This window comes from Podarcis gaigeae (assembly GCF_964106915.1).
Source record: "Podarcis gaigeae genome assembly, chromosome: 10".
In the NCBI taxonomy this organism is placed as follows: Eukaryota; Metazoa; Chordata; class Lepidosauria; order Squamata; family Lacertidae; genus Podarcis; species Podarcis gaigeae.
In genome coordinates, this window is record NC_139686.1 from 24,828,603 (window position 1) to 24,971,309 (window position 142,707).

A 142,707-nucleotide genomic window follows, 5' to 3' on the forward strand; every position below is an offset into this window, starting at 1 on the left:
TGCCTGGTTTAGAGGTTGCTAGTGCTGCCACACACACGTCCCCTGGCAATTACTGCTTACCTTTCCTTATATTTTCATATATATATATATATATATATATATATATATATATATATATATATATATCTCCATCCTTATATTTAAGTAGTATGACAGAATGTTATTCTGGTCTGGTATATTGAGTACATCTTAGGCACCAGCATACACAAATCTTGAGCCCCAAACAAATTAAAGTAGCACACATACACTAAATGGATAGTGATATATTAAAAACAGAAGAAATTTTATTTGTATTTTTCTCAGAAGCTATGTGGGTTTGGTTCCAAAAACTTTAAAATTCCATAGCCTCTTCAAACATTAAAATATTTTTCATCAGACCATAATTCCACATAAAGGTAGCTCAACCAGAATTAAGCTTAATTGCTTCTAGATCTATATCCCCAAATTAAAGGATTCTGAGTTATCACCAACTGCTTTTTAAAACAAAATGAATAGGAGTGCTATCTACAGTACTACAGACAATGTACCATTCTGATTAATGCTAATACAGACTAAGGGGAACAAGGGAACCTAGAGGACAGTCCAATTTTCCTTCACAATTCTGAAATATTATTTTATGTGCTAGCCTTGCAATTCCAGCAGCAAAGCAGTCCGGTCATAATTATGCAAAAGCTTTTAATGCTTTTAATGTGTGGGGAAAGTTATCCATGTAAGGTTTCAATTAGAAAGCCAAACAGCTGCCAGCATCTTGAACTTCTTTGAAGATGAGGGTACTCAGCGAGCAACTAGGCCTATGAACTTTTTTTTGGCTATATCAATAAAAGTCAGCATGTGAAAACCGGGGTCTCGTACATAACTTTCACTGCCTAATTTGCATATCCACATTTGAAATAAATCAACTAGATGTAACTTGGATATCTGAAAAGGGATCCACCTTGTGCAAATTCCATTGATACTAATGGGAAGTGCAAAATGCCCATTCATCACAATTAAACTTGTATGGCCACATTTGTGGTTTGTGGAGGGGGGAGCGGTTGCGCTGCCATGGTTTAAAAAGTTATTTGCTTCGTTTATAGAACACCCAAGGCAGCACACAAAGCCAGCCATAAACTTCCCAGCCATAATCTTCCCACCAAACCCCCACATTCCAATTACATAAATAGCGATAAGGCCTGTAAAGTTTGGGATATAACATATAATGCTGCAGAGCTGCATTACACAAATGAATTTCAGGACTGCAACCTGCCTGAAAGTTCCTGTACTACAATGGGAAAATGTGTTGGGGTTTTTTACAGATATTTTGAAACACAAAACCTGAAATGGTGCAGACACGATGGGAGATATTCATTTCTTTATCAGTGTGCCACAGGCACTAGTCAACAGGTACCTGTGATACTCACATAATCACATTCTACAAAGCACTAATTGCATCACACAACTGACATACCAGGCATGGGCAATGGCATTTTCTCAGACCAAACTATTCTGGTTTATTTCATTATCAGTTATGAAATTCCCCCCGTTTGAGTGCTGGGGAAATCTATTTCTTTAGACTAGCACTGTTCTGAATTGAAAGATGCCTGAATCCTCCAGAATGTTAGAGTAGCAACCCCAAATATTTTTGCAGTAAGGGTACGATCCCATGATCCCTGCAAGGTTATTCCAGGAACTATAGGACATTGCAGACCTGAACAGAGGAGGACCATTCTGAGAGGCTTCCTCGTTGCAGATGTAGAAACCTCCACAGCTGGTGCTCTGATAGGGGCAGGGAGGGATGGGACATGTTAGGGATGGATCTGGGATCTATGGGATCCAAATTCCTTCCATCTCCTGACATTACTCACCCCGCCAACAATGGAGCGAAAATACACCAGCTCTGGAACTGGCGTGCTTATTTTCTCTCTGACCTCCTGTCCTTGCTGGTATAAACCCATCAGAAATTTCAAAGACCGTATCTGTCAGAGATTCTTAAAGACTAGATCTTCTTAAAGGCTAGAAACTTCTTAAAGAATAGATCTGCCAGAGATTTTCCCTCCCCTGCCTCCATAGGATTGCTCTAGCCAATGAGAATTTGGAAAAAAAAGCCCTGAACAATCTCACACGTTTTTACTCAGAAGAAAGTCCCACTGAGCACAGTGGGGCTTACCCCCAAAAGTAAGAGCATACAGGACTGCAGACTAAAATTCCAGCTGCCACTTGCTGGATGGAATTGTGTGGCAGAACTACTTGGCTGAATTTGTCCACGGTTTCTTTCTCTTCAACTATTTCTTAAAATAAAAAAAACACCCTTTCACCAATTCTCTCTCTTCAGGATCTATATTGCAGTTCCCCCATAATTACATATCAAAAGCCCCACTTTTTTCTTCTTAATTTCCAATACTTTACAATAAACTGCAAAAAGACAAAATTGAACATTTTAAAACTGTGCCATTGAACCTTTTAAAATACAATCATTAATACAACATTAACGTCCATGCATGATACTACTGCGTTATCTCTGTTAGAAACTTCTTTCCCACTTTCAGCTGATTAAACAAGTTTTTGGAATAGAAGCTGCTTTATTCTGTCTCACCTGCGACTAAAAAGGAGTGTTGAATACCCTGTAGAATGTCTTGCTCAAACTTTCCTTTATTACATGCACAAATCATCTGTTTTACTTATTTAGCAAATGGTGTCTGATTCCAGAAGATTTAACTGTAACTGTGAACCCATTATAAGTTGAAATGCAGTCAGGCTGTTCACTGAAAAGTAAATTTGTGATGAAGAGACACATCAGTGGTTAAGTCACATCTTTCTGCTACTAAATGCCCATAAACTACGTTTCTGGACTTTGTTTCTTGGTACAATACTGGCTGGCCTTTCTGTTTCTGTGGCCAGCAAGAAACAGCCACACTCCCCTGCAGTGTAAAAAATATTTAAAGCCTATTTTCACACTTCCACATATCTCCCCCCCCCCTTTTTAAAATTAAGGCGATTTGATATCAGTGCCACCTTTAAGTTACAATAATATCCAAATTCAACCACTGTTTTGAAGTCCTTCTTCAGATGAAATGGTAAGCCAAGTGGTTGTCTCCTGTTTGTCATCTTCATCTAATGGGATCAGCTAGTGTGCTTGTCTGCATTATTAGTCTCCTACATCTCCATCTCTATCACCAATGAGCCACAGAAAGTGAAAACTCATGGCAAGTAAGGCAGTTCCAAGGAGATCACCAAGAGCAGTAAGGTAAGGGATAGAAAAACTGTCGGGATCTTTTCCCTTTTTCCAGAAGTGATGAACCATCCAGTCTGCAATCCATAGCAATGTAAACACCTATGACAAAATGAAAAAATATATAAATCACGTTGACATGATATCTATGGCAGCATCTGAAATCCACTATTATTTTTTTTAAAAAAAATAATTTTTATTAACTGGCCAATCACATCAAATTAAATCACATCGCATAAATTCCAAATTACAAAGCCAAATTTTTAAATCCACTATTTCTACTAACTTATTTGAATAGAAAGGTTGAGCTCATGGTTCTTTATATACTTTGCAAAGATTGCCTGTAGGCTAAAAAATAGACAAGATTAAGATTTAAATCAATTTGGACCTTCAGGAAATAAAGACTTATAACCCAAGCTGTTCCTGTATCAAAACACACAAAAGATTTCCTGAGTCCAAAACAATTTAAAAAGCGGGCACGTCCACTGTGAGTTTTGGTATACAGACTCAATGTTTCAAATACCATTTTGAAAGCGTGCGTTTTCTTAAATATTATTTAAATAGCTAAAATGGAAAATTAGATGTTACAGTATTAGGCACACTGAAATAATTTAATACTTCTAAGAGAATCCCTACCTTTGATTTGTACTACAAAAGAATTTTTAAGATGTAACCATATGGTTTTCAAATTAGCAATTTTCTGGCCCTTTTTCCATTATGAAATATGTATAAGTTATTCAGATACATCTCCCTGCTGAAAAGGCGGCTCTGTAGCCTCAGCTAATTATGCATGTGCTAGGTGTGCTCCTCTCTGCAAACCAAACAAATATATTTGAAAGCACATGTTTTTTTTGGAAGAGACTGTCAGATTCTTTGAGGCAGCTCCTCTTTTACCAAGGCAGGCAGAGAGCGAGACTAGGGACAGTGAAGCCAGCCTTTCACATCCCCATCCCTTAGAAGCTGTCCATCTCTGGGCTCCAAGACGTAAACGTGACCAGTATCCTGGAAGGCGACGTTAAATGAGGAATTGTTTTAATTTGGGTCTCTTCTTTCAGTTGGCCAGCACCACAACATTAGCAAGGCGATCAAAGGCAAATCTGTCCTCCTCTGCCAAGTTGTGCAGGTTGTGGAGGACCAGAGTGGGTGGGAAAGAGTCTGGAAACAGATGTGACAAGTGGGAACATGCAGTGGCATTTGGGCAGAGATTGCATTACTTGAGGGGGGGATAATTATTAGAAATTCTAATAAAGAGGAGTCTAAGCTAACTAAAGCACATACCATTGTGTCGTTTATCTAAAAATGCTTTCGAAACTGAAGTTTCACATTCAAATATATTCCTGACTGCTCAGGACATTTGAGAAACAGCTATGTGGGGTATGAAAAGAGAAACACTGGAGGCAAGGTAATTGAAATGTTGCTTGTCCTTGGGTAGAAAAGAAAAGCAAACTTGAAGGAAAGCAAATATTTATATTACAACAAAATGTAGGTTTTTCTGCCTTCCTATTGTCATAAAGAACCAAAAGCCTTATAGACCACATCTGAACATCATGTTAAACCATGGTTTAGCATAATACAAACCACAATGAGCTATGTCCCTTCCTCTCCCCTTCTCTTGCATGGCTTCCACTTCTGATTAACAGTGCTTTGTTGCACTGTCCAGACTAACAAATAATATTAATAATGATATTAATATTGGCTAGTTTAAAACAAGGCAACATCAAAGCATGGTTTCTTAAGCTGTCTGGTGTAAGTTAACCATAGTTAATGTTAACCACAGTTCTGGGTCCTTTCAGCAACATGAGGGGTGGAGAGGTGGCGTGTGGGAACCTGAGGTTTGCTGTGGCTTGTTCACACACACTACGGTTTAGCACAATATGTAAGGAGACAGCACAAATATACTTCCTTATATTTTCCAACCCCAAAACCCAATGAAGTGAGTCTGTGTGTATACAACTCACACTTCTGCCTTGCCTTAAGCTTCCATTTATAAGATATGCACCAATTTGGTACCAATATTAATAAGTAGTTCTAAATTTTTTGTTTTGACTGCAGTCACGCACAATTCTATTCCCTGGTGGGAAAAGAGAACTGGCACAATTACTAGCAGAAACCCACTGGAACTCTGCCCACTTCTGGTCTCCCTTATGTTCCGTGCTTTTCTATTCCTGTTATGAATATCAGTTTGTTATCTAAACGTAACATCTCCACTGCCTCTAAAACTAGTGATGCTGTGGTCTAATGTGGTTCATTCGTCCTTCACACTAAGTAACACTCTGGACCAATGATCCGTTTATCTAGGTTTTCCCATTATTTCACTTTTCATCAAAAATATATCAGATCTGTACAACTCTATTCTAAAAACATGAACAAGAACCAAACCTGGGTTGTTGAGTAACTAATGTAGTCCAGAACTGGAATTAGATTTAAACTGCAGCTCAGTCTTAAGATTGAGTCAGATAGCAGTTCATTAACATACAGTTAGTCCTCAGAAAGTGAGTTTAAACAGTGGGTTTCTACACATTAAATCGGCTTTGCAAATGGTAAAACTGGTTCTCACGACACAGTCAGTCAGACCATGCAGAGTTTGGGTTGCCATGTGGTCCAAACTGGGACTCATGGCTAAGTCCTCTTCTCCCTAACTAGGAATTCTAGGCAAGGTTTGCCAAATATCCTAGCTCAGCTGACTTGCAGAAAAATATTCAGGACATAAAGAGTTAGAGCTTATCCACACTTATCTTTTGACCTGCTCTTTCCACTCACAGGTCCATGCTTAAAAGCTCTGTGTCCAAGCATTTCCCCCACAAAACCTGCTCTTCGGTGCTCAATCTGAGCAAATGTCAATTCAGGTTTTCTGCAGACTGTTGTTTGCTCCAAACGAGCTTCAAAAAGTGGGTTTTCACAGGCAAAACTCTGGAGCAAAAAATAGTCTGCTTGGACACTGAGCTTTAACATGCAGATGGTGCTTGGAAAGAGTGGAGGAAAAGTGTGGCCCTCACTTGTCAGGATACTAGAACAGTCTCATTAGGGCAATAAACATAGAGATAATAGGCTGTCTTTATATAGCTGAAGCAACAACGGTCAACACAAATGTGCTCTTATTATGCTTTTGTTAATTTTTCTTCTCAAAATGTATCACCATCTGCTTTTCGAATTTTGCTTTAAGCCAATTTAAGGGATAAATGTTCCCAAATGATATTTAACTGCCAGGGGTCTAAACAGAGTGTTGTTTTTAACAGAGAAGGGCTGGCAACTAATCTAATGAATTCTCTGACATACAAGAGAAGGAATATTCAAAACGTGCTGTTTTGCAGGGCAACAACAATTTTGATTCTTAGTGGATACAATCAATTTTATTTTACCCTGCCAAATTTATTGGGCAATAATGTCTAGAGTTTCCCATTACTTGTTTATTCCCAGAGCCCTTAACACAACTGTGTTCTGAGATTTGCCTCGGAGGTGTGAAAATTCCAGAGCGCTCTTTACTGGCTCAGCAGGAACCCGAAGTACAGAGGCTGCCTTTGAAAGTCACAAACCCTGAATCACAAAACTGACGGCTTCCTTACTCCAGTCTGGCCTTCAGTCTGATGATGGCTGACAAGTCTGAAAATGAAGCCTTTTTCTTTATACCCAGCTGAATATAGTTCAAGCAGGCTGTATTTTATTATTATTTTCTCTAAAAAAAAGTATCATTCAATCATATATACAGCTGTCTCAGAGACGTTTGTCCTTTTTATAAAGAATACATCAATCACTTGAACGTATAACGTTTTTTGAGAATAGTTTGTATTCCACTCCAGCATTGCAGATGGATCCAGGTTAATTCAACAAATAGGGACTTCAACAGAACATATTGTTTAACCATGCCAAGAATATACGCCATTTGAAGTAATAGATATTTTATGCCACCTAAATTATAGAAATCTTCAGGGTACCTCTGAACTCATCTTGTGATGCAAACACATTTTGTGAGGGAATCGTGCGTTGTACCTGGGGCCGCAGTGTTCCGTTACTAAAATTGGTACAGTTGTTTTTTTGATATCGTGCCAAGTATCTAATATTCTTCTAAAATAGTCAGGCTCTTAGCCAGGAAAAAAAAAAAGTTGCACATAAGTTCCACTGAAATCCACAGAAAATTTATTTTTTCTGTTCAGGAATGTAGGAAGTTGCTTTATATGTAGGAAGCTGAGGACCTAGAATGTAAAGGTAAAAGGCAAAGGACCCCTTTACGGTTAAGTCCAGTCAAAGGCGACTATGGGTTTGCGGTACTCATCTCACTTTCAGGCTGAGGGAGCAGGCATTTGTCCATAGACAGCTTTCCAGGTCATGTGGCCAGCATGACTAAACCACTTCCGGTGCAATGGAACACCGTGATAGAAGCCAGAGCGCATGGAAACGCTGTTTACCTTCTCGCCGCAGCGGAACCTATTTATCTACTTGCACCGATGTGCTTTCCAACTGCTAGGTTGACAGAAGCTGGGACAGAGCAACAGGAGCTCACTCTGTTGTGGGGATTCGATCCGCCGTCCTTCTGATCAGCAAGCCCAAGAGGCTCAGTGGTTTAGACCACAGCGCCACCCGCGTCCCAGACCTGGAATGTAGTACTCATTCCACAGTTTTACGAAATCCATGTTTTAGCATGGCAGCTTCTACACTTTGGAACTGCCTGCCTGTTTATATGAGGTAGGCATGTAAACTGTACTCTTTGGGGCAGGTATAAGACTAATGCCTGGAGGCTTCAATGGGCTAGATAAGGACCAGAAAATTGAGACTGAATCCTGATAACACATGAGTACTTTAAGAAGGCAGTTCTTTTGTCTGGGAACTGGGAAGATGATCTGTCCTTGACAGTCACACTTCCCTGAAGGAGCAGGTGTGTAGGCTGGGGGTACTCTGAGGTCCAGTTTCACCATTTGGGGCTCAGGTGGTTTCAGTGATTAGTAAAGGTAAAGGTAAAGGTACCCCTGCCCGTACGGGCCAGTCTTGACAGACTCTGGGGTTGTGTGCCCATCTCACTTAAGAGGCCAGGGGCCAGCGCTGTCCAGAGACACTTCCGGGTCACGTGGCTAGCGTGACATCGCTGCTCTGGCGAGCCAGAGCCGCACACGGAAACGCCGTTTACCTTCCCGCTGGTAAGCGGTCCCTATTTATCTACTTGCACCCGGAGGTGCTTTCGAACTGCTAGGTTGGCAGGCGCTGGGACCGAGCAGCGGGAGCGCACCCCGCCGCAGGGATTCGAACCGCCGACCCTTTGATCGGCAAGTCCTAGGCGCTGAGGCTTTAACCCACAGCGCCACCTGCGTCCCTTCAGTGATTAGGAAGCACCTATTTCTAAGCTTAGGGTGGTTTGCCGGCGACAACCTTCCTAGTCAGACATAGCCTGGACCATGAGAGATCACATTCTGCTAACCTCCTGCCTGGACTACTGCAATCTGCTCTACATGGAGCTATCCTTGGGAACAGTTCAGAACCTGGAGCTGCACATGTTGTGAGAGGTGTGGCAAGAAGGGATCATGTAACACAAGTCCTGTGCAACCTGCATGGGCTGCTGATTCGCAAACAAACCTCATTCGAGGTGTGGACTTTAACACACAAAACCCTAAACTGATCATGACCCATCTTCTTGATGCAATGCCTCTCCCTTCAATTTCCAGTGGAGGCCCATCTCATGGTCCCTTCAACAAACATGGGTTCATTTGTGACAATGGGGAAACAGGGCCTTCTCTGTGGTTTCCCCACATTGTGGAACTTCCTCCCTACAATGATAGGGCTGTCCCCCTCACTAGGTGACAGCTGAAAACACATCTGTTCATGAAGGATTTAGGGGAAGACTGTGAGTGGTGTGAATGTTTTTGACACTAAATTATTTTCACTGTTTTTTTTAATGATTGTAGTAGTGTTTAAATTAAGCATTTGAGGATTTTATTATGTATGTTCACCACCCTGGGATCCTATAGAATGTGGGCTAGTTTATAAATGTAAACAAAGAAACAAAGCGTTGGCCTTAACTGAGCCCTAATAGTGAACAGTGATCTGGAGGAATGTCTGGCTGGCTGGAACCCTAAACAGGAGCACTTCTGTTAGACAGTGTGGATGTAGGGAAACATTTGGTTGCAGGTTCCACTTGTTCCCTTTAATAGTAATGTGGGCAGTCCTGTGCCAACCAGTAGGATAGCAAACTAGGGTCAAACACTGATCAAAACAGTATTTTACTATATATAGAATAGAGAGTGGTGGGTTTGGCAGCTCTAAAACAGCTTCTTGGGGAAAGGACTTCTCTCAACACTTCTGCCCTCCAGTGTGATATCATAGGCCTTCAAATTGTTTACTATTTCAGAGTTACTTACAAAGACCAGAATGAGACAAGAGAAATTTATTGACTGCATTAATTCTACTGTTATCTTGTAACTGTGTCTGATAGGTTAGGTCAATTCACTAGGAAACACTTTTTTAAAAGAAAAATGAACATATTAATGCCTACTTTCAAGTCTAGAAAGTCACACATTTTCTTTAATGAAGCAATTTTAACCTAACACAAAGAACAGGTTCAGAATGCTGCCATAATCATTACAAAGGAAGGAAAATGCAAATACAGAATTGCAGAGGTTTGCCCTAAAATCAATTGAATGAATAATGAATTAGACAGGACAAAGCAATGCTATATCAAATCAACTCACATTGGGGGAAGTTCATAACTGATTGTTGCTTTGGGGCATATATTTATTCTGCCTTTCTGGAAAAATTAATTTCAATTTCAAACACAGAATGCTTTCAGCTTACTTGCTAAAATGCAGGTGGTGTAAGATACAGATTGTGGCCTCAATATGAAGATGAAAAAAACAAACAATAATGCTGTACTAATGGAGCTATGTTGGAAACTTTTATTGCTGAAGGTGTTGACATGCAACTCATTTGCTTGATAATTAAAATGAGAGTAATTTTCATAAGGTACTGAACAGGAGTAGGGTGGTGCTGCTGGTTAAACTACAGAGCCTAGGACTTGCCGATCAGAAGGTCGGCAGTTTGAATCCCCGTGACGGGGTGAGCTCCCGTTGCTCGGTCCCTGCTCCTGCCAGCCTAGCAGTTTGAAAGCACGTCAAAGTGCAAGTAGATAAATAGGTACCTTTCTGGAGGGAAGGTAATTGGCGTTTCCGTGCGCCTACTCTTGTTCGCCAGAAGCGGCTTAGTCATGCTGGCCACATGACCCAGAAGCTGTACGCTGGCTCCCTTGGCCAATAAAGTGAGATGAATGCCGCAATCCCAGAGTTGGCCACGACTGGACCTAATGGTCAGGGGTCCCTTTACCTTTTTACTGAACAGGAGTGATTGGTGAGGAAGGGTATTGCCACATACCTGACCTCCTAGCAGCAGCATTACTACTTAGCGAGAGGGGCAGGGGCAAGGAAGCAGAGTCAGCACTGTGGGAGAACCAGATTGGTTCTGCCCATGCGTCTGCACAGCACTGACCTCCCTGCCAACCTTCCCATCCTGGGAAGGGGCAGTGACTCTGCTGCTGGAAGGCCAGGTGTGCCCACTGCCCCTCCTCACTAACCACTCCTGTTAGTCACATGTCTTACAAAAGAGTCATAGCACCTTCAAAATTGATAGTCTTACAAGTGATTGCCAAAGCGCTTAGGAGTGGTAGCCCAATAATTCCCTGAGAACATATGTGGATAAACCAAGTAATATCTGTTGTTGAATTTCAAAATGATCCTCTCTGACGGGCCCTATAGGGGCTTAAGACTGGGAGGTGAGGTTTTTTCCCCAGAGGCCACAACTTTCAAAAGATGTTTAAGCAACCAAATTGTTTGTACAATGATTTCACTCTGGACTCTTGGACTATAACTGCTAGTGAGATTTCCCAGTCATGCTAGCTAAAAAAAGGGGGTGTATCGATGAGATTATATATGTGAGAAGAAGGTAGAAATAAAAAAAAAACCCTAATAATGAGGCTATTGTATTAAGTGTGTGTTTGTGTTCTAAGCTACAAGGAAGGAATCTAACTGAACCAAACAGGACTTAGGTCTGAGTAAACATGTATGAGATTGCCCTGCCAGACCTTGGAGAAAATCTAATTCAGTTAAATGGAACTTACTTCTGAGTAGACATGCTTCTGATGACTGCAAGACTTGCAGCCTAGTATATAACCCTCAGCATGTTTCAGCAGACATACCACTTGGGTGCAGGCAGTTATTTAGGCACGCACACAAAATTAGGATTGGGGTGCAAATTAACCCTGAACTATACATATCATCTTAAGAAATGCGTAATGAAACAAAGGACTCAAATGCCAAGCTATCCTCATCATTGCTACCAAGGTCTGCTGGTATAAGGGGCTGCCACAGCTGCCACAAAACAACATATATGAATAGTGAAAGATGGAGAGTTAAAAGAGCCATTGTGTGCACAGCTTACAGTTTTTCAATGCCTGACTGGCAATGCAATGAGGTTTGTGAATGCTAGTACAGCTAATAAAACAATAATAACAGAGATGTCATTTAAAAAGACAGAAGACTGCTCTGTTAATAACAGAAAAAGAATGAAAAATAAAAAGAACTTGATGGAATATTTTCATACAATATGATTCCTGCCATAATGCTACACAGATTCCTAATACAACCTAAGTAATTCTAACAAAAAACATGTTTGTCTTGAACAAAAGATGCAAGTATCATAAAAAAGCAAAAGGAAGTAAGGCAGTTGGAGGTGTGGGGAGAAAACAATAGTTCAAGAATCCTTCAAATTAAAGGTGCAAAAGTTGATGTGCGCCATAGCAACTAATTACACCCCAGATGGATTAATAATGGGAAAAGGTATTGGCTTGTTCTGTCTAAAATGTTTGAAAACAAACTTTAAATGTAACAGTCTTTGGACATTAATAATAATATTTTCAGATATTTTTATCCTTACCTGTAAAAGGGCTGTGAACAAATATACCACTATGAAGATTGGAGTCAAGGACGTGTGACCACTCTTCATTAAATGAATAGTATATAAGAAAATTAAATGCCCAGGAATCACCAAGAGTAGAAGAACCTGGGCTGATTTATTATTTACTCCTGAAAATAAGAATAAATAATAACATGGTCAGCTTAGTGCTTTAGAAAAATCACGTTTTTGACAAGTACTGATATGCATACAATATGTTAACCTTTCTTTGGTAGTAATACCATTAGGATTAATTTTAACCAGGGGCCAGCAAGCTTTTTCAGCAGGGGGCCAGTCCACTGTCCCTCAGACCTTGTGGGGGGCCAGATTATATTTTGAAAAATAATAATGAAAGAATTCCTATGCCCCACAAATAACCCAAAGATGCATTTTAAATAAAAAGACACATTCTACTCATGTAAAAACATGCTGATTCCTGGACTGTCTGCAAGCCGAATTTAGAAGGCAATTGGGCCAGATTCGGCCCCTGGGCCTTAGTTTGCCTACCTATGGTTTTAACCAATCAGTTCCTATAAGTTCCAGAAAACTATTAAAAATTAATAATTGATATATATATATGTGTGTGTGTGTGTGTGTGTGTGAAGCAAAATGTTAAAATTCTTACTCCTCTATAGTTAACTTCCTTCTAGCAAGCATCAGAATCTTACAATGCTTCTAAAAATACTAAGGGTGGCATTCAAACAAGCTTTACTGAGAATAAACATATTAAAACTAACTTGATCATGTTCATTAATTTCAATGGTCTAAGGCTACAATCTTAACCCCATTTACCTGGGAATAAGCCCCAATAAATTCAATAGGACTTTCTTCTGAGAAGACATGGTTAGGACCACTCTTTTAAGTCTCCATGTGGTCAGAAAATTTCAGAGTTGCTGCTCAAACACAAAGAATGACTACATATGTATGTTATGGCTAACTTTTCAGTGATGGCATTATTAACCAGACCGGACCTGAAGAGGAGGAGGAGGAGGAGGAGGAGGAGGAGGAGGAGGAGGAGGAGGAGGAGGAAATTCTGACTTCCTTAGGAATGTTGGGTCTACTGATGGCAAGTAATTTCATCCCTATCAAATACTAAGGTCTGAAAAGGTTCCAGAAATTCCTAATAAATGCTTTCTAGACAAACTTCTGAGACTAATTATCTCTTAAATCTCTAGCATTTCTTCATTTGGCAGCCGTCTAATTATGGGATTATGCATTAAAGGGAGATGCATAACACATACCTGTACCGCAATATGTCCGGCATGGATAATAGCAACCCTTGGCTTCTTCTGGTAATTCTCCAGGAACACTATGTAAATGTAAATATGTAGAAATTCTGCTTGCTTGAATTGCCACTAGATTACCACCAATACCTATATAATACAGAGGGGGGAAATAAATTTAACTGTTTATTAATAATTAGGTAACAATGCAGCATAACAAATCTAGCATTAAAGATCCTGCTATCTCTATCTGACTGCTTTATGCCTGTCACACAGCAGGCAAGAGATGCATACAAACAGCAGCCTCTCATTTCATGATGGTCAGCTCAGCTGAGGACTTACTACAGTGGTACCTCGGGTTACATACGCTTCAGGTTACATATGCTTCGGGTTACATATGCTTCAGGTTACAGACTCCGCTAACCCAGAAATAGTACCTCGGGTTAAGAACTTTGCTTCAGGATGAGAACAGAAATCGGGCTCCGGCGGCACAGCGGCAGCAGGAGACCCCATTAGCTAAAGTGATGCTTCAGGTTAAGAACAGTTTCAGGTTAAGAACGGACCTCTGGAACAAATTAAGTACTTAACTCGAGGTACTACTGTACTGCTAATGGAGCTACATGGAAAAAAGAAGGGTGGAATGCCAACTGAGGCAGTTTAAAATCTGATGAGCCTTACAGAGCAGGCCTTACACTAGTAAGTGTCAAAAGCAGATCAAGAGCCTATATAATGTGAACTTCAAATCATCTATGATGAAGGACCAGGTGCGCAGCCTGGGAGTCATTTTGGACTCACAGCTGTCCATGGAGGCGCAGGTCAATTCTGTATCCAGGGCAGCTGTCTACCAACTCCACCTGGTATGCAGCTGAGACCCTATCTGCCCATGGACTGTCTCGCCAGAGTGGTGCATGCTCTGATTATCTCACGCTTGGAATACTGCAATGCGCTCTACGTGGGGCTACCTTTGAAGGTGACTCGGTAACTACAACTAATCCAGAACGCGGCAGCTAGACTGGTGACTGGGGGCGGCCGCCGAGACCACATAACACCAGTCTTGAAAGACCTACATTGGCTCCCAGTACGTTTCTGAGCACAATTCAAAGTGCTGGTGTTGACCTTTAAAGCCCTAAACGGCCTCGGCCCAGTATACCTGAAGGAGCGTCTCCACACCCATTGTTCTGCCTGGACGCTGAGGTCCAGCGCTGAGGGCCTTCTGGTGGTTCCCTCATTGTGAGAAGCAAAGCTACAGGGAACCAGGCAGAGGGCCTTCTTGGTAGTGGCGCCTGCCCTGTGGAACGCCCTCCCATCAGATGTCAAAGCGATAAACAACTACCTGACATTCAGAAGACATCTTAAGGCAGCCCTGTTCAGGGAAGTTTTTAATGTGTGATATTTTAGTCCTTTTTGGTTTCTATGGAAGCTGCCCAGAGTGGCTGGGGAAACCCAGCCAAATGGGCGGGGTACTAATAATAATAATAATAATAATAATAATAATAATAATAATAATAATTTGTAAGTAGTTTTAGGCATATTTCTCTCGTTCTCATCTAAGCACTTGGAAAAAGTGCTCTGCACATATTAACCACTTCCTCCCAATCAAGTAACAAGGAGGCAATCATTACCTTTCTTTTTACTTTTTGTTCAATGGCTCTCAAACCATTCAATCCAAAGGAGTACAGAACTGTAAGCACTACCAGTCCATAACACAAATGCAATCTGTTTCAACATATCATGTGAAAGTGATAAGGCTTTGGAAAATGGCTCAAGACTCCTAAGTTCCATTTATGTAACACATTCTAGAATCTTATTGTGCTTGTAGGAGTGAGTCCCCTGCAACGGAGGGGCTGAGCAGGTGGTGGTTCAGACCACTCAGTTACTCTGGGGAATAAAGCAATTTGCACTCCGGATTCTGTCGGTGAAAGCCTTGCAGAGGGGATGGGGTGGCTAAGGGTTGAGGAGAAAGAGGAGCTGAGGAACAGAGAGCCCTGAGGCAAGGAGACTGGAAAAAGGATGCAAAGCAGGCAATAACAACAACAACAACAACAACAACAACAATAATAATAATTTATACCCTGCCCATCTGGCTGGGTTTCCCCAGCCACTCTGGGCAGCTTCCAACAAAAGATTAAAAATACATTAAAACATCAGTCATTAAAAACTTCCCTAAACAGGGCTGCCTTCAGATGTCTTCTAAACGTTTATTTCTTTGACATCTGATGGGAGGGCGTTCCACAGGGCAGGCGCCACTACCAAGAAGGCCCTCTGCCTGGTTCCCTGTAACTTCACTTCTCGCAGTGAGGGAACCACCAGAAGGCCCTCAGCGCTGGACCTCAGTGTCCGAGCTGAACAGTGGGGGTGGAGACGCTCCTTCAGGTATACTGGGCTGAGGCCGTTTAGGGCTTTAAAGGTCAGCACCAACACTTTGAATTGTGCTTGGAAACCTACTGGGAGCCAATGTAGGTCTTTCAAGACTGGTGTTATGTGGTCTTGGTGGCTGCTCCCAGTCACCAGTCTAGCTGCCGCATTTGGAGATACTTACAGTAAGGAGGAGAGGAAAGTACTATTGGAGACACGGAACCGGAGTAGTAAAGGGCTACTCAGGGAGAGGGTGCTTAAAAGGAGGAGGAACAGGAACAGCTGTATTCTAGAAAGACCAGTCAATAGACAAGATGGCTTTCAAAAAAGCAGGAGAAAGCTGGTAGTAGGCTAGAAAGAAGGGCAGCAGACATAAAGAAAAGAGGACCCAAGGGGAAAACATAACTAAGACAACACAGAAGCCTAGAGAGAGGATGGGCTGTGCTGTGTCAGCTCAAGGTTTGGGAGGGTCCTTGGGCAAGACATCTCCATGGGCCCCTCTACCTTAGGACTTATCCACTCTTCCCTTTTGCACTGTTCCTCTGTGTCTGAGTGTGGGGTTTGGTTGGTTCCCCCCCCCCCCAAAGCTTACCCTGTGAAAACCTATTCCTTAGCACTCAATCAGAGCAAATGCCAATTTGGGTTTTCCACGGACTGCTGTTTGCTCTGATTGAGCTTTAAAGAGCAGGTTTTCACGGGGGGGGGGGGGGCTCAGATTCAGAGCTTTGCAGTTTGGATGGTTCCTAGAAAGAGCATAGGAAAGGTAAGTGTAGATAGGCCCTTAGTGACTCTACCTCCTTGCAGCAGCAGGCCCAGGATCTGGAGTGTGGACCCTCAGCAAATACTCGACCACGGTGACCCTTGGCCAGGCCTATGCACAGTTCACATGTGGACAGGTGGGAGGTGGACAGGCCAAAAAGCCCATGAGAGCCCTGTCTAGCTCTCAACAGTGGATTTCTGCCCTTTGTGTCACTCCAGCTTTGTGATTTGGCAATGATCAAGAAGTGGTGAGTTAATACAGGAGCTGAATTTCGCTTTCTCTCTTGGTGCAGGCTTACAGAAAAACCTTAAAGCCCTTAAAACCAGTCGTAGGGATTTCTTACAAGTTCTTGAATGGTGTGCAGCTCACTGTGATGTTAGAGACATGCCGTATGCCTCCTATTTTATTTATTGCAACCATCAGGTGCTCTGGAGTTGATTGGAATGGTGAGGCAGGAGGACAAGGTGCTTAACTCTTTTCTCTCAGGCCATTTCTCCCAACAAAATTGCCTCAGCCAACTGCTCTTCTTCCTGTGAGGAAAAAGATACATGGATCTGGTGCCCCCCTCCCCCATAGTACCAAGGGAGAAAAAGCAGTTAAAAAAAGGCAATTTTGATCACAGAAGTAGCCTGAGAGGAAAGATTTAGGTCCCCGCAAACTACTGTTCTGATTAAATTTGAAGCCCTCATGCAGCTACAGTAAAGTTTAAATTATAACAAAAACTGTGAGAATGCACATTAAAAAAAAACCTGTTCTTTGCCCAACAGATTCCTTGGTGGCATATCAGTTCTTAAAAAAACAAAACAAAAAAATATATAATATCCTTAATGCAACAACATAAGCACAAGGCAATGAACTACAAAACTATTAAGCAAAATGGGGTCATGTCTAGTCTGACCCTTATTAGTAAGTCAAAAAATAGAAACCATTGCCTTTTGCCATTGGTGTACAGCATGCTGACTATTTGTTAATTGATTCTCTCAAATCTTGTTATTAGTTCTTAAAGGACTTGTGTGTTACAAGTTTAAAACTATTCTATATTATTTTGAACTTTTAATTTGATCTTGTTTCCTTCAAGAAGTAAGGATTTCTTGGGGTTTTTTGTTTTGTTTTTACATAATGGACAATTTGTTTTAGCTTCTAATAGCTTCTCTGCTAACATGCCTGTTGAATTACCTGACTTGTTCAACAGACTAATTACCTCAAGAAGAGTAGTAGAAAGCTATTAAATAGGTACATGTGGTAGAGATTAGCTTGTGAACACAACAGCTTGTCCATATACCAAATTATTAGCACAAATCTTTTGCAACTGAATGACCTCTTTTAAACAGGTTTGGCTATAGAAACTCAAAAACTGACCATATTGGGGGGGGGGGGAGCTTCTGAATAGAGGCATAAAGACTTCCCACCGGGGTGGAGAACCTGTGGCCCTCCAGGTGTTGTTGGCTGCCACCTCTCATCAGCCTCCACACAACGTGGGTAGAGTCCAGCAGCATTCAGAGGGCAGTTAGTTTCCCAGCCTTGCTTTGCACAGCCCTCAGTGCTCAAAGCACACATTATTCCTATTGAGGTGTACCCCGATATTATAAGGAATGATTTTGCAAGTCCATGGGACTGAGTAGATCTGTATGCCATTGCCCTGCTGGTTTCTTAACATTCACATGTAAAAACTATGAACTGCAATTCCAGTTTAATGTCATTTTTCTCTTTAACCGAGCTCATCACAGCTGTGCCTGCAATGCGTAACAAAGTCAGCTTAAGGATGGTTGGTAAAAACAAGTGAAGGTGCCTAATGCTCAAAATCTCAAGTAGTTCCTCTTTGCCAAAGATGTTCATAAAGAACCAGTAGCCTAAAGTCTGTCAAAATTCCCCACCTAATGTACTATTTCTTTAAAGACATACTTATTTATTCCTTTACAGTGGTACCTTGGGTTAAGAACTTAATTCATTCTGGAGGTCCATTCTTAACCTGAAACTGTTCCTACCACTTTAGCTAATGGGGCCTGCCGCTGCACAATTTCTGTTCTCATTCTGAAGCCAAATTCTTAACCAGAGGTACTATTTCTGAGTTAGCGGAGCCTGTAACTTGAAGTGTCTGTAACCTGAAGCGTCTGTAACCTGAGGTACCACTGTAATTGTTATTTCGATTTCTAACCCACCCTTCAACAATTCATGATCCCAGGGCATACTTATTACTGCTATTACAAGACAGGAAAATGGATATGAAGACATTAAAACATCAGACAGAAGTCACAGATTGCTGCACAAAGCACGGCGCAACAATTCTGGACACAACAACTGGCAGCAAATAGTACATAATAATAGAACAGTTTAAGTATTCTAGGAAGCTGGAGGGTACCAGCCCTTTGACATCTGAAAGGCAAAAATAATTTGTTATGATATTTTTCTGCTTGAAACATGGTGTTCCTCTGCAAGCACACAGAAACACTTTCAGCTTAAGGTCCAGATTCAACGTGGCTAACCTTTCAGGAGTCACATTCTGATGGGAGGCAGGACGAGAGGAAGGAGGAGGCAGAGGTAACAGCGGGCAGGGACAAAACAACTGTTCATTTCTTAAAATGTGTTTTACAGTGGTACCTCGGGTTAAGTACTTAATTCGTTCCGGAGGTCTGTACTTAAAACTGAAACTGTTCTTAACCTGAAGCGCCACTTTAGGTAATGGGGGCCTCCTGCTGCCGCCGCGCCACCGGAGCACGATTTCTGTTCTCATCCTGAAGCAAAGTTCTTAACCTGAAGCACTATTTCTGGGTTAGCAGAGTCTCTAACCTGAAGCTTATATAACCTGGGGTACTACTGTATATATGCATAAATGTTACATACATTTTGCAAATTGTACATTCTAGTCCTTCTCAATCTTAGTGAGACTTGTATGAAATATATATATGTTAAAATTTTAATTCTAACCCTAGAAAGTCACAGAAGGTAGAAGGGCACACTGAAGTTATTGAATGGCGGTGTTAAATGGTGTTACATGATTGGCATTTTGAGGAGCCTGCAGGCCAAATTGCGGCCATGGGCTGAAAGTTTCCCACTGATGCCATATAGGCTGACCCTATGCATATTTTCTCAAAAGTAATGTGGTTGGAATGCACCTGAGAAGTGACATTCTGTGACACTGCTCTTATGTCCTAGATCAGACTATTAGAGGAGTCCTTAGTGAAAAGAAAAATAACTGTGTTTGTTTAAATTACTTTGGTTCTCCACCTCAAAATATGACATATCCCAACAATACTGTAGCTAGTTGTCTCTAAGTGAGGGGGGGCGAGCTGTCACAGTAAGTCTTTTAAGATGTTTTAAAAGTCTATAGCAGGAAAACTCAGTGGTGCCAAACATGTGATTTTTGTGTGAGAGGCTTGAGATGGTTGGCATTTTTCTCAAAACCACAGTTCCTGCGCTATGCACATGGGCAAGAAATTCAAGTTTAAATGAAAGCTGCTACACTTGCCACTGAAAAGGACAGCTTAGAAACACAAACCTTGAACACACAAATGGCAGCAAAATGTGAAGTGCCCCTAAGGCAGCAAGTTTTAAAATCCAGATTTTTAAAAGTAAGTCTTTGGTGGGCTTACCTTGAGGAAAGAAAAAGAAAAACCTTGAGTGTGTATGTAATGAAAGGAAGGGAAACTTCTAAAATGAGAGGGGCAAGAAATCACTCCTCAGACTTCCCAAGTGTGCTTTAATTAATCACATTAAGGAGAACCTGCCTGGCAAAACTGCAAACTAAAACACTAAAGAGGAACAACGGCAGGTAGAAAAATGGCAGCCTCTGACTAAGTTATTTCTTTCCCCCGCCCCAATAATGCAGTACAGTGGTACCTCGGGTTACATACGCTTCAGGTTACATACACTTCAGGTTACACACTCCGCTAAACCAGAAACAGTGCTTCAGGTTAAGAACTTTGCTTCAGGATAAGAACAGAAATTGTGCAGTGGCGGCACGGCGGCAGCAGGAGGCCCCATTAGCTAAAGTGGTGCTTCAGGTTAAGAACAGTTTCAGGTTAAGAATGGACCTCCAGAACGAATTAAGTACTTAACCCAAGGTACCACTGTACAGTGCATGTTATAGAATGGCTTGATATCACTGTGCTAAGTGTTTCCTTGCCCTCATAGGCCAGCTTTGCACAGTGGAGTGGGAAAATATGCAGACTAAGAATATCAGGGCACTAAGGTACTTTGTGCTACACATTAGAGAGTGGGGTGGAGGAGGACTCAACATGGACTGGCCCTGATAATCTAGAAGGAAGTTGAAATCTAGTTGGAAAATGATGTGCTCTGTCATGCTAATATATTGCACAGGCTAATCCTGTGGGAAGAGGTCAGTGCAAACACACAGCCTTCAGTCTGAGGAAGTGGGCTTCCAGTAAGAGGCATGGCTAGTCTAATATATTTTATTGATGGCAATTCCCTTTCAAGTTGGAAGCCAAGAATGAACAAATGTCAGTTGGACAAAACGTTCTTTCGAACATTTTTACCTTCTGAAGCCTTGACACAATGCTGCTTGGAGGCCTGTGGAATTCATTAACTGCCAAGATTCCAAAGAAGATCTACATTTAAATAACTGGAAGGTTTCCAATATACTTCTCCATATGCTTTTAAAATGTATGTGCACACACACACAAAAATCAATACTATTTCATTCACTCAACACCACCACTTTGCAAAGCTATTCTAATAACCTGCTGTGCTTTTTCATGCTATTACATATTATCTAATAAACTGTACTTGAAAGGTGTGTGGTATATAATCTCATCTCTGTGAATGATTCGGAATAATGGAACATAATTGCTTAGGTGTATTGATGGGGCACATTGGACTGTAGCAATGTTACAATATTTTGAAGATACTAAAGGCACTTTCTACCTACACAAATGGATACAAGTGTACATTTCTAGGATAATATTTTAAAATCTGTTTTGGGAGTTCTAAATGTATAAACCATGACAGCTTTTTTTTAAAAAAATAATAATAATTCATTCTCGCTCACAGTCTGAATGTATATTTATCTTTTCCTGTGTCGCAACACAAAACCAGGAACTGTTTTCACTCTGAAATTATAGTGTGACCGTACAGTAGTAGATACCCACCCACTTATGTCTCAATTTAGTCTAGAATATTCTTTTATCTCACCAGCATGCATTGAGCCACAGCAATTTTAAGAAACCCTGTGTCTGCCTTACCATTGATTACTGGAGTATAAACAACAATCCCAACCAAATTAGGATCAGATACAGTTGTGTCCAGAATAAGGCCACCAATACTGAAAAAGAAAGTTCAAGGTTTGAAACACAGTCAGACAGAATGCTAAAAATAATCCCAATTCTAGGAACAATGTTATATATTTTTTAAAAAAAACTATTCTGGAAACTCAATATTACTCTACTGTCTGCCTGAGGTTTATTATATTTTTGCTCTATGAAATTATAGAAACAGATCTACCAAAAATATTACGGGTTCTTAGCATTCCTGGAAGAAAAACGATTCATTGATTTGTGGGAGAGCTGCATAAAGGATCACTTAAAACATTAACATAATTATAATTTATTGTAAATTCTTCCCCCCAGACCTGAAAATACAACAGAGTTTGGCCCACAAACCAGTTCCAGCATGCAAGTCAGCAGTTATAGACTTGTTGGTATGAAAAACACAAATAATACATTTAAGTTCCACGGATTTAAAATGGACAAGATGTGAGGTGTGCCTGTCTCCACCATTATTAACTTTCAGGAATCTGAACACATTTTTGTTTACCTAGGTGTTTGGTCTCTGAAGAAAATTGAGCCTATCAACCACAAAATCATCGGATGCAAGAATGTTTTAAATTGTAACTACTGTATTTTCCCCATGTATAAGATGATGCTTTTTGCTAAAAGAAATTAGGCAAAAATTGGGTGTCGTCTTATAAACAGATGGTGAATGCAGGGGGGGGGGGGACATGCGATTAATGGCAGCAGCAAGCAGGAGATTGGCAGTGGCGACTGGGCGGGTGATTGGTGGCTGAGGCAAGGCCTGCTGGCAATTGGCTGTGGCAATTGGGCAGGCGATAGGTGGCTGTGGCGAGGCAAACAGGCGATTGATGGCTGCGGCAAGTGGGAGAGTGGGCTGTTGGTGGCGGCGAGTGGGCAGACAATTGGCGGCTGTGGCGAGGTGTGCGATCAGCAGTGGCTGTGGTAAGTGAGTGATTGGCAGTGGCGGGCAGATGGGTGAGCAACTGGCGGAAGTGACCTCCCCAACCCCACCAAAAAGCTAAACAACTAAATTTCTTAATTTTGGGTTAAAAAAAAGGGGGGGCGTCTTATACACCAAAAAATATAGTGCTTTTAAATGTTTTTCATTGCAATTGTTTTTAGAATGGTTTAGCTGTTTCAGAATGTTGTTTGCTTTGTTTTTGCTTTGAAATTGTGTTATTTGGGGAGGAAGGGAGGGATATAAATTCAATGAATAATTTAATAATAATAATAATAATAATAATAATAACAATAATAATAATACAATAAAGTGCAGCTTAATTTTCCCAATGAAGTCAGTGGGACATAAATGTACTTAACTTCAGTTAAGCTCTGCATATTGTTGGGTCCCTTAAAAAATATATCCTGTACTCAGCTATAATGCAATTTACTTACCTGCTTATGATCATAGCAGTTATAACGGGCTCCCACCCTGAATAGAGGACAGTTCTTGTAGCTGGGTGTTTAGCAGCAATTATAATCCACATAGGAGTCAGAGCCAAGAAAAAGGCACCAGCTAAAGGAGATATATAATAATATTTCTCTGCAATAAATAAAAAAAACCAGCATGTTTATTTGTATTTTTATTACAGTTTTATATATTATTCTTATACCATATTAGAGAAAATAATACCCTACAATACCTGTCGATTGCAAACCTTTTACTCCTCACACCTAAACAAATTTATTGGGAACAATTCCCATTGTTATCAGTTAGGCCTCAACTCCAAGAAAGAAAGCTTAGGGCAGGTTTCCTCAACCTCAGCCCTCCATATGTTTTTTGGCCTACAACTCCCATGATCCCTAGCTAGCAGGACCAGTGGTCAGGGATGATGGGAATTGTAGTCTCAAAACATCTGGAGGGCTGAGGTTGAGGAAGCCTGGCTTAGGGTGTCAGTCTCAGGAATCTTATTTTCTGTTTGAATAATTACAATTTGTGCCACAAACAATTTGTTCTACAAATAGGCATTCTAGTTCTTTGTTGAGACCTAAAGACAGCAACAGTTTGGGATCGTGCTTGATACATGCACCAGTGGCAAACCTAAAGCATTAATAAGTACCGGTACTGCCAATCATATTTTAAATACAGGTTTTTTTGTAAAATTAATTTAGAATTAAAAGCCCAAGTGAATATGAAATATTCTGGGCGCAATTGTTCATGCAATTGTAATTTAGCTCTAGCAGAGCTAGAACACAATTAGCTCTAGTAATAACAAGGATAAGTCTCAAAACTTTTCAGTATTAAAGAAGGCCAAGAGAATATCCGGTGTTAAGGACTGCCTGTTTACTTTGCACAAATCCATTCTCATCCGTTCACTGTGACAACTAAATTAATTGTTTCAGTAAGAGGTACTACAGAATTATTTTGGTATTTTTAGAAGTCTTAAAAGCGGTATGTGCTTGGTTCTTTATTTAATCTCCCAACCTTCCATCTGCGCCTCTTCTTTCTAACTATGCAAGAAGATGAGCTCACACATCACGATTGCCCAGTTTATTCCGGTCCAACACCATATGGCCTTTGAACCACAATCAAGCCTGTTTTCATAACTGTACATTATACTATAACAACAGTGCTGTCCTAGTGAATTATTTTACTCAGCTGGGTCTGTTCACAATTTAGCAAGAATAAAATAACAGCAATGAGATACAACACAGGAAAAAAATGATAGGGACTTGAATGAATGTTTTGACATCAGAGCCCGCAGTGACGCCCATGGCAATCTTCCTCTCCTTCCAGGCAACACAATGAAGAGGCTGGGAACTGGAGCAAAGCAGTCCAGTAAGCTTAAAACCATTGTGGGAAGAAAAGTAGGTGCAATTGCCTCAAAAGGGTTCTTGAGCTGGGGAAGCAAGTGAATCCTATAGCATATATTCCTTGTTCGTGAACAAATGATCTAGAAGTATGATGCAGTATCAGCAACAACATGTGTAAGTAATCTTATTAATAGCTACAACAACCCAAGGACTAAGATACATCAAACGGCCATATTTGTGATTTAATCACCTTCAATGAATACAATTACCTATCAGAATGTAAAGGTAGAAATGTTACTTAACATTCATGGAAGAGTGTTGTTCCCCCCCCCCCCAAAAAAAAAAAATACAATCTGCACAAGAATCTCTGCTTCTACTAAAATCAATGACAAAGTGAAAAATATATGCCACAGATAAGCACTTTTCATGTTTTCATGTTTTGCTCTCATAGAATCAGACTTTCAGCAGTGCTGGCTGATAGTCCCTGGACCTGGTGGGGCAGCCTGTGGCCAAGTAGGTCTTGTAGGCAGGAAGAGAGAGATCAAGGATTATAGCAAGCAAAGATACACACTCCTCACCTCTCCTGCTGGAAAGGGATGAGATCTGATGGGAGTGATTATTTGCAAGACTAAGCAGAGAGATGGGCAGAAACATCTAGGAAAGGTCTTAGTCACGGCAAAATGTATTAATAATGACTGTGGATTATGGGGAAAAGACTGCAGGACTCATAATCTTGGAAGGTCTACATCCCACTGCACCCAGCAAAGGAACCTCAAGTGGACTTTAATCGAAGACACATTTAACTTGGTAGTTAATTCCATTGATTCTCAAACTAAAACTTCTGCAGCCAGCGCTTCAAAAAGATGTCCAAATTATAGCCCAATAGAGCCCTCTAGTGTTCCAAGGGGATACTCACACAGATACTCACATACTTTATTAACCAAAAAGAATAAAAGGATTATAACATTACCCCAGAATGGAATCAAACTAATTATACAGAACAGAACGTTTTCAGAAAATTATCTTATCCTCTTCAGAGCAGCAAACCCACCAAAACATGCACTCGCTTCCCAAATGCCAGCCATGATAGATGGATGGAAAGTATTTGTTGGTTCAAGGCACTGGGACTCAAAACAGAGGACCTCAGCTCCAGGACCAAGGCACGTTATGAAGCACTGTGGCATTTTGTCAGAGGAATGAACTGCTAGCCTGCGGGCTTCAGGACTGCTACTGCAATGACAATAAAATGGCTGTATAGCTAGTAGGTCAGAAGAGGCTAGGAAAGGCAAGTCTCAAACGCATGTGGCTAACCTGTGGCTCTGGACTACAGCTTCCATCATCCCTGACCACAGGCCATTTTGGCTAGGGCTGTTGGGAATGGAATCCAGCAACATTTGGAGGGCTTTGGTTAGTCACTCCTAGTCTAAAGGGTCCCCCCCTGTCCCAGGAATAAGCTTCCACCATAAACCTACCAAACCTTGACACCTTTGGAGGCTCATCTCTGAATTCCTCCTGTCAGTTGAGGTCTGGGGCATGGAAGGTGTTTTCAGCAGTGGTGACTCACCTGGCGCAACTGAAATGGTCTCATTTCCATTCCAGTGTCAAACAAAATCCACACACCCACAGCCTTTTAAATCTGGTTCCTTTTTTGCTCTCTGTGACTTGTCTGTAAGCTGCATTTTATGCTATTGTTATCACACTCTCAGTTGTTTTATTTCTTGTTGTGAATTGCCCAGGAAACGCTGTTCTAGAGTAGCCTATAAATATGGTAAACAAAGCTTCTGATTGTGCAGTGGAACCTCCGGTTACGAACTTAATTTGTTCCGGAGGTCCGTTCTAAAGCTGAAACCATTCTTAACATGAGGCGCACTTTCGCTAATGGGGGCCTCTTGCTGCTGCCGTGCCGCCGGCGCGTGACTTCTGCTCACATCCCGGGGCAAAGTTCGCAACTAGGGGCATCTACTTCCGGGTCAGCGGAGCTTGTTACCTGAAGCATTCGTAAGGAGAACAGTACGTAACCCGAGGTTCCACTGTAGCCTAGTTCCTCAGTTTGAGCAACTCATACTTGGACACAGACTGTACTCCTCTCGTACTCTTGCTTACCTGCTTTGATGCTCTGCCTGCTTCCCCACTGAACTATTTGCCTGTGTGGTACCTCCTTGTCTCCAAACTGCTAACCCTGACAATTGCAAAGAATATTTATTTTTTCCAGTTTAGACAAACTCTTAATTGGCATAATAAAGCAAGTGGAGCATTATGGGGAGGTACAAATTAGGATCCAACAGAAAAATAATGTAGCGCACTAAATATATTTCGCTGCAGTGCTTACGCTGTCTGCATTTTGGTTTGTATTGCTTACAATCAATTTGCTTTGCTATGCAGCCGCTCTTCCTAATCTACCATATCTAATGTGCATTTTCTTTTCTCCCGTATCTGCACGCATTAGGCCACGCTTGGGTAATCGGGATTACCCAATGCTAAATACATTTCCTCTGCATTTTCCAATCAACACTGCAATATCAGACCCCAAAGAGTTGAGAGAGCTCCCAGTTTAAAAGGGTCTGGGCTAAAAGGGAGGGAGAACTGGTGGGGGGCAAGTGGAGCAAAGGGGAGGCAAGGAGGCGGGAAGAGGCCTATCATCTAGTTACAAAGAATGGTCAAGTTCCTTCATGTGATTATCTTCATACACATAATCTGTGTGTGGGATGCTGCACAAATATCAATTATGGTAATAAAAACTGCACGTAAAGACTGTATTACAGTTCTTGTTGTTGCTGCTGCTGTTGTTCTGCAGATAGTTGTGTGCCCTGTACAATACTATGGATCGAATAGTACCCCTTTCTGTTCCCTTAGTAAGATGAAGCATTGTGTGATAAGGATTAAGTGTAAACTGCAGTCTTTAAACTTTAGAACAATGGTTCTCAACCTGTGGGTCCCCAGATGTTGTTGGACTACAACTCCCATCATCCCTGACCACTGGTTATGCTGGCTAGGAATGTTGGGAGTTGTAGTCCAATAACATCTGGGGACCCACAGGTTGAGAAACACTGCTTTAGAACAAAAGCTTTGAGCTCCGATGACAAAGCATCAAGCCAAAGTAACAGGTGAGTTAAGCAGCTGAGTTCAGCCGTAGAATGAAGAGGCCAAGGTGGACTACTCTGCCCGCCTCCTTTGTGAGCTAATGAATTTCAAGCTCCCAACTAAACTAACTCAATAAACAACAAATATGCAGGTAGAAAGCCAGCGGGCGTGTGGGGGGATGGATATTCAGCATATTGTTCACATGTGCAAATATTTGGCTGTTGGGAGATATTTGCCTTTCAAAAGCACCACAATACTCACCAAGGCAATCATAAAGACCCTGACTTATCCAAGCAAGTATGGCAAGAGTGATAAGGTCTCCAAAGCTCGCTGCAATGGGTGTTGCAACATTGTCAGGATTTATGCCAGTCTTCTTTGACCCAACAATAACTCCAACCATTATTATTCCTAGAGCCAACAGAAGTAGAAAGTTTATCAGTCTCATGCTGCAATTGTAAGAGTGGAAAACTTTAAGAAGTGATCAAATTAAAAAAATTGGGTGTTTTTCCAGCTTAGTGCAGTGCTCCTATTTAATTTACGTCCTTCTCACCATGTTAAAAGCAGCTCTGCTTATTAGAGCATGAATACTTGCTTTTTTACAATCATTAAAAATTAAATGGTGTAAATTCCAGAATGCATGTTTGAACAACTGGAGCTGAATTTGTAATTATTATTACCTCATATGCTATTCATTAAAATGTTTCCATCAACAATCCACAACTTAACAAACACGTGAGATAATTTTGTAAAGACCAGACAAAGAACATTACTTGACTAACACTCAATAGATTTTTTTAAAAATCCACTTATTAAATGCAAGTTAAGCAGTCTCTGGAAAATACCTTAATTTCTATTCTATTTCTGGCGGGCTAGAACACAGGTGGAATGAAACTGACTATTCGTCTAAACAATATGCCTCGTTTACGCTGCAAAACTGCTGTTTATTAGAATTGTTTCTGTATTTAAGTACTTTTTATAACATAATGTTTCTTTTACCCTGTAAAAGCGATGCTATGAAGGCTGTTGCTACACTGCTAGAACACAAGAGGACTGAGTGATCAAGGCGGTATTTGCCTTCAGGAATCCACCCCAATATCACGGCTGCCACGGCTGCCAAGAAGCCAACTACAGTTGCTTGCACCTAAAGAAGTGAAGATAAAAATGAAAATTGAATTTGCATCACAAGAATTGCCTTTGTATAAACATTCTGCTGCACAAAAAATTTACAAATGATGAGGAAATCCAAGCAACTGCCAAGATCATGGTAGAACACCCATGAGAGATGTGCTCTTTGTTCTATTACCAATTTCCTCAGCATCAGCTTCCAAAATGGGCAAGGACAGAGCTGCCGTGTGTACAGCCAACTGCTTCATTATAGCATTTATTGATTTCTTTTCTTTCTTTTTGCTAAGTTTTATAGACAAGAATAATGTTATACAAATAAGTATACCAAATGCCGCCCGCCAGCATTTTAAAAACCCCGGGACAGCGGAGGACTTCTCCGCTGTCCGGGGCGATTTAAAAGCCCCCGGGAAGGCAGGCAGCGGGGACAAAGACTTTTGCCCCCCGCCAGCCTTCAGAAGAGGTCCTGGACCTCTTCTGAAGGCCGGCGGGGGGCAAAGGTCTTTGCTCCCCCCTGCCTGCCTTCCCGGGAGAGCAGAGAAACGCAGCGCGTTTCTCCGCTGTCCCGGATGGCTTTTGAAGGCAGGCGGGGGGGAGCAAAGACTTTCGCCCCCCGCCCGCCTTCAGAAGACCTCTTCCTGTTACTTCTTCAGCTTCCGACAGCTCCTCCTCCCAGTCTTCTCCCTTTGACCACTCATTATTGTCCTCCAACCAGCACTCCCTGGGCTCCCCGCCTTCTTCCCTTGGGTTTCCCCAGCTGGTTCCTCCCACCATTCCTCTGCATCCAACCAGTCCATGACATCTTGTATCCATGACAATGTGTTAATCTGCAATGGCTTTTTAACACTTTTATGAATCCTTACCTGTTTTAAGGCCAAATTACCAATTATTAAATTCCACTTCTCAATGGGTGAATCCATTTTTCCAACATTTACCTGTAAAAAAGCACAAAGTGTGTTTTTAGCAAGTGAAAAATATTGCCTTGGTAGTAATTTGAAGAGTTCAACTATCGCTTTCTACCACAAACATTTTGTGTGCTATAACATCATTTCATCTCAAAAGTATATGAGTTGTGTGCATGTTTCTTTAAAATGGAAGCAGTGATCAGATTTTAACTGACTGTCAATCCAAAAGTGCTAAGGGAGTGGAGAGCTACATACTGTCTGTATACCGTATCTTGTCAAAAACTGCTTTGTGTTTAAAGCAGCATTATTAGCATGTAGTGTAGAATTGCAGGTTTTTTATTTGTTTGGCAGCAGCTGGTTCATAGGAATTATATGAAAATTATGCTAATTATAAGATTGATGACAAAAGACACAAAGCATGGTTATTCTCCCCCTCGTGACACTGTTCTGACTGTTCCAGTTACAGATAGGTAGCCGTGTTGGTCTGCCATAGTCAAAACAAAAAAATTCCTTCCAGTAGCACCTTAAAGACCAACTAAGTTAGTTCTTGGTATGAGCTTTTGTGTGCATGCACACTTCTTCAGATACACATTCCAATAATGTGTATCTGAAGAAGTGTGCATGCACACGAAAGCTCATACCAAGAACTAACTTAGTTGGTCTTTAAGGTGCTACTGGAAGGAATTTTTTTGTTCCGACTGTTGTTTGACTGTTCAGAACCTTCCCTTTAAGTCTCTCTCTCTATTCTTATTGTTTGAAATGTTTAAAGGCAGACTTATGCTTAAATGATGCAAGAGTACTTATTTTGCACAATTTTAAAATCATTAAATTCTTGCATAGAAGTAAGCAGATGACCCCAAAAATATTTTAATACCTCCCAAACTAAAGAACTGCAGAGTATTTTATTAATTAAATGCACATCAATGTGCATTTTGAATAACTATGCACATAGAGATATGTGAGGATAAAAAAAAGATTGACGCCACCTGACTTCTTCCAACCAACCTGACAAAAGACAGGGTGCAATGCACTATGAAGGGCACAGGACACAAGGGGTGGTTTGGGGAAATAGGGTCAGCACACCAGTCTATTCACTTTTCAACTGTCACTTGCCTATGATAATTGATGATGGATGCGGATCTCAACAAATGTTGCAGATGTCCCTGTGTAACAAGAAACCGCTAATATCAATACCCCAGCCTTATAATGCTTCATATACTTACAGCTGTTGACAGTCGGGATGCCAAAGTCATTTCCAAATTCCCTTTCAAACCAAGTAGTGCAGGAACCAAAATGAAAACTTCAGTAATGTTTTTGAACACTTCCCAATGCTATTTGACAAATGGAAAGCATAAAATAGATATATTAAAAAAACACAATAAAATAAATGTTTTAAAAATAGTGACACAAACTTACATTTATGGGAAAGGGTTTTCTATCTAGATATTACCAAGGGCAGAATATACTTTATATTCATGAATCTCAGTAACTAATAAAGCCAAAATCAGTTCAGTATCTAATATATTTTCCCCAGTATCAGTACCATCAACAGTACAGAAACATTCCAATAATGAGTCATGACATATCATAGCTGAATATATAAAGCTGTTGTTTCCCTTGACAGTATTATGTAACTAGCATATCAAAAGCCCAAAGACTGTAACTGAGTAGCTAATCTGCTTTGATATCTCAGTGGGACTTGCAAGGAAAAGAAGTATCATGGCCTTTCTCGCTGCCATTAGTTTAGCAGCTTGCACTGATATAGAAGAACAGCTCGTTCTAGCACCAACATTGTCTAGCATGCATTTTACAGGCGTCAAAAAGAATATGATGGAGGGCCTTGTGTAAGCCTTGCAGAAATCAATATATACTACATCCATATAACCTTTTTTGCTATGAAGATACCTACCCAAATAAAGGTAAACCTGGCGTGGCTTGTTATTGAGAAAATCATGCTAGTTCTTTGCAATGACTGTGTTTAATGACCGTGTTCTTTTCCAAATGCTTCAAACTCCTTAATTACTTGTCCTCAAAGCTTCCCAGTTATGAACACAGCTGACCAACAATCTGTAATCTGGATCTTCTCCCCACACCCCTTTTACAGATCCAATGTACTGTGTGTCCCAGCACATCCAGTCCCCCGGTACATTTCAAAAATTATAGCCAAAGACTCAGATTGCATCTTCAGGTTCCTTAGGTGTAATTCACCTTGCCCTAAAGATTAATTCAATAGGACCAAAGTAGTTTAAATAACATACCTTAATTCGATTTCCAACCAGCAAACTGAGGAATTTGAAATATAAATGTGAAGATAGCGTTAGGAGTTTGTGGGTGCCAGACCCCTCTAATTAATCCCTGGATTCAGCCAGTGCTCAAATCTGCTCAAGCCACGCTGGCTTCCTGTGAGGTGTTAACCTGGGTGATGAGCTTTTAAAGAGAACAGGGCCCTCAACAGATAAAAGCCGGAGTTTAGAGTAGAGAGTTTGGTGTGTGGATGTGAGAGAGATGTTAATAATAATAATAATAATTTATTATTTATACCCCGCCCATCTGGCTGGGCTTCCCCAGCCACTCTGGGCAGCTTCCAACAAAATATTAAAATACAGTAATACATCAAACGTTAAAAGCTTCCCTAAACTTCTTGGTAAACGAGAAGTAAAGTGGCAAGCTGGAGAGAAAGAACATGATGTGTGATTTCTGTTCGAATCTAAGGCCGTGTCCATGGGAGGAAGAAGACCCTTTTGAGGTGTTGATGCTGTCAGCCCCTCCATCGCAGGCTGTACATGTGTGCAAGTAAACCATATATCCTAAAGGCACCACAGTCTCTGCTGAGTCTCGTTCCCAAAAGGAAACACAAGCCCTTGGAATCTTGCACTGCATGGAGACTGGGGTGGCCTCCAGTTGATATTAAAGATCCTGCAAATATAATGGCGCTTGTGGTGTCCCTTTACACAATTTGCCTGGCTTTGAAAATTCTGCCTTTGTGCCAAATGACCTCATTTCCTCCCTACAAATTCTAAAGCAGCGAAAACGGATTTTAGAGGTGGGGGTGGGGGAATAAAGCTTCACTCAGTGAAGTGGGTAGACTAAGAAAAGGAAACTACAGTGGTGCCCCGCAAGACGAACGCCTTGCAAGACGGAAAACCCGCTAGACGAAAGGGTTTTCCGTTTTGGAGGCGCTTCGCAAAACGAATTTCCCTATGGGGTTGCTTCGCAAGACGAAAAAATCTTGCGAGTTCCCACGGGTTTTTACCGCTTCCCCCCCCTTTTCCTAAGCCGCTAAGCCGCTTAACAGCTGATCCGCTGATAAGCCGCTTAACAGCTGATCGCTAAAAGCCGCTAGACCGCTAATAGCGCTAATCCGCTAAGCTGTCAATGGGCTTGCTTCGCAAGACGAAAAAACCGCTAGACGAAGAGAATCGCAGAACGGATTCTTTTCGTCTTGCGAGGCACCACTGTAGAAAAATGGCGTGACTAATATCTTGTTCAACATGTGCTGAACATAAGTTTATTGCAAGGACAATTAACCTCCTGAAACTCATATGAACCTAAGTAACATTTGAGAACTCAAATCACAAACAAAATCTTCAGCTCCCTCTTGACTACAGAAGGACCCACTCAGAAGTTGTGTGTGTGTGTAAGTAGCCTTACATAACGAACAAACAACATTACAATAAAACAAAAACACGTACTTCAGCCTTAATATAGAGGACCATATTAAATGTCAGAAAAAAATCAGAATGTGTACATTTAAAGCCATACGTAGGAAATACCAACCTGAACAATATCCAGAACCATCCCAGCAGATACTGTTCCAAAGCCTGCTAGCAAAAATGGTACCAGTATCTGTAATGCCATAATGCTACTAGATTCTTTTGGCTGTTTTTTGCTGCCTTCCACAATGGTATCTTCTTCACCATCACTAGATACGTTGTTGTCCTGCAGCATAATATCTGTTTCCGACATGTCCATTCTGTCTGAATAATTATATCCTGCGAAGTTATCATACTTTGGGCTACAGCTCGATGAATTATGTCCATTGCTACCATTATGAAAAGTTGAATCTGAGAAATGATGATAATCCATGTGCTGGTCAGTCCTAACACTGAAACCATGCCCTGATGGCTGTAATCCATCTTGCCAGAGACCATTCACTTTCTTATGTCTTTCTTCCTGGTTTTTGTGATAAACAATTGGAACCATACTTAACAGCAGGTTCAAGAACTTGTCAGACTGAATTGTATTTAGATTTATAGTCCAATTTACAAAACTTTCTCCATGATAGGCTTTATCATTTGTTTTCTTGCTGACAGATCTTCCTTTACAGTTAGTCATGCTGTTTCAAAAATATTGTTCTGATGACTGCTTCAGATCCCAGGGAAGTTTGAATGATGCATCAAATGGTTATATAGAGATATTTGATTTGATACAGCCGATCACGTTGTGAAGTTGTCTGTTATGTAGAAAGATTTCTTTTCACTAACTTTTGGTCTTGAGCAATTCCACAACAAAGCTGGGATCTAAAAAGAACACAGTAAACATGTTAACACATCTGCCTTTTTTGGCTTCTAAAACTTGATAGCACAGGCATCTACTCCAAGGAAGTTACTACGTTATAGCAATGCTATTATACTGGGTTTTTTTGTTTTTTAAAATGTATTTTTATTAAAGATCTTCTGTTGTAATCTTAAATCATTCTCAGTCATATGGTGGCACAACCCCAGCAACAAAATGGGAAGGAAATGGGTGGAATGGGAAACAAACCCAGCTTGGTTCATATCTTTTCCTTCTGCAAGACAAAATCCTGATTCTCCTGCAGTCATTCTTCTCCCCTTCCCTGAAGCACATCAATATTTGTCTCTGACAAAGGGCTTGTCCACAAATGCTTGAGTTTGACCAGGCATAGGCAAACTCGGCCCTCCATATGCTTTCGGACTACAACTCCCATCATCTCTAGTTAACAGGATGATGGGAGTTGTAGTCCCAAAACATCTGGAGGGCCGAGTTTGCCTATGCCTGAGTTTGACTTTGAATCTCTGGCTGTAGAAGTCCCTCACTCTAAGCATTTGCTATCTCCCTAACCTGCTGAGACATTTTAAATGCTTTCTGGTAGTTATGCTTGTACCTTCTGTGTGGAAGAAATTATGGAATTGTTGAAATGACTTTATCATAGTGCTCCTGCTACCACTGCTTGCTTTCTGAGGCCTTCTAAGCATTGGTAAACACGGGGGCAACGTTAGAAGTGATGTGGTGATAGTTACATGGTGATGATGTTGCCAGATACTCTGTGGAAGTGAACTTTTTCACTACTTTGATAGAGATTTCTTTTCTATTTCTATTACCGTGCTTTTGATGTTCTGTTGAGAAGCACAGGGTGCCAATTAGCTACGCCAGTATAAGCTCTGGTGTAATGGTGGTCATGTTAAACTGGAGCATAAGATCATTCTGCCTAAAACACAACAACAAGGAAATGATGATGATATAACATAATTTGGGTGAGAGCCACAGCATTAGTACTAAGATACAGGAGTCGGTCAAATCTTCTAACATGCCAGTTGACACCACAATTGCATATTATTGTCTGAGTCTTTGAAATTATTCATCATTCTGGAATTTAGTCAGAGTTTCTGGGAGTAACCGTTTCTATTTTTCGTAAGTATTAGTATGTTGTAATGTGTATTTTTTTGAAATAAATTGAATTAATATCCTCAATTACTACTCCATAAATGTTAGTACTCTCCTCAACATCTACTTAGCTCTCCTTTCGTTTTGTTTTTAAAAGTATTTTTGGCTAATAATAGAAGTGATGGAAACTTGCAGAACCACTTTACAAACCTGTTCATTGGAATGTTCTGCAATACAACAATCTATCTTGCCTCTTTAAAACCTCCAACCTAGTAAATAAATACATGGACCTGTAGTTAAAAGATGTTTTAAACAGAAATCTTCAATTTTAGCAGTTGGAGTAAGCAATACCAAAAAAAATGTGATAATGGAGTCTGAAGGGATTATAAAACTGCTCCATGCTAAAAAAAAAATTGCACATAGCGTGGTTCAAATGATTTCACATCTACCATGTCTCTTGGCTTATACAGTACAGTGGTGCCTCGCAAGACGAAATTAATCCGTTCCACGAGTCTCTTCGTCTTGCGGTTTTTTCGTCTTGCGAAGCACGGCTATTAGCGGCTTAGTGGCTATTAACGGCTTAGCGGCTATTAACGGCTTAGTGGCTTTAAGAAAAAGGAAAAAAACTTGCAAGAACTCGCAAGCCCATAGGGAAATTCGTCTAGCGAAGCGACGCAAAAACCGAAAAACCCTTTCGTCTTGCACGTTTTTCGTTTTGCGAGGCATTCGTCTTGCGGGGCACCACTGTATATGACTGATAGGTCTGTACTCTTCCTAACTGCCTAACTGGATTATCAATAATCACATTGTCTTCATTAAATATTACTCATAGCTTAGGACGCTTAAAGTATTTTGCTTACTCAGAACCTAACAGGCTGCTTTCATACTTGCAAAGATCAGCAAATAGGTACTTAGGATGATGAGGCATAATGGTGTCTGTGTTGACACAGTGTTAGAAGGGTCCTACGGGAAAACCCATTATGCTAGTTTTTACGAAAGGTGTAATGTTTAAGAATGGCAGATATGTCTACAATGCAGATTATCTTGTTTCACTGTGCTGTATTCCTTGTTCTTTGTTGCTTACAACATATTTTCCTTCTATTTGCAAAAGTAAAACTAAAATGCAAAAACACAATATATTTTCCTTCAGTTGTTTACACTTTCCCAACTCCCAAACACCATTCATTGTCCGAGCAGCTAATTGCACAAAAACGTGTGTGTAGAATCAACACATGGTGGGGTGGGGGGTTGTGCCTTCTGGCTCTACCCATGACCTCTGTACATTGATCTGAGCTTTGCACAACCTGCATTCTTGTATTACAACTTTTCAGAGATGAATTTTGAAATGAAAATTGGAAATGTTATTGTACTAGAAGCATCAAAGGAGGGAGGAAAATAGAGGGAAGATCTGGGGGTGAGAAGTCAGCTTTTAAATTTGTATTCATTTGTATTAATTTGGTGACAAGTTTGTTAAAAGTTATGGAAAGTCAGTAAAAAATAAATGACAACTTTTCAGAGAAACCTAGATAGATTTGCTTAATTGCTTTAGCTCAGTGGGTGAAATTCTTCTTCCACGAGAAACAAAGGCTCAATTCAAATTACACCAAATCATAGTTTAGAACATGGGTAGGCAAACTAAGGCCTGTGGGCCGGATCCAGCCCAATCGCCTTCTAAATCCAGCCGGTGGACGGTGTGAGAATCAGTGTGTTCTTACCAAAGTAGAAAGTGTCCTTTTATTTAAAATGCATCTCTGGGTTCTTTGTGGGGCCTGCCTGGTGTTTTCACATGAGTAGAATGTGTGCTTTTATTTAAAATGGATCTCTGGGTTATTTGTGGGGCATAGGAATTTGTTCATCCCCCCCCCAAAAAAAAAATATAGTCCGGACCCCCCACAAGGTCTGAGGGACAGTGGACTGGCCCCCTGCTGAAAAAGTTTGCTGACCTGGTTTAGAACTTCCAAGTGCACAATCTATTATCATTTCCTCTCTGCTGAGCTATTCCCTCCCCCCATCTTCTTATTTGCAAATAACAGCAATCTCTGAGTGTAGAGCAGCAGGTGGAACTATGGTTTGCAAATTCAGACAGCACACCAAACCAAAGTTGGCATAACTAAAACCAGGCCTTTGGCTGATTAACACTCTATGGCCTTTTAAATGTGATTGTGCGATAGGGGTTACTGGTTTGTTTTTGGTTTTCCGTGATGTATTTTGTGTTCTCATTTTGTATTTTTATGTTACGAACTGCCCTGTGATCTTTGAATGAATACACATTTAATAAAAGATAATGATTAACAGATTTTGCCTAATGTCTGAATTCAGTCAGTTACTAAAAATCCTGTATCCATACTCCTAACTTGTATTGACTTCAAAGGGACTTGAGAAGCATAACTGTGTGGGAAGTTCAGTCAGAGGGTGTCCTCAGTAAATCATCACCAATAGAATAGCATTAACTATAATAACATTAGCGAAGGAGATCAGACCAAAGGTCTATCTGGTAGCATTCTGTTCTCACAAAGCCCAGCCAGATATATACAGGAAGTCCACAAGCAGGAAGTCCACAATAATGTGCTCCTGCTCTATACTAACTAGACATATAGTATCTGCCTTGCTTGCATGCATGCATAAAGTCCCATGTTCAATCCTGGGCATCTCCAGTTGGGGCTGGGACTCTTGCCTGAAGCACTGTACAGTTGTGACCAGTCAATGTAGATGATATGCGGCTAGATGGACCAATGGTTTGACTCAGTGTAGGGCAGCTTCCTATAATAGAGGCGCTCATCACCTTGCCAACAAAGGTCCGTATAGTTAAAGCTATGGTTTTCCCAGTAGTGATGTATGGAAGTGAGAGCTGGACCATAAAGAAGGCTGATCGCCGAAGAATTGATGCTTTTGAATTATGGTGCTGGAGGAGACTCTTAAGAGTCCCATGGACTGCAAGAAGATCAAACCTCTGCATTCTTAAGGAAATCAGCCCTGAGTGCTCACTGGAAGGACTGATCGTGAAACTGAGGCTCCAATACTTTGGCCACCTCATGAGAAGAGAAGACTCCCTGGAAAAGACCCTAATGTTGGGAAAGATGGAGGGCACAAGGAGAAGGGGATGACAGAGGACGAGATGGTTGGACAGTGTTCTCGAAGCTACGATGAGTTTGACTAAACTGCGGGAGGCAGTGGAAGACAGGAGTGCCTGGCGTGCTCTGGTCCATGCGGTCATGAAGAGTCGGACACGACTAAACGACTAAACAACAACAAGTCCACTGATAATTTGGAATGCCCCATTCTGCACATTTACAAGCTCTGCAATATCCTTTAGAGGTACTATAGGTTATTGTTCTCCTCCTCCCCCCCAATTGTTTTGAAACAAAAATGAACTGTGTCAACCCTGACCAAGTACACGTCTGCACGTTTCCAACTGATATGACCTCAGACTGAGCTCAAAAATCTTAACACTGGTTGAGATGCATATGTAGATAGGAATCAAGCACACCATCTTGTTTGTATATACTTGTGGAAATTATGTGGAAATGAAACCATGACATCTTGTTAGTAGAGAACTCATTCTCCAGGTGCCTATCATTATACAAGTCAAAACAGTACTATCCTCTCATAAAAGGGATGTTGTCAGCAGGCTTGGCGAACCACAATGCTTCCAGAAGTATAAATATCACTTTGCGGGGGGGAGCAGGGGGAGCCCAAAGTGGTTAATGATAAGTGAGTATACACAGCGGGCATGTAATGATGGCTGAGTGTTGAAAAGAAGAGAAATGGAAACTGGGGAGGAATGCCTGTCTGCCTGGAATCCTGAATAGGAGCATGCCACACACACTGCAACCTTTTGTTGCAGGTACAAAGTTACTGATAAAAGGTAGATATGACAAATTGGCATAGAACAAGTAATTAATGCACGCTTGTAGTTTGCTCTTGTAGTTTGTCTGACACCTCATAGTACATAAGTCACCTGTCACAACCAGAAGCCACCAAAAGCAAGGAACTCATGTGTGCCAGTTTGAAATACTGTCTTAAACAGGTTACTATCCTTATTCATAATGAATGTTTGACTTTACAGCAAAGCAGGGACCAAATGTATATTACCTGTCCAAAATAATGAAAAGTAAATGTATTTTCAGATTTAGATAAATCAGGAAAAATACATAAAGTTTTATTTTAAGTTTTTATTCATATTAACCTTACTCAAGTGCAACAATGAATGTTGTAGTGAGGATGAATACAGTAGCATCCTGGTTTTGTAAGTTTGATTATCTGCCAAATAACAGTCATGCAGGGTAGTGCAAACATAATTACAGGGCTAACTTAACCACTATCTACAGAACTGAAAACTCAGTTAAATCATACTTTGTTAAGATGTAAGCATTTGTGAGCCCCTTCTGCTCAAAATAAATTGTGAACTTAGCAAGATTCCTAAGCATGCTGCTTAGCTTTGACAAAAAAAGCACTATTCCCAACTGCACAAAAATACAACATATTCTAAGGAATTTAACCATTCACAGTGTATGAGTTTCAAGGGTGCAGCAATTAAGGCGGAATAGCAGCAGCTAAATCCCCAAGCTGCCATTCTGTGTACCTGCCTTTGAACCATGATGAAAGTAAGTATTTGTATAAATGAGAGATAATCAGGGGGCACTTAGTATAAGATATGGCATAAACCTATGAGAGATTTAGGCTGCAATCCTAGGAGTAAACTGCATTGAATTCAATAGGCTTACCTCTGAGTAGACATGTATAGAAATGCACTGTTAGTCAGTCCTCCATTAGCTGTCTCTGTTGTGGCTGACATCACTAAGATGACATGGAGGAGACCTATCCACTATCTTGCTTCCTTTCCACCTAATTCTGTTGCCGTCACTGACATGTATACAAAACATAGCTCAGGATCTTGGGGCATTACCATTGCACTTCTGAGACTGTCATTACTCACACAGTGTGCAATGATTTGTCATTCCGGTAAATAAAAATGACTGTTTGACAACTTTTGTATATATATATTGTTTTTCTGTGTTTGTCTTTTATGGCAACAATTTATGGGAACAATTTATGTCTTGGGAACAATTTATGTGGGTGCTTAATTTAAACAGAAGCCTTTCAAAATTAAGCTCAGCTTGAAAGTTCCCCTGTTTTTCTCTCAGTAGCACCTTAAAGACCAACTAAGTCAGTTCTTGGTATGAGCTTTCGTGTGCATGCACACTTCTTCAGATACACTCACACGAAAGCTCATACCAAGAACTGACTTAGTTGGTCTTTAAGGTGCTACTGGAAGGAATTTTTTTTGTTTTGACTATGGCAGACCAACACGGCTACCTATCTGTAACTGTTTTTCTCTGCCACCCATTATCTAATGATTAACAAAAGACAGCATACCAAAGCTGCTGAATGAGGTGAATTGTTTTTTTCCAAATTCCTATGTATATGAAGGAATTGGTTACTTTGGTGTCAAATTCAGGTGAAATTTACCTGCCTAAAAAATTATAGGCATCTGCTTTCCAATCTATTTGAGGTTGATATCCTGGATTCACATTTACTGACACATCAAACAGGTTCCACACACACAAGGTGTACTACGAAGTTAGCCTGACACAAATCTGTGGCACCAAGTAATAACTGCAAACAAATATTGATGGATATTGTCATACTATTTATTTTGGCTGTTTTTAATGCTTATTCCATATGGTGCTGTTTATTATATGGAACTCTTGGATATCTACTGTTTTATACTAGCAACAGCCAACTATTTCTTCTCTGATTCGCATTTATTTTTCAAAGTCATGTTGTTTTGTTGTTGTTTGTTTGTTTAAATTCTATTTAAATATATAGATTGAACTTTCTAGACAGTCCAGAATTGCAACTAATACTTTCTGAATGAGCCTAATTTTCACTTTGCATCCTTGAACTCTGCCTTCTGCAGCAACTTCTGGGTGAAATTACAAAGGCAGATCCTACATTTATAGTTATGCACAGCCATCCACTCTTGCCTTAACGTCATCAGCATTCACAAACTGAAGCGGTACAACTGAACTGCAAATGACAGCAAAACCAAACACGAAACTAGCGCCTTGGTAACATCCGCAGATGCAATAATCTTAACATTTAGGTGGTGACCTATTTTTGTAGCACTCCGGGGGGCCACTTAAGAGACTTTGCCTTTTCTGCCCAGCTTATTCCACCCCAAACCCTGGGGCTGGAAACAGAAATAAAACCATTATATGAAGAGGACGCAATAGTATTAAAAATTTCTCAGGAGAGTGAAAAGGGACGGAGGGGAGGGAGCTAGAGGGATGCTCGGGGTGAGGAAATGCTATTCCAGTTTAGCCATAATGATTTAACAAGGTGGGGGAGAGAAAGTCAGGCTGGGGAGGAAGGAGCAGCCAGCCTGCCAGCCAGGCCCGGGGCTGCCTCGGAGGCAGATGCCGTTCTTCCTTCACTTCCCCGCGGGGATTCCCTTCCCTCCATCTCCGGGGGTGGACGAGGCGGCGACGGTGGCGGCGCCTTTCCCGCCCTTCCTCCGCATCTCCTTCCCCACCCTCGGGCCACCCGCTCTCCTACCTGGGCAATGGCGAACCAGGGAGGGGAGCCAGCCACCCACGGCAGCAGCAGCCGCCTCCTCCTCCGCCGCCGCTCGCCTCCATCCTCGCCGCCGCCCGCTCCTCGCGCACAGGAAGGAACTTGCCAGCGGCCGCCGAGGAGGCAGAAGCAGCTCCTCCGGGTAGAAGAAGCGGCGCCGCCTCCGCCGCCCCACTGAGCACGCGCGGCAGAGGCCGGGGGGGGCGGGCGCGCAGGCAGGCGGGCGCTGATGTGGCCGGGCGTCGCCGGCGCTCGGAAAACTCCTCAGCGCTTCCACGGCGGGGGCCGCGAGAGCTCCAGGGAACCCCGCTCCGCGCAGGCCGGAGCAGCCTGCCTCGGAGCGCCAGGAAGCGCCGAGGGGCCCGGAATGGGCCCACCCTGGAAAGACACGTGTGCCTTCGTTCACACGTTCCTGGCACGCGACGCGCGCCTTGGAGGAGGAGGAGGAGCAGCCTCCTATTATATAACTAGAGTGCATGGGTGGGTGGGATTGCAAGCAGGCAGCATCTCTGAAAGCAGGGGTGGGGGCAACCGGACGCCCTCCTCCAGCATGGCCAGTGGTCAGGGAGGATTGGGGATGTAGTTAGGCAAGTTCCCCTCAGACACAAAATGGCACACGTGTCTATACAGCGGCGGACCTTGATGTCTCAAATTTCAGCGGCGCCCCTCTGCAAAGCTAAAATCCAGCGCGCACACACACACACACACACACACACACACACACACACTACCCCTCCACCTCTCGCCTTCCGTTGGCTGTCACAGTTGTGGCACCCCAGAAGCTCCATACCTTAATTCATTGAGGATTAATGCGCGATGGCTAATAGTCATGATGGCTTTATATTTGCTCTGGTATCAGAAACGTTGACTGTCTGAATACCAGTTACTGAAGAGTGGAAGTGCTGCTGTGCTCATGGGTACACTTTCCCCATTTTCAATCAACCAGGGATACTCTGAAAAGGAGAGTACTGGTTATGAGAAAATCTGGATTGAGGGAGGGGAAACTGGGGGAAGGCAGTGATTTGGAGGAGAACCATCATATGGGCAGTGGAGAATTAAAGGTGGTTACAGGAAGTTTACTATCCACATTAAAGGACAGTATGAATGGGCCCTTAGATGAAAAGAAAGCAGTAAGCCTTATATATCTCTTAATCACTGGGACATCATTGGGAAATTTTCAGTGCACTCCTGGCAGACGTATGTTTTCTAAACCACTGAGCCTCTTGGGCTTACCAATCAGAAGGTCAGCGCTTCGAATCCCCGTGATGGGGTGAGCTCCCATTGTTCTGTCCCAGCTCCTGCCAACCTAGCAGTTTGAAAGCATGCCAGTGCAAGTAGATAAATAGGTACTGCTGCGGCGAGAAGGTAAACGAAGTTTCCTTGCGCTCTGGCTTCCGTCATGGTGTCCCATTGCACCAGAAGCTGTTCAGTCATGCTGGCCACATGACCTGGAAAGCTGTCTGTGGACAAACGCTGGCTCCCTCAGCCTGAAAGCGAGATTAGCACTGCTACCCCATAGTCACCTTTGACTGGACTTAACCGTAAAGGGGTCCTTTACCTTCCCCCCCCCCAGCTTTTTCAATTTTCAACTCAAAAAAGAAAGCAAACAACCCAAAATGATTAATACGTTCTGAAAAGTAAGAGTGCTAGAATAAAAATGCAGAAATGAGAATATTGTTTTCCCCCAAGCCCTGGGGAAAGGTTCTAAGAACCATAGCTAACTCCTCAGGTATAACTGATTTAAATTACCTGACCTCCAGAAAGAATGCATTAAAACTTGAGTAGTCATGTTTGTTGCATCATTTAATTCTTGGTTCAAGGAGGAAGATTACTTTATTAATAATTTATACTGTGTGTTTGTCTTTGAGCAAATACATGCCAAACAGAATGAGGAAACAGTTTAAGAGTACCATGTTCATTTTCTTTTTTAAAAAATAATATTTATTGAAGTATCAACAAAATTACAAAAATAAAAGAAAATAAAACAAAAAATACAAAATACAGAAAAGTAAAAACAGTTAAAAACAAATCAATTTTTCCATATCTTATATTTCAATTGCTTGTTTCCTTGACCTTCTCACACCTCCCTTTTTTTGTATTCTAGTTCAGTTAGTTAATTCAGCAAATCCTTTCCGTCTTTGTTTTTATCTTAATAGTTTATCTTAATATATTGTAACTTTACATTCTCACCTGTTAACAATCCATTTTTACATACTCCTTTGTAACATTACTGCTAAAACCACATAACTTCATTCCAGCATCCTTCTAACATTCCTTAATCTTACAATGTTTCTGTAGATAGTCTCTAAATTTCTTCCAACCTTCTTCTACCGACTCTTCTCCCTGGTCTCGGATTCTGCCAGTCATTTCCGCCAGTTCCATGTAATCCATCACCTTCATCTGCCATTCTTCTCGGGTGGGTAGATCTTGTGTCTTCCAATACTTTGCGATGAGTATTCTTGCTGCTGCTGTAGCATACATAAAAAAAAATTCTATCCTTCTTTAACACCGATTGGCCGACCATGCCCAGGAGAAAGGCCTCTGCTTTCTTCATGGCGTACCATGTTCATTTTCAAAGGTCACCACGGATGGTTGTGTGTGGCAGGGGGTGGACTTTCTCCACTGGTAAACTTGCTAACCACTCTGGCTTCTTCCTGATTCTGTAACTTTCAGTACCTTTTCCCAGCTACTTATTTTTCCTTAATTAAAAAGTTCAAGAGAAGTCAAAAGCGAAAAGCTTCATTCCTCTGTTTTGCATCACAACTGCAAAACAGAACAAAAAAGCTGGCACGCCAAGCCAGCAGCAAGTATATATGCTATTGGCAAATATAAAGATGCATTTGCTTGCACTCGTGAAAGCTTTATTGGCAACAAAAGACAACAGTCAACAATTCTTTACTTATTTTAGGTTTAGTGTAAAATACACTTCCCTTGGAAACATCAACTGGCATAGCTGAAAATAATAATCTTACAGTGTTTTTGGCTGCGTTAACTGGCCCTGATCCAGAGACTGAACAGCAGTACACCGCACACCTGCTGCTACTTAGCAGCATTGGAAGACAGCCTTGCCAGCACCAACAGTGCTGATCGTGTGAGATACATCCCCTTCTTAGTGATCAGGTTCACTGCCAGACCACTGGTGTTCTGTGGGTATGAGTATAATCCCATACCAGTAGAAAAGGTGGTGGAATTACAGTGGTTTTATCTGTATCTTCCACACCTCCATGCAATTTTCTTGGTATTTTGTGATGTTTCTATAGTATTACATCCGCACTGGTGAATGATATCCTATTAATAGCTCTGACCATTTGTCTTATTCCTGCTATCTCTCAAGTTCCCCTTTTAATTAATTTATTTTTTGGGGTGCGTGTGGAAACTTACAGTGCCATCATGTCACCAAGTTGCAATTCCATTTCAGCATTCTGGGTGATGCCTCAGGAGCACGAGAGCCCAGTGCAATTATTCAGATTGTGAGCTCCTATAAGTTGCTAGTTATTGCCGTTTTAGTTTGCATAGGCATAGGGCTGTCGTATTTGCTTTACTATCAGGTGCTTACAAAATAAGGCACAGCATTTGTGGGTGATGCTGCACTGTTGATCTGGGACAATTCTAAATGGATGGAACATTTTCACACATCCTGAGCCACCCTTTTTGAAATTGCTGAAATTCTCTCAGACTGTAGTGGTTGCTGCCAATTGTCTAACCAATAGTGAAACATTGTGCACATCCAGTTAGAGATCCAGTAGAAAGATCTGTGCATTAAAAAAACCCAATTTCTATGCCTTTACTACCCCTTACTCTTTTGGAATACTGGACTAATTAAACTTAAAATCATGTCAACATTTCTCTTGTAGAGTTTTCCCCATTTGAAGAACATCCTCACCATTCCAGATTTAAAAAACAAAGCAAAACTCATAGCATATGCATATCAAAAAGTTCTTAGTTCTATAAACACTAAGGACCTTTCCACACAATAAGTCAAAACGCAGCTTTCTTCCTCCTCCAGTATTTATCTCTCATTCTGTAGAAAGATGCATAGATGTACATTTGCGAGATGGGAAATCTAAGAAACTCTTGCACTTATCTACTTGCACTTTGACATGCTCACCCCGTCACAGGGATTCGAACCACCGACCTTCTGATCGGCAAATGTATGATATCACAAGTGATATGGATTGGACTTTGTAATGTAGAAGATTCACTTCTTATCATCTCTTCAAATTACCCAATTGTTTTTACTGATTTCAAGGTGCAGTTCATGATAAGCATCTACAGCAATACAAGTAAAGAGCAAATTCTGTTTTGTCAGCTTGAGTCAGCTACACGGGGTGAGTAATTCTATCAAAAGATAATTTGCGTGCCTTAAGGGAAATGTTTCAATCTCAGGGGCACTGCCAAGCTCTGACAATTAGCGCATTTCAAAAATAGCAGCTAGTCATCTGCTTGCCAGCATTCAAGCTTATTACACGTTTGTTTAAATTAATTTAGCACCGCCACTCTTTTAAACACAATGTGTTTTCCATGCCAAAAACTCTGTGTGTGTGTGTGTGTGTGTGTGTGTGTGTGTATTTTCCCTGCTATGTGTGCGTTTGTCTTTATAGGAGGCTTTTTGAATCAGAAGCAGGGAAACTGTGTGCAATTGGTTATGCAGAACTCTGAGAAAAGAACTAACATAGTCCTAGTCTCAAAATATGGCCAAAATAATACTGTTACAGATCTGGTGTACCAGAATTCGGGGGAGCAAAAGCGCCTGTACTTCTAAGAAGTTACAAATGCTAGAAATTACTAAATGCTAGAAATTAGTAAGTGCTTAGAGTCTTCCCTTGGGTGAGAGACAGCATAGCGGTGTAAAAATGCAAGCTAAGCTTGTTTTTCAGGGTCTCACCTGGGATGGAAGTCATCAAGCATGGCAAAGGTGCTGATGGCCCATCAAAGGAGGATGCCTGGTTCTGTGAAATGGAGGTTGCCAGGGTAACATGGGTGTGATGTCATACAGGAAAAATGTTGTCATTTTAAAAAACAGGTCTGGAGAAGGGGGTGGTGAGCAGACAGAAGGGGAGGTGTTGCGTTTGGCAAACTGTTCTGGGAGGAAGGAGAGGAACAAAGAGAGAACTCCATGCAGTGCTGGCTGGAGGAGGCTGCACCGAGAGGTCAGGGGCCATGACTGGCTGCTACTTTGAACCCAAACAAGACAAGCAACAAAAGACACTCTTGGGCGGTAATGTTCTGCACCACCCTCCACCGAAGGCCTCCAAGGGTATATAGGTTCTTATTTCTTAAAGAAACTACCCAATTTTTCAGTGTATAAGTCGATAATTTTTCCTTAGAAATAATAGGCAAAAATTGCTTGTCGTCTTATGCAGGGATAGCAGAGGGGGATGGGTGATTGTTGACAGCAGCCAGCAGGAGATTGGCAGCGGCGACTGGGCATGTGATTGGTTGCTGCGCCAAGGTCTGCTGACGATTTGCTGTGGCTGTGGCAATTGGGAGGGCATCCTGCAGAGTGATTGGCAGCGGTGACCACTCCAAAAAAAGCTCAACAATTCTTGGCAAATCCCCCCCCCCCCCAATTTTGCTGCGGTCCAAAAAAATTGGGGTAGTCTTATACATGGGGGCATGTTATACACAGAAAAATATGGTAGTCTATGCTGTGCCTCAGTTCCCAACACAAACCTGGATGAGCACCTGTAACCCCCTGGAATCTTGCTACCACTTGGCAGAGATTGGGGGTGGCACGTAACCTTTGTATCAATACTACAGTATTAAAGTGTCTTGTGTTTCTTGCCTTCAAAGTGTCTTGCCTTCAACTTGTCTCCCAGACGGCGCTTCCACTGCCTCAGAGGCAGTAGAATAATTAAAAGAAAGAAGGTTCCTATTAGGAAGAACTTTCTGATGGCAAGAGCTATTTGACAGTGGGATGGACCACATCTTAAGGTGATGGACTCTCCTTAATTGGAGGTTTTAAAACAGGTTGTGTTATGTACTGAGCTGAATCCTAGAACAATAGGATCCAGAATGCAGCAGTCTGATTTGTCCACAGGAGCCACCCAATCCAGCTCCAGGTGGAAGTGAATCAGTGACCTGATTGGCCTGCAGGAGCAGCCAATCAGGCTTTTGGAGGAGGTGAATCTGCAAGTTGATTGGCCTACAGAAGCAGGCCGGAATTAGCCAATCACGGGGGGGGGGCATTGTGTAAATAATGTATATATAGCTAGACGTTTTGGGGAAGTGTAATTCATTGCTACTATGAGCTGAATAAAGAGCATGAAATTCACACTCGACTCTGAGTATATTTCAGGTTGGATGGCCATCTGTCAGGGATTTTTAGCTGTGCTTTCCTGCGTTGTTGGGTGTTTGACTAGATGACCCTCGGGATCCATTCCATTTCTATGAGTCTCAGGTTGCAAGCCATCTACCCTTGTGACCCCCAGACTGTCAGTATTTTGCAAAAGGGATTCGAGCGCATTATAGAAATTTAGGTTTGTGCAATTAAAGCACTCTGGTGCCCTGGCAGAACAAATCCACTTTTTGCAATTAGAAAAATGCAATTAGAAAAATTCACCAAAAAGCATGGCATGAGCGAATGACATAAAACTAGCATGAAATCAAGGGGCAAATGGAAGTGTGAGTGGACCCTTAGTTGTGCAAGAACTAGTGTGCTGCAGTTACAGATTACAATCCTATAGCCACTAAATTTAGGAGAAAATCAGGTCAGATTGCATTGCTAGAATATCTATAGCAATAATGTTATTTGAACATTGGGGAGTGTTCACCATGTCCTGTTCAAATATTTTTATCTCTACAGTCAACCACAGGAAATACTGGTTCTGTGAGCTGGAAATAAAAGCCACCTGTCTGTCTCTGTTGGTAAGGTGGCTACTGCAATATCATAAACTGTGGCACCACTCCAGATTCTGAAACAGCATTGTATGTCATTCTTTTAAATCCCACTTTTCTATAAAAGCCAAACCTAAGGTGTCTTGCACAAATAAAAACATAAAGCACAACAAAATTTAAAGCAGGTGTAAGAAAATGGACAGCAATAGAGAAAGATAATGGCGACAATGTCCATACACATATAACAAACAGTTCTAACAACTGCCCACTGGAAAGTCAATGTAAAAGTGAGCAGTTGGGGGCCTCCTTTTATACTGTAATTGACCTATCCTTCTCTTGTTTTAAAGGTGATGAATGAATGTTTAAATAAATAACTGTATATGTAAGAGCCACAATACCTAGGCTGGGTGAAGGTCATTTTATCCAGTAGTCAGGGCTGGTCCTCAGTCCAGTCTAGATGTTACATGCCACCCCAAACTGAGAATTGAGAGACTCCAGGGGTTTGATTTCCTTAGAATGAAGGTCAGCAGAGACCATGGAGTCGTGTGCTTTAAATATTGCTTTAAATATGCCATGAATGTACTTTAAATTTATTGTGTGGATCTGTCCTAAGCCCCCAGCTTCAATTCCTGGTGATCCTGATCCTGTCTCTGACACTGAATTGAGGATGCGGAAATTGGAATTGATTCCCCAAATGCCGAGAACATAAAAAGAGCCCATTGGATCAGGACATTGGTCCATCTAGTCCAGCATCCTTGTTTTCACAGTGGCTGAGCCCAGCAAGCAGGATCTGAGCACAAAAGGCACGCTTCCCTCCTGGGGTTTCCAGTACAGTGGTACCTCGGGTTAAGAACTTAATTCGTTCTGGAGGTCTGTTCTTAACCTGAAACTATTCTTAACCTGAAGCACCACTTTAGCTAATGGGGCCTCCTGCCGCTGCACGATTTCTGTTCTCATCCTGAAGCAAAGTTCTTAACCTGAGGTAATATTTCTGGGTTAGTGGAGTCTGTAACCTGAAGCGTATGTAACCTGAAGCGTATGTAACCCGAGGTACCACTGTAACTGCGATTCAGAAGCATTACTGCTTCCAGCCATGGAGGCAGAGCAAAGTCATCATGGCTAGAAGCCATCGATAGCCTTATCCTCCATTAATTTGCCTAATCCTTAAAGCCATCCAAGGTGATGTGACCATCCTGTGAGTTTGACTCTGCGCTGAGTGAATAAGCGCTTGCTTTTCTCTTTCCCGGATCTTCCAACATTCCGCTTCGTTAAGCGAGGGAGAAAAGCTTTCCCCCCTCCGCGCTGTAGGTGGCGCCGTTGCGCTCGCGAGGCCGCTCTGGGCTTCGCCGCTTCCGGTCTTGCGCGCGTGTTCCGGTTTCCCCCACGGAGGCTGCCGCGCGCGGAAGCAGCGGTTTTGCAAAGAGGTGCATGGCGCTGAGCGGAGATGGCGCGGCTCCGGCTGTATCCCGGGAGCTGCTTTCCGCGGGGAGCGGAGGAGGTAATTGGCAAGGAGTTGCCGGACCAAGGCGCTGCCGATATAGGGGGACAACTTTCTGCGCTGCAGGAACGGGGGGGAAAACGGGAACACCCGACCCTTTCCCGCTTCCCTGCAGCGGTTAGCTGCTCTTTCCTTGGACCCAGATTTTGCAAGTCTGCGGCCTGACCGCATTTTAGGGATAAGGTGAGGTGACGTTGCAAACAAAGCGACCCACAAAAATAACCGTAGTATATAATATCTTTAGTAGGGGCGACTAAAAGAAGTGAGCAAACTTTCAGGCTCAGCACATGTAATAGGATTTTTCTGAGACCCCAAATCTGCATTTTGTAATAGTAGAATGGGGCCTATCCCTTCCCTTTTGCTTTTTGTTGTTGTTTGGTTTTAGCATCCAGTTTGATTGAGAATTTACAGAAACCCGGAAGGCTTGCTCACTTTTCGTTGTATTTATTGGTCCCTAAATGCTAGATGCTTTGAGGAGGCTTTCTTCCATTCCTGCTGCTATGGATCAACAGTATATTGTTAAGCTAGTTGTTTGGGGAGTTGCCCTCCCCCCCCCCCCATTCTTCCGGATCAACAAAGATAACTATCAGTGCTTGTAGCCTGTACAGATCTATACAGGAAGCTGTGGTCTGTCTCTCTCACACAAATACACCGCACAAGCGCTGCCCTTCATGTACATCATGAATTACAAACTTGCATTATATAGATATGGGTTGCCTTTCACATTGCAGCTTCCTGTCATGTGTATCATGAGTGTGCATGGCAAGTATTGTATTGGCTAATCTGTAATGAGTGAAATAGAAAAGGGTGCATTAAAATCAAAATTCTAGCGATGCATTTCTTGATTTAGTTTAAATGGGGCTTGATTCAGGTAATCTGAGATTGGGGTTCTGGAAGAGTGGAAAGGGCATATGAAGAGGGCTTGCATATTTTTAAAAATGAGATAAGGTTGGATAGGGTAGGTGAACAGAAAAATCACATTTGTTACGGACCAGTTGTTTTGGAATGCAGTTTCCTCTACTGTACTGTTATATTTGAATAGCGCGAATATTCTTTGTGAATAGAAAAGGTTGGTGTGTGACTACTGAACTCATGTTGGAATTCTGGCTTGTAGGTATTCATGAGACGCTATTGCTAAATTCAAAGCATGCTAAGAAGAAAGCCATGAGCTTACAGACGGTCAGGCTTCCAAGGAGCAACCGTAAGTGCTCATCATCTTTAAATATATTGTGTGAACTTCAGTAAGATACAAACTTAAAGAATTGTGTAGAAACATTCCTGACCTAAAATTAGCGTTCTAGCATAAACAGCTTGAGAATTTCCTGTTCCTCCCCTTAGACCTGAAAGTCCATGCAATGCAATGTGACAGAAGCAAAAGGTGTAGTGAGGGAATATTGTAACATTCCAAAATAAAGTGTGTCTGTTGTGTTCATGGATTCTGTAAAGCATTTTTGTGTGGTCCGTAGCATCTAGTTATAAATTCAAGTACTAAACTGATAATATAAATCTTGTGTTATTCTGAATGAGAAACCATACAGCTGATGGTGGCTATGAGGTCCGTGGGCAGGAAGACAATCCATCCTCATATATCCTCAAAGCATTTAATGTTTAAATGTATATGAACAGCTTTGAGAACTGCATGGTGAAGAAAGAATGTTAAATATGTTTTGCCCAAGTCTTCTAATAAGAACCAAACTGGCCCAGACCAATAGACTGTTAATTGTGAAGTCCTGTCTACATAGTACACCATCTCTTCATACTAACTTCCCAGCATTTGGGATTTGGAACTTTCAAAATGTCCACACATTTTCCAATATGACCATTTGTTTACAGCATTCCTTTTCTAGCTGACAAGGACTCGAGGAAGTGGGGAGACTTTTATCAGATCTGTTGGTTGGGCTGAGAAAATGGGAGCTTTAATCTGCAATGTAAGATGTGAAATCAGACTTAATTCCACAAAATAATTATGCTCTGCCATACATAGGGTTAGTGCTTTTTTCTGGGGGGGATGCAGGGGTACGCATACCCCTAAACATTTTGTGAATCTAAGTTTGGCCTCATTGAGGGGCAGTATAGTATGAGTAGGAAAATGAGAGTACCCCTAAACATTTTTAAAGGAAAAAAAGCACTGTATAGGGTACTGTTCTTATGCTGTATTATTTATGTGGCAGATGGGAAAGTGCAATACTGCTAGTGAAAGTGGAGTAGCAGCACCCAATACATGCCTTATCGCCTCTCTAGTGTTGTGCAACTTATAAAGCGTTGTCTGTGAAATGCCTAACAGTTTTAAGACTGTTTGCAGACAGGAGGTATGCAGTAAGGGTTAAGATACTGGACATTACTAGGAGAAAAGCCATCCAATGTACTTTATCAAAGTCTTTTGTAGAAGTGCATTAATATCTTGCCTGTTTTCATGTACTAGTTTTGGACAGGGTGCAGAACTTTCTACCACAGATGGCCAACGCAAATGACGAGCTAAGAAGAGAAATGGAAAACACCCCTGTTCAAGAGTTTGATATTGAACATGTGGATGCTTCAGTTGAAAACGTCATTGAAATGGTGAATAATTTCTCTCTCTCTAAAATGAATGCCTTGGCTTCTAGCATCTTACTCATATTTATAGTGTGCAAAAAGGATGAATGTTCTCCTGGCTCTATTATTATATGGTTAAGGCCTGATAATTTGTGGTCTAAACCAGGCATAGGCAACCTCGGCTCTCCAGATGTTTTCAGACTACAACTCCCATCATCCCTAGCTAACAGGACCAGTGGTCAGGGATGATGGGAGTTGTAGTTCCAAAACATCTGGAGGGCCGAGTTTGCCTATGCCTGGTCTCAACAGTGTCTCATGCTTCCCGGTTTATAGCTAAAACAGATTCCTATGGTGTGGTTTTAAAAATCATAGGAAATTAAGAATATTCCGGAGAACACCACACCAAAGTGGTCAGCCAAATTATCACCATCAGTTTATTTGTATGATTTGTATAAATCATCAGATTATTTGTTATTTCCTGCCAAGATTGTACCCTAAATTACTTGCAGCATATCAGATGCAGAGGAAGTGTGTGGGGGGGTTCCTTTTATCTGCAGACAGTATGGAAACAAAGACTACTGGCCTCTTAGCAGGGTAGTATTTTTTTCAGCCTGTTGGCTTTTTTGTGCTTATTTACAAGATGTAAATTACCGTATTTTTCGCTCTATAACACGCACCCGACCATAACACGCACATAGTTTTTAGAGGAGGAAAACAAGAAAAAAAATATTCTAAACGAAACAGTGGATGTATGATTTTTGTGGTTCATGCTGTGGTCACAGACATGTGATCTGACAGTGAGTTTGGGATAGCCCAATGCAAAAATCGTGAGGATCCATGTGGATCCATGTTTGTAACCACGGTTTTGCACCACTGTGGCCCCAGGCAACAGTGGGTGCGTGATTTTTTTGGTGCAAACTGTAGCCATGGACATGCTATGTGATCTGATGGTGAATTTGGGGTGACCTAGTACAAAAATCCTGAGGATCCATGTGGATCTCTGCTTTGTAACCACGTTTTAAGTGGGGAGGGAAGGAAAAGCAGTCAAGGGACAAGGAGCACGCGTGGGGTGTGTGGAGAAGGATGCTGCTAATAATGCAGGAGAGGGATTTAAGGGGAGAAGGCTCCTCTCCTCTCCCGCTTTGCTCCTTTAAAGCAAGCAGGCTCCTCTCCTCTCCCGCTTTGCTCCTTTAAAGCAAGCAGGCTCTCTGTCCCTCTCTCCTCCCCACTCAGTGGCTCTTCTCCCACTTTGCTGTTTCAAAGTGAGCCACGGAGGAGGCTCCCCGCTTAGCGAGCTAAAAAACTTTGCTGCTATTTAGCAAGCTGAGTGGGGAGGAGGGACAGAGAGCCTGCTTGCTTTAAAGGAGCCAACCGGACAGGAGCTGCTTACACTCGTGTAAGTGGCTCCTCTCCTCTCCCGCTTTGCTCCTTTAAAGAAGCAGGCTCTCTGTCCCTCTCTCCTCCCCACTCAGCGGCTCTTCTCCCGCTTTGCTGTTTCAAAGCGAGCCACGGAGGAGGGAAGCATTCGCTTCGTAACACACACAGACATTTCCCCTTACTTTCTAGGAGGAAAAAAATGTGTGTTATGGAGCGAAAACTACGGTATTGCTAGTGTCAATATGGAAACACATCATTAAAAAAAGCAGTCCATAAACTTCGTATTAAGCAGTACAAATGAACTTGACCTAATTCAGTGGCATAAAACTATGAATGAATAAATGAACTATGAATGAATAAAGCATAACACAGAAATAAAAAAGGCAGTGTACAAGGCCATTCCACAAAGGCAGTATGAGGTTCTCCCTGATGAACCTACACACTGATAGACCCATTCTCAATTTAATTTATCCAGTCTTTTTAAAAAGCCATTCTGCTGGCCATCCCCTACATATTATGACAGTGAACTTTATAAAAATCGTTTTATCGATATGGCTATTGAGATGTTTGTTCTAAGGCTGTGGTGTTGGCTGTTGAAGCCATGATTTGCCCAGTTCTGTACGTCTTCATTTAGAGTTTGAATTGGCCTTCCTTTACAGCTTTTAAAAATAATAATAATATGTATTTCTTTTTATTGCAGAATGTTGCTTTGGTTGAACTGAACAGCTCTGATACAGAGGAAGAAGATTCAGCCTCGGAAGATGACTCCGAAAGCGAGGACAGTTCTGTTTGTGAAGAAGTGACCGTCGACAACATTAAGCTTCCTAAACCGAAAGGAGAAGGCAGAGTAGAAATTTTGGACCCTACTGAGTAGATGTTTGCCATCTCAGATTTCGATTCATGTTACAAGCCATGTATCATAACTTGAAAAAAATTCCCTTAAAAAGCTAGTTTGCTTCCAGGTGTGCTACCTGCAGACTGTCTCGCTCTTTGCATCTCTCATGCCCAAGAGGCATGGAAGATCACTTCAGTCCAAGCCCCAAGATGAAAAAGATTCATGAGACTCGTCAAGAGTTTAGCATGGGGGCGGGCAGGGTGGGGGGAGGAAGCACTGAATCAGGCAGACAGAAAAACCCCTGTCAGGCCAATTGGTGCTTTCAATTGTATTCCTGTTTTTAGGTTATGGTTGCTACATGGAAACTGGCAGTGCTTCTGTCATGTGCTGGAAGCATGTGGATTTTTCTAGTTATTGGAGAGTCTTGTTTAGCTGCTACCCTGAATACCTTTCAAATTGGGGTGACCTGTGGTGATTGACCCTTGCGTGTTACTTTGCAGCAGCTTCAGCATGGCAGCTGTAACCTAAGAGCTGATCTTAGGTCTGCTATAAGGGAGAGAGAATTGCATTGGCCTCTTAAGGGGAGGTTCCAGCTGTGGATAGGTAGCAGCAGCAGGGCTGGTCAAAACATTTCTTGTACATAGAGGGGATCATAAGGGAAGCTGCTGAAAGTCCTGTAGCCTATTTTTCTGATCCCAAACATGTATGTGTAAATGCTCAGATTAAGGACAAACTATCTAGCCTTAAACCGGAAGTGTTTTCCTCAAAATTCTGCAGGGTGGTTGAGTGTTTGGGCAGCAGTCCTGTTACGCATTTGAAATTGGGATATTTCCCATGTTTTCATAAAAAAGATATGGGGTTGTTAAATAAATAACTACTATTTTCAAGGTGTTCTGCATTTGTTTAGATATCAATACACCGACTCACAAGTTTGTATTGTTTTGATCTTGAAAATCAGACATTACATTACATTACAATTTTAATGGGTGAACAGCTGTGCAAGCCTGTTAGCCGATGGCTTCCTGGACACTGATCTTTCTCCTAGGATGCAATCTTTTGCACTTATTTGAATGTGACGTTGGAATGATTTGCCTTTGAATATGCATGCATAGTATTTGAGCTGCCACTTCTTTGGCAGCAGATTTGGATACAAATTATGTATATCTAGCAAGTGAAGTCATTTAGGCTGAATATTCTGCAGGCAGCAAATGTTCACCGAAATAAAACTCATCTGTGCAGCTGGAAGATCATGTTCCAAACCCCTGCTCTAAAAGGCTTCAGGGTGCAACCATTACAATTCTGCTGCTCCTTTGGATATGAAAAGTGGTAGCCAAAGATAAGTGTTTGTTTATATGCTTTTACAGACGTATTTCAGGATTGTAACACTCTGCATAACACATTCAGCACAAATAGGATTTAATAGCATAATTGGAATTCACAACTATGTAGATTTTTCGTTGGAGGAAATGTAAACACGTTATAAAATAGTTGCTATAGCTTTCATATGCATAGTAGAACACAGACATCACGTTCTGCATATCATACGAAAAACACAGTAAGTGCACTTGGATTTATGTACAATGTTTATGGCAAATTGGTTCTCTGTGCTGCTTAAAAACTTGCATTGCAGGAAGAAAAGAGGCATAATGCTGGTGTGATGCAATCTGTAGAAACCTAAGTACTATGTGACTAATTTGGAGAAACAAGGGACATACAGCACTGAAGAAGGCCATAGCTCAGCGGTAGAGCGTTTGATTTGTATGCAGGTTTGACCCCCAGCATCTCCAGGTCAAACTGGGAACACCTGTCCAAACTCTCAGAGCTGCTGCCAGTCAAGACAGACTATACTGAGCTAGATGAACTAATGCTGTGGCTCAGCATAAGGTAGTTTTCTACGTCCGTTGCTTCTCACTTGGGCAAGATCTCCATTGTGAAGTCCAGGGATCTGAGGTTTCGATATGTCACCACTGGATGCTTCAGTTGCTTTTATAGGCGATGACATTCAGGGTAGCGGAGACCACGGTACAAAAAAGCTGCAGAAGCCAATAATTTCACAGTAAAGTCTATGACTCAGAAGTGATTCCCTACTGAATGCATGCGGATCTCTGCTGGAGGATCCACATCATAAAAGGGTTTGGTTCTGGCTCTGTGTTTTTAAGTGCCGGTGGAAGTTCACGGTTTCGTTGTTGTCATTTTGGAGTCCTGTCTTGTGCTTGGTGAAGCGTTTTAAGAACACTATGCCACCCCAGTTGCGATGCTTAATATTCCACGGTTACAGCTTTCGTTCTGAGATACTCATGAAGCGCTTCCTCACCTGAGGAGAACAAGAGCATGGAAACAATTGTAGACTGCACATATTTTCTGCACCATCCACTCCATAAATTTCCAGCACATTTAACACACATTTTAAACTCGTGGCTTTCCACAAAGAATCCAGTGAACTAGAGTTTACCCTTCACAGAGCTTCGATTCCTAACACTATTAGTAATTTAAATGTGAGGTAAATGTGTGCCTTCTGTCTCAAGTGCTGGGTTTGCCAGAAATAATTCGGCAATCAAACCTATGCTTGTAACATTTTTCACAAGACTTTTTTTTTTTTTTTAAAGATACATAGATGTGCCTTTTTGGTCACATCCACACAGTGTGTTCAAAGTGCATGGCTTCCTCCAAAGAATCCTAGGAACTGCAGTTTATCCCTCATGGAGCTATAATTGCCAGGATGCATAACAAACTACAATTCCCTGGATTCTTTGGGGGAAACCATGCACTTTAAAGTGACAGATGGATAAAATAGGTAATTGAAACAGTAAAAAGCCTCAAAGCTACTTGACCCTAAAAAAAGTAGTTTTATTGTTTAAAACAATATAAAACCAGAAAAAGTTAAAACAATGTAAAGTGCATAAATTGGGCATCCAGCAACATTGATAAGGACCAGATCCTACCCATCCCACTAAAAGTTGGGCACCACTATAGTATTACAATGGTATCTCTGGTTACGTACTTAATTCATTCCGGAGGTCAGTTCTTAACCTGAAACTGTTAACCTAAAGCACCACTTTAGTTAACTGCACTGCCGCTGTGCGATTTCTGTTCTCAACCTGAAGCAAAGTTCTTAACCTGAGGTACTATTTCTGGGTTAGCGGAGTCTGTAACCTGAAGCGTATGTAACCCAAGGTACCACTGTATTATTTAAAGGTGTTTTAAATGCATGAAGTGGGTGTGATCTGTTGCTGAAAAGCAGCTAGCAATAACATAATGAGATCATAGTATTAAATAACTAAGAAACTTCAAAAGGTAAACATAGGTTTCAAACCTCTGACCCAAGGTAGGGACATGGTGACCTGCTGATGTTGGACTTCCAAGTCCCATCAGCCCTAGCCAGCAGAGATTATGGGAGTTGTAGTCTAGCACTGTCCCCAGGTGCACAGCTTGCCCGCCACTGCCCTGAGCTTTAGATTTCCGTGTGGATTTTAAGTAAAATACAACTTACCTAAATCTTTTCCAAAGCCAGACTGCTTGAATCCTCCAAATGGGGCGGCCACATCAGTTTTGTTATAGGTGTTGATGAAAACTGTTCCAGCTTCCAGCCTATCGCTGACGTAGAGAGCTTTGCTTATGTCTTTGGTGAAGACCCCTGAAGCCAAGCCATATTCGGTCCGGTTGGCTCGTTCCAAAACCCCATCAACATCCCTGCAATATGAGAGAATAATCTGCCATCAGTGCAGCAACATGGAATGTAGCAGAGAAATTAATCCGAATCAGTTTAAGCTGCCTTTCATCAGCAGATTTCCCCACATGCTATTTCGTTCTGCTGCTTCTTTCTTATGTGTTTAAAAAGCTTGACTAGAAATCATCCTCCGCTAAATTAAGTTATTGATATGGAGGCATTCCAAACAAGTAGGAATGAAGGTAAAAACCACGACACTTTCCAATCACAGATGCCTGACTTTATAAGCCCTGTTTGGGCACTGGACTCACATGATTAACTGTTGCATGGAGAATAAAGAACAACAACATTAATCTATAGCAGGACCTACCCATCTTGGAACTTGGAAATGACCATTATAGGACCAAAAGACTCTTCTTGTGCAATGAACATATGGTCTTCAACATCCGTGAATATTGTAGGTTCCATGAAGAAGCCTGATCAAAGAGAAGATGGTGTGCAAAACTGAAATGATTCCAGACATTTTCTGTCTTGAGAATTATTTTTTTAATGCTTTTCATTTTACAGGCATTTTCTGTCTTGATATATGCTGTATGTGTCTTCTGTAGCACACTCCATATGGTGGCATTAAAAGTCTTAATTCTTTAATATCTTATCCAAGGCTGCAGCATTAGATTGGTTAATCAGATAAACTGATTTAGAAATCTTCTGAGGAATTTAAAAAGGGTGTGCTCAGTTTAATCCACTAAAATTCATATGAGGGGAGAGCGCTGTTGCACTCATGGCTTCCCAGTGGTATATGGTTGGCCATGGTGAGAACAAGATGGTGGACAAGATGGGCCTTTGGTCTGATCCACAAGGCTCTACCTGAGACAAATTCCCCAAATGAAAGCCAAGAATCCAACAATAGGCATGAACAGATCGGACTTAGAAATTTGTAGCCCATGTTGCCTCATTAGGTAAGAACTGTGGTGAGGAATCTGTGGTCCGTAGGAGAATATATATATATATATCACACACACACACACACACACACCCCACTGCTTTTGTTCATCAACTAATCTGATTTATGGATTCTACTTAGATCATAGTTTACCTGGTCTACCTACTTGTCTTCCTCCATATACCAGAGTAGCCCCTTCTTTCACGCCAGTTTCACAATATTTCAGAAGCTTATCCAAATGTCCTTTATGGTTTTGTGGACCATGGTCTGTAGATCTGTCAAGTGGGTCACCAATTTTCATCTTTTTGGCTTCTTCCACCTACGGATTCCACCAAAGGAGAGGAAAAAGTATCTGGCAACTACTAAAACCCTTTTGGGCAATAATGCTGGCATCCCATCCGAAGAAGTAGTTTGTAATGAGGTGTTAAAGTTATCTGGAGAAGAAAGGGAAATTGTCCTTTGTCCTGCTAGCTGGAGGACTCTCACAAAATGGAACAGAAGCTCATATTCTTTGCTCTTGTGCCAATCAATAAGTAGCCTTTTAGATGGGAGAGCTGTGTGTTCTGTCCCCTGCCCCGGCAAACTTATATACTGCATGGGTGCCACAATATGATTTGTGCCATGCTGGGGCCAGCAATTTATACTAATACACTCATGCCCATAGAATTTGACATACCCGCTCTCCCCTTGCATTGGCACCAGGCAGACAGACGAGTCGCTTGGCAAAACTTCCTGGGGTTTCAAACAAAGCAAAAACACTGTGAAACTATTGGGTTTTTAACCAGTGGTCCTCCAGATGTTGCTGGACTACAGTTCCCAGCATCCCTGACTGTTGGCTGTGCTGCCTGGGAGTTGAAGTCCAACAACATTTAGAAGGCCATAGGTTAGCCACACCGGGCTTAGCCCCATTTCAGCCTTCCCTGACCAGGTGCCCTTCAGATGTTGTGGACTACAACTCCCATCATCCCTGATCATTGGGCCAGGTAGTCTGGGAGTCCAACAACCTCTGGAAGGCACCTTGTTGGCTACGTCTGGTGTGTAGTGGAAAGGCTCCTAAGGCAAAAATCATGTTTAATCTCACGTTTCAAATTTCTTACCACTCTCCTAACAAATTCGTCGTGGACTGATTCTTCCACAAAAAGTCTGCCGGCTGCAATGCAGTTCTCTCCTTTGTTGAAGAAAACGGCTCCCATGCCCTGCATTGGAAGAAAAAGAACATGCCGTGAGCATGCTTTTTTTGTTATCTTAAGCTATTTTTTTCCTTCCATTTTCATTTTCTATATGGAAGCCTGTGAACATATAGAACATACAGTGAATTTGAGCATTTTTATTTTCTACTATTAATTTAAAATGTTCTTTATCTTACCAGGTAAAGGGGAAGGGGTTGGGTTGTCTATGTTTTTATTTTATGATGGGTTTTGTGTTCTTTATATTGTGATTTTATGTTGTGAACCACCCTGAGATCTACGGGTATAGGGCGGTAAGCAAATTTAATAAATAATTATAATTTCAGAGCAGTGTCATAACCACAGTTCTCTAGCGCAGCAGCACAATTTACAATACACTATGGAGCAAGTTCACCAGAGCCTTTTTAAAGCCGGCTTACCATTCTCACAGCTTTGTCAAGTTCACAGTCGTTGAATATGATCAGTGGGGATTTTCCGCCCAGTTCCAAAGAAACCTTCTTCAGATTGCTGACAGCGCAGCTGTAAAAATGATGATGAAAGCATTCAGAATTCAGTATCATTCCTCCTGATAGCCAGTGAAGGGAAGTTATATAAACTTATATAAGTAAGCATATTCTGTGAAGGGAATAGGGGCCTCTTAACCCAACCCTAACCCTGCGGAAAGCCATCTAATTAGACTTTAATTTGATTTTGACCTATTTTTAGGAGGTAATTTAATTATTGTTTGATTTTATACTAATGTTATATATCTGATGTTGGCCGCCCTGAGCCTGAATTGGCCGGGGAGGGCGGGATATAAATAAAAGTTTATTTATTTATTTTATTTTTATTATTATTATTATTATTATTATTATTATTATTATTATTATTATATTAACAACAGTGGTGGACTTGGGTACTATAGATCCCTGTTCGAGGCCAGAATTTGGCATGCACCCCCCCTTTCCAAAGGCAAGTAAGGAGATGCTTGGGTTTGGGAAGGAGGTACAAGGGACGTGGGTGTCACTGTGGTCTAAACCACTGAGCCTCTTGGGTTTCCAGTTGGAAGGTTGGCAGTTTGAATCCCTGCGAGAGAGTGAGCTCCCATTGTTTGTCCCAGCTCTTGCCAGCCTAGCAGTTCAAAAGAATACCAGTGCAAGTAGATAAATAGGTACCGCTGCAGCAGGGAGGTAAACAGTGTTTCTGTGTGCTCTGGTTTCCGTCACAGTGTTCCGTTGCACCAGAAGCGGTTTGGTCATGCTGGCCACATGACCCAGAAAACTGTTTGTGGACAAACGCTGGCTCGCTCAGCCTGAAAGTGAGATGAGCGCCGCAACCCCATAGTCGCCGGACTGGACTTAACTGTCCAGGGGTCCTTTACCTTTACAAGTGCTCTGGCAGGGTCCTAGAGCCCTCTCACCTCCTCCCCAAATCTGGCTTTGAGGAGGGAGGATTCTAGGACAGTGTCAGGGCCTCACACTTCCTTCCCAAAAACAGTGCTTTGAGACAGTGCCCAGTGCATGCGCATCACTTGCACAGCCCTAAATCCACCCCTGCTAACAACATCACTACCCTTGACAGACCACAGCTCCCAGAATTCTTGGCGGGAAGCCATGACTGGTACCAAAATAAACCAAGTTCTATTTACAGATTGAACATTTACTATGGCTCAGGTCCAAAGTTCCTCCTCCATTCACATAATGGAGAGAACAATATCACCACCAACTCCTTGCTCTGCCTGCAACCCTTGCCCAGCACCATAGCCCATGCTATTTCCAAAGGTCACCCGACTTGCAGCAGCAGATTTTTGTGGGGGGAAAGGAAGGTGGAGGTCCTCTTTTCTAGTCATGAAAGGAAAAGTAGCATCCAAATCAATCTCTACATACAGGTTTCTTTTTACACCAGAGGCAGGGAAATTGTGGCATGCCAGGTGTTGTTGGACTCCAGTTCCTATCAGCCTATTGCCAATGTGGTCAATGGTCAAAGGTGATGGGAGTTGTAGTCTAGAGGAATCTTGAGAGCTACAGGTTCTTCCACCCCTACAGTGGTACCTTGGTTCTTGAACGTCTCTGTTGATGAACATTTCGGAACCTAAACTCAAACGTGCTTCTGCTGTGTGTTTTTCAATTTTCTCATATGAATTTGCAGAAAACTGCGTCTCGGTTTTCTAATGTTTTGGAACTCCAATGGTCTTCCAGAATGGATTATGTTTGAGAACCAAGATACCCCTGTACTTTACATTGTCAGTGTAGGGAGACACATAGCAAAAGCCACGCAGCTCATGGCTGTACGAAAACATCTCTATGTGAAGGCCATGCTCTAAAAATGTACAGCGTGCAAAAATGGGGGTGGGCAATGAATACCTTACCTCTTCATGATTTGTTTCCCAGTTGGTGTTGAGCCAGTGAACCCAAGTTTACGAATGTCTGGGTGATCGGACAAGCGTTGCCCTGTTGAACCTGTGACATAAGTATAATTAAATGTTGAGCTTTAGTGTCATTGCGGACTTTGTTTATTTCAGTGATTTAGTTGTGCTGCACCCCATTCCCTCCATCCTCTTTGAACAGAAAAGAGAAACCATTGCATCACTGCTTTACCTGAACCAGGTATAATATTGATAACGCCTTTGGGAATTCCTGCTTTCACAGAGAGCTCTGCAAACTTTAAGGCAGTCAGTGGAGTTACCTATGTAAAAACACACCATGATTTTACCAGACTGGCTGATGGTATGCAGACATACAGGCAAAGAAGGTTCTAACAGAAGACAGTTTAAGTCAATTATAACATCGTGATAACATAAAACCAACACAGATGATCTATCTGTCGTATGGTATAAGGAAAATTGCAATGTTTACAAAATCCTGTAGCATGGTTTAGGGTTTTTTAAAAAAGGAATTGTATTATTCCCCCACCCCTTTCTTTCTTTATTGTTCTTGTTTTTATTTAGCTGAGTTATAACACCGGCCTTTGTATTTTTGATGTTGGAGGACAGAATTGTGTGTGACTGCCCCATCATCACCAGCAGTCTTGAAGTAAGATTCAGTTGCCTGTCTGGTCAGCTTTTGTGCAGGGAAAAGGAGAGTGCACTGCCTTGACTCAGGCGGCAAAGTGTTTTGAGATGGCCCTGGTAGGATTTCCCCCCTCAGAGTGTGAAATGTGATTTCCATTGTTAACCCTCTTCTACAATAGCACATTCTTCCTTTATCAGTGCACTTTCTATCAAGGTCAATCAGGGGATGACATTGGTAAAAACTGTCTGGGGCAGGGGTGGGGAACCTTCTTTAGCCTGAAGCCACATGTCAGTGGTGGGTGGTGTTATGCACTGAAGTTCTCACCCTGGGCCAGCAGGGGGATACTGTAGATAGTTTTCACTCAGGTCCACATATGCAAATAAGGGATTGAAAGTGGCGTTCAGTGATTGGATAGTTACAGAAAATGGTTGCTGTTGCTTTCTAGTGGAGCTCTATATAAGCAGGCTGGCTGAACCCTTCAGTTCAGTTCTGTTCTGGCCTGTGAATAAACAAGAGCTGTTTGAAGAATTGCTGTGTCATCTGATATGTTCAAGGTGGGGTCAGAGGCAAAAGTGGGTAGGGCAATGAACATGAATTTGCTTTGGTACAGCAGGCTTGTTTCTGGATACACATCCCCGACTTGCACATCCCTTTCTTGACTCCCTCCAAGCCTTGTTGGCATAAACTCCAGCTAGGCAAAAGTGCAAAGTAGGTGGAAAGGAGGGCTGATAGGGGGTGTGGTTTGGGGAGAGAGACATGGCTAAGAAGCAGGTAAGGCTTGCAGAATATCTGAGAATCTCAAGAGAGAGACCCAGAAGCCTGCATTTCGCTCCTGGACATGAGGTTCCCTACCCCTACTGTAGACTGGAGGAGTGCCATATATCAAGACATTATCAGCCTGCTTGATGTTTACCTGTGCTGGTTTCAGAACTAAAGTGTTGCCAGCAGCCAAACACACTGCACTCTTCCATGCGAGCATCATTAGTGGGTAGTTCCAGGGAATGACAATTCCACAGACACTTTAAATTGCAAGCAGGGGGAAAAATACAGAAATAAAACTGGTTTTTAAAATAAATTTGCTATTAGTAAAAAACTGAATCTTATCTAATTCCATTAGCAGAAGAAGAAGAATTTGTCTTACCCTAAGGGTTCCTTCTTGGTGAAAGTTAAGTTATGGTTTGGCCGTGCATGGTTAATTGGAATGGTAGACCCCTAAATGAGAAAGCAATCGTTATTATTTTTAAATTAAGGTGGTACAAGATGCATCCATCACATCATCACATTTGTTTGAACAACATGTTTGCTGTTAGCAGGCTCCTCCAGATGGCCTGTTTATTGATTTGCTTGCACAAGCTTACGTGGAGGTTACATTATATGCAGTCTTTATTGAGCTTTTCCTCTGGTTTGTTTCCTCTTAATCATCCATTTCTCCCACACCATTTAGTGCTTTTCCCTGTCACTTTCCTAGCTGCTAAAAGCCCAATTATTTTAAAGAGGGTTTGTTGCTCTGTAACTTGGCCTCTCGCAGTGAGGGAACCTCCAGAAGGCCCTTGGCACTGAACCTCAATGTCCGGGCAGAACGATGGGGGTGGAGACGCTCCTTCAGGTATACTGGACTGAGGCCATTTAGGGCTTTAAAGGTCAGCACCAACACCTTGAATTGTGCTTGGAAATGTACTGGGAGCCAATTTAGATCTTTCATGACTGGTGTTATGTGGTCTCAGTGGCCGCTCCCAGTCACTAGTCTAGCTGCCGCGTTCTGGATTAGTTGTAGTTTCCAGGTCACCTCCAAATGTAGCCCCACGTAGAACACATTGCAGTAGTCCAAGTGAGAGATAACTAGAGCATGCACCACTCTGGCGAGACAGTCCGCAGGTAGATAGGGTCTCAGGCTGTGTACCAGATGGAGCTGGTAGACAGCTGCCCTGGACAGAGAATTGACCTGCGCCTCCATGGACAGCTGTGAGTCCAAAATGACTCCCAGGCTGCGCACCTGGTCCTTCAGGGGCACCATTCAGGACCAGGGAGTCCTCCACACCTGCCTGCCTCCTGTCCCCCAAAAACAGTACTTCTGTCTTGTCATGATTCAACCTCAATCTGTTAGCTGCCATCCATCCTCCAGCCTAAATCTACACACTTCAGTCCTTCCTGCAAAATACTGACAGTCTGGAGGAATATCAGGTGATGTCCCTCTGGCCTAAAGAGGGAATTCCAGCATGAACAGTCACATTAATGCTGCTTAGGTGGGACTCCATAGCCCTACGTAAGCTTAGCTGATAGTCTGTGTTGCAAGGAGCCTCCCCCCCCCCCAGCTCATTCCTGGCCATGGATTGCCGCCATCTTCTATAGCAGGGATGGTGGACAATTTACTGCCAGAGAGCAGGCAGAGACTTACTGTATGTCTGATCTTAGTACTGTACTAACAACCACAGTGCTAACACTGGAGATACGTTTATCTCCAGTCTTAGGGCTGAGAATGGCAATAACAGATCTCTGTGCTGGACATATGACATCAGGTAACAGAAAGCAGTGTACAGCTTGCTTAAAATGGCCTCGCAGTCTAGCAGGCTTAATAAGCGCCTGTACCACCACCCTGATTCTATAGGAATCACGTGTGACAACATGATACTCCTGCAACAAGCAGGATCTTGGAAGGATATTTTTTTTCTCATACATCAAATGAATAGGAAAAATATATCGATGGAAACCCATGCTAATTCTCTGAAAAGGACCGATGTGTGCAAGAGCATGAATCCCCTTGTTGTTTTCCCAAGGATCAAGGCCAACTCAAATGTTAGCTTGCCTGTATTTTGTCACACCATCCAGCAAAGTATCGGAATGTTTGCACTGACATTCCGATGTGGGTCTTCAACGCCAGTGTGTAAACAGCTCCTGAATCAATAGCTTCAATGGTTGCCAGTTCCTCTTGGTGTTCTTCCATCAAATCGGCAAGTCTTTAAAATGAAATAATGACATACAATGTAAAACAAAAAATGGTGTGTCTGTAATGCCCTGTATCCAAATTTATGATGCAGATTCGTTAATATTTTGAGTAGAACCAATGGTTTTAGTGAAATGACCAAAGTGTGTGATTTGAGAATCGTGACTTTTATGCTGCAAAAGCACTGAAGATGGGAAAGCATTCTACATCTCCATGCACACATAGAGGAAATCAGAGGGGCAGGAAAGAGCCAGGTAAAACTGTGTCAGATTAGGACCGTGAAGCTCGCTGGCTGACTTTGAGTCAGGCACTACAGTGGTACCTCTGGATGCGAATGGGATTCGTTTCGGAGCTCCGTTCGCACCCTGAAGCGAATGCAACCCACGTCTGTGCGTCTGCATGTGCATGGGTTGCGATTCGCCTCTTCCGCGCATGCGTGTGATGTTATTTTGAGCATCTGCGCAAGTGGCGAAACCCGGAAGTAACACGCTCCGTTACTTCCGGGTGGCTGTGGAGTGTAACCTGCAAACGCTCAACCTGAAGCACATTTAACCCAAGGTATGACTGTATTTCGCAGCTTAACCTACATTGCAGGGTTGTTGTGAGGATAAAATGGGGAAAATATATGTATGTCAGCTTCAGCACCTTGGAGGAAAGACAGAAATCCGCCCCCCCCCCCAATCCAGATTCTTCTGTGGGTCGTGAAGTTCTGAATTACCAGGTCTTTCTATGAAGCAGACAGATGTGTCAGAAATCTACATTTCTTCCCTTTTTGTTTTCTGGGTGCCATTCAAATTAGTGCACATAAACAAACTTGGTGCAGTTCACATATATTTTCCTTACAATGTGCTGTTCTGCAAATTGTGGAATCTTGATGGAATCTTGATGGAAATGAAACAATCATTTCAAGATTCCCTTTTGAGGGTGATTTGATCAATGCACATAGGAGCATGTGTGCTTATTTGCATTGGTAACTTGCTGGGTGTGTGTGTGTGTGCAAATGGTGGCAAACTGCATGCAAATAAAAGAAAAGAGGGATCTGCAGGAAAAATGCAGCACAGGAAGCCAATTGTCAAGGGATTGCCAATTGCCGAAGGAATGCACACGGCAGATAGTCATCTATTGTCAAAACTGACACAATCATTTCTATGGCTCTGAATATCAACACACCCCAGTCTAGCATCTAGGCAGCTTTTTTCAGGTCTGTGCTCTATGGAGCAGCTGTAGCAACAGGGAGCCACTCCACCAGTTTATGTACTTCCTCCCAAAGGGATGCACACACGTATCCAGAGACTACATCTGTGTGGAAGCTGCTTTCGCTCTTCCCTCTTCAATCCCCTCCTGATTCTGGGAAACAGTGGTGCAGGAGAGGGTGGGGAAGCACTTGGCACTTCGCTTGCCTGACCTGCCTCTTCCTCCTCTTCTTCTGACCCATCCTGTGCTCCACCCTCCAGCTCTGAAGATTCCCCTGCCTCTGACTTTTGCCACCTGACTGGTACAGTTCCCCACAAATCACTGCCCCCCTCTCCCAAGTCAGACTGCAGCCCCCCTTCCCCCAGTGGACACTCATCAATGTCCCGCCAGTCCCCGACACCGCTTTCAATGCAAAAACAATTCAATGAATAATTATGTGCTCCTAGGGCAGGTGCTGTCAGGACACGGGTGGCGCTGTGGGTTAAACCACAGAGCCTAGGACTTGCCGATCAGAAAGTTGGTGGTTCAAATCCCCGTGACGGGGTGAGCTCCCGTTGCTCGGTCCCTGCTCCTGCCAACCTAGCAGTTCGAAAGCACATCAAAGTGCAAGTAGATAAACAGGTACTACTGCGGAGGGAAGGTAAACAGTGTTTCCTTGCGCTTCTCTGGTTTGCCAGAAGCGGCTTAGTCATGCTGGCCACATGACCCAGAAGCTGTACGCTGGCTCCCTCGGCCAATAAATCAAGATGAGCGCTGCAACACTCCACCCCAGAGTCGGCCATGACTGGACCTAATGGTCAGGGGTCCCTTTACCTTTAGGGCAGGTGCTCATAATCAGAACTCTGCTCCTTTACCAATTCCAGAATCATATATGTACATAATTCTTTGCAGAACATCCACAGAATCTGACCTTCTAACATAGGATTATTCATTGGGGATATATAATATATATATATATAATATTTTATGCAGGTTTTGGTGTCCTCGGGTGTCTTCCCGTGTAAAAGTTGGGGTGTCTAGGCGACGTTTCGACGAGGTCTCACTCGTCATCTTCAGGCTGGTGCTTTCGGCTTCTTGTTACTGGAACAGAGCGGGATCCCGTTCTTGTTCCAGTAACAAGAAGCCGAAAGCACCAGCCTGAAGATGACGAGTGAGACCTCGTCGAAACGTCGCCTAGACACCCCAACTTTTACACGGGAAGACACCCGAGGACACCAAAACCTGCATTCCTGTACCCGTGAAAATCTACGAAAACATAATATTTTATATATATATAAAATTTTACTGCTTTATTCAAATAGGGCATAGCATGATTTTACTCAGGTAATAAAGGAGACCTATGAGACATGGAACATACAGAGCTGCAACTGGTTTCTTATACATGCCATACCTGTACAATATTCTCCCTCTGTCTCTTGCATTCATCTTTCCCCATTCACCATGTTCAAAGGCATTCTTCGCTGCCGCAACTGCTTTGTCAACATCGGCCGCTGTAGCGAGCGACACTTTGGCAATCACCTGCCATAAATATAGAGAGAGGCTTGGTCAGAATTAACCTTGCTGCTGAGCTTCCTTCCTCCAAAGCATAGATGCCAGCAGGCAGAGCAATCCCAGGCAACAACAACAACAACATACAAGCACCATTCTGTTGGCATAAAGCTCCTCCTTCCACCTAGCAGTATTGCTGCTGGGGGAGCCTAGTGGAAAACCCTGTAAAAGGGATGTTCCAAGGGTGGGGTGCAGGCAAGGCTGAGTCATCCCAGAATCCGCTGGACCCCAAGTCAGTCTCAACAGTCATCTCAAGCTGGTGTTGGACCCAATCACTGTGCCAGCCTAGAACTGTCACAGGTAATAATTTGTGATATGGCACCATGTGCAAGGAAAAAATTTGGCCCAACAAATGGATCTTCTCAACCTTGTGCCCCCTCGGCTCAGCGCCCTGTGCAGGGGAACTGCCCACACTGCCCTAAATCCAGCGCTGCAGGGATCAGGCCCCGTGATCCTTCCGCTCTTGAGAGCAGGACTCAGACCAATGGCTTTAAGATATAAGAAAGGAGATTCCGACTAAACATCAGGAAGAACTTTCTGACGGTAAGAGCTGTTCAACAGTGAAACGGACTCAGAAGGTGTGGAATCTCCTTCCTTGGGGGTTTTTAAGCAGAGATTGGATGGCCATCTGTCATGGATGTTTTAGTTGAGATTCCTGCATTAGAGGGGGTTGGACTAGATAACACTTGGGGGCCCTTCCAACTCTACAATTCTATGATTACATCACTCTGTAAAGCCCCACTGGCAAGGAGATGGGAGTTTGCCTTGCACTCTAACATACTACACTACAACAGGGAAGAGAAGGGATGGAGAATCACTCCATCAGTGCGGCTGAGAGATGAACAACTTTTGGCACCTCCTAATTTAGAACTTTTCCATCCCAGCTGGCCATACAACTTGTAGACATTGTGACCAGTGGCAGTGTGTTATTGCCTTTTCAACTCAGATTCTCTAACTCAGATTCTCTAACTCAGGTTGCTCTGGCACAACGGAGGGGATTCCTTGTGTAGTATTTACTACGTTTTTAAAGAGTTCTGCATAATCCAGATACAAAGGACTCAGAGAAAGACAATGTGGACACTAAGGGTTAACTCACAGATCCATCGGTTGGATTTATAGAGTCGTATGTTCCCCCGTCTTCAGCATTCACAAACTGCCCATTAATAAAACACTGATATGGCATCTTCACAGTCATACGATTGACATCTTTTGAAACCTAACGGCAAAACAAAAACCACAAGCTTTAGTTTGTCCTCTGAACTAGCATGTGTGGACTATGACCAATGAACTTCCTGCAGAAAACATTAAGCAAAACAAACATATATTTTGAACAGTTCCAATACATTTGTAGCCCATATTAGGATCCAAATAAGATCCCATTGATTAGTGTGTGGGATTTAATCTTCAGTTTACCTTCAGACAAATGATCTATATGTCAGGTGATTTGATTCTAACAGCTACAGTTGTACCTTGGATCCTGAACGCCTTGCGAGTCAAACGTTTTGGCTCCTGAATGCCGCAGACCTGGAAGTGATTGTTCCAGTTTGTGAACGTTCTTTGGAATCTGAACATCCGATGTGGCTTCTGCAGCTTCCATTGGAAGCCATGCCTTGGTTTCCGAACGTTTTGGAAGTCGAACGGACTCCATTCGACTTCTGAGGTATGACTGTACTAGAATCAATATTATTATCCTGGTGCCTTCCAATTGGGACTGATGGGAATTATAGTCCAAAAGCACAGCACACTATGTCAAACTATGGCTCAGCTCACAGCAGCAGCAGCAGCCGGACTCAACGAAGAGCAGAGTGGCTGCAATTTCCTCTCTGAGAGCCTACATATTTCTATGTTTGCTTGGCTTAGTGTTACATGCAAACTGGGCCAATGTATGCCCAGGGATGCACTATGTTCTACAGAGGGCCCTTGCAATGTAAAATTTCTCCCTTACTACACACCTTGTCAATTTACTAGCGTAATGAAAGAAAATGGAAAAAAAAATTAAGCTACTAACATAATCAATTACTAATTCTTCCTCCTTGTCTTCTCCCCTGTGTTTTCTGACAACCATTTGGATGAACTCTCCAAACTTGGGTGCCATATAGACATCTTCATTCTGTAGCTCAAGTTCACCACATATTTGCTTAATCTCTTCAATCATCCTTGGGAGACAAAGAAATCAAACAAGTGAAAGTTGACCAAAACAGTGAAATCAATAGAAAACTGAATGGGACGATCGCATGTGGCTGCTTTCATTTCTCTCTCCCCCCCCCCCGCCCCTTTTGCACTGACTACATCATGAATCATTGAATCTTCATCTTTCAAATGGCATTTTGGAGCCACACTGTTTTAAATGGGAGACATCAGAGTTGGCAGCCTGGAGGTGTACCTCAGCAGAGGTGCAAGAGTGGATTCAGGCTATGTTCAAGCAACTTAACTTACACTGAGTGACAAATTGCTCGAAGTGAGGAGTTAGGCTAGAGGTAGTAGTAATACAGTGGTACCTCGGGTTAAGTACTTAATTCGTTCCGGAGGTCCGTTCTTAACCTGAAACTGTTCTTAACCTGAAGCACCACTTTACCTAACAGGGCCTCCCACTGCCGCTGCGCCACCAGAGCACAATTTCTGTTCTCATCCTGAAGCAAAGTTCTTAACCTGAGGTACTATTTCTGGGTTAGTGGAGTCTGTAACCTGAAGCGTCTGTAACCTGAGGTACCACTGTATAAGACTTGATGGGACCCTAATGGCTCCCAAGATCACTTGATCCCTTCCTGGCCTTCAAGCTGGGACTGGTGTTATGGTGGTTCTACAATGTAGCAAAGATCAAGCCAGAAGTCTGTCTGTTTGCAATCTGACCAGAGCCAGCCCAGCCACAATTCCATGCACAGAAGCTGACCAGACTGGCAGCTGCATCTTACCTTCAACACTGCTGACACCTGAGGGAAGCAACAGGCTAGCTTTAGAAGGTTAGGCTCTGCTTCCAGCATCTCTGAGTTGAGACCTTACAGGAGGTTGGCTTACCTAACAACATCCATAGAAGACGCGCCAGATTTAAAGAAGTCAGTGGTATCCTCAATTACAGCCACGTTGCTCAAAATTCCCTTCCAAATGGACTGCAAGATATGGAAAATGTGTGAGACAACGATACAAACAAATCCATCTACCAATGAAGCAAGTTGGTCTACATATCATGCTTTGTAGAAACTAACATCTTTGAACTAGGCCCCACTATGGACTTCCTAACTAGCCTGCAATGTTAAGCCAAAGCCCTGAGGTCCAGCTCTGAGGACCTTCTGGCGGTTCCCTCCCTGCAAGGTTACAGGGAACCAGGCAGAGGGCCTTCTCGGTAGTGGCGCCCGCCCTGTGGAATGCCCTCCCTTCAGATGTCAAGGAAATAAACAACTATCTGACTTTTAGAAAACCTCTGGGCAGCCCTGTTTAGGGAAGTTTTTAATGTTTGATATTTTATTGTATTTTAATATTCTGTTGGAAGCCGCCCAGAGTGGTTGGGGAGACCCGGCCAGATGGGCAGGGTATAAGTAAGAAATTATTATTAGCCACTTATTATTATTGGCTATTGCATATAGTTTCATTGGATCTCATGTTGTCAGCTGCCCTATAATCCTTCTGAGAGGTAGGCCTGGATATACATTGGATGAATTAATGATATGCATCCTCATGGCCACCTCTCTCTAGTTCTTGAAGTTCCCACACCACTTGTGGTTCTGGTTCTGCTTGGAACAGCCTGAACATGGAACCTGTCAGGGGCTGGCAGGGCTTTGAGGAATTTGTGGCAGAGGCAGGGCCCCCTCAAGGCTGATCCAGAGGAAGGAGCCAGTGATTTGTGGAGTTTTGTGCCACCTGCAACTCTACAATTCTGTGATTCTATGATTATTGTTCACTGAGTTCAAAGAGACTTACTCCCAGGGAAGTCTGTGGAACCTTATTTATTACTTAGATAAAGGTAAAGGGACCCCTGACCATTAGGTCCAGTCATGACCGACTCTGGGGTTGCGGAGCTCATCTCGCTTTATTGGCCGAGGAAGCCAGCATTTGTCTGCAGACGGCTTTCAGGTCATGTGGTCAGCATGACTAAGCCGCTTCTGGCGAACCAGAGCAGCGCACGGAAATGCTGTTTACCTTCCCGCCAGAGTGGTACCTATTTATCTACTTGCACTTTGACGTGCTTTCGAACTGCTAGGTTGGCAGGAGCTGGGACCGAGCAACGGGAGCTCACCCTGTTGTGGGGATTCGAACTGCCGACCTTCTGATCGGCAAGTCCTAGGCTCTGTGGTTTAACCCACAGTGCCACAGCGCACTAAAATGTTCTAGGCTTTGTAGAAAGGCTAAAAAACACAGTGTGCGCCTCCAGGTTTAAAAGCCCACTGCACACATTCATTGATTTTCTCTGTCAAAACACAGAAATGGTTTACCTTGATATTTTCTGCCATCTCTTTCTCTTCTTCAGTAAGTTCTATGGCAGACAGCTCATCCGCGGAGAAGTATTTAGATGCTGGTATCATTCTCCCATCTTCAAACTGTAGATTTCTTACCAGCAACTACAGAAAAAGAAACAAATATAAAAAGAAGCTAGCGGTGTAAAAAACACACAAAAAACCTGTAATAAACAAAGCCCCCATTCTAAGCTTTTATAATTATTAACAAGGCAGCAATACACTTTTTTAAAAAACCCACGCTCAACCAGCAGGTTCCATTTAAAGATCCAATACTAAGAATAGTTAAAACAAATCAAAGCCACAGAAATAGGGTGACACATATCTCAGGTGTCACAGGGCAGGGTAAAACTGTGCATCTTCAGAATCCTAGAATCACAGTGCCATCACAAAGTCAGTCCTTGTTTTGAATGGCATAATATTCACATTGAAATCATTAGGGATTTTCCTTGATGTTATCCACCACATATAATTTTGGTTCAAACTCTATGATTCTATGATCACTTAGAATTGCAGTTCATTCTTATGTCCAAACCCCAAGACTGCTTCTGAAATGCTTACCATCTTTCCATCATTACCAAACAGAACCAGCCCATTCTCCGTTACAAGACCAGGTTTTGCAGCACCTTTTATTGCCAGTTCTTGACCCAGAGGTGGTGAACCATGAAGTAATGATGACCCATAGAAAGTAACCATCTGTTTTTTAATATATAAAAAAAGATTATTATTTTTTACAAAAAGGAAAAAATTCAGCAAATAGTGGGCAGCAATGCTTGGATTTTACACAACTGGCCAAGTTGGATAGAACCAATCTATTTGGTCTTGCCTTTCAGTGGTACTTTATGGGGAAATTCCTGTTGTAAACTATATCATGCAAAAGGAATATTTCGGCGCCAATTATAAGTGCATCTAAATCATGGATGAGGAACTTGTGGTCCTCCAGATGTTGTTGGATTGCAACTCCAGCAGCCTCAGCAATAATGGACAATGGCCAGCAGTGTTGAGAGGTGTGTTCCAACAACATCTGGAGGGCCACAGATTCCCCTCCCTGATCTAAATGAATGTCCTTCACAAAAGTATGATTCAAGAGATAAAAGCAAAAGAGTATCATTTCTTTGTCATTAATATATTTTACATTAGAAGCACCTACTGGCTATTTTACCAAGGCTGGATCGAGACACATCAAAGAAGTGTTTCAGTTGAAAGCATTGTAAATTAAAACAGGGAAAACAGGACTCCACATTGCCATAATGTTCTGGTGCACATACAATGCATATAAATTGCTTTTATATACCAGTCTAGCTGAGTCCTAAATCATTATTCTTTCAGCAGTCATGTACCGATCCTCATTCTTGATAAGACCTTGATCTATACTCATTTGGTTATCAAAAGGCAACAGAATATGCTTGTTGTAATGTACATTGTTTACCTTGTCATCAATCATTGCCCAAGCTCCAGGTACTTTATCATGCCCTCGGATCCAGTTGTGCAAAGCTGCAGCTGATTGATCCCAAGAAATCTAGGAAACCAAAATGCACAAGTTACTTGTTCCTACTTACATACCATATTATACTGTTAAGCCATTCCAAATAAAAGATGTGACCAGCTAAGTTTGTAATTGGAATGAGCTTTCGTGTGCATGCATACTTCTTCAGATACACATGAAATGTATCTTCATATACACACAAAAGCTCATACCAATAACAAACGTAGTTGGTCTCTAAGGTGCTACTGGAAGGATTTTTTTTATTTTGACTACGGCAGACCAACACGGCTACCTACCTATATCTAAGTCATTCCAAATAATGGTTAATTGGTCAAGGGCTGTGTTTGATAAAGTATGGCTTACTGTGACAGAAGCCCCTACCTTTCTTCCTCCAGTATGTCCACAAGCAGATTGAAAGCTTTCACTTCTATTTTTTTTTCATATATAAAAGTGTTTTTTGTTTTTGTTTTTTCAAAAAGAACATAAGAACAAAACCCCCTTTATCAAACATTCTCTCTCCCCACTCACCCCCATCCCCTGATCACAGAACCCTATGGGGAAATGTTTTTCCAAACTTTCAAATGTGAGTCTAGTGATGTCCTGTTGAGTATGTGATGAAAGGATATGACGTTTCTATAAAATTGACCTTCTCTCCTTTTTCAACTAAAGCTTTAACTTCCTTGATCAGTTGTTCCCCCCCCCCCCCCTGAAAGTGCTATGGTCCAAACTTTTTGTTTCCATTGTGACATTTGCCAAATGTTCAAAGGATTTCCAGTTTGGGGCAACAAGTTGCCGAGCTGCTACTAACAGAAGAGGAATCAATTCTTTGTATCTCAGACTGACATTTTCATTTTAAAATATTGCTAACAATACTAAAGTTGGGGTACAAGTAACACTTTGTTTGGGGATCAAACTTATTTCCTCAACAGCATTCTTCCAAAATGGTTGTAATTTGTAATGCCCACCACATATGTATAGTCATGCCAACCTCTTTACACCCTCTCCAGCAAAGAGGAGAGATAGCTTTGTTAATATGAATACACCTCAAAGGTGTTAAATGCCACTTGAGTGAGAGCTTTTCCCCTTCTGTTTTTGATTGACTACAGTTCAGTCTTATCCGTAGACCCTAAAATGAGGAACATCTGTTGAAACACACCAACTTCATAGCTCCTGGTTTTAAGTTGACTTGTGTCAAACAAATCATAGTTAAGGTTAACCACAGTTTATTGGGTTTGGACCATATGAGAGGCTGCAGTTAATAAAAAAAATAGAAACAAGAGCTTCTGATTTATTCCTTACGGTCACACTGCAGGAAGAAAGAGAAAAGGGAAGCAAATGAGCTCAATGTTCATCTAGGCTCTTTCCCCCTCATGATAAACTATGTTTGATCATGACATCTGATTGTGACAATGGCTACAGAGCTGGGAATAATAGCAATCAACATAATAAGATGCAGAGAAAGTTAATGCAGCAGAATATTCATTTAATCCTTGTGCAGTGGGGCAAAATACTAATGTTATTAATGTCAGATGTTACTAAGAGTGCTATTTTGTGAGACAGATTGCAACAGTTGTAAAAAAACAGGTAAAGAGAGAATCTTCTGTCTCAGTGTACTGGCAATGTCCTTATGTAGATAGCATTGCAATATGGTAAGGAACGAACCTTAGCCTAAAATCCTGTAGGATTGCACTGTTAGTCAAGAGGTCTACTTCTGTACAGTTAAGATTGCTTGTCTTTTTCTTCTGTTACCTAGTCCATTACTTGGTATAAATAAGTAAAGGAAACCAGAGGTGGCTGATCTGTGACACTCCAGCTGTTGCTGAACTATAACTTCTGCCATCTGTGACTGCTGGTCATGGTTCCTGGGGCTGATACAAGTTGTAGCTCAACAACATCTGGAGGGCCACATGTTAACCCGTTCGAAGGAACTGACATGAATTTCGTTTTTTGTGTGTGGTGGTCTTTAATAGTTCATCTGTAACCGCTTATATCCTTGCAAGCAGTGTGTTATGATCCTTGCATTAATAATGACACAGAAACCGTTTTTTTTCCAGAACAGATGTTCCATAGAAAAGAAAAACTGGTGATTTCTTTTTGATTTTTTTTAATAGGCTGAGTTAAAGGGAAGAACAGCTGTTCCATATAAATTGATCTCTCACTGGAGATGCCAGGCAGGTCAGGATGTTTCTAATTATAAATGTCTTCTGTGGAGGCATGTTGCACTTTCTTGGAATTCATTCAAGAAAGAGGGTGAGGAGGTTAGCTGTCTTATGACTGTCATAACGTAGGTCTACTACAATTAAAAATCAAATCTGGATCGAAAAAGATAAATCATCGATTAATGGACATTTCCTGTTAAAAGCAATTGGGACTGAATTCGAAGAGCAGTAAAGTTCCTTGTTGACATTAATCTGGGGGATTTGGGATGAAGTCACAGTCAGCACAGCAATAAACGTGTGGGTAGAATAAAGTTATAGTCCAGTTGTAATGTTGCTGGATTCCAACTCCCATCAGCCTTAGCCTGCATGGCCAATGGTCAGGGATGATGGGAGTTGTAGTCTACCTACAGATGTTTGTTACTATTGTTTAGTTCTTTCAATGAATAAATTAGTTATGGAAAGAGGAACATCCTGAGTGTCTATGAAATGTATGTAGAAAGTGTCAAATTTGGCCCTTGTTGGAGGAAACCAGCACAGAGGAAGTTCCAGAACATTCTTCTAGTTTTTCAAGTAATAGCTTATAGATTTCTGACATACCATGGTGTTTTAGTTTAAATTGCACATTGATTTGCGCTCACCAGTACGTGAGGTGTTCCAATTCATTTCGTAAATAAATACATTCAGTAAATAAATACATTCTACAGGGATGAACATTAGTGGCAAACTTACAACTTACACTTTTGTCTTTTGTCATTGGCTGCATTTTAATATAATGCCAAACCACGGTTTAGTGTGAAGTGAATAGGCCTGACCTCCACCAGGGCTTGTGCAATCCCTGCTATCCCCTTCTCCTGTGTGTCTGAGGAGTAGTAGTTTGGAAGCTTTACCTTTTGCTTTTAGTTAATCACAGTCTGTCATTTTGTCTGAATGGACAACTTTATTTTACACTAACTATGTTCAGTATAAATGAACCAGCTTTACAAACCACAGTTTCAAGTTATCTTGTTTTGAAATTAATCATGATTTATGATTCCCAGTTTGGACAAAGCTGACAAACTAAAGCAAAAGCTCCCAACTCCTCTGTTTTAAGAGGAGATGGAGACTGCAGAATCCCATTCATGTTATGCAAAGCTAAACCATGGTTTAGCATCATGCGCAAATACAGCCATTATATCAGAAACCACAGCCACACCTTGGGCCACAGCACACTGTTGCCAACAATACCTCTGCATTTTCTTTCTTCTGAATGCCTTCATAAGTTGCCCCTTCTTCAGGCTGAGTTATATGAGGAGCTTTACCATCAGCAATTAACTGTACAGCTTCTACCTAAACAAAAAAACGACACAATTTTGATTGCTCTAGGAATCAAAATGTTGTTAAATCATTTTTACAGCTATTTAAAGGACCAGTTCAAGCATGTGTGATAGCTGCTTGAAAATCCTATTGAGGGATCAGCATATCAATAGCATTTTATTGGTAGTATTTGTTGCCATGTATTGCCTCAGTACATCTGAACTATAGGCACTTCCACACTGTTCTCAGCCAGAATTTAATTACATATCAGCAAATTCAGGTTGTGTAGTTACAGTTGATTAGGAAGTCTTCCATAAAAACCTGCTTCCTGAGGTTTTTTATGATAAAGAAAGTGAATGGAAAGTGTGAGATAGCACTTTCTTTGACACAGCATTGTCTAACTTCCACACAAATAAATTAGAATGAAAGCGCATTAAACAGCCAACACTGCCTAATTTCCATGCAAAAATGAAACCAAACCAGGATGAATTCCCGGTAAATAGGTCTGGAAGTGCCCTATGAAGTTCTAAATTCAACCAGAAATTAACCTTCGTTTTATTATATTCAGTTAAATATTCAGTAACTTCCTGGATTATATTCAGTTACTTCCTGGATAGGTCTCAGCCCCATGACCATAACAGAAATACAGTAATATTGGCCTACTTCATTAGATCATTGAGGTAATGTGTAGTGGTTAGAGTGTCAGAAAAGGACCTGAGAGACAAGGGTTCAAATCCCCACACTGATGGTTTTTATTGTTTATGTAATGAATCATGCAGAAATTCTGGTTTTAGTATGCTGGCTGTTTGACGTAATAATAAACATTGACATTGACACTTACCGGGTGACCTCAGGCCAGTCACTGCCTCTCAGCCTAATCTACCTCACAGGGTTGTTATGGGGATTGAATGAGGAGGGGAAGAACCATGTACACCACCTTGAGCTCCTTGGAGAAAAAGGTGGGATATAAATGCAACAAATAATAATATATGTGAAAATGTTTGAGCTGTTAGAAAACTGCTAACTAAACAGCAAGTAGTATTATTACCAAATATCTGTCTGACAGTTTGTGCCATATTCTTCTTCAGACCAAAACTCTGATTTTTGAAGTGCCCAACAACATGCCTTTTTAGCTCAGATTGTCTTACCATAGCTTTTATTCCTTCTGGGAAAAGAAACCGATTGTACAGGTCATCAACAGTATCATTTGGGGCAACATCACATTCCCTTTGTAGGAGAATTGGCCCTGTGTCCAGACCATCATCAGCCCAGAAAATGGTGAAGCCAGCCTTCTTATCCCCTTGTATTAAAGTCCTAAATGTAAGCAAAAAGTCAGGTATGAATGAGATCAAAATGTCTTGATAAAACAATATCATTTCATTATTTGCAGCTATGAGACAGGTGTACAGATTGCCTTGCAAACTTTGGAAGAGTCTTTTAAAAAACCCTGCCATCTTACCTGACCGTAAGCCAGTCTGGCTGAAGTTGCCCTTCCCTATTCTATAGTGGGTAGATGGCCACTCCTTGCCTGCTCCCTCTTCATCCTTCAGCCTCCCACCCTTGCCAGCTCCCATGCAAATGGATGCTCAGCTAGGCTTTTATCAAGCCTACTCACCAGTTGATTGCAGAAGCACCTCTATGACGGGGAAGGATCGATGGATGGTAAATAATGGAACCATGCTTCGGACTGTCAATAACGTCCATGGGAATGAACTGTGTGCAGTACGGAAGGACGTTCAGCTCTGCTCCAACTGATTTGTAGGCTTCGATAACTTCCTCGATTGGCTTGCCCTTAACTCTCCACCTTGGGAACTTAAACACAGGGGTTCCATCCTTTTCTGCAGCTGATGCTGGCAAATAAGGGGGAAAGACCACTTGCAAATATTCTTGGTGACTAAAAAACTTACATAGATAGGTAAAATATGTAAGGACACAGCAAGCCCCCTTCTCACCCTGCTTTAGCAGTTGGAGCCAGCCAGGTGTAGACCAGGTATGGAGAACCTCCTGGAAGGGCTTCTAATTTGGCCCACAAAGCAGTTTCCCCCAAGCCACCTGACCCATCCCTGACCAGCAGTGACTTCAAGTCCCGCTGGGATTGGCTACACCCTAAAGTTTCCAATTGGGAATTTTATCCACTGACTACCAGTGACTTCAGCCCCACGGGGATGGGCTAGGAACTTTCTTTGCAACGCAGCTTGAAATCAAGGCATGATGGAAAAGAAAAATGGGTCACCTGACAACATGGTGCCGTCAGGTGATCGATAGGTGGAAAGCCCCACCCACTTATCAAAGTGGGGAAAATTAAGGATCCAGGCCACTGGGCTGAAAAGGTTCCTCACTCCTGATCTAGACCATGTATGGGGTGCCTATGTGTCCTCTTTTATGGACAACAGTTCTCTATTTAAAGAGACTTTCTTGAAGTTGCCTATCCAGAGTTAGCACTTGGACAGCAAGCTGGGTAGGCACCATCTCAAGATGGTGAGATGGACAGTATTTTTTATTTAATCATATAAATGTGCATCTGTAAGTATAAATTAGCAGGTGTACATATTGTGCAAATTTGCGTCCACTTTCAGTGATGTGTTTTCTCTTTACTTGAGCAATCCTTGTGAGAGAAGACAAGACATTGTAGGCTGTTGGAGGATGGATGGCAGCAAGCAGATTGAGGTTGAATCCTGACAAGATAGAAGGACAAGGGCCAGGGGCCAGGCAGGTGTGGAGGACTCCCTGGTCCTGAATGGGGCATCTGTGCCCCTGAAGGAGCAGGTGTGCAGCCTGGGAGTCATTTTGGACTCACAGCTGTCCATGGAGTCACAGGTCAATTCTGTGTCCAGAGCAGCTGTCTACCAGCTCCATCTGGTACGCAGGCTGAGACCCTACCTGCCTGTGAAATGTGGTGCATGCTCTAGTTATCTCCTGCTTGGGATACTGCAATGCGCTCTACATGGGACTACCTTTGAAGGTGACCCGGAAACTGTAACTAATCCAGAATGCGGCAGCTAGACTGGTGACTGGGAGTGGCCGCCGAGACCATATAACACCAGTCTTGAAAGACCTACATTGGCTCCCGGTACGTTTCCGAGCACAATTCAAAGTGTTGGTGCTGACCTTTAAAGCCCTAAATGGCCTTGGCCAGTATACCTGAAGGAGCATCTCCACCCCCATTGTTCAGTCCAGACACTGAGGTCGGGCTCTGAGGGCCTTCTGGTGGTTCCCTCCCTGAGAGAAGTGAGGTTACAGGGAACCAGGGAGAGGGCCCAGTGGCAAAGCAAGCCGATCGGGCACCTGGGGTGGGGCCAGCCAGGGCAGGACGTTCCGCAGGGCCTCTGAGTAGTCTGCCTGCCTCCTCCTATTCAGCCACCCTATGGCTGGGGGGAGGCAGTGGGCAGACCATTTGGGCAGCGTGGAGCCTGCATGTGCCAAAGCCACTACGTCTCTCCCAGGAGGGATGCATGGCTCAGGTGCGCTGCAGGCCCCGTGGTGAGTGCCGCCCGGCATTTTGTCACCCCCCTCAGTGGTGACACCTGGGGTGGCCCACCCAACTGCACCCTGCTTCTTCTGCCCCTGAGAGGGCCTTCTCAGTAGTGGCACCTACACTGTGGAATGCCCTCCCATCAGATGTCAAGGAAATAAATAACTATCTGACTTTTTGAAGACATCTGAAGGTAGCCCTGTTAAGGGAAGTTTTTAATATTTGATGTTTTATTGTGCTTTTAATATTCTGTTGAGAGCCACTCAGAGTGGCTGGGAAAACCCAGCCAGATGGGCAGATTATAAATATGTTGTTGTTGTTTTTGTTGTTGTTATGTCTTCCTACGGATGCTTTAGATCTTACAACAATACTGGAGTGGTGCAGGAAGGGCTATAATTTGGTGCTATAATTTGGCGTCTAACGTTGAAGCCTGTGATTGAATTTGTTCAGCTCGGCACAGGGCAAAACAGCTGTGCATTTGGTGAAGAAATTGGATGGCTGCTTCACAACAAAACCAGCAGCAACACATCTCAGCACACAGAAAGCAAAATGAGCATGGGGCACTGCATTGTTCCTGTTATAAAAAATGATAGTCACACAAAAAAGGTGGAGTACTTACCCAAAGGGTCGGCCTTTCCATTTTTGTCTGGGACTGTGAACACTCCCACAACTTTGTGGCCTTCCTTTTGCAAGTGCTTGTAGACCTCTTGCCCAAAAAGGCTCTGGCCTATCAAAGCTAGCTTTAGTTTATTTTGGTAATAAGCCTGTCAACAAAAGACCTGAAGAGTTAGCTTGTTCTTCTGTAAATCTTGTATTGCTTCTTACTCAGTTAAGTTGTCCAGTGATCAAGGATAGCAATTCATAAGAGGAAATGTGCACATCATGTGTGCTTGGCCACCTTGTGCAGGGGTAGGCCATCAGCTCACAGAATTCTTTTTGCATAATTTTAACCCTCTGAACTTGATGGATACGTTTGCACATGACCGTCCCACATCCTATCTAGCAGCTCTGGGGGAACATAGGAAGCTGCCTTCTACAGAGTCAGACCATAAAGGCAGTTTTAGGGCACCGCGACCGGTGCTGCTGCCCTGGGCGCCAAGCAGGGGTGGGGGGTGGGCGGGCGCACTGCAACTCTGACGTAGTGAATTGAGCAGAACGGTGAGAGGTGGCAGTGGGGGTGATTTCTGACCTTGCACAGGGTGCTGCTAAAATTTGAAAGACCGAAGCCCACCCCTACAGACCACTGCATTCCAAGGGCGTAGCGTGGGGGGTGCAGGGGGGGCCGGCCGCACCGGGCGCAACATCTGGGGGTTAGGGAAATCCATGGGTTAGGGGGCGCACATCCACGGGTTAGGGGGCGCAAATCCATGGGTTAGGGGGTGCAAATTACTTGCCTTGCCCCGGGTGCTGATAACCCACGCTACGCCACTGCTGCATTCATCTAGCTCAGTATTATCGAAAGTGAGTGGCAGCTGCTCTCCAGGTTTCAGGCAGGAGTCTCTCCCAGACCTCCTGGTAGGGATGGAACCAGGGGCCCTGGGAAAGCAGATGCTCTACTTCTGAGCTATGGCATTTTCCTTGGATGATTTTCAGTTCCTAGCAATGCATAGCTGGGCACTAAAATAGCTGCTCCAGGAGATACCGTATCTCTGTAGCTAATTCATCATATAAAAAAAGCAACAGGATTCCTTTCTGTTTCTATGGTGGGCTCCTTTTCCAGCAAAGAAACTTCTTGTGGTAACCTAAAGCAAAGCCCCTCCCCATCCATATGCAATGTGCTGTCGTCAGCCATTCGTTCTCATATTTAGCATTGCTGATGCAATCCAAGCTGCTCGGCTTAAGCCTCCTTCCTATAGCAATCCCTTGACACAGTTCCCCCTCTCCATTCAAACTACTGCTGACGCTGCACCAGACAGTGTTGTCAAACACAGTGTACCATCCAGGTTTCTGAAAAGCAGCAGTTAGCTGGCAGAGCCTGCGAATTTCACTGTCGAGACTGGAATGCCTCCCTTACTTGCACACACATTTTTAAGGAGGAACTAAAGGGCCCCTTTGAGGGACGTGGGTAGCACTGTGGGTTAAACCTAGGTTAAGCCTAGGACATGCTGATCAGAAGGTCAGCGGTTCGAATCCGCACGACGGCGTGAGCTCCCGTTGCTCGGTCCCAGCTCCTGCGCACCTAGCAGTTCGAAAGCACTTAAAATTGCAAGCAGATAAATAGGTACCACTCCGGCGGGAAGGTAAATGGCGTTTCCATGTGCTGCTCTGGTTCTCCAGAAGCGGCTTAATCATGCTGGCCACATGACCCGGAAGCTGTACGCCGGCTCCCTAGGCCAATAAAGCGAGAAGAGTGCCACAACCCCAGAGTCAGACACGACTGGACCTAATGGTCAGGGGTCCCTTTACCTTTAAAGGGCCCCTCTGCCCCCCCTACCTGAAATCCAACCACAAGTGCATTTCAACCATACTTCTAAAATGGACCTTTGAGTGACAACAGCAGATCTCCTGCCTCCAGAAAACAAATGTTGCTATAATGGTGCAGGTGCAGGTATAATTTGGGGTGCTCCATCTGGCCCCCCACTTCCAGCACCTGCAGAAACCGCCAACTTGGCCATTGGACCTACTACTGGTCTTGTCCACTAAATCTGCCAGAGAATATTGCAATAGTCCACAAATATCCATGGCACTCTTGTAATCACGTTCAAACCCAGAAATCACCAAAGCAGCCGCCTTGTCTCTAGGTTTGCAGAAATAGCATACGTGGCTAAGAAATGCATGCCTGGAGTGCCTGGGGTTCCATGCAGGTGAGCAAGCATAGGAGGGATGGAGTGACTAGAAACCATGCAGATTGCTAGAAGAGGGAAATCCCCTCATCCATGCCCAGAAGAATTGCAGCTCTTCTGCCAGCCCCCAAGAATCTAATTCACTATTAGGGAAGGGCCATAGCTCAGCTGCTTTGCATGCATAAGGTCTCAGGTTCAATCCCCAACATTTCCAGGTAAGGCTAGGAATGTCCTCTGTCTGGAATCCCAGAGAGCGCCTGCCAGTCAGTGTAGCTAGATGGACCAACAATCTGAATTGGTATAAGGCAGCTTCTTGTGTCTCTAGTTACAGGCTGGCAACTTGGGGGAGTTTATCTACAATTCTGGTATAATGTTGGAGACCTGGTTCCTGGAAGACTTGGGTTCCAGTCCCTGCTTGGCTGTGACCTTGACCTATCTCTCAGTCCAGTTTACTATGAAGGGTTGTTTTAAAAATTATCCTGCTATAGCTCTGTGAAAGCTGCCTTAAGGGTTTTTTTGGAAGAAGACAGCAGACGTGACACAATTATAGTCCTTGATGAAATAAACGTGCCACCCTTGAGTGAGAACGTTGCATTTCCCTGGGGTTTGGGGGCCTAAGATGCAACAACTGCAGTCAAATGCAATCTAGGGAATGAAGATGGGCCCATAAGAAAGGGAAGGGAGCAAGTGCGCACACACACACACACACACACACACACGACTCAAAGCACAACCTTTCCACAAGCAGGGTAACACAACACCAAACTTGTACTGACCATCCCGTTGTGGGTGAGAGGTTCCCCCCCCCCCACAGGTGAAGATCTTTACCATCCATGGTGCTGATATATTATTTTAGGGAATAAAAACCTTACCTTTAAGAGCACCCCACACAAGAAGTCACTTTTCACTACTATCACCAGTGCCCAAATACCTCTGACAAGTTTGTTTTTTTGGTGTGTGTTTTCAAATTGTCCATTCACATTATGAAAGGCCCACCGGCCTCCCTTCTCCTCCACTCCAACCCTTTCCCATCTAATTTGCTGCCTTGTGAACCAAAAGGCGCCCAAATCCTTGCAAGAACCATCAAAGCACAAGGGACACCTCTTGGCAAAAAAGCCTCTTTCCCTTCCCGGGGGGTGGAAGAAGGCAGCGACGACAGCATCCCTCCTATCTGCTCCTGCAGTTCAGTTTTTTTTATACTCACCGTGGCGGTGGAGGAAAATTTCCTGAGCAAGTGGTTGGCTTTGGAGAGCATCGCTGCGCCTGAGAGAGCCGGTCCAGAATAATTATAATGGAAGCAGCTTCAAGAGCGAACCATTTCTTGGCCAGCGGAGAGAGAGAAATGAAATTCTAGGAGATCGCTTGTCCAGCTTTTGGTACCCAGCAAGCAGCGGCAGCGGCAGCGTCTAGTCTGATGCAACCCAAGCAAGCTGCCTTTGGCCGCCGGCCAGCCAGAAGCGAGCTCCGCGGGCGCGCGCAAATGGGAGGCGCGCCAGCAATGGAGAGGCGGGGGCCCGCCTGGCTGCTTGGCTTCCCCTCGCCCTCAAATTTGAAACAAAACGCCCCCCCAAAAAAACAAAGAGAGGCCTGCCTGGTGGGAGATGTGCCTTCAAAGCAGGAGGGACCCTGCGCTTAGCTTTGGGGGAGAAGTAAAGTCCCCCCCTTTTTTTCCTCCCGCACCCTGTATTTTTCGCCTGGGAACAGGCAGAAAATTCAACAGGTAGATGGTTTTCCAGCAGCCACGAGGAGGGAGGGGCCGTAGCTGAGCGGCAGAGCATCTGCTTTGCATGCAGAAGGTCGCAGGTTCAAACCCAAGCATCTCCAGGTAGGGCTGGGAATGTTCCCTGTCTGGGACCCTGGAAAGCTTCTGCCGGTAGACAGTACTGACCTAAAGGGACCAATGGGCAGACTAGATCTAAAGCAGCTTCCTATGTGTCGTAAGAATAGTGAAGATACACTGGTGGGTCCAGCGGTTGGCCTTGGGGTCTCAAATTTCAGTAGCACCCTATGCAATGCCAACATTTGGTGCCCCCAGCCTCTCATCTTCCATTCTACATCACAGTTGCTGTGGCCCTGAGTGCAACCAGACTGGTTTCGCTCCCCTAGATCCCTGAATCTGGTGGGTGAGAGGCTGAACCTGAATCCAGATCTACCGGGTTCAAATCCTTGCGTTTGGTGTGCATTCACTAGGTGATCTTGTAAGTTTATTTTGAAGATCTTAAGCCGCCTTTCAGGGTGCACTGCCTTCACAGGTGTTGAATCAGTTACCAATGGAAATTATTATATTTCCTCATCCTTCACTCTAAGGTACCAGAGTGGGCTACAACATTCAAAAAGAGGCAGTGTGGTGTAATGGTTACTGTTGGACTAGGACTTGGGCCTGCCACCATCTTTTAGCCTAACCCACCTCACAAGTTTGTTGTGAGGATGAAATGGGAAGGAGAACCAGGCACACCACCTTGAGCTCCTTGGAATAAAAAAGTGGTATATAGGTTTGATTAAATAAATAAATATACTATTAAAAACAGTTCAGAACAACTTAACAATCCCAGAAATGAGACAAGTGCCCTGCATTTTTATATTTAGGTGGCTATCCAAATTTTTCTTTAATAAGGCTTTCCCTGATGTGTGCGTCCCGGTCATTTATGGAAGAATCATTGTACCATTGTAAAAATGGTTGTGCTTCATTTTGCCCACCAAGTTCCTCATCTTTTGAATTTTATTTCATTGAATTTATTCCATAAAATGTATATACCGCTTGATTGTTATTTATTTTCCCACTGAAAAATTTCTTTAAAGAGCTTCCAAGGAATTGCAGTCTTAAGAAACCTGTTGTGTTTGTTGGGCTGTGATATCCTAAAATTTGACAGGAAGTCATTTAAGGGCCATCTAACAGCTCCAGTACAAAATATATACAGTACTAAGGAAAAATTCTCTCACAGCAGGACATCTCAGCACCACAAGACGACAAATGGGGGTATTTTATTTCAAAGAACTCTCTCAGCAGCGTTAACACATAAACGGCACACCTCTTTCGTTCCTCTGATTTATAAAATGTTTCTGTCTTGCAGGATCAGGTAGGAGGCAAGTGGTTTCATGAAAGACTGAGCTTGCGCTCAACCCTGCAGGGATTCTTTATGTGGGAAAGTCACAGTGTTCTTTTTACTGGGCACGTATTTCATGTTTTCTGCTCAGCAGGTGTAACTGTGTGTCAAAAGTGGCCATTAATTGCAATTTTTTTTTCCTTTGCCCCAAAAGGAAGGAGAAACTGGGTGGTAGTTTACCACATTTCCCCTCAGAATAGACACATTGATATTAATGAACATGATTAAGTTAGGTCCATTAATTACCTGTTTTTATTTTAAATCCCACTATCTATTTTCCAACGACAATCAGGTGGCCTAACCAGCATGGCTGATCAATTTCATAATACTGTGTGAAATTTGAAACTGCTGCTACTAATCCTCCTTATCTGTTGATTATTTTCTAGTATTGGCTTTGACCCTTTCCTGCTCACATGAAGCCATTTCTGAGACTCTGCCTGTACAACATTTATAATTCAGATAGAGTTCTGTTTAAGACATTTCTGCTTTATTCTTATCTCTTTATCTTCTTACAAACCAGTGAAGTGGTATCTGTTCCTCTGTAGCCGTTTTTCAAGTTTTACTGTGCTCTGAAGCAAGTTTTCACAAGAAAGAAGTCTTTCATGTTTTAGTTTTGATTTTTTTGGGGGGGGCGGGGGCTTCTGCTTTACTGCTTAGGATACCTTAAAAAGATAATAACTATGGTTGGATTGAATTACTGCCAAAGGGTGTGTCTCCACCCCCCACCCCATGCTCTCTGCAAAAAGCAATGGTGAGTCTTTTATTACTGATTTTGCTGTCATCCGTATTGCTGCATGAATTAGAAAGGGTGTATTAAGCTCTCTCTTAAGCTTCAGGCAAGCTTCTGTGACCTGAGCTTTAGTATAGCATTGAAGCTACAGCACCCTTTTCTATGCTGAATTGTATTAGCCTGCTATAGGTTTTATTGTATGAACTGAATTTTAGAAACTTGGAACCCCTCCCCCGTTTTTTATTTATTTCAAGGATGGGTAACCTCATGCAGAGTTCCAGATTTTGTTGCACTAAAATCTGCATTGTTCTGGACCATGCTGGCTGGGACTGACAACCTATAGAGGGCCATAGGTTCATTTGTGGCTCCCCACCCCCCAAGTATTCTGGGAACTGTTGTTTGTTACGGGGAATTGTAGTGACAAGTTTTGTTATGTACTGAGTTGAATAGGATACAAAAGACAGCAGTCTGATTGGTCCTAGAACAATAGGATCCAGAATGCAGCAGTCTGATTGGTCCACAGGAGCCACCCAATCCAGCTCCAGGTGGAAGGGAATCTGCAACCTACAGGAGAATCCTAGAATTAGCCAATCACGTGGGGCCCATTGTGTAAATAATGTATATAAGGCAGACTTTCTGGGGGAACTTCCATTCCTCCTCACCACTATGAGCTGAATAAAAAGCATGAAATCCACTCTAGACTCCAAGTATATTTTCAAGTTTCCTATGAACTCTCAGCAACCTTAGCAAACTACAGAACCTAGGATTAGGTTTTAGCCATGATTGTTTTAAAAAAAGGTATAAGTGTGTTTTAAGTGCATGGTGCGGATGTGACCTAGGTTCATCAGCAATAAAGAGAAAATGCATCTCCTGAAAAGGACAGAAGAATATACAAGCTTGCATAAAATGTGCATATGCTGTGTTATGCATAGATACATATTTAGAAATCATTACTGGATATTAAATAGAAATGCATCACATTGTAGTGACCCAAGTGACCTGAAGGCCTGCTCACTCCAGGCGGTAACTGTTGATGAGCAGCTTTAAGGACCCTATTCTCCCTTCAAATAGAGGACTCCTTTAAACAGAGAACTCTGCTCTGCAAATTAAGCCACGTGGCCAGCATCAGTGAGATGCAGGCAGAGGCGGAGAAGCTGTGACTCTTCAGAGGCTGTTGAACTCCAACTCCCAACAGCCCCAGTCAGCATGACCAAAGGTCAGGGATGGATGGGAGTTACAGCCCAGCCACCTCCGGAGTAAGCATCCCCAAACTCGGCCCTCCAGCTGTTTTGGGACTACAATTCCCATCATCCCTTACCACTGGTCCTGTTGGCTAGGGATGATGGGAGTTGTAGTCCCAAAACAGCTGGAGGGCTGAGTTTGGGGCTGCCTGTTCTAGAGGGCCACAGGTTCCCAGATCCTGACCTAAAGCATTTTAAGAGGAAAACAAAAGTAGTAGAAATGAAGGGCAGAATCCTGGTAGCTGAGGATATAGTGCCACCTTGTGAGAGTACTGGAAAAAGGATTGATTTTAAAATTATAACTAACACCAGCAGAATTCAAGAGTTACTTAGTACGAACCATCTGCCCAATGAGTTCAAAACAGGGCAATGAGATGGTCCCAGCAGAGGCCTTATGATCTAAGGTCACAATGGGTGAAGTTTAGCCCCATTGAAATCAATCAGATCTGCTGCTTCATCCTATGCATGTTTGCTCAGAAATAAATGCAGCAGTGTTCAATGAGGATTAAGTCCAGGGTGGAATCTAGACACACATAGAAAAAAATTGTGAAAAGGTTTTTTTAAAAAAAGTTTTGAAAAATATATATTGAATTTGCCATCTAGCTTAGCATCGCCATCTAGTGTCACATTTGTATAATGCACTTTACATGCTTAAAATGTTTTATTTGCAGCTGAGCCCCGGGTATGTTTAAATAGCACTGGAACTTTACAGTGGAATCCTATAATGTACTTTTAAAAACTGGGTATGGGATTGTAGCCTTTAAAAAAAAATAATAATTGATTTTTACAAATACAATTTTACAGCAAATTATCTATATAATCCTTTTGTGAGATTTTCTGAATCTCTTGACTTCCCCCCATCCCTTACATGGATACCAATAACAATTTTTTCCAAATCTACATATCAATGCAGTTTCCATAATTTTCATTTTTCTTAAATAATTTTCATTTTTCTTAATTATCCATAATGTTCATTACTTTACAAGTGGTTTTTAAAGTCCAGCTAACATTTTAACATTTTAATTTGCTTACAATGGTCTCCTAAATAAGTTATAATTTTTTTCCATTCTTTTTGAAAAATCTTTATCTTCTTGATTCCTGAGTCTTCCAAATAGTTTAGCCATTTGGGAATAATCCATCAGCTTGGCTTGCCATTGTTCCCTAGTCGGGATCCTTGCTTCTTTCCATCTTTGGGCTAATAACATCTGCGCAGCTGTTGCCGCGTACATAAAAAGTCTTTTCTGGTCTTTTGGCGTCTCGGCACATATAATTTCTAATAAAAAAGCTTCTGTGGTTTTTTAAAAATAAATGTTACCTTAAACATTAGAGGAGGGAGAAAGGTTGTTTTCTGCTGCTCCAGAGAAGCGGACACGGAGCAATGGTTCCAAACTACAAGAAAGAAGATTCCACCTAAACATTAGGAAGAACTTCCTGACAGTAAGAGCTGTTCGACAGTGGAATTTGCTGCCAAGGAGTGTGGTGGAGTCTCCTTCTTTGGAGGTCTTTAAGCAAAGGCTTGACAACCATATGTCAGGAGTGCTCTGATGGTGTTTCCTGCTTGGCAGGGGGTTGGACTCGATGGCCCTTGTGGTCTCTTCCAACTCTATGATTTTTTTCAATTTGTTATATAATACCTCCCAAAATGATTTTGTTGTGTTACATGACCACCACATATGGTAAAAGGTACCATCATTTTCTTTACATTTCCAGCAGATATTTGAACTGGTTCTGTACATTTTAGATAACTTAGTAGGAGTCAAATAACACAGGTACATCATTTTCATATAATTTTCTTTCAGTGTACAACATGCTGTAAATTTCAAATCTGTTTCAATTGTAGCCTTAAAACTGGAGTAGGAATCCTTTTGTCAGCCAGATTCTCTTGCCAGACACATAAGTGGGTGGCGCAAGGAATGTGACTCTTGTATTTGTACAAAGACTATGTTTCAGTTATGCAAAAAACAAGGGGTTCTGCACATACACATTCATCTCTCCATCGTCCATCCAGGTAAGGAAGAAGCATCACCACCCTCTTTGAAGACACATTCTAGTCAGACGAAAACACCCAAGCGTGCAGATTAGCGTGAGTGAATGGTGTGACCAGTGGAGGAGAGGGGCCTGAGGGGAGTTCTGAGGGACAAACAGAGAGACCTGGATGCCTGCAATTGGTTCCTGGAGAGCCAGTATGGTGTAGTGTTTACAGTGTTGGGCTAGAACCTGACACACTATGGTCCAAATCCCCATTCGCCCATGAAGCTCCATGGGTCACCTTGGGTCAGTCACTGCCTCTCAGCTTGACCTACCTCACAGGGTTGTTGTGGGGATTAAATAAGGTGAGGGAGAGCCATGTACGCCATCTTGAGCTCATTAGAGGAAAAGCGGGGGATATAAATGCAATAAAATAAGAATCTACTCTTCTCCCACTGATTTAAATAAAACCAATACAATTTTCTATGGATTATGCCAGACTGAAACACCTGCTCTGGTGCTTCATATACGCGGGAGATCACCACAGATCAGAGTTTCCGACTGACATAGCATTTTGCTTCAGATCCAAAGCAGAGCCTCCTTTTGGTTTGTCTTCTGATTCTTCAGATGCCTTTCCTGCCGGTTGTAATGTTTAACCTCATTCGTTGGCAAAAATGGATGAAATTGGCAAGCATCCCTTTCCTGGGGGATGAAACTTTCAGACAATTAGGACTTGGACTAAAAGAAGCTCCCTCTGTCCAAGCCAACAGGCAGTTTCATGTTTCCTGAACTTGATTGTGGACCCACAAGGTCTGGAGTTGTTATGGTTTCCTATGGCCAGCCCCCTGAACTGCAGTGAACAACTCCAGTGTGGCAAGAGGGTGGCAGGCACCCGAGGCAAGTCATGTCTGTTAAAGTAGTGCTTTAAATGTATGGTGTGGATGTGACCTTGTGGGTCCACAATCAAGTTCAGGAAACATTTTCCTCAAACTTCCATGTGTTCAGGCAACAAGTGAGGCAGAATACTGGTACTTTGCAACACTGTACTGAGTACTGCAGTCTTTTTTCTTTTCTTCTTAGTGGCAGCAACTATATTAAGTTCTGTCTTAGGTACTGGCAGCCACATAACTGGATGCCAATCTGTCCATGAAGCTGTAAGTGCCAATCCACAGCTTCACTTGATGCTTCTCATGTGAACTCGGACAACTTGAAAATAAACACCAACTGCCTGTTGGCTTTGACTCGCAGAAGCAACATCATATGGGTATTGATGTCTAATACACGCAGGATTCCTCCTGCTTCATACTAGAACTGCTCTCATATTACTGTTTGCCAGTGCTGGTAAGGGACAAATCAGGACAAAGAAGAAATGAGAAAGTTCCTTACATTTCTACTCTCTCATGCATGCTCATTCCTTTAGTTGTTCATACTAAGGAAAAAAATTAACTTAATCTTAAAGGACGTTTGCTCCCGTAAGGAGATGTGCTCTCTCCAGCCTTAGTTCTGGTTTCTTCCACTTCAAGATCTGTGACTCCACCGGGGAAGAGAAGGGAGCAGTGGCAATTTATTCTCGTTCAGCGGAGGTGGGGTGGTGTTTGCATTGGACAGCCCTCTTTGGGGCAGAGGGAGCTTCTTTTAGTCCAAGTCTATACCTAATTGTCTGAAAGTTTCATCCCCCAGGAAAGGGATGCTTGCCAATTTCATCCATTTTTGCCCACGAATGAGGTTAAACATTACAACTGGCAGGAAAGGCATCTGAAGAATCAGAAGACAAACCAAAAGGAGGCTCTGCTTTGGATCTAAAGCAAAATGCTATGTCAGCCAGAAACTCTGATCTGTGGTGATCTCCTGCGTATATGAAGCACCAGAGCAGGTGTTTCAGTCTGGCATAACCCATAGAAAATTGTATTGGTTTTATTTAAATCAATGGGAGAAGAGTAGATTCTTATTTTATTGCATTTATATCCCCCGCTTTTCCTCTAATGAGCTCAAGATGGCGTACATGGCTCTCCCTCACCTTATTTAATCCCCACAACAACCCTGTGAGGTAGGTCAAGCTGAGAGGCAGTGATTGACCCCAGGTGACCCATGGAGCTTCATGGACGAATGGGGATTTGGACCCTAGTGTGTCAGGACCTAGCCCAACACTGTGAACACTACACCAAACCGGCTCTCCAGGAACCAATTGCAGGCGTCCAGGTCTCTGGAGGCAGAATCTGCTGTCTCTATGGATCCTGCCACCTGAGGCAGTCGCCTCAACTCGCCTAGCAGGTGGGTCGTCCCTTCCTAATCAGAACCTATTCAGAAGTAAGCACCATTAGGTTGAACTCTCATCTGAACGGGTCCAAGATTGCAAGGGCTTGATTCTGAGTAGGCATTCCTAAGATTTCCCTGCAAATCGGAATATATTTGCTTTCAGTTTTCAGTGCGGGCGTGTCCTTAAACGCTGCCTGTCACGAGCTTCCTTCCCCGGTTGCCAGGCCCGCTTCACCCGGCAGGGGCCGCTGTTTGGGCGCCCCTTAAACCGCCCAAGCGCCGCGGCCGTCGGCCCGCCCGCCCCGAGCTCCGGAGACTCCATTTCCCAGCATGCCGTGCGGGCGTGACAGGAAGTCCCGTGTCTTTGGAGTCGGGAGGGAAGGGGCAGGTTGCTCTTGCTCTTGCTGGCGCCGCCGCTGGGCGCGGGTCCGTCATGGCGCTGGAGACCCTCTCGCCGGACTGGGAGTTCGACCGCCTCGACGACGGTTCCCAGAGTAAGCGCGAGGGAGGCGGGAAGCGTGTGTCATTCTCTGAGGGGACCCAACAGCGGGGTTGCCCCCCCCCATTTTGGAGGGCGGGGGGGTTGAGTCCTTCTGCTTATGAGGACATCTCGCTCCCCCCTCACCCCCCCAGAGTCAAAACTGCCTCCCCCATGAAAAGGGGCCCCACAGCTCCCTTCTCTCTCTGCCCCGCCCCGACTGACCCCTGAGGGAGGCCTTTTGCCTGCCATGCCCTGTCCAGAGCCAGCCTGCCTGCCTGTCAGCAGCCTAGTGCATCTTTTTTGGGGGTAGGGATGATCTTTTTGGGTGGGGTGGGGGTGGGGGTGGGGTGGGGAGATGACCAGAGGCAGCCTCAAGCTTCCTCTTTGGGAAGCTGGCACCTTTGGCAGCCACGCTCTTCAGCCACCCATTTGCTCGTGGTCAAGGTGGCTGAAGGGTACAAGGGTGTCATCATCAATACCTGTACAAAAATCACGTCCTTTCTTCCCAGAGGCCAGAAATCAATAGCACACGAATTCCTGCCAGGTTGAGAGGAAGGAGTCTCTATCCCGAAATGGGGTGGAAAAGGTCTTCTGGATCGTAACTTCTGAGCAGGCATGAGTGGGATTGTACTGTTAAAAACTTGTTTCTTGTTAAAAGTCTGGTTCCAGTAATTAACAAAGATGAAACTCCCCCTTTCTTTCTTTTTTCTTTTCTTGCATGCTGTCAGTTTTACCATTTCGGCCATGTTCCATTAACACCTCCCACTTGACTTAATGGTCTAAATTAGAAACTCAGCCCAGAGGATAGTTTGATACAGTATGAGTAACAGTTAACATGTTTGTAATTATTTTATAGTTGCCTTTTTTCTACTACAAACAATTATGCTTTCCTCCCCCTGAATTAATTTGTTGGGAATTACTATGCTACCCTCTGGTTCTATAATGCAGATTAAAGTCCAATTCAGCTCCTTTTAACCACCCTCTTTAACCACCCTTCTTGCAAGTTGCGCTGTGCTTCAAAAGTTTCCAAACGTACGTGATTAAGCAATCTCATGTTTGAATTAAGAGGGAATTCTTGCTGCGCATCATGGTTGTCAATATAAATCTGGAGTGTGGTGGTAGTTCTGGTTTACTCTGGAGCAGTAATGTATAATAAACTCTTCCACATTAGCAGACACCTGTATTCGAGATTTGTTGTGTGGCGGAGATACATACAACCACCAACATTTATCTGCTTTGTTTTTCAACTGACAAGAGTTTGATAGATTTCCCCTGAGTTTTATTGCATCTCTGTGGGTAAAATAGGGAATCTATCTTTTTGTAAGTGATTGTCAACATGGAAGCTTGGGGTAAGGATTATTTCAAATGAATACTGAACAATGATTGTGTACATACCACAGGTTCAACAACATTGGGTCTAATATAGAACATAACAAGAGTCCTGCTGGGTTAGACCAAAAACCTACCTAGACCAGCATAATATTCTCACACTTTATGCCTATGGGAAGCCCACAAACGGGACTGAAGTGAAATAGCACTTTCCCACTTGTGATTTCCAGTGCAGGCAGAACATAGCCATTCTGGCAAGCAGCCATTGATAGGTCCCATATGGAAAGCTATTGGTTATTGTAATGTCACATGCTGTAGGTCAGCTGGCAGTAAGAAACCTCTGTGTTCTGAGTGTTGGGCTGCAGCTTGATTTCTGGGAAGTCCCCTTCCCGCCTTTCAGTTGAGGCTTTGCACTCTTTCTGACAAGCAGCTTCCTTGTTAATATGGTAATAACACTTTCCATTCTCTTTGCCTGTGTCTTTGGGGTTCTGTTTCGCTTTTTTCTTCTAAAATAGCAACTTTATTCCAAATCTCCCCCAAATTTGTGGTTGCCTATTCTTTGCTTTCTCATTAAGTATGTACTTCCTTCTTAGATACAGTTAGGCTTTATTCTTGCAGCTACACTATTCTTTAGCCAGAAAAATTAAGTCATGCTGAAATAATTTAGTTGGGTGGTGTGTGGCTTTCACTCTCTTCACTTTAGTTTGAAGAAACTGGACACTCTTTTCCACTTAGTTTTCACAACCTTCATTTTAAAAAACACCATAATAATTGCATGTGGCAATGATTTCATGGTGTTGAAATTTAAACCTTATGTAAATTGTTCTTCCACACGCTTGCATGTACACGTCATATTAGTATGCTATGCATAATTTGAAATGAATTACTGTATCATGCTTTATATACTACCACAACCATGACTCCGAGTATGTCATGAACAGATTCATTTTTGTCACAGTGATCTATAGCATATCAATGCCCATTTTTTTGAAGGAAAAACCAAATTTCCCATCTTGACATTCTGTCTACCTGCTCATTCTGGCATATGCAACAGAAGTTTATAAAGTAATGCTTTTCACACAGCATTCCAGTTTTGAATACTGAAGTAATTAGATGAAACAACGGGAAAACTTTGACATTTAACATGTGCCTTTCAAATCACCTTGCAGGTGGGTCAGGAAAGCTAGCTGGTAAGGAAAGCAAGATGAAAGCAATCCTAGAAAGCTGGTTAAAAATATTTATTCTCTAAATCATTTCATTTAAAACCTCCTGTGTTGCATTTGTGGGATGATGCCTTTGATTGCTTAAATTATAGCTTCTGAACAGTATATTTGACTCATGTGTGAACTCTTGTATAATTGACTATGTAATGCTGGAATCCGTTATTTTATAGAAAGCCAAAGGTGAATATAGTTAAAAATGTAACTTGGATTTTAGGAAAGCTCAGAGAAATGCTAGGTCGGATTCCATGACTAGATATTACTAAAGAACAATCACAAATGAGAGAAAGAAATAGAAGACCTATAAAAAAGTCAGTGTAGCTACTCAAAAAAAGCATAATAATCAGCTGAAAATAAAAAGGACATGCCTAAGACATGGAAGGGGAGTATGTCACGAAGAATGTGTAGCTCAGCGTCATGAGATCAATCCCATGTCTTGGGATTGTAGTCTATTGCAAGCTGAACATGAGTCAGCACTGTGATGTGTAAGAAAGACTAATGCAATTTTTGGCTGTATTAGTAGAACTGTGGTTTCCAAGTTGCAATAGGCAATGGCTCTGCTTTATTCTGCACTAGTCTAATGTCACCTGGAGTACCGTGTCTTGCTCTGGGTGTCTTACTTTTTAAACAAGTTCAAATGAGGCTGGTCAGGGGTTTGGAAAACAAGCCTTATGAGAAAAAAGTTGAAGAAACTGCGAAAGAGGACTTCTGGCCCTCTTCTGTGTTGTCCAGGTATTTGCAGAAACCTTAGGTTTGTTCTTTGCTTCCTCAGGGGGGAGGACTAGATCTAATGAGCTTAAGTTTGAGGAGGGTGGGTTTCAGCTGAGCATTAGCAGAAATTTCTTATCAGAAACCCAGCAGTGGGTTAGTGGTCTTTGCATTATCTTTGTCTTGTGGGTGTTGGAAGATTTTGTGAGACTGACAATTCAGGAATATCTTGTGAGCTTTGCAGATTGTGATTGTGTGTATTTTATTAATGGTTTATTATTGTTGAGGGTATTTTTAGAAGCTTTTGGAATTTTTGTGTGTATTTTAATTGTTACTGTTGTAAACTGCCTTAGATTTTTACTTACATAAGTGCCTTATAAATTTTCATAAGTTTTTGCTTCTTTTACAATATTGTAGCTGCCAGTTTTAAACAAACCTGCTGCTTTTCATTCATAGTATTTAAAAGCAGTTGATGGTTTAGTGCTAGAAACTGTATTAGCAAAAATTGAAGTAAAAATCCAAGAGTACCAGTATATGCTATCATCATCTCTGAATTATGACTGTTATGTGTAAATTCTTTTAAAATTGATAAGACTGCTATGTTGTGAACACAGGCTGAGAGTTAAAATTACCTTTGGATTCAGCACAGTCTTAAGTTTCAACAGTATTCTGGCTATAAATTGTCCTTTTAAAGTTGACCGCTACCGCTTATTTATTCATTTATTTATTGCAATATAGGAAATTGGTGTGCATTTGCATCAATATGTCACTGTATACAGTACTACTTTCAGTTTTTATGTTGTTGTTGCTAAATGCAAAGATGCTAGCAATGCATTATTTAACTTTGCAAATATTGCTCTGTTCTAGTTTCGTTGCTTTTGCTAAGAGAAACTGAATAAAGCTTTATTATAAGCAACCATGTTTAGTTGACAGTGTGGGAAAGGAAAACAGTTTCCTGCTTTGCTTTAAATGAAGAAAATAGATCTGTTCCAAAGCAAGGAGCTCCTATAAGCAAAAAAACCCATTTCAAAGTTGTTGTTGTTTTGAGAATCCCTAGCTAACATACAGCTTGTAGATGTTCATTGCTGGAAAATGGCAATGTTAGATCAGTCCTACTGGATCAGCTCAATGATCCACCTAGTCTTTGAAATTTATAACCAGAGAGCATGAAGGCAACAGCACCACTGTCCCAGAGACACACTGCCTCTGAACATGAAATAGGTTTAGCTGGTTCATCACTTTTGAAACCATTTAAGCCAGTAGCCATCACCATGTCTTTGTGGCAGCAAATTCAATAATCTTACCATACACTGTGTAAAGTGTATGATACTTCTTTCTTTTGAATCTGCTGCTAATTAGATTTATTGGTGACCCTGAGTTCTAATGTTATGAGAAAGATTTCTCTATCTGCCTAGCATATAATTTACTTTCTTCACTGCTGCTGCATATTGAGTTGATGTTTTCCTGGAGCTGTCCTTCACAACCATTTCCTGGACAGAACATCCAATGACTGTGCCTATCAGTTATGAAGTTGAGATTTTGCTCCCCGCCCCCATTCCTTTGTACTTACAGTAAATCTCATTTACGTATTTGTTGCTCATTCATCCAGTTTGAGGGGAGCTTCTTGGAATTCTTTACATTTTGTTTGACTTACCATATTCTTAATCAGTTTGTGTCATCTACAAACCTGCCTAACACTGCTAGAGTTGACACTCACTACAGTTAATTATAAATTAATTAATAGTAGTTTAAAACAGTGGACCCTAATGGTTATTTCCCTCAATTGTGAAAACTGAGTGTTTCTCCATATCCTGTGCTTCCTGTTCTTCAGTTGGCGTCTAAGAGAATCTGTTCGCCTTAGCTCATGACCTCTAAGATTACTTAGAAACCTTTGGGGGCTTGGTCAATTTTTTTTTGGAAATCTAAGTTTATAATGTGTGCCAGATTACTCCTATCTAAGTGTTTGCTGACACTCATAATTTTTAGAAGGTTGATGAAACATGAGTTCTGTTTGCAGAAACCACAGTGCTGCTTCTTCAACAAGTCTTGTTTTCAATAGTTTTAGAAATTCTAGCTTGAGTAATAACTTCCCACTCATTTAGCTGTACTCCTAGCTTAACAGACCTTTAATAACCTGGTCACACTATTGATTCCTTTTAAAAAGTTGGAGTTAACATTGATTCAATTCCAAGGCTGCTAATATTAGTGATGTTGCATATTGTTGTTAGTATAGTACTGAAAATATTCACGGGAAAATAGGTGTGACTAGTTACAGTGGTCTACACTGAGCCTCTTGGGCTTGCCGATCAGGAGGTGGGGGTTTGAATCCCCGTGACAGGGTGAGCTCCCGTTTCTCGGTCCCAGCTCCTGCCAACCTAGCAGTTTGAAAGCACGCCAAAAAGTGCAAGTAGATAAATAGGCACCACTCAGGTGGGAAGGTAAACGGTGTTTCCGTGCACTGCTCTGGTTTCGGTGTTCCGTTAGCCCGAAGCGGCTTAGGCATGCTGGCCACATGACCTGGAAAAACTGTCTGCAGACAAATGCCGGCCCCCTCAGCCTGTAAAGAGAGATGAGCGCCACAACCCCAGAGTCATCTGCGATTGGACTTAATTTTCAGGGGTCCTTTACCTTTACCTTTTTACATAAATACATGATTCAAGCATTCAGAAGTTTGTGTAACATTACGTAGACTTTGTCTCGTTTAAAATCTTTCTGTTTTGGACAAATAGGTCCCTTGTATGAGGTTAAATTTGCATAGACAGATTGTAAGCAAAACGCCGATAAAATTGTGTATTGTGGAAATAGATCTTTTTTAAAACAAAAACAAAAAAAGGCACACACAGGACATTCACTTGAACAACATGTTATTTATCTAGGTCGGGGGGGGGTTGACTTTTGGTCTACCAGATGCTGTTGAACTTAACTCTTGTCTGCCCCAGCCGGCATGGCTAATGGTGAGGAATTGTGGGAGCCGTAGTTCTGCAACTTTTGGAGGGCTGCAAGTTGGCCACCTCTGATCTAGATTGTTTCTGTTGAAGGTTTAGGAAATTTTAGTTTAATGACTATGATAACAAATAACCTGTCCTAATGTAATACAATTTATTTTTAGAAATTCATGTTGGAGTACAGTTGAAGAATTATGGGAAATTTCTAGAGGCATACACTTCCCATCTGAAGCGAATTGAAGATGCATTGGATGACTCTGTGGGAGATGTTTGGGATTTCAATCTTGATCCCATTGCATTAAATGTAAGCTTTTTTTTACTATGCACTTCTCACTGTTCACTTAATTCTGTTGTGTAATCGATATCTGTGAGCTAAAGCTCTTTGGAATAGGGCTGTAGTGCTTTGCATAGCTACGCACATGTAAATCCCATGTTAGTAATGACCTCTGTGTGTGACTGGGTACAGGATTGTAGCCTAAATATCTAGCATTCAGCTGCTTTCAGAAAAGAAGTATTCCATTGTAAACATTGACCTGCTTTGCATGTCACAATAAACCAAACCATAGCTTAGCATGAATGCACAAGCATGTGGGCTCTAGGAGAAGAAATCATGGGTACTTTGCTCCTCCTTAGTCATTCTCTTGCAATATTGAGCCATTGCTTGGCTTAATGTGTTCTGAAAACCTGGTCTTATGGTTTAGCTCTCTCCAGACTAACCACACACTGTAACCAAGGCTTGCCCTATGGGTTATGCCTTGTGTGTTGTTCTGGTCTTGCCCACCACCGGCATGTGGTTCCTGGAATGTTGCCACAAAAGGTTCCCCACCCCTGCAGCAGACCATCTCACTCTCATCGCAGCCAGTGCTGCCCTGCGATGATTTTGGCACAGAGGAAAGGCAGGCTAGTATGGGGTACCTGAGGAATGGTCCCCTCCTGGATGCCTTGGAAATTGCCTTATACCTTTGGTCCATCTAGCTCACTGGTGTCTATGCTGTTGGCTTTTGAAGACTTCAGACAGAGGTTTATGTCCCAGCTCTACCTAGAGATGCCAGAATTGAACTTGGTACCTTCTTCGTGTTTTTGTTCAATAGAGCCTTGCACTTGTTTGTCCCGTCCCCACCAAACATATATTGTGTTTCCTAAGCTAAAAGTGGTTTAAAGAAAAATGCAACAAAATTTAAAATTGAAGAAAATATAAAAACACAGGGAATTTTTGTTGTTGCTATTATTTATATCTTGCCTTTTCTCTTGATAAGGGACTCTAGGCAGCTTACATACAAATAGCAAAAAACGGGGCGGGGAGAAGCAAACATAAAAAAACCACAATTGGATATGTGTGTGTATATCCCGTTGAGTTCCACTCCAGGCTCAAAGCTTTTTAAATTTGCTGAGGGGAATTAGAGGAGCAGGTGCCCCTGTTGAATCCTCTCCTCTGTTGGTGGTCTCTTCAGGAGAAGTTTTTATGAGCTGTGTGACTTTAAAAAACAAAGCCCTATGCGGTCGTAAGAAATCATTATGGAAAACCTATAGAGTTAAAGCTGATAGATGGGAACATGGACTAGAAATCATGGTTAATTTAGACTGGGAGCCAAAGTTTTCATGATCTTCTAGTGGCAGCTCTTTGTGCATTCCAAAGTCCCTCAAATTTCTGGAACCCTGAAGTAAAAAAACACCTATGGCTACCATATGCTCTGTGTGTGTTCATGCACACATGTGCAGAAGTGCTTTGCAAATTGGCTAGTCATATCTAGTGTAAAGTAAGTATTTTAGTAATTATTTACAATATGTCCCAGTAGGTGTGGCTCCTTAGTTGATACGAAAAGTACAAATGGGACTTAAGCCTTCCAGGAAACTATACGTTCTTGTTACACTAAAAAACAAAATTATTGTTATTAAAGAAAGTTGCTCTTGAAAATCTCTTGACTTCATTTCTGGCAGAGTACATGAGTCTCTGAAGGCGAGTAAAAGTTCCTAGTGGTATCTAGCTATGGGCCTGTTTAGAAATCATACAAGTCATTGTATGCTAGATCTTTTCCATGCGATAGCTGTCGTTTAGTTAATATGTTTCTAAAAATAACATTTGAAAAAGATCTTGTAGTTCTGCTCTGTGTGGTTCTTCCCCCTCCCCCAGAGGAGTTGAACAGGGTTTGTTTGTTTGTTTGTTCTTTTCTTTTTAAGCAAACAATCTCTGTATCATAATTTTAAAAATATATATAATCCGCCTGTATATTTTCACTTAAGATTTTGTTTCAAACAGCTGTGCCAACTGTAATGGGATATTTTAGCCTATTCAGTAATGTGGCAGGTCTCTGGCTTCCTAAAATCACCAATTATTTTGTTTTATTTTAGCTTTTGCCTTATGAACAGTCTTCCTTACTCGAACTCATAAATACGGAAAACAAGGTAAAGTTCTTAATTTAAAATATGTATTACAAAAACAATGTTACTCCATTCTTCAGCTGAAAAGGCTTCTAGAGCAGTTTATATAATATCAGCAACAAACAGCAAAGTTCCTTTCTCCAGACTTACAACCTAAAACACACCAAAAAGGGAAATAATCGGAAAGGGAGGAGGAAAAAAGGGAACTCAGGAACATGTTCTTCTAATAATCAGCTTGAATGGAAATATTTTAGGGAGAGAATGTGTTAAATGTAGCTACCCCTGACCTGACCCCCATCTCTCCCTTTGCTGCAGATTAGATAGATAGATAGATAGATAGATAGATAGATAGATACTGCTGTACATGCACTAATATTTAGCTTTGCTATTTCATTTATCCAGGTTCTAAACAAAGTAATCACTGTGTATGCTGCCCTTTGCTGTGAAATAAAAAAGTTAAGATATGAGGTAAATATCTCTTTATTTTGCCAACTACAAACAGCTTTCTAGAAACTAGTTTATTCAACTTCTATATTATGACTTCTTATTCAAGAGGAAAAAAAATCTTTTCTTTGTTCCTAGGCAGAAACAAAATTTTATAATGGCCTCTTGTTTTACGGAGAAGGAGGTAAGTACTTTACAGTTAAGTCTGCTGGTGGTTGGATTTCTTTCGCATCATTTGCCATGAGGTCCCAGGATAGGTTAGAATAGGGTGGATTCTCTCAGGGTTCACTAGTGCATCTTCAGCCTATGGTGAAAGCTATACAATGCCAATACGAGATTTATCTCTGTGAGTAGGGTGTTCCACAAGCTAGGAACTGTTACTACGTAGGTTGATGGTGGGGCCACATCACCCACCACTTCCAAACACCTGTTCATTTGCAATGACCAAGCCAGGAGGTGTATGAGAGAGGAGGAATTTCCTCTTCTGCTCCCCATAGCATGTATCATCTTTCTTTCTTTCTCTCCACCGGTTCCATTGCAAAGTGGAATTACTATCCAAAAATCCAGGCTAGCATGGATTTCTGTGGGGAGGTAAACATAGAACCTCATGAACTGACAAAAGGGCCTTGGATCCAGTGTCCTTTGCTCCCCCAGTAATGCCTTATTCAGGGCCTAAAATGTGCTGCTGATGGTGGTAGCTCTATTCAGGAGCATAGCCCTTACAGTGGATGTGCCTATCTGCTATCAAAACACTTCTCTGCTGGGGCTCAGTGCATCAAGGTTTCTGTGCCCATCTTGCTAATATGTGAAAATTCTTCTTTGGTTAGTTTTGAAACCAAATTTGAAGCCACAGAGAACAACTGACCTTACCTTTAATCTGTTTGAGCATTTGGCAGAGTTGTTTAAGCAGTTGCAAAAGATAAATGTTTGGCTTCTGTTGATACAGCTCGATGGCAGCGTGATGTGCAAGGTCAACAGAATTGGTATGTCCTTGGCCAGGATTCAGACAGGTGTGGGCGGCTTTGCCACTCATACACAGAGACTTTTAAGCTGCACTCTTGAAGTGGCTGCCCTCACAAAAAAACCCATCTCAAATTAAGGAACCCCCTTTCGATTGGGACTCAGTGAAGTATGAGGGGTTTCTGTCAGATGAAGGTTTTTTCTTTTCTCCTGGGTGAACAGTCTGCTTCTGCATGGGAATGGTCTTGCAGTAATGAAGTGATATATCTAATTGATAAAAGTGCTCAATTCTGAGTAGTTCTGTTTGAAGTAAAGCTTAAAGTTAGAGGTGTTCAATGTGTGGTCTGTTAGCTATATGAACAATCACAGGCCATAGGTAAGATAGATTTTGAATACTGTCTGCCAGAACCAAATTGTAATACTTTAGTGGAAGCTTTAATGTCAACATAGAAATGCTGATAAGCCATAAGAATGGTTTTTGCTAAAATACTGAGGGTGCTTTGAAGAGGAAGTCATGAGGGACCTTGATCCATGCTGCCTTTGTGTTCAAAGAATGTTACTGCCAAAATGGAGAGGATGTTGAGCACAGAAATGGCAGTCACCCGATCACATCCTTTTGGGCAGTTTTGCATAGTTTCTTCTGCTTAGGGAAAAGCCGCTGTCTCCTTTCTTGCACCAGTATGATGAATGAGATCACATTGCTATGAGAATCCTTTGAAGATTGGCTCGTTCATGCTTTGAAGGAGGAAGTGGCCTTCCGAGGTTGTAGGATATAAGTTCCTATAGAACTGGAGTGTAGTAACTGTTTCTAATTTAGATGGTAAAAGGAAAACTTCTAGTATGCATTAGCAGTAATATTCACAAAGGATGAAAACTGTTAATGACCTTTCAGGAAATAAACTTTACCTTAAAACTGAATTTCTGGAAGATGCTGCTTCTCATATGCTGTGCTTGTATTGAAATCCTTTTTGAAAGATACAGTGATGTGCTGCCAAAACTAAAACAAGGCACTTCTGATTTTCTTCCTCACTGGCAGGAAGCAAAGATTGCTGTAGCAGCTGCGAGAGTCACATTTTTATCAGTAATTCCACCCCCCCCCCTTGACTCTTTGCAGACTAAGCCATTTAGATAGAGCTGGGAAATTTAGTATCAGACAGAGTACCTCTGTAACTTGTGCTCAGGGAGAATCTTTGTTAGGTGTGTTTCCTTCCACCATGGGGATGCAGTGGTGGGAAAAGTCAATGTGCGACAAGCTCCCACATGTACTTTGCCATAGGAGCATATAACAGCAAGCCCTGATTGCCAGTGGCTCCCTATAACACATAAACAAGATGTACAGGGCAGTGAATCTGACATGACATACGCAAAATCCAGTGAATGTACTTGCGGCACCTGCTGTTGTATACATTAGATGCTTGGGCTTTTCTACACAGAAATAATCTCCACTAAGAAATTTGTCATTTGCTAAATGATTCTTAGGGATTTGGGCCATAAAAAGTATATGATCGTTTGGCAAACATCCAGTCAAATAGACCCAGCTCATGCCTGTCTACATGAAATACCTTCTGAAGATTTTTTTTTTTTAATTCTCTGCTGTTTCTTCTTTTTTGATAGATAATATTGGTAATTTTTATGTGGGATGGTGATAAAGTAGCATTTAAACATGAAGTGAGGATTTTCTAATGAATCATTCATTTGGAATCCACTGGTGATGCATAGTTTTGTTGTAGTATATTTTTAATCATGACTAAAATAAAACACCCTTTGCCATCATTAATAGGTAAACGATGTGTTTTCTAATATTCCTGTAACTTTCATTTTACCTTTCAAGCTATGGATTCCAGTAAGGTGGAAGGTGATGGCCAAATACAAATGGGAAGATTTATTTCATTTTTACAGGTAACACCTGGGACATAGTTCTGCAACTTCTATGGTATTTTTTTGTGCTGATCAATAGACTTCATAATCATTTGCTTCTAAAATGTTTGCTATACCACAGGCTTTTAGTGGCTTGGAGTCAGTGCTATACAGTTGTCACCAGTTGTGTTGCTTATACTGTCACATGCACGCAAGTCTTTTTGCCCCTGTGTAGTCTCTGGTCACCTCGTTTTTTAAAGTTTCAGTAGCAATTCAAGCTGCTTTTAGGAAAAGTCCAGCAGTGCAAGTATAAGTACTTGAGTGCAGCAATGGCGCCACCACTTTTTAAAACATTTCAATGTGACTGTGGACATTCTGTTAAAAATGCTCTATTAGCACAAGTTTTGAAGTTGTTATTTTAAAACCATTGAGATGGGTCTAGACTACCCATGCCCATAACTCTGCCCAAAGTACATTCTGCTGAAGGAAGCAGGATATATTTTCACCATGTCTTTCCCAAAAGCTGTTCCATAGGGTTGTGGGACCCACCCAAGTAGTGTGGATGAGAGCAAAGGGAGAATTAATGAAGATTGGCTCATTTCACCTGTCAGGAGCCCTTCTGTTCACAAAATAGCAAGTCTGAATGCAACCCCATGATGTGAATGCTTGCTTATCTGTGGCCCTTTCATAACCGGGGGGGGGGGGGGGATGAAAAGAAAGGGAGTGGATTTTGAGTGGACATACGTATGCCAGGGAAAGAGTTCAGCCGCTGCTCATTTTCAACCCCCTTTCTACTGGTTCCCTGCTCAAGAATTTAATTTCTTGTGTTTTTGTCCTTAGTGATGGTGGAAGGAAATTGCACAGCCACACACAGTTTGCTTGACCTTCAGATACAGAATAAGACTAGCTGTGTTTCCTGCTAGAAGTATATTGTTTGATATACTGAATTTCAAGAGAAACATTCTTTAAAATAGCTATTAGTTCATAAAACTTTGAAAATATTGTTTCTGGTGGAAAGAAACCAACCACCACAGAATTTTTTTTTTTAACTGAAAGCAGGATCTGAATTGCTCAACTTCCTATGTTTTTTACAAGTCATGTTGTTGTGCCTGGCATAATTTCAACAACTGGTGATTGCGATGGCTCAAACCATGTCATTTTTCTGTACACAATGTACTTCTCTTAAAATAAGAGGAGAAGAATTGTTTTTGAAAAGTTTTGATTAGTGCTAAAACAGGCTAGTAGCAGTTTTTTCTGAAAAACATTTTATACATCTGGTGTCTGTGTTTATTACAGATACCATATTTTTCTGTTTATAAGACTAGGGGTTTTTTTTTTTACTTTAAAATAAGGTTAAAAATCTGGGAGCGTCTTATACACGGATAGTGCATATGCCCATTTTCTAAATTTGGGGTCCCCAAAAGTAGGGGGCGTCATATACACAGAAAAATTGTGTGACTTTTTTGTATTGGATCAGATTGTTATTACATGTGTGAACTTTGCTGTCTATTTTGTTGTTTCTTCAGCTTGTAAACTGCTTTATGTATAGTAATATAGGAAGGCGGTATATAAATTAAAACTGAAATGAAATGAAATACCTTTTCTTTGTGTCTTGCCACCGTTGATTTTAGAGACACATAGGTTTAGGTGATAACTTTTTGGATAGCTCCCTACTGTTTCACCTGATATTGTCAAGAGAATTTCCAGAGAACTTAGATTTTTAAAAAAATTCTCTTGCTTTCGTTTTGCATTCTTCCAATACATGAGACTGTTAGTGGTTTCCAGTGGATAGAAAATGCTGACATAGTAATTGTTAATGTTTCTCCAGTGTGAGTTCAGATTTACTGTTAGTCACTTTCCCGCTACAGAGCCAGTAAAAGTAAACACTCTTTTGGTACAGCTGTTGCATAACTGATGAGGTCTTATTCACCATTCCAGACATTAATCTGTTTTGAAATTACACTGCCTATTAGTTCTTAATATTGTCTAGACTAATAAGTACTACAATGGCAGTATTTAGGACCTAAGATACTTTGAATATTTTTTTCTCATGTTTGTGATTGTGACAAGTTGGGTTGCTTTTTAATAGGGTGTTCAAGTGTTTCATTACAAGACTGTTTTGCTACATTAATTTCCCCAACTAATCCATGGATAAATAGTGTGAAAAAAGTTTCTAATCTGTACAAAATTTGTCATTTCAGGAGTTGTCTTGTTTCGTGACACGCTGCTACGAGGTCGTGATGAATGTAGTTCATCAGTTGGCTGCCCTTTATACCAGTAACAAGTAATTACTGCCAAAAATACTACCCTTTAAATTTATTTGTTGAAAACGCAGATGAAAAAAATATAGCATGTTGATGTGCTTCTTAAATTTTGCAGAGTTGGGGAGGAAATATGGGAAGTGTGCCTGAAGTGTCCCTTGCATTGTTAAAAGGACACCTGTCTGTTTTGGGATGTAAACCATGGTTGTTTTGGATTAATGAGTACCAGTATTTCCATTTGATTTTCCATTTGAAGTTGCTAGCTATTGCAGGTGTTGACTTCTGAATAATTAACTCTTTTACTATCACAGACCGGTACAACTTGTGACCTACCAAACTGAATGCCAGTTTCTAGTGATTGCAGCCTGTAGGGCACTAAATAAATTCATGTTTCTGATGAATTCATGTTGCCTGGCAGAGTGAAAACCCGTGTGTGTAGGACTTGGCATATATGACTGCTGGACTGTGTTCAGGTTTCTAGGCCAAAACCTGTACAGGCCTATTTAGTAATACTTAATGTGATTTATCACTTTGATTCTAGTATTCTGGATTCTCAAGTGATCATTACTGTGTTGGGCTTATTTAAAAGGTCTGGGGACCTTAGGGTAAGGGGAGGGTAATAAATACATTAATAATAAATAAATAATAAAAGCATGAGGCTCTAAAATGTTTTGTGAAATGGTGTGAAATACAGTATTTTGTGTTTCAGGAATGCACCTAAAGTTATAGAAACATCAGGAGTTCATTTTCAGGTAAGAATTCTGTAGGGATTTTGACTTTTTGTGTTGCGTAACTTTGCAGGTTCTTTACCTGGGAGTTCGATATCTGGATATCTGCCTTACTTGGAAGCATTTTTAAAAAATGAAATAAATCTACAAATATTATAATAAAAATAAATTGTGCTAGGTTCTTTAATAGGCTAAGGACACCTGATTCCTTCAGGGATCTCTTCTTGCCAGCTAGGCCTACAGTACAGCATAGTGCAGTGGTTTTCAACCAGTGTGTTGTGTCACCCTGGGGCGCCCTGAATGATGTTCACGGGTGCCGTGGGCAACACTGTCCTCTGTTCCTCTTTCCTTCCCTCCCTTCTTCGATGCCCTCTCTCGTCTCTGTCTCCCCAAGGCTTGTAGCAGCCCTGGCTACAAGCTCCCCAGGCGAGTGGTGCTTCTGGGGCTGGTCAGGGGGTGCTGGTTGCCAGGAGCTGAGGCAGCCCAGGAGTAAGTAAGCAAACAAGCAGGCGAGGGAGCCTAGCCAGGCAGTCCGCCAGCCCTTGCTGTTGGGAATGGACAAACAAGTCCCAGGCCCCTGTGAGGAAGTATGAGGAGGCACCTGTCTTTGGGACGGGGTAGGCAGCTCAGAGACAGGGGCGGCAGCAGCGGCTGCCCGGAGGACTCTCAAGGAGAGGAGGCTGAGGGAACACTCCACAAGGGAGGGCATTAGAAAAGGGTGAGGGGCTGCCCCCTCTGCAGGCAAGGGGTGACATAACTGGACTCCTGAGCCCCACAGGGGTGCCGCAGAAAGAATGTAGTTGGTCAAGGGAGCTGTGGATTGAAAAAAGTTGAAAACTTCTGGCACAGTGAATAAAATATGTAATAAAAACTATTGTTATCGTCCTGTACATCTCAAGCACATCAACTCTATATAATAATTTTCTATCCTCTTCTGTCCTAATCATATATACTCAGTGGTACGTCACATTGAGTTTAGTGGGACTTACTTCCAGAAAAGTGGGTTTTGGATTTCACTCTAAATCCAGGATATATACCTTTTCAAACAGGCTATGTATGAGCATCTGGGAGAACTGCTGGCAGTTTTACTTACCCTGGATGAGATAATAGACAACCATGCTACCCTGAAAGAGCACTGGACTATGTACAAAAGGTTTGTGGATAAATTCCTACATTTATTTCTACTGGTACTGTAGAACAATAAAAGTAGCATCAAAACAGTGGTCACTTAAACAGATGTTGATGCTGCACTGCACCTTTTCACTGGGCTTGAATAGGTGTGTGTTTTGCAACTCTGGTATTCAGGCCTTAATTTCCTGTATTTTGCCACCAACTGAAGCAACATTAAGCTTTTATTGCATGTTTCTAATTATTCCTACAGTGACCAGCTGGTGTGAACTGTGGTTAGAATGCTCAAGCGTGTGATGGTTCAATCAATCAATCAATCAATCAATCAATCAAGGTTAACACCCTTCACTGAAATTAGGAAAGCATTTTTCTTCTTAATCCCCTGGGAATAATGGTAATCATGGCATAGTGCAGTTCCAAATGCCTTGTGTCCCAGAAGTGTAGCTGCGCAGTCAAGGCCACTGATTGAAGTTGTGCCAGGGCTTTTTTGTAAACGAAACAAGCAAAAATCTTAGGTCAGCTCATATTATTCAAAGGTAGATTATCCCCCCACATCATTCATAAGTGTGTGAATACAAAGTTTGCCCCTCCAGATTACTCCTCCTGAATAATTCCTTCCATCCCGTACACATTTAGGAATGTTGAGTTTCTTTTAAGTAGATTTTTTATTTTGTATTGCTTTATTAGGTTACTAAAATCTGTCCATCATAATCCTTCTAAATTTGGAGTGCAGGAAGATAAGCTGAAGCCATTTGAAAAGTTGCTATTAAAACTAGAAAACCAATTACTGGATGGGACGATATTCCAGGTAACATAATAAATAATAGACCTTATTTCTTAATAGAGTTCAGATGTGGTTTGTAAGATCTATGGAGTAAAATGTTCCTTTTCTGAAAATGTTATCGTTTAATTGGTGTGTTTGAATTTTAAATAGTATGCTGTTGGTATCCTCTCCTCAGTTATTTAGCTAATATATTCTGACTGGGAGCCAAAGAGCTACTTTAGGTGCACCAAAGAGCTTGCATATACCAAGTGCAATTTTTGATCAGTTTTCTTTTAAAAGCCTTCCATATTGCAAATTGCTTTTGAAAGTTCCCTCTGTTTAAAAGCAGTTTGCTAAGTGGGGTAGAGAGCTACAGTTTGGAAAAAGGAAAAAGGAAAGAAAAAGTCAAGGCACACAGAATTAATTGGGAGACATCCACTTATGGACCTTCTCCTGTCCTCTCTTCTCCTTTCTTCGGCAGCCCTCACAAATCTCCTCTAGCGGGATGGAGGACCCTCCAGACCATATATGAGGGGCAAGTAGGGAGCTATGAAGGAGGAGAAGCAGGAGATGTCCATTGCATGAGCAAATGCCCTGTACAGTGGAACCTCAGGTTGTGAACGTGATCCATGCGAGAGGCACGTTCGCCATCTGCAGCGTTCGCAGCCCACAGCGCCGCATCTGCGCACGCGCAGGTTGTGATTTGGCGCTTCTGCGCATGTGAAAAGCATCGAAACCCGGAAGTATCCTGTTCCGGTACTTCCGGGTTTGGTGCGGTGCGCAACCCGAAAACGCATAACCTGAAGGGTCTGTAACTCGAGGTACCACTGTACTATATTTCTAGAATCATTCAAATTGCAGCTGAGTCTTTTTTGTGATCCGTAGTAAAAGTATCAAAAGTTTTAGGTGGCTCCTTATATATAATTAACAGTAACGTTTCTTATTGCAAAATAAGCTTTTAATATTTTTCTTATAATAGTATTTACTATATTAGAAAAGTGCTTGGGTTTTATTTTATTGTACTTTGAAATTAACTGCTACTTGTATTGAAATTAATGGTTACTCGTATTGGTACTTGTACTGGGCTCAGCTGACAATTAACAGTCAATGAACCAATCTTAATCGCCTTTTGATTAGATTTTCAGTATGGTTTCATTTGAACTGAACACTCCCCAAATAAAGCACAACTTGCCACTTGAATTGTCTCCATCATGGAATTCTGATTGATTTGCAATCATTTATTAATATGTTGTGCTCGTCTTCTCCATGGCACTAATGTTGTAAATCACTCTTGTTTCTCTTGTCCTCATTCAGGCCTGTATAGAGCAACAATTTGATTGCCTCAATGGTGGAGTGTCAGTGTCGAAGAACAGCACTTTTGCTGAGGAGTTTGCACATAGTATTCGCACAATTTTTGCAAATGTTGAAGCTAAGCTTGGTAATGCAAGATGGATTTTCTTCTTTGCATTGGCATTATTGTTTGTAAAAGTTGTTATATTGTTTGTCTAGTGGCAGACTTCAAAACTATTCTTTTCTGTGTGTATTTGTACAAGGTGAACCCTCAGAAATTGACCAGAGAGATAAGTACGTAGGAATTTGTGGGCTGTTTGTACTGCATTTTCAGATTTTTCGGACAGTAGACAAGAAATTTTACAAATCGTTACTGGACATTTGCAAAAAGGTGAAGATTTTGTAATTTTCCTCTAATAATTAAATTTCACAAACAACATAAAAATAAAAACCTCTTATAAAAATATAGTAACAGTATCAAGTTACAAGCTCTCACTAGTAATTCCAGCTTTAAAATAATTTAGCTAGGTTTTTTTCTGTTTTCATAGTTTCAATTCATTGTCCTTTCTGAAAAACAATTAAGTTTTGTGTATAGCAAAGGAACTGACAACATGTTACTTTTAAAGTACTCAGGTTGCCTTGTCAGTGAATGTTGCATTAATTTGCTTGTGATCAAAAACTGCTATTTTTACCATTAATTGCAAGTGTGTGATGTGGGCAGCTATTGCCTTTGATAATGGTCCTATTCATGTGTTAGTCACATGTAGGATATTGCTGTGATTACTTGGAGCAGGGCCGTTTTTAGTTCTGCCTCTTAATGCTGAGTCTCCGTTCTCAAACAGCCACACATTTTGTGCACACATTTTGTTTGAAGAAAACCCCTAGCATGTGAACGCCTGCTCACATTTAGGGCCTAGTCATAATTAGGACCCCTGGTTGCACATGTTGGGGGTTTATCTTCAGTCAGCTGCAGCCAGTGCATGGTGGTTTGAAGAAGAAGATGAGGAACTGGAAGTATGGCCTTGGTCTCATTAGTTACTGCAATGTCCTACATGTGAGTAATGCACGGGCTAATAACCACCATAAACAGTCCAATCTTAACCATGTTTACTCAGAAATAAGTGGTGCTTCCTTCAATGTTTGAAAATAAATTTGCCCAGAATTTCAGCTTAAATGAAACATTGAGAGCTACACCTGTTTCTTTTCATCCTTGCTCTGACATGAGCATAGATGCTGTAAGCCACCTCTTTTTAAAAAAGCAAGACTGTTCTATCCAGGGATTTAGCCGTGATTGCACTAATCTTTTTTTATGCCCATCCGCTGTTGAAGTAGCATCCACTGAATTGGTGCAGAGTTGTCATACCTGTTCTAGTTGCTCTGGTACTCAAGGGATGAATCCTAAGATGCTATGGACTGTGTGTAGCTTAGTTCAGTCCCGCTACCCCTCCTCCTCCTTAATCTCCGAAATGTGTTCTGATAATTCTGTTCCCTGTTGGTGCTGCAGAGTGTAGACTCGGCAGCAGAGCCTAAAATCCTATGCAAACATTCATGTGAAATGAAGTGAGATTACTTAAAACTGGGCTTAGAACTGGCCTGCTATTTATGTATATCTTGAAATACTTATAGGACAATCCTACATATGTGAATGTGGTGTAGCGGTTTTCAATATCAAGCCTAATATGATATCTTTCTCTCCCCACCCCCTCCATCCTTCATCCAAATGTTACTGTTGCTGCTCCAGGTGCCAGCTATTACACTTACAGCTAATATCATTTGGTTTGCTGACAACTTTCTCATTCAGAAGGTGCCAGCTGCTGCCAAGCTTCTGGACAGGAAGAATTTTCATTCCATTAAAATACACAGAGAAACTTTTCTACAGCAGAAGGCTCAGTCACTTACCAAGTAAGGTTTGAAGAGTGGTGAGCTCTTCCCCCCCCCCCCACCTGTATGGTTCTTACTCTGTAAATCAAAAATATTTGTAAACTGAAAAAATAGGAGCTAATTGACATTCCTGTTCTTTTCCAGTTATGAAAACAGCCAAGCACCCCTCTTTTGGTGGGGATTTTATGTTCCATGGCCATTGTGTCCAGATAAAAGTATTCAGGAATAGGGTATTAAATTCCAATGCTGAATACATGTGCATATGTGTGTGTTTAGGAGGCACTTTATTCTCTTGAATAGTCTAACCTATTTTAATATTACATATTTAAATGGTTTTAAGCTGCCCTGTGAAGGGTAGGTAAGAAATCTAAATAATACAAATAATAATAAATTGTTACACTGGCTCAGTTTTGTGTTTTATTTAAAGCCTGATATATTCACCTTGGATTAGGCAAGCTCACCAAGCAGTTAATTTTCAGGATAATTTACACTGGCAGAAATTTGGCATGTCAAATTGTGATTTGCATTAACCATAATTCAAAACCCAAATCATTGCTTGGCTGCTATTTTTCATACAAGCACTCAGCTTTGTAACTTGTCTCCATGGCCCAACAATCCCTTAAAGAAGAGTGATGGCTGAAATTATGTTGGGCATTGTGCCAAATCATAGCATAAACCTGTAACAAACTATGGCTCTTGACCCATTGCAAACAATGGCATGTCAATTCAGATGTTTCAAACCACAGCTCAGCTTCTTTAACGTTGGTTAAAGATGTATCTGACTGAACCAGTATGTAACCATTACTTGTTTTCTCTCCAGAGAGATGCAGTCATATTACGTTTTTGTGAGCTCATGGATGATGAAAATGGAATCTATTTTGTCAAAGGAGCAACAAATGGATAAGTTTGCAGAAGATCTCACTAATAGGTGCAACGTTTTTATACAGGTGTGTGCTAGGTTCCAAAGCAACATGGCTGGAAAATGCCTATATATATATATATATATATATATATATATATATATATATGCAGGTTTTGGTGTCCTCGGGTGTCTTCCCGTGTAAAAGTTGGGGTGTCTAGGCGACGTTTCGACGAGGTCTCACTCGTCATCTTCAGGCTGGTGCTTTCGGCTTCTTGTTACTGGAACAGAGCGGGATCTCAATGTTTGAGTTCCTATAAATACTGTAGAGGGGGTGTGGTGTCTAGCCTCCAATGTTCTGGGCAGAGAGGAAGTTCCCAGGCTAGTGTGCCTTTTCTTCTTTTGTTCCTTAATTACTTGAGAGATACCTTGAGTGATTTCTTGAGTGATATCCTGAGTACCACTTAGGTGGGTCATTAGGTGTGGATTAGTTGCTAAAGTCTTTGTGTCTTGACCTCTTGAACTTTGTGAAGAGTTTTCCTGAGAAGATGGCTGTATTGCACTTAGTTGTGCTTTGGCTTGGCTTCGTGTATAGGGGCGAGCTGTGGTTTTGTGGCTTGTGTCAGCCAGATCTGTGTAGGGATTGCAGGGGGGTGCAGCATCCGGAGGTGCCACCATGGACTGGCTACTGGATGGTGTCAGTAATTCATCTGTGGAGAGGGTTTGGGTTTGGGTCTGGTGTGGTTGATTGGTGTTGGCGTTCTGTGTGCCTCTGGATCTGGTGTCAGTTTTTGTGGGGAGGGCTAATTTCCAGATGTCTGGCAAGCGGGATGTGTCGTCACGCTTGTTCATGTTGTGAGGGTGTTTCTCTATCTCGATGGCTTCCATGATTATTCTCTTGTGGTGATGTTCTGTGTTAAAGAGCAATTTGGAATCTGCAAAATTAATTTCGTGTCCTGTTTCTTTCATGTGTTGGAAAAGAGAGGAAGTTTTTTCTTCTTTTTTGACGGCATTCTTGTGTTCTGCGATACGTGCATTTATTCGTCTGTTTGTTTGTCCAATGTACGTGGCTGGGCAGACTTTGCAGGGTATTTCATAGATCCCTTGGTTTTCCAACTGGATTTTATCCTTGGGGTTTCTGAGGATATTGGCTATTTTTTGGTTGGTGCAAAAGGCTGTTTTGATATTGTGTTTATGGAGGATTTTGCTAATTTTATCTGTAGTGCCCTTGATATAAGGAAGGAGGGCCATGCCATTGTTTTCTTCTGTGTCTTGGTTTTTGGGGGGTGTTTCCTTTTGGATTAGCTTCGTAATCCTGTTTTGCTGGTATCCATTGGCAATTAACACATTTGAGAGATTCTGTAACTCAGTTGTCAAGTGGTCTTTGTCAGCCAGGCGTTTGGTTCTGGAGATGAGAGTCTTGGCTACGGAGTTTATTTGTGCAGGGTGGTGGTGTGATTGTGCATGTAAGTAGCGGTTGGTGTGTGTTTTTTTCTGGTAGATAGTGTGTCCTAGGGAGCCATCAGGTTTTTTGTAGATTAGGACGTCAAGGAAGGGAAGTTGGTTGTTGGCTTCTATTTCCATAGTGAATTGTATTTTGGGGTGTAAGTTGTTGAGATGTGTGAGGAAGCTATCCAGTTTTTCCTTCCCGTGTGGCCAAATTACAAAGGTGTCGTCAACATATCTGAGCCAAAGTTTGGGTTTGTGTTCTGACTTGTCTGACTTGGACAAAGATACAAACAGATAGAAGGAGCACCTATGGGATCACCCCTCTCACCGGTCATCGCAAACCTGTACATGGAACACTTTGAAACCAATGCTTTAGACAAGTCAGAACACAAACCCAAACTTTGGCTCAGATATGTTGACGACACCTTTGTAATTTGGCCACACGGGAAGGAAAAACTGGATAGCTTCCTCACACATCTCAACAACTTACACCCCAAAATACAATTCACTATGGAAATAGAAGCCAACAACCAACTTCCCTTCCTTGACGTCCTAATCTACAAAAAACCTGATGGCTCCCTAGGACACACTATCTACCAGAAAAAAACACACACCAACCGCTACTTACATGCACAATCACACCACCACCCTGCACAAATAAACTCCGTAGCCAAGACTCTCATCTCCAGAACCAAACGCCTGGCTGACAAAGACCACTTGACAACTGAGTTACAGAATCTCTCAAATGTGTTAATTGCCAATGGATACCAGCAAAACAGGATTACGAAGCTAATCCAAAAGGAAACACCCCCCAAAAACCAAGACACAGAAGAAAACAATGGCATGGCCCTCCTTCCTTATATCAAGGGCACTACAGATAAAATTAGCAAAATCCTCCATAAACACAATATCAAAACAGCCTTTTGCACCAACCAAAAAATAGCCAATATCCTCAGAAACCCCAAGGATAAAATCCAGTTGGAAAACCAAGGGATCTATGAAATACCCTGCAAAGTCTGCCCAGCCACGTACATTGGACAAACAAACAGACGAATAAATGCACGTATCGCAGAACACAAGAATGCCGTCAAAAAAGAAGAAAAAACTTCCTCTCTTTTCCAACACATGAAAGAAACAGGACACGAAATTAATTTTGCAGATTCCAAATTGCTCTTTAACACAGAACATCACCACAAGAGAATAATCATGGAAGCCATCGAGATAGAGAAACACCCTCACAACATGAACAAGCGTGACGACACATCCCGCTTGCCAGACATCTGGAAATTAGCCCTCCCCACAAAAACTGACACCAGATCCAGAGGCACACAGAACGCCAACACCAATCAACCACACCAGACCCAAACCCAAACCCTCTCCACAGATGAATTACTGACACCATCCAGTAGCCAGTCCATGGTGGCACCTCCGGATGCTGCACCCCCCTGCAATCCCTACACAGATCTGGCTGACACAAGCCACAAAACCACAGCTCGCCCCTATACACGAAGCCAAGCCAAAGCACAACTAAGTGCAATACAGCCATCTTCTCAGGAAAACTCTTCACAAAGTTCAAGAGGTCAAGACACAAAGACTTTAGCAACTAATCCACACCTAATGACCCACCTAAGTGGTACTCAGGATATCACTCAAGAAATCACTCAAGGTATCTCTCAAGTAATTAAGGAACAAAAGAAGAAAAGGCACACTAGCCTGGGAACTTCCTCTCTGCCCAGAACATTGGAGGCTAGACACCACACCCCCTCTACAGTATTTATAGGAACTCAAACATTGAGATCCCGCTCTGTTCCAGTAACAAGAAGCCGAAAGCACCAGCCTGAAGATGACGAGTGAGACCTCGTCGAAACGTCGCCTAGACACCCCAACTTTTACACGGGAAGACACCCGAGGACACCAAAACCTGCATTCCTGTACCCGTGAAAATCTACGAAAGCAAATATATATATATATATATATATATATAGTTAACTTTATATTTCTTGAGTACCATTTGCTGAAGAAGAAATTGCTGAATATAGGTCTATTACTACAATTGCTTACTAATGAATGTAAGGTTAATACATACAGTAATTTCTTTATACAGCCTAAGTGAATATATTTATTTATGACTGGCATTATCAAATTAAATTTTGTTAGCTCACTCTGCAGTTTTCAAACTTTGGTTTCACAGATTAATAGGCTTGGTTCAGATATGATTCCTATCACTTGCTTGATGCTGTGTGGAAAAAGTACTCCACACTGATCACTGCACACATTCACTCATGTGACAAACCATAGTTTGCTGTTATATCTGAACTGGTAAACTATGATATACTTTTCTTGTTGTAGAATAAGCACAAACCAGAGTTTCCCTTGTTTGGATGTAACAGGCAACCATGGTTTCCTACAAGTTAAAGGAGAGAAGCCCTAAACTCATTCCAGACTCATTCATTTAATGCCAAACAATTCTTCATTGCGATGTCTCAACCAAGCCATCTTCTCAAACAGAGATGTTTGAGATGTTGTAACAATGGGGAGTGAAGGTTGGTGGAATCAGCCTTGTGGTATTCTAGAAATGGGACTACCAAGGAAGGAATAAAATCACTTGCATTGTAGAAATCGGGAAATCGATTACTAGTTCATGTTTCAGTAGGTTGCTGCTTGTTTGCTTCTAATTCCATAATGTTTAATTCAATTGTATATTGAACAGCTGTATTTGTGTGTGATAGAACCGATTTTGGACACAGAAAAATATTTATGATGCCATAGAGATGTAATGATGATTCACGTTCCCCTCCCAATTTATCTCTAGGGGTTTCTGTACGCTTACAGCCTTAGTAACATCATTAAAATTACAATGAATCTGCACATGTCAATGCAGAAGCCAATGACTAAAACCTCAGTGAAAGCATTGTGCAGGCTTGTGGAACTTCTCAAAGTAAGTTGCAATATTCATCTCCTTGGTGACCCTAACATTTGCAGTAGTCCTTTTGCAGGTGTGTTAAGACCTGCGTGCTTTAATTTACGAGCTGGAAAGATGGTAGACAAAATTTGTAAACAATAATTCAGGCAAAATATACTTATCTAAATGGTTTACATATCTCCAGAGCTATGCGTTTTGTGTCTCTAAGTTGTATTTCTTTGGATCTTTTCTGGGTAAAATATATTTACTGTAATTCTGAAACCACTATAGGTCAGGTTCTGAAAATAGGGTGCCTAAGCTGAAGTTCTGTGCTAATACAATTGATACTCCATTTGTGGAACTCCTGGAGATATGACCACCCCCCTCAGTATTGTCATTTTCGCACCCTTTGAAGACACTTCAGAGATAGTTTAGGTATTAGGACTGACTATGTTGCTCTTACTTCTGTTCTTACTCTTCCTACATAATGCAGTTATCTTTCTGCTTTCGCCGATCCAGTCACAATGGTTGTTTGTTTTGCTATCTGCTGTAAATGTTCCCATGTTCTTTTAGAGGAAGTATGGTTTAGAAATTGATAGATACAATCAGCAGCAATTATGCCTAATTTTAGTTGCACCAGCGGTCTGCTGCCACTAATGGTCTCTTTTAAAATGTGCATTTGACTGTGGTCTAAACCTTCATTATAACTATCAGTGACACCAGCATGATTTGTACTTGCTGACATAGCAGCAAATATAGTATACTGCTTTTGACGGGAATATTAACATATAGCTGAAAGTTGATTTTGATGGAACATCCAAGTATAGCTACCTTGTTAAAAATTCAAATTGTATTTCATATCGAATTGAGCTGTTGAAGATTTGGATAAAGTAGTTCTTTGTATGGAAGAATAGGCATAATGTGATTCAAATAACAGAATTGTGATGTTAACTCGTGTTCTGAAATCTGGTCAACTACAGGCAATACAACATACATTTTACAGAAGAAGTATGATTGTCGCTGATTCAGTAACGCACATAATTCAGCATCTACAGCATCAGGCTCTTAATGCTATTGCTATAGCCAAGGTACGCAAAAAGTTTCAGTAAGTAGTTTACTGTTCAGTATAGTTAAAATGAGTAGCTTTATAACAGTTGGGATGCTTCGCTTATGCATTTTTAGAGTTAGAAACTAGCTAAAGAGGTCAAATAGTTGGGAGGTAAGCAGTGATGATATCAAAAGGTAAACGATGATAGCAGTCATATGTCATTATGTGAACAAGCTCCAGGTTCCTAGTGTGCAACTGTGAGGAGGAGATTTGAAGCTTTCTGTTTTTCAATGGAATTCTGTTTGTCAATGTTATATATCTGAACTTGGACTAACTGGTTAGTCTTAATGATGGTTTACTGAAACAAGCCAGTTGACTAATATAGTTAACATTAACCACTGCTTAGCAGTCAAACACAACACTACACTGTGGTTGATTGAAAGTCAAAGCAAATGTTTTTGATTGCCCTTCTTATATTTAGTGCCAGAAGAGCCATGGTGTTGGGGGAGACTGGGGATTATTTATATAATATTAAGCCATACATTATTGCATCTGAATGCAGTCAATGTATGTTTCACATTGCTGAGAAAATATGTATGGAATTTCATACTTACTCACATACTGAACACTTTGGTGAGTTGCCTCAACTGCAAAGTTGATGTTAATAAGTGAAGCAGAACATGGGTGAATGATCACCAAAGGAGACAGTGAACACACAGATGATAATAATATGTAGCACTTATTAAACTTAAGTTTCCAGCTTAAACTCCATTGAGGTTAAAATGAATCTGTGCTCCAGCGGAAGTCCTGCATGTTTCAAAAGGGCTTGTGCTGAAGAGTCTCAGATAAACTGTTCACTAGCATTTTGAAAGCAGCAAGGATATTCCCTAGAGTCTAAGCTAAACCTGAGTAACTTCAGGGTTGCATTAATGGGCCAACTATACCTAATTTGGGATAAAGGGGGAGGAGCTACTTTGGGGGTAGCTTTTATTGCCAAGATTTGTGTAAGATAATGATATGTATATTAAATGTGGCTTATATCGACCTTGAGACCAAAAATGCAAATAATGTGGTAGGCTCATAAATTCAATACAAAATTTGCTGTTGAATTTTCCATAAATACTAAACCCCAAATGCTCTCTTCTATGCTTTTTTTAAATGAAGAAAAGAGTTATTTCAGACAAGAAGTACAGCGAACAGCGCCTTGATGTACTCTCTGCTCTTGTATTGGCTGAGAACACCCTCAACGGTCCTAGCACAAAACAGAGACGACTAATTATTTCCCTCGCACTCAGTGTGGGCACGCAAATGGTAAGCACAACAGTTCCTTCCATAATTGCAATATTTATCATTTCTGTTAGAAGCAATCACATAGGGAATTGCATAGTCAGTGATCAAGGCACAGCCGTAAAATTAACTTTTGTTATTATTATTGGATTGATGCTTTTGCATGTCTGTCTCCTTCTTTCCCTTCTCCCTTTCAGAAAACATTTAAAGATGAAGAGCTCCTTCCTCTCCAAGTAGTTATGAAGAAGCTGGCCTTAATCAGTGAACTTAAAGAACGGTAAGTAATACCACGGAATGAAATTCTGTAGACTTTTAGCACAATACACCACCTTCTTGACTCCTGTAGAGTGCTGTTCATCATCATTTCCTGCTTGGCAGGGGTTGGACTCGATGGCCCTTGTGGTCTCTTCCAACTCTATGATTCTATGATCATATGTGATAGGATTTTGTATACTTAGTATGAAACTTGGCTTTAAGCACAGAGTTCAGCATCCTGAAGAACGATATTCCATTCTTGTTTCTTAAAAACTGTTTTTCCCCCACCCCTGTGACTTGTGAACATCAGCTTGAAAGTGTGCTATACTATAAGTTTATTTCTGTTTGAGATCATTGATGTTGGAATGGTAATTCTTTGCTTTCTTTCTCAGTAGTAACTTTGCTCCTTTTCCCTTCTAGAGTCCAAGCACAATGTGACTGTTGCTTCTTGTATTGGCACAGAACTGTATTTCCCATTTATCTTGATGATGTCTATGAAAATGCAGTGGATGCTGCTAGGTTACATGTAAGTAAAAGAAATACTGTATACGAAATTGGAAGGTGGGTTAAACAAAACCATGGTTTGAGATAATGGCTTGCTAATTAACTTTGGTTAGAAAAAAGCACAGTTCCCAAAGGTCTTGCATAATGTGGAGTTGTGGAAACCTGCAAAGAGGAGAAGGGCGAGCACACAAATTTCTGATTAATTTGTGATCACCCTGAGATTCTGTGAAGCAGTCCAGCGAGTTCTGTGACAACAAAAGTTGTAATGGCAGTCAAGTGCACCCAATGTATTATTTCTATTGAGCAGCAGCCATGGGGATTAAATGCACCTTTCAAGCAGTTGTCTTGAGGATCCCTTCCCCTTCATTCCTTCTCTTGCTGCACTTTCCACAGTTTAAATCAGTAGCAGGGTGGTCCAGGCAGAGCAGCGTTGTTTACTCCGCCTAAGTTTTAATTTATATATTTTTAAACTGTTGCTGTATCTGTATTTTCCCTGTTATACCTAATTGCAAATTCAAATGTATCCCTATCGTGTTTTATGACTTCCTTGATACTGTATGTGGGCTGGAACTGGTCTGTGACTGAAATAATAAAATTCATTTCTTTACTCGGCTTCATATATGCTTTTCTTTTAATGTTGACTGAGAGATAAGAGACAAAGCCGTAAGGATGACAAGCAAAGCAAAGCCTTCTCCCATCAGAGGAGATCAGGAGATGAACAGCAAAGTTTTTCAAAATCTCATAATTCCTTTTAAAAAGTTCAATTCAGACTGTCTCTCACTCACTCTCCCAATAATCAGCTCCCCTTTAAAAGGTTTAAAAAAGAATTTACTGTGAGGGTTCTGCCAAAGTTTTTTTTTTAAAAAAGTGAAGGGTTCTACTTCAAAAAGTGTGAGAAGTACTGACCTAAAGTTTAACTTTATTTTTAATTTTGTTTATTTAACAAAATGTATACACCCCTGTGGTGAAACCTCTAAGCAGTTTACAAGAGTTTGAATGGTTTGTTATTAAGCTTGCTTGTTTCAACTAACCTTAGTTAAGCTTAACCTCAATTTAGGATTCTGATGGCATTCTAAACTGTGATTAATCTAGAAATGAAGTGGAAGCTTCCAATTTCTTTGTGCTGTGCTGGAGTTGGGTGGCGGATGAATGCTCAGCTTCCAGGCTCACTGAGTCTTGTTCTGATAAACCATGATTTATCATTATATCTGAATGTAGTTTTAGAGATTAATTGATGTTCAGGATCCTGAGTTCTAATTGCTCAGATTCCCTTTTAGTGCATGCTGTTGCTCGGGTTCTTTATCAATTTGCAACTTTTTTTTACAGTACATGTTTAGTGCATTGCGGGATTGTGTACCAGCTATGATGCATTCAAGGCACTTGGAGTCCCATGAAATACTTTTGGAAAGCTATGACAAAGAAATCATGGATGTTTTAAACAAGGTGATAGTGAAAGCATTTTATTTACTTTGAATGATAGCAGTACAGCGCAATCTGAGAATATTTAAATCTGCCAGTGTTGAGGATTTCTGTTGGAATTCTCAAAATTCTTAAAGTTAATAGAGACTCACATTCTTTATTGCTCTGGTCTCATTTTTCCTCAATTATTCCTCTGCTTTAGGTTTATGCTAACGTTTGTTGAGTTGTGGTTATGTACTTGTATCATAATGTAGTGTTTATATAACACTCCATATTCTTATTTCCTATTCCGTTATCTCTCCTTTTTCCCTTTGCATCTTGTGTAGATTTAGCTTCAAAGGCAGGGCTTTAAAAACACACACAAATTAACATACATAATGTACTGTTTATATTTTAAGTGACCAACAGTCATCAAACTTTTGGGGAGAATGGCCACTATTTAGAGAGTGTGGGTTGTATCCAGTACTATCATTCTGTTTGTGCAACAGAACTTCCTCCTCCTCTCATCTGCAACCCCTTGTGCACCCTCAAAATCTGCTCCAGAGGGCTAGGGGATACTACTTTGTCTGTGTATCTATACATGCACAGAGTACGGTATATGCAATAACTCACTTTTTCATTCTAATGTTGAATTAAAAATAATCCAATTTAGTCCCCCATTGGAGAAGGAAAACCATCTTTTTGGATCTCCTGTTTCTTTGTAGAACTATTTTATTGGGGAATAAGTGTCTTGTGAAGATTAGTTTTTCACCCCATGAAATAGTGTTTGTTGTGACTTTTATTTGAGCAGCACCTCCTGGACAAACTATGCAAAGAAATAGAAAAGGACCTTCGCCTTTCTGTGCACACACACTTGAAACTAGATGACAGAAATCCCTTCAGAGTCGGAATGAAAGACCTTGCCCACTTCTTCACCTTGAACCCAATTCGTTTTTTCAATCGGTTCATAGATATCAAAGGTAGGCTTTACTTAATGTTCACTTTCAAAGCTTAATACTTTTTCTGTGAAGTAAAATTCATCCCTCCTGTCTCTTTCTCTCTGTACTTTTTTGAGGAAATCTGTCCTCAATATGCTTTTTTTTTTTTAAAAAAAAAATCTTTTTCTTAAGCTGTTTTTTTTTTAAAGTGTCCTCAATATGCTGATATGACCAGTGTAGCTCCAGCAGGTACTTTTACCCGAAGCATTTCTAATGTTACTTTATTTCGAGAGTTCTAAATAACGTTAGAGTTGGGATGAGTATATTTTCCTTCTCTTTTCCTCTTGCCCTTTTTTGTGAAAATGACTGTTCCTTTCACCCCCTCTTTTTGCAGCCTATGTGACACATTACCTAGACAAGACTTTCTACAACCTTACTACAGTAGCTCTGCATGACTGGGCCACCTATAGTGAGATGAGGAATTTAGCAACGCAGCGCTATGGTTTAACTATGACAGAAGCACATCTTCCTAGTCAGACTTTAGAACAGGTACATCATATTTATGCGAGTGTCTCTGTATTTTTTAAAAAACAGGATTTTGTGACTTGCTGAAGTACGGTACTTAATGCTTCTGGTGTTTTTGCTTTTTAAAAGTTTCAAATAACAGCACTTATTTGGATTATTTCCAGATGTGGTGTAGTTAAATTACCTACTGTTTTTTCAGGGCCTTGATGTTCTGGAAATTATGAGGAATATTCATGTATTTGTATCCCGTTACCTCTACAATCTCAATAATCAGGTGAGGGCAGAGGGTATGTCTAAACTTTAAAAAGCAAATCTTATTGCTGCTGATTTCTATTTAGTAGCTATTATAATTATATAGCAATTTTTTAATTGCAGATCTTCATTGAGAGAATCAGCAATAACAAGCATCTGAACACCATAAATATCAGGCACATTGCTAATTCAATTCGAACACATGGCACAGGAATCATGAACACAACTGTGAGTATTTTGTGTTATTCCCAGAACAGCTGCTGAGCTGGCATTTACTGACCTTTTATTTAAGACTGCATTGTGAACAGCACAAGCAATTGGAGGAAAGTGGTTTCACATGTTGTGTTAATTTGAGCACAAAGAGGACATCTGTGTATGTAAGAGGGGCAAATTTTAAAATACTCTGAGAAAAAAGATGAGATTAAACTATGAAACAAGCATTTTCATTTTTCCAGATTATGATAGTTCATAAGTTTGTGTTTCCAAGATGCCACTTAACAGTATTTTGCAATGATAATATAAGTATGCCAGCCCAGCTCGTTTCCTCTCTCCTTTCCACCTCGCCCTAGTGTGGCAATTTCCAGACAGTAAGCTGAGATGCAGTAGTGTGCAGTAAGGGGATGGGAGTATATTTACATTATCCTTGTTGTCTTCTTCTGCACAATTTTGAGGGGATAGTTATGATGTGTAAGCCCCAATTCCTGATGAGACTTTTCTCTCCCATGTCCTATTTAGGATTCTTTGTCCAGCTAAGAATGCCTTCTGCTGCTCACTTATTCACATAATAATTTCAGATTAACAAATGCTCAGAGTAGCAAAGCTTATTGACTTGGGTAGGACCGTGACATTATAAGTGAGCTATTGATGGTTCTGGGTCTTGGGACCAGTGTCACAAGTCATTGGGGAAATGTCTTCTAACGGGGGGTATCAGTCTTCTTCATACTGTACTTTTCCCTACTTTTCTTCAGGTAAATTTCACATACCAGTTTCTGAGAAAGAAATTTTATATCTTCAGCCAGTTCATGTATGACGAGCACATCAAATCCAGATTGATCAAAGATATCAGATTCTTCAGGGAAGTTAAAGATCAAAATGACCACAAGGTATGTTGTTTGTGAAACCATTGCTAAGAACTACAAGATTGAGAGTTGATTTCAATCTCTCTTGAGATAAACAGTACCCATTTAAATATAATTATAAAAGCCTGGTTTATATTTTCCTTCAACGCCACTCCCTTCTGATAGTGAGTTTGGCGGTGAATTCTGTCAGGATTGTATCCAAAATTGGGCCACTGGGAAACGAGGAGAAATCTTGGGGCTTGGAAAATCCTCAAATAGCCTAATGAATTCATTGGGTAACCACAGAATTACTCAATGATTGGAAAAGAAAAATGGAACATGGGGATAGAATCTGTGCTTGGAGGGAGGATCCACCTATTCACACACACCTGCTCATGTTAGGAGGGAGGATAAATTGTAGCATTTTGTTGCAGGTTCCATTTACTGGCCTAAATGCACAGAAGCAATATATGTCTAAAATATAGTTGTGCACCTCTCTTTAGCTGCAAAACTCGCATTTTGAATGTTCTAAAATGTTTTGCAAGGTAACAGATCTTACTAAATTGTGGTTCCAAGAGAGATGGATATTTGCTTTCAAACTGTACATATTTTGGTTTATATAGCATGCTAGGGGTTACTATTTCAGAAGAACAAAAGTGTTTGGGTGTTTGAAAAAATACAGTGGGGCTGACAAAGGCATTTCAAGTTACTTAATGTATTTCTTCAATCTTAAAATAATTTTTCTAGTACCCCTTTGAGAGAGCAGAGAAATTCAACCGAGGGATCAGAAAACTTGGAATTACACCCGATGGACAAAGTTACCTTGACCAGTTCAGGCAACTAATAAGTCAGATAGGTATGAAAATATATCGTAAACACTATATTGAGATACATTGCTAGAATCCAAAGAACTAGCAGGTGGGACTGGGCATACCTAATGGGCTTGTTTACATTGTTTCCTTGGAACAGCAGGTCCCATATTCTATCACTTGGGAAGTTCCCACAATTTCAAAAGTAGCTTGTCAAAGTTGGGGCAGGGTAGGTGTCCAAAAAACACAAGCTTCCATTGGCCCAAGGAAATAATTGTGTAGTTCAGGGGTGGCCAACTCCCAAGAGATAGCAATCTACCCCTGGGGGGGTTTCAGGTCAAAGTTGTTGAGCTTCTTTTAGGGAGGAAAGCCCCAATTTAGGGGTTTTTTGGGGAAAGAGGAACAGCCACTCACAAACAAACAGCCTCACTCAGTAGGCTCCATTGTCCGTTCTGCACATCATGCGACAATGGAGGGCGGGGCGAGGAGGCTAAGAAAAGGGACCCAGTGATTGACCGCAATCCACCAAAACCTCCCGGAGATCTACCAGTAGATTGCAATCAACCTGTCGGACATCCTTGGTGTAGTTCTTTCAGCCCTGAAACCTAAAATTCTGTTCACTTTATTAAATAATAAGCACAACCTGGCCAAACCAAGTATGTACTTTGAAGTCTAACAAATTGCAGTGGACTAGATTAACTAAACGCATTGGCTATACAGTGCTTATATCTTTCCAAATTAACATATGGAAAAATATGCACATTAGTCTTCACTATAACACATTCTGTACAGGGCACTACTTATGGTTGCCAGTGTATTGTCCCAATATGACTTGTTTATTTACAGATGAAATAGTATTGTGTGGGGGTGGAGAGGGGATGCAGCTTTATCAGATGTCTCCAACAGGTTTTAACTTTCTAGATGGACTTAGTGTCATTAAATTCTGAATGCTCGGTTACTTAATTTCAGGTACTTACGTTTCTTGTTGCCTATATATTTTATTTTTAAAGGGAATGCCATGGGCTACGTCCGAATGATAAGATCTGGTGGACTTCATTGCTGTAGTAGTGCAATTAGGTATGCAACCAAAGATTTCAGCTTGCTTGTCTATGCTTCTGTAAAGCAAAGTGGGGAACCTGTATCCCACAGACCACATGCACCTCTAACCTATTTTCATGCCCCCCCCCCCCCCCGGTCACTGCAGGCGCACTGTTGCACTGTGTACCATCTTATGGGAATCACCTCTTCCCGCATGAGGTGTGTGTGGATGTGAGAGAGACTGGCTGGCAGAGAACTGCAGTGCTGCAAACTCTGCATGTGTTTAGCTCTGGCTCCACCCACCACTAGCATGCAGGTTATGCTGAGGGAATCTGGCTCACAACAGAAAAAAAAGTTCCCCATCAGTGCTGTAAAGCCTTTGTAGCTCCTTTTGGTTCTGTTTTTCCTTTCTGTGGCATTCCTTGATGTTAATGCATGGGTATGGGTCCTGCAGTAGTGCGCATGTGTAGCACTGCTACATGCAGTAGTGTACAAGTTGAGGAACTGCGGAGTTGTTCTTGTTCCGTACCACAAGAGTACAGTGCTCACAATAAATTCTGCTAGTCTGTTCAGTAAATTTAATTTGCTTATTTTATATAAACATTTTTTCCTGATGAACTTGGTATTTGAAGGTTTTGAAGCAGGTCAGTAGGTATGCCTAAATAAGATGATGAGAAATGTGGTGAGGGGAAAGGACATAATACAGTCGTACTTTGGTTGTTGAATGCCCTGGAACTTGTACATTTTGCCTCCCGAACATCGTAAACCCTGGTTTGCTAATGTTCTTTCGGAACCCGAGCTTCCTGCAGCCAATCAGCAGCCGTGATTTAGTTTTCAAACATTTTGGAAGTCGAATGGACTTCTGGAACAGATTTCATTTGACTTCCAAGGTACGACTGTAGTCTTCTCAGATTTGGATACGGATACAGTTTTATTTCAGTCAAATCTGTGTGAGGTTATATATAGATTCAATGTAAAGTATTATGCAAGGCTATCCTCTCTGTAACTGAAAAATCTTGATAGTTTGCATACAGTATGTAATACTCTCCCCTCCCCCCAAATCATGCTCATCCCTGCCATATTCTTTTTTCCTCTTAGTTAGACTAGAAAGCCATTCCATGGGATTTGTGAGCCAGAGAATCAAGCAGTGTGGAGGTCAGGGTTCTTTTTTAGAAAGCAAACCTTTGGTCATAGTGTAAAAATAAAAGGAAGCTTGTGATAAAGATCTGAACAGAAGTAATGTAAGAAGTATGAAACTCAAGTTAGCATTTTTATACATAGCATGATATATAATTGTGAATGAATGAATCGCATATGAAACTTGTAGGTTTGTTCCTGATATTGAAGATATCATTAATTTTGAAGAACTTGTGAAAGAGGAAGGTCTTGCTGAAGAAACACAAAAAGCAGCCAGGTAACCTTACTTGATGCATCGACAAAATTCTTGCAGAAACTGTTCTTTTAAAAACCGCCTCAAAGCATTTTCAAGTGTATCTCTCTTTTATAGGCAACTGGATTCCGTACTTAGTGATCTCACACGCAATTCTGCAGAAGGCACAGAGTATTTCAAAATGCTTGTGGATGTGTTTGCTCCTGAGTTTCGCAGTTCAAAGAACATGCACCTACGCAACTTTTACATAATTGTTCCACCATTGGTTAGTTTTGATCTTTCTCGGTTGGTTTAAACAATAAGCCATTTAGTTACATGTGCAGGATGTGCTTGTGTTAAAACTGGTAATTTTTTGTAAGGTTGCTCTAAGTTTATTAAATCACCATATGAACTGCCCCCCCTCTAATAGGGTATGGGGGGGCGTGTTATATGCCATTGTTGTACTGATATCCATAAAAAGCATGTCCTTTTCATGTAGAAAGTTACAGGCTGAACCATTACCTGAAACCCTTTAACAAGGAATGCTAACATGGCTGGGAAATACTTGTGTCTGAATGAGCAGATGGACACCAAGTGACTGGCTAGATGAATTGTTAATTGGACTCTGATATTGATATAAATAATCTTGAATAACAAATATATTTTTTTAAATACTTCTGATCCCCCCCCCAAAAAAAATGCTTGAGGGGATTTGTGATATATATACATTTGGATAATGTTTAAATACTGCTCTAGAAGGAGCTGTAAATATCCAGACCGCTAGCAATTAATGTATGAGAACACTACATTTAGTCATGGGCAACCTTTGCTCCCCAAAACTCCCCATCTGAAAAATCTGGTGAGTAAAGCGGGCTATCAGTCTGGCCTGCAGGGGAAATCCTATTTGACTGACTGGTAGGATGAGCTCTGAATTTGAATGAATTAATGAAGACCTCTCCTCAAGTAATGGGATGACAGAAGAGTTCTGTCACCTGATATGCAGGGGAGCTAGGCAGTTACCTGATAACTTACTGCCTTTTGGAGCAACTTCTTGTGTCTTGTTTTTAGGCCCTCAACTTCATAGAGCATTCAATCAGCTGCAAGGAGAAGTTGAATAAGAAGAACAAAGCTGGTGCAGCTTTCACCGATGATGGTTTTGCCATGGGTGAGTTCAGGAACCATATTGAGTCTTCTTGCATGGATAACTATCATAAATTGCAGGTTTTGAGGTTTTATATGGAAGGGGCCATAGTTCAGTGGTAGACCACAAGTTGTGCATACAGAAAGTCCATGTTTAATCCCTGGTTTCTCCAGTCAAAAGGATCTGGGCTAGTGGAATTGTAAAAAGGATATATCTGCTTGAGATCTTGGAAAGTTACTGACAGTCAGAGAACTGTTCTAGGTGGTTCAAAAATCTGACATGTATGAAGTATCTTCATACGTGATCATATATAGCTCTCAGCTAAGTGTATTCAAAGTGCGCCCGACAAGATACAGAAAAGATGCATCCTTAGCTAGGTGGTCAGTGTGCGGTGGGGGGGGGGGTAGAGAATCGAGTTTTTCCCCATGGAGTTACCTCAATGGATGATGATGGAGTAGGCTTTGTTTTCTTCAATCTGTAATGGATTTCGGAAACATTCAAGTGCTTCTGGCAAATGTTTCACAGGTGAAGTTTCTTCTCTCACAAACAACTACACTCACTTGCTTAAGTGATCCCCAAAGCAGATTGGAGAGAGGATTTTGAAAAATTGGCCCCTTGCTACCCTTTTCAAATTTTCACCCTACTCTCTTCCCCTATGAGCAGAGATGCAAACTTGATTGTGAGCCTTCTGTGGGCAGAAAGCCAGCTTTTAAAAAAATGTAAATGAATAAATATTGACACGTACCACTATGTAAGCCTTGTATAACAAGCATACAACTCTGAAGACTTGTAGAGAGGGGGGGAAATTGAGCTGGTGAGAAAATGATTCTGATTTTAATGATCAAAGACCTGTTTGATGTACATGCGCAGAATACGTTTGTAAATTTTTACAGCTTTGAAGAAGGGGGTGCTTAACTTGAACGACTTGTTTTTTTGTTTTTGTTTTAATCTGTAGGTGTAGCTTACATTCTGAAGCTTTTGGACCAGTACCAAGAATTTGACTCTCTCCATTGGTTCCAGTCAGTTCGAGAGAAATACGTGAGAGAGATCAGAGCATTAGCAAAACAACAGAACGTTCAATCAGCTGTCCAAGATGAAAAGCTGCTACAGACTATGAACCTTACTCACAAGCGACTGGAAGTTTGCTTGCAGGTATCAGTCTCTGTCAGAGACCAGGGAAAGGTGGTGGGAGGCGCATATATATATAAATATTTAAGAACATAGAAATGCCAGACAGCAAACATGGCTCCTTTTTGGATAACTTTTCCCCCTAACAGCTTTCCCCCTAACATTTAATTAGTGGGCATCACACCTGAATCTACCCTTCGATGTAACTCTGTAAGCATGAAGAATAGGCTGCAGTTAGGCAGAGAGAGCGGCACCTTTACAACATCCAGCCAAATGCATGCTTTATTACTAGCTGATGATAAACTTAAAAATTTAGATTTGGAATTGGGGGTCCTCAACAAGTAAAGTGTGGGGATTCCAAATGAGAGAACCACTCATTTGGAAGGCTTGAGAACCACTGATTTTTGAGTAGAATTGAGGGGGACAGGAAATGGATTTTTACTGACGTGCTGCTTTTTAGGACAGTGACATTTGTAGCAGACGTTAAGTTTATGGGATTATAAATAGTTATTGTGGAAGGAAAGGTCTGCAGGATTTATTTATTGTTTTTATAAAAAAACAACCTGCAAAGACAAAGTGGAAATGGCCAAATTACTAGTAGTGTGTCAGGTATGAAGCAAACTTTGATTTGAAAGTGTAGTTCTGCCTTACCCTGTATTTGATCAATAAAAAACCAGTGCAATTGATAGTGCAGATAAAAATCAGGAAGCACTGTAATTGTTATTTAGGGGGCTTCTGGTGTCAGTGAACTTTAATCAGGTACTGTGAAGTTTCTCTTTCTGTGGCATGCTAAGACTTGCTGAGAATTTCTTTAATTTTTCATAGGAGTTTGAACTGCTTTATTTCTCACTAAGCAGCGCAAGGATCTTTTTTAGAGCCGATAAAACTGCAGCAGAAGAAAATCAAGAGAAAAAAGACAGAGGTTAGTAAAAAAATAAATCTTCTAGTCTCTGGGAAAGTCATGTTTGTGGTTAAAAACAAAAGCATGGTAAAAGCAGTGCTGAGAATATAAAATTCTTGTGACGTTCTACCTCTTTTGTATTTCAGAAGAACCTGGAAAAACAAGCAATGGGGAGCTGTCCAACTCTAGTTCTGCAGATCCTGTTGTGAAATGAGAGCCTTGGTATGCCTTTTGGTTCTGTACGATGTAATTATGCAGCCCCAAATTTGTAAAAGTGTACTGGTGATCACTGAGAATAACAATCACGCTTAAGCTGAAATAACTCCCTGTGTTCTGCAGATCTTTTGGCGGTCTTGGAAAAATGTTCATTTCTTTAAACTGCTCCCACGCTGCCAGGGATAATATCACACTGGTATTTAGCACTGTGGTATTGGTCCCTCCACAATGTGATTCCTGATTACTAATCTGAGGAAGTGGTGTTAGCCTGGACCAAGCAGATTTGGGGGGGGGGGGGGAATAGTGCAGAACAGGAAGAAAACTGGTGGATATTGGCATGATATTTTAAACAGACTTTATACATGTTTATATAGTTTAAATTCCATTAATATTTCATTGCTTTTTAATCAATTCTGTCTGTAATCCACCTTGAGTCCCCTCAGGGAATAAGGTGATATATTCAGAAATATATCATCATCATCATCAGAGTGGCTTTTAAGATAAATATCTGCTGTACCAAAATTGCTAGTTCGAGCAAAAAGGAAAGAAGCAAAACTAGCAGGTAATTGGTGCAGCCCTAGTTAGACAGAATGAAGTGTTTACCTGCTATAGCTTCCTTCCTGGTTTGTAAGGAATCACCATTGTATTTGCCATCTCTTATTGCAAAGGAAGTTAATATGAATTGTTGGAGCTGCTTAACATGTTAAAATACGAACAGAATATGCAATACATCTTCAACTCTTTTTTTGCTTTGTTTTATAGACATATAGAGCAATGGTGATTTGTTGAAACAGAAGGGACCAAACTGGCATGGAACTTTTCACCTTCTGAATCTGATAGTGACCCAGAAGTGCCATGAACTGTAGAGTAACCCATACTCTCACAACTAAAAAAAATAATTACAATTCATCCTTTCTGTTGACATTTCACTGCAGTCTGTTCTTTAGCCTAATGTATGATTTTTGTCAGGGAGATTTGGTGTCTTATTTTGATTCAGTTCAATAACTTAAAAAAAAAATCTTTTGCATTTGATTTAATCACAACCTTGACATTGCAGTTGCTGCTTAATTCTGTCTGTATTCACTTCAGCACTAATGTCCCCATTTAAAAATCTGTCATGGTTCATAGACCTTTGGAATCCAAAGAACATGCCAACTTAGAGGGCCAGTCTCTGTCTTTCAGAGACTGACACTGTACAAACATGTAAATTTAAGGCACTTCTCTGTTATAATAAACATTCATTGCCATTTCTGCTTTTTTGGCCTTTGATTTGGGAATCCTTAGTTTAGAGAATCCCATGTGCCTGAATTGTGCAGTGCTAACCAAACTAACATGGTCTTGGTGACTCATAAAAACAAACATCTGTAGCCTTCATTGGGGTCTAAACTCATGTACATGCTCTGCTTCTGTGAATATATACATATGTACAGTCCTATGGCTTTCTTTGTGAATATAGAATGGTAGTTAACTGCACTCTGAACATTTTTCATCATGTAAACCAATTTAATAGATGAACAGTTTTAAGTCTTTAATTGGACTTCCAGTTTACATTTTATTTTTTTTGAGCAAGTAGTAATACATTCCTTCTGGTGCCATGGCATAGGATCTTATACTTCATCACACTGTTATGTACATGTGATGGGTTAAAATTGTGAATACCTGCAGCTATGTTAAAAGCAAAAACAGCGGCACTAAAAAGATACCGAGGTACTATTTTTCCTTTACCCTTCCCACCTTTAAATGCTGTTTTCAAACATGAAAGCAACACCTATGGCCACTTTTTCATAGGCTCAGTTTGCAAAAGCCAGAAATAAAGGGAAGTCTTCTTTTCAAATTCTTACGCATGGTTGAATTGTCAGGATCTTCCTCTTCATGAATTAACAGGATGTTGACCTAAAAGCCTCTTCCTCTAACAAAAGTCTAAGTGAAGAACAAACCCCAGGAGCAAACATTTCGTAGGCTTAAAATGACTGTTAATAATAAGCTTATCTAGCCTAGCAGGAGTGGTAAAATGGGTCAATACAGCAATGCTATCATAATACTTTTTGACTGTGCACGTGTATTTTTGAGTCCTGCTACATGTTGTCATTGAAGTAAATTTGACGAGTCCCATCTGATTCAGTAGGTTCAAATTCTCAGGAAGGAAGGGGACCAAATATTAACATGTCTTGCTCTAAATCATTTTGCAAAACCATTTTGTTTCATTATCTCAGGTTTCTTTTGTTCTGTTTGATATTCTGTACATACTGTTAATAAATGTAACTTTGGAAAGTGGATTTATTTTACTTCGTGTGTACAGAGTCTGAGACTGGTTTTAGTTTTCATAAAGCAGCTAAAAAGTTGCATCTTTCAGATGGCATATTGACACCAGAAGAAGAGCCTGAAATTTTATAGTGCAAATGCTATAGGAATAGTTGTTAGAATATTTATGTCCTCTTTTCTGAAGCCAGGACAAGTTAAGCAACCACAGTTCCAAACATTCACACCATTCAGTTTAGTTCAAATAAGACTTTACTCTAGCATTATTGCTAAATAGTTGCATTGCAAAATGTGGACCCTGTTTGTTAACATCAAAACATATTTTAACATCAAAAATATCCACCAGGGTTGGGGAATCAGGTGAACTTCATTAGATCTGGCTCTGTTCTTGAATGTTACTTGAATTTAAGATAATAAACCCAGAACTTCTCCCACTACAGTACTGCTCAGCCCAGAAGCATCAATGTCACACTGGTAAGATCATACAGACAATATTCAGCTTAGATTGGTCCTTGTATGGAGAGCCATGCAGCCTTGATATCTGCTTTCATTTCTAAGTCGCACAAGTGCATCTCAGGCTGCCTCCATCTAGGTTAGAACAACCAGCCCCACACTGAACTGAGCTTACTCTTGAGCAAGCCTCCTTTGTGTTAAACCTAGAAGGGCACTAACTCAACCTTGTAGATCAGTATGAAAAAGAAAATATTTAGTTGGCTCATGTGAGAGGCTGAGATGTATGAGGAGGTTAATGCAAGTAGCTGCTAGTCTACCTGCCACCTCATTCTAGGGCAGAGTGCCTGCTTTATTGAATCTACAAGTATGCAAAAATGGTAGGCACTTAAGAGAGATATTATCTAGAGTAAGCTTTCAGTATTAAAGTATAAAAATAGATAATAGGAAAGTGATTTATCAAATAGATCTGTAAACAGCCTAGCTCAAAATAGTGTTCCTGTTATCCCTCTCAGAAGTACAACAGAGCCTAAAAACTTCACACGGAAGCACACACATTTAACTATCACTGGTAGCAATCAGTAAGTGACCATGTTGGGAAAGAATTTCAAAGATTGTCAGTTTACCACACCAGAAATCCAGACCAAGCTCTCCACATGCTATCTCTTAAGTACTCACATTAGATAGTTGAGAGAGTGTGGGCTATTATGTGCAACACCACTGCTACTTTTTTAAAAAATACAGCTTATGCTTCTGATTCCTCCTGCCCATCTCCCTGTACTGTGTTGTCCTCTTCTGACTGCTCATTCAAGAGCACGAACTTCCCATCATTGGTTAGTGGCACAGATGACATTAACTGAGCTAGTGCTTCCGGATCCTATAATGAAACACAATGAGAGTCAGTGGAATAGTTATCCAGTTATCTGTCATCAGGGGCCTCAGTTGTTCTCAGCAACCTAATTCATTGCCTGCTTTTAAAACAACACTAGATCACACTGCTTAAATGAGTTCTAAGTCAAGATGATAAAAACAGTGAATTGACAAGACTAGATTAAAGCAAGCTTCATTCCACAACAAGGATCCTTGTGTGCTTTGGATTGGCTATATAGTATGCTGCAAAAACAAAGTTGAAATTGCAGCTCATTTTCAATGTGCCGACACCCAGGCACACCATCTGTGTGGGGCTGTGCCCCCCCCCCCCAATTCTGTGGCAGCTGCACAGCACAGGTGCACATGGCATGGTGATATCGCGCAGCTCTGGGCCCCTTCCATTGCAGGGGCAAGGTGACGTACCTGCCAACACCTATTTATAGCTAAAATGGTATTTGTAAACTCTTTACCCTACTGAGTTGAGATTGTGAGCTTTATGGGTACAACATGCTCTGCTAGTCAACATGTACTTGAAAAATGCAGAGAAACTAATAGTTAAGTCCTTTGTCATTCAATTTATGTTTAAATGCATTTTATTTAATGTTGGTGCAGAAACTTGCATTTCTCAATATGTACAGGAAGACCTGAAATGGATCCAAACAAGTAACAGTAGAAGAAAACCCCCAGACGGTTAAGGTTCCTGTTGGGGTGGCAGGTTAACACACAAATTGAGGCCTAGACTTTACTTACCTGTGTTGCCTCTGTCATGATTTTTTCATCGCCCGTGGTCGCTTCCTGCATCTGTCCCATTCACTGTATTGTTTTGGGATCCCCAACATAGCACCACCTATGGGCCTCATGCCCCTTTCAATTTTTTACTTCCCCTCTTTCCTTTCTTTTTAAGCACAGGTGGGACTGAACTGGCTGGAAAGCAAAGTGCTGGCATGCAGGCACCCATCAGAGGCCAGAGTTTAGGCTTAAAAGCAAGATTCAGTACTGTATAGATAAGAAGAGTGAAACATTACCTTGCGAGCTTCAATGATTTCTTTCCCGAGGTTTATTGCATAACAAATCTGCAGAAGAAGCAGAGATCAGACTTAGGATTTTTTTCTGTTATCCTAGGACCCAGGTTAGAGCACCAGAAAAGCAGGGGATTGGCTTTGTGGAAGTTTAGCCAGTTGCTTGCCAAACATGTATGGCAAAGCAGTGCAGCACGAGGTAATAGCAAATAAACTGATGTTTCTCTTTCAGAATCTTATTTGTCTATAAATGTGATCACAACAGGGTTAAGCAAGTGGGCAATGGATCAAGGGAATTGCTAAGGAATATTTGGGGAGAGAGAGAGAGAGAGAGAGAGAGAGAGAGTGTGTGTGTGTGTGTGTGTGTGTGTGCGCGCGTGTGTGCAAACTAAGCAAAGCAAATGGACTGAACACACTAAATGTCCACTTAAGACTTATTACGGATGACTACAATTAGAACAAAATGTATTCTAAAAACCATGCAACGAAACGCATCTCCAGACCTTTTCGCCTTCGGTGTTACTCTCAAATACGTAAGCGCTCATGGACTCTTCGCCTGGGGACTCGGAGATGGGAACCACAAACCCAATCAGTCTCTTGTTTTCTTGATGAGCAGCAAATTGTGTCACACTGGCAAGTTCAAACTGGAAAAACAGGTTTCACATTTTTAAAGACTTAAAGCAAGTAAACATTTAACAACTTCCCCAGCTGGCAACTTGGCACTTAAAGCCTTGACTGCCATTTCTGTACTGTGAGAAATGGAAGAATATACTTACACTTATCCTCGTAACTTGGGTTTGCGGATCTATTAATCTGTTGTTAGCGTAAAGGGGAGGGAAAAAAAGTAGATTAGGTCCCCTTCATAAGATTTAACAGCACAGAAAGTACAGGAGCCCTAATCTGGCTCAAGAAAGTTGGGCCTAAAGCTGACACATCTTAACATGCTACTTGTGAGAAAGGAAAAATGAGTAGAGATTACTAGATGCCCTTAACCAGCCATGCCCCTTTCCAGATTACTCCATTCCCACAACTGGGAAGGGGTGGGTAGCAAGTGTTCCTCTTCCATTTTTCCTCTCCAACAAGCATTCATCCTGTGGCTGCTAAACATTCTCGGTCTTCGTTGATCTATTTAGTTTTTAAGGTTGCCCCCTTAAGGTCCCCCCTCCAATCCTTAATTATTGTAACCCTTCAGCAAGTTAATTTAGGCTGATGACAGCCATTATCCTCTTCTCTGTATTTATTCCCACCCACTCCCTGGACTGTGTGTGCAAAACCACAACACGCCAGACTTTAAAAGTGCAATATGAAAAAGCAACGTGATGGTTTTCTATTATGTCATGTACAATTGTGTCATGCCACCACGTCTCATCCTACAACAAAAAGCTTTCCTTCCCTGTGGTTCTTAGCCCTCCACATGTTGGATGGCAGCTCGTTATTCCTGACCACAAGCCACAGCCGAGAGCACTCCAAGAGCACTTGAAAGGTTACCAGTTCACTATCACTGTTGAGAGATTCTCTGATTGACCCTTCCATCCTAGATATGCTTCCTTGGAAGCAAGTATTTCAGAAACTAGCGTTATCGGTAACACTTAAAGCTGGATTCAGTGAGAGTTACTTCCAAAAGAGGTTGGGATTAAAGGTGCTGTAGCCAGTGAGAACTAGGCGTTGAATCCCAATGAACAGAAGGTCCTTGGATCCAGCAAAGGTTCCTAATAACTAGGGAAGAGGAGCTATCCCCCCTACATCAGTCAGGGACACCTAGGCCTCTGGAGGGACACAGGAGAGCAGGACATCAGCAAAGGGTATCTTCTCCTGCTGGCCTTAGCAAGTACCAAGAGTTCCAGCCCGCTCACAGGATCAGCTCACAGATTCATCAGACCTCACATCAATGCAGACCATGCAGAAGAAGAAAGCAAGCGAGGAGGTTTCGCTTACTTCAGGTCGTTGCTGGTGACCAAGAGGTGGGATTCCGTTGTGCGGAAAATGTTGTGGATGGCCCGAGCTGCCAGCACCTGCCTCATTGCTTCGTAGATCACCTCAACCGTGTGGTCGGATTTGACGGCCATCGATCCTAGAAAGCGGACTACAAACATCTGCTGCAAGAGCGAATCTGGGGGAAAGGAAACAAAAAAAGGACAGAGCAACTTTCTCCATGTTTATCCTGCCTCTCGAGTTAATAGGACATCTGATTCCCCCCCCCCCCCCGTATGCTGCTTTCTCTTCTACAACATGAATATTCTCATGGCAGGTTCCCGTTTATGGATGCTCACTTCTTGATTTCAAGCAGTGATGGGAAAGTGTGAATGGGTCACAGATCTAATCTTGTAGGGCAGAGATGGAAAACATCTGGTCTTCTGTATATTCTTGGACTCCAGCTCCCATCATCCCTAACTCCTGGCCAAGCTAGAGGGCACTGATGGGAGTTGGAGTCCAACAACAACAAAGAGTCCTACAGTTTTCCATTATCACCTTGCCCCCTGTTTGTGAGCACTGAGAAGCATTTGGCCACCTGCGGGAATGGGGGATGGTGGGTGTTCTTCACAAGACAAACCAGGGATGGGGAAACCTGTGGCCTTGCAAATGTTGTTGCCCCAGCCAGCATAGTCAAGGATGGTGGAAGTTGTAGGCTATCAGTATCTGGCCACAGGGTCTCCCCTCTTTAATGTGTTAAAGAGGTCCAACCTAAAAAGTGGAGCTTGCGGCACCATTTGTGACTGAAGAGAGTTCACCCCATGGATCAAATTTACAATAGACCTTGTAATTTTAGACAGCTTTTGGGCTCAACAAGACTGAAGTTTATGAACAGCAATCCCCAGTCAGTTCTCACCTGCCTCATCCTCTTTCTTGCCATCTTCTGACTCTCCAAATGGGTTTGTGCGCCTGTTAAAATACACACAGGGGAGGAGTTATGGCTACATGGACAACCTGAGAGAAGGAGGCAAATGCGAAAGGGAGCACTTTGTCAAACTCTCGCTGGCTGTACCTGCCACCCCTGTTCTGATCCAGGAACTCTGTTGCGGGAAGCACAATGTCAAACTGAATGGGCGTTCCGGGTGCAATTAACTCAGTGGGTTCTGGAATGCTGGCCGGCTCGTTTGGGGCTGCCCAGTCATTCTGCATCTCCACATTCTTCACATCCTGGCTAAAGCAAAAGGAGAGAGACAGAGAAGAGGGCCCCATATGAGAAAGACAGCGCTGTGAGAGCTGGAAGGGAGGGAGGATTCCTAGAAATGAAAGCCTGGGTGAGAACGGACGAGTGAGCACTCAGGGTCAGAGCTGACATTTAAACATCCTCACCAACAACACCCAATTTTGGATAGTTAAAATGTGTTTTAAACAAGGAACTAAGACATCATAACCAGGAACTAAATCATAATGCAAGCGTGGGAGGGTCAGCTTTTACAGGACAATCCACCTGTCAATCACATGACATGTCTTGATGGACAGGTGGGTTGTACTGCCCACTTGTCAAAATCCCTTGTGCTGGGTTCCCAAGCACTGAGAGCCACCTAGCCACCTACTGCATTTGTTGGCTACCATCATCTATCTCGATGCAATGCACAACAAAATAAACAACATCAATCTTATAATCACCATACAAGAAAGGAAAAGATGAGAATCCGAATGATAACTCTGCCTGGGCTAAGATAAAATGAAGGAACACAACCCACTGAAATAAGGCACCGGCAATGCATCTTTAATAGGTGCTGGATGTTGTTACCGTCGGCACTCGTCTAAGATCTGCAATCAGGGTGTTTACCCAGAGTTGGGACTGCTTAAGATCCAATTTGCACATGAAACTGCATGATGCAGGTAGCAGTTATCTACCAGGTGTAGATTAGAATGTAACAGCTGAGCTATCCATTCAGGAAACTTGTGGAAGAGCCTTTCATGTAATGGACAGCTTCAGAACACAGTGGGGGAACATTTGCTCCCTCTGTCAAAACCGTGATGCTTGCAGAATGCCAACACGTCAAAAGTTAGACTGGCCTTCTTCCTGAGGTGCTAATTTTCTTTGCAGAAAGAGCATCCAAACATCTGCAGACTAAGATGGCTAAAATGTTACCTGGGGGATTGGTTTTCCTGCTTCTTCCCAAAGCTTGTGATTGGCGTCACGGCTTGCAGCGCTGTCTGATTCAGCCTGATGGCAACGGCCTGAAGCAAAGCAGAGGCACAGCCTTAAAGGAAGTTGTGAAATATTACCCAAGCAAACATTGAATCACAGATCTTACTGTATTTGGGATGAGGGGGCTTGTTTGAGTTATGAAAGCATTTCATTTCAAAACCTACTCACTTCGGGATTGTCAGTAAGATAGATCTGCCGAGAGATGTTGTTGATTGCACATATCCACTAGAAGAGGAAAACAAGAAAGAGAAACGCCAGAGATT

At 41.8% G+C, this 142,707-nt stretch overlaps 6 protein-coding genes across 16 annotated transcripts in view; 3 read left to right on the top strand and 3 right to left on the bottom strand.

The window, feature by feature from the left end:
* Positions 1–256: 256 nt before the first annotated feature.
* SLC41A2 (solute carrier family 41 member 2) lies at positions 257–42,168 on the bottom strand. Of its 3 annotated transcripts, XM_083700499.1 has the most exons (12): positions 41,763–41,945; positions 34,922–35,028; positions 33,357–34,099; positions 30,803–30,910; positions 29,538–29,609; positions 28,549–28,693; positions 27,814–27,960; positions 23,113–23,260; positions 21,670–21,749; positions 13,375–13,506; positions 12,116–12,264; positions 257–3,310 (listed from the first exon to the last, which is right to left on the bottom strand). In XM_083700499.1, exons 3-12 carry the CDS (start codon positions 33,912–33,914, stop codon positions 3,125–3,127), a joined length of 1,725 nt encoding a protein of 574 aa, XP_083556625.1. In that variant the 5' UTR covers positions 33,915–34,099; positions 34,922–35,028; positions 41,763–41,945; the 3' UTR covers positions 257–3,124. The 3 variants fall into 3 exon arrangements, 2 of the variants coding, with proteins under 2 accessions (XP_083556625.1, XP_083556626.1); XM_083700500.1 differs by lacking the exon at positions 34,922–35,028 and having other exon boundaries at positions 41,763–42,168; XR_014555604.1 differs by lacking the exons at positions 257–3,310; positions 34,922–35,028 and adding an exon at positions 6,915–7,707 and having other exon boundaries at positions 10,424–12,264; positions 41,763–42,122.
* Positions 42,169–49,969: 7,801 nt separating this feature from the next.
* On the top strand, positions 49,970–55,746 carry NOPCHAP1 (NOP protein chaperone 1). Its single transcript, XM_083701046.1, has 4 exons — positions 49,970–50,115; positions 51,230–51,316; positions 52,538–52,674; positions 54,725–55,746. The coding sequence occupies exons 1-4, from the start codon at positions 50,046–50,048 to the stop codon at positions 54,896–54,898; spliced, it is 468 nt and encodes a 155-aa protein (XP_083557172.1). The 5' UTR covers positions 49,970–50,045; the 3' UTR covers positions 54,899–55,746.
* Positions 55,747–56,258: 512 nt separating this feature from the next.
* ALDH1L2 (aldehyde dehydrogenase 1 family member L2) lies at positions 56,259–86,904 on the bottom strand. Of its 3 annotated transcripts, none has more exons than XM_083700125.1 (23): positions 83,617–86,904; positions 82,807–83,430; positions 80,331–80,565; positions 79,864–80,029; positions 78,647–78,748; positions 75,207–75,296; positions 74,339–74,473; positions 73,757–73,882; positions 72,345–72,436; positions 71,338–71,485; positions 70,426–70,545; positions 69,172–69,299; positions 66,450–66,600; positions 64,788–64,858; positions 64,560–64,665; positions 63,233–63,320; positions 63,004–63,094; positions 61,076–61,175; positions 60,567–60,665; positions 59,623–59,788; positions 58,897–59,002; positions 58,350–58,549; positions 56,259–57,173 (listed from the first exon to the last, which is right to left on the bottom strand). In XM_083700125.1, the coding sequence occupies exons 3-23, from the start codon at positions 80,417–80,419 to the stop codon at positions 57,118–57,120; spliced, it is 2,430 nt and encodes an 809-aa protein (XP_083556251.1). In that variant the 5' UTR covers positions 80,420–80,565; positions 82,807–83,430; positions 83,617–86,904; the 3' UTR covers positions 56,259–57,117. The 3 variants fall into 3 exon arrangements, with proteins under 3 accessions (XP_083556251.1, XP_083556250.1, XP_083556252.1); XM_083700124.1 differs by having other exon boundaries at positions 82,807–82,951; positions 86,175–86,898; XM_083700126.1 differs by lacking the exon at positions 82,807–83,430 and having other exon boundaries at positions 86,175–86,490.
* Positions 86,905–94,540: 7,636 nt separating this feature from the next.
* Positions 94,541–135,996, top strand: WASHC4 (WASH complex subunit 4). Of its 6 annotated transcripts, none has more exons than XR_014555564.1 (34): positions 94,541–94,763; positions 101,117–101,256; positions 103,302–103,355; positions 103,734–103,799; positions 103,914–103,959; positions 106,567–106,634; positions 108,794–108,876; positions 109,563–109,605; positions 110,631–110,734; positions 111,397–111,517; positions 112,787–112,910; positions 113,026–113,153; positions 114,504–114,664; positions 115,464–115,590; positions 119,764–119,889; positions 120,834–120,941; positions 122,066–122,212; positions 122,386–122,465; positions 122,864–122,969; positions 124,274–124,390; positions 125,157–125,325; positions 125,678–125,832; positions 126,008–126,082; positions 126,184–126,288; positions 127,029–127,163; positions 127,866–127,974; positions 128,938–129,104; positions 129,775–130,379; positions 130,473–130,620; positions 131,403–131,499; positions 132,431–132,627; positions 133,429–133,525; positions 133,651–133,726; positions 134,483–135,996. XR_014555564.1 is itself a non-coding variant. In XM_083700012.1 (34 exons), exons 1-33 carry the CDS (start codon positions 94,703–94,705, stop codon positions 133,716–133,718), a joined length of 3,519 nt encoding a protein of 1,172 aa, XP_083556138.1. In that variant the 5' UTR covers positions 94,541–94,702; the 3' UTR covers positions 133,719–133,738; positions 134,515–135,996. The 6 variants fall into 6 exon arrangements, 5 of the variants coding, with proteins under 5 accessions (XP_083556138.1, XP_083556140.1, XP_083556139.1 ...); XM_083700012.1 differs by having other exon boundaries at positions 128,938–129,004; positions 130,293–130,379; positions 133,651–133,738; positions 134,515–135,996; XM_083700014.1 differs by having other exon boundaries at positions 128,938–129,004; positions 130,293–130,379; positions 133,654–133,738; positions 134,515–135,996.
* LOC310825829 (uncharacterized protein) lies at positions 116,242–119,305 on the top strand (the record flags this gene model as incomplete). Its single annotated transcript, XM_083699650.1, has 3 exons — positions 116,242–117,087; positions 117,250–118,356; positions 119,301–119,305. Exons 2-3 carry the CDS (start codon positions 117,261–117,263, stop codon positions 119,303–119,305), a joined length of 1,101 nt encoding a protein of 366 aa, XP_083555776.1. The 5' UTR covers positions 116,242–117,087; positions 117,250–117,260.
* Positions 135,271–142,707, bottom strand: part of APPL2 (adaptor protein, phosphotyrosine interacting with PH domain and leucine zipper 2) — a 28,903-nt gene continuing 21,466 nt past the window's right edge. For both annotated transcript variants that reach the window (XM_083700251.1, XM_083700250.1), the window contains exons 13-21: positions 142,613–142,669; positions 142,385–142,473; positions 141,302–141,460; positions 141,146–141,198; positions 140,254–140,428; positions 139,095–139,131; positions 138,822–138,962; positions 138,325–138,372; positions 135,271–137,306 (exon numbers count right to left, since the gene is read on the bottom strand). In XM_083700251.1, coding sequence (XP_083556377.1) covers positions 137,175–137,306; positions 138,325–138,372; positions 138,822–138,962; positions 139,095–139,131; positions 140,254–140,428; positions 141,146–141,198; positions 141,302–141,460; positions 142,385–142,473; positions 142,613–142,669 — 891 coding nt within the window. In that variant the 3' untranslated portion in view covers positions 135,271–137,174. The remainder of the gene's footprint in view (positions 137,307–138,324; positions 138,373–138,821; positions 138,963–139,094; positions 139,132–140,253; positions 140,429–141,145; positions 141,199–141,301; positions 141,461–142,384; positions 142,474–142,612; positions 142,670–142,707) is intronic.

Bases quoted from the DNA above. Each gene is read 5' to 3' on its own strand.
- SLC41A2 (XM_083700500.1), bottom strand. From the start codon at position 33,914: ATGACTAACTGTAAAGGAAGATCTGTCAGCAAGAAAACAAATGATAAA. The intron at 27,961-28,548 runs GTAAAAGAAACA...TGTTGGCTCTAG, and splicing joins CATAGCATCGCTTTTACAGG to GAATAATAATGGTTGGAGTT. The intron at 21,750-23,112 runs GTAAGTAAATTG...TTTCTTTTTCAG, and splicing joins ACTGCTATGATCATAAGCAG to TATTGGTGGCCTTATTCTGG.
- NOPCHAP1 (XM_083701046.1), top strand. From the start codon at position 50,046: ATGGCGCTGAGCGGAGATGGCGCGGCTCCGGCTGTATCCCGGGAGCTG. The intron at 50,116-51,229 runs GTAATTGGCAAG...TCTGGCTTGTAG, and splicing joins TTCCGCGGGGAGCGGAGGAG to GTATTCATGAGACGCTATTG. The intron at 52,675-54,724 runs GTGAATAATTTC...TTTTTATTGCAG, and splicing joins TTGAAAACGTCATTGAAATG to AATGTTGCTTTGGTTGAACT.
- ALDH1L2 (XM_083700124.1), bottom strand. From the start codon at position 86,225: ATGCTCTCCAAAGCCAACCACTTGCTCAGGAAATTTTCCTCCACCGCC. The intron at 63,321-64,559 runs GTAAACATCAAG...GTTTTTACATAG, and splicing joins TAGTTCTGAAACCAGCACAG to GTAACTCCACTGACTGCCTT. The intron at 58,550-58,896 runs GTAGGTCCTGCT...CTCATATTGCAG, and splicing joins ATTTCCAAGTTCCAAGATGG to GGATGTTGATGGGGTTTTGG.
- WASHC4 (XM_083700012.1), top strand. From the start codon at position 94,703: ATGGCGCTGGAGACCCTCTCGCCGGACTGGGAGTTCGACCGCCTCGAC. The intron at 126,289-127,028 runs GTGAGTATTTTG...ACTTTTCTTCAG, and splicing joins CAGGAATCATGAACACAACT to GTAAATTTCACATACCAGTT. The intron at 131,500-132,430 runs GTGAGTTCAGGA...TTTAATCTGTAG, and splicing joins CGATGATGGTTTTGCCATGG to GTGTAGCTTACATTCTGAAG.